This window comes from Diprion similis, chromosome 6 (genome assembly GCF_021155765.1).
Source record: "Diprion similis isolate iyDipSimi1 chromosome 6, iyDipSimi1.1, whole genome shotgun sequence".
In the NCBI taxonomy this organism is placed as follows: Eukaryota; Metazoa; Arthropoda; class Insecta; order Hymenoptera; family Diprionidae; genus Diprion; species Diprion similis.
The window spans coordinates 11,356,436-11,461,358 of record NC_060110.1 but is presented as its reverse complement, the minus strand read 5'-3'; the positions used below and the strand labels follow the sequence as shown (position 1 = coordinate 11,461,358).

The 104,923-nt window shown below is 36.7% G+C and overlaps 9 protein-coding genes and 2 non-coding genes across 28 annotated transcripts; 8 read left to right on the top strand and 3 right to left on the bottom strand.

Annotated features, from left to right (window-relative positions):
- The first annotated feature begins 5,575 nt into the window (after positions 1-5,575).
- On the top strand, positions 5,576-16,708 carry LOC124407741 (leucine-rich PPR motif-containing protein, mitochondrial). The gene is made up of 21 exons (XM_046884189.1): positions 5,576-5,805; positions 5,895-6,043; positions 6,467-6,589; positions 7,653-7,920; positions 8,080-8,311; positions 9,021-9,197; positions 10,598-10,805; positions 10,957-11,166; positions 11,774-12,012; positions 12,408-12,557; positions 12,827-12,955; positions 13,096-13,291; positions 13,472-13,679; positions 13,877-14,108; positions 14,211-14,373; positions 14,515-14,761; positions 14,838-15,039; positions 15,186-15,384; positions 15,704-15,982; positions 16,063-16,226; positions 16,312-16,708. Exons 1-21 carry the CDS (start codon positions 5,663-5,665, stop codon positions 16,348-16,350), a joined length of 3,957 nt encoding a protein of 1,318 aa, XP_046740145.1. The 5' UTR covers positions 5,576-5,662; the 3' UTR covers positions 16,351-16,708.
- A 55-nt stretch (positions 16,709-16,763) lies between these two features.
- LOC124407740 (barrier-to-autointegration factor) lies at positions 16,764-17,860 on the bottom strand. Of its 2 annotated transcripts, none has more exons than XM_046884188.1 (3): positions 17,609-17,860; positions 17,171-17,300; positions 16,764-17,081 (listed from the first exon to the last, which is right to left on the bottom strand). In XM_046884188.1, exons 2-3 carry the CDS (start codon positions 17,294-17,296, stop codon positions 16,935-16,937), a joined length of 273 nt encoding a protein of 90 aa, XP_046740144.1. In that variant the 5' UTR covers positions 17,297-17,300; positions 17,609-17,860; the 3' UTR covers positions 16,764-16,934. The 2 variants fall into 2 exon arrangements, with proteins under 2 accessions (XP_046740144.1, XP_046740143.1); XM_046884187.1 differs by having other exon boundaries at positions 17,171-17,309; positions 17,613-17,860.
- A 327-nt stretch (positions 17,861-18,187) lies between these two features.
- LOC124407737 (microprocessor complex subunit DGCR8) lies at positions 18,188-23,634 on the top strand. Of its 2 annotated transcripts, none has more exons than XM_046884177.1 (7): positions 18,188-18,333; positions 20,338-20,824; positions 20,954-21,037; positions 21,373-21,766; positions 21,893-22,170; positions 22,399-22,832; positions 23,005-23,634. In XM_046884177.1, the coding sequence occupies exons 2-7, from the start codon at positions 20,368-20,370 to the stop codon at positions 23,335-23,337; spliced, it is 1,980 nt and encodes a 659-aa protein (XP_046740133.1). In that variant the 5' UTR covers positions 18,188-18,333; positions 20,338-20,367; the 3' UTR covers positions 23,338-23,634. The 2 variants fall into 2 exon arrangements, with proteins under 2 accessions (XP_046740133.1, XP_046740134.1); XM_046884178.1 differs by lacking the exon at positions 18,188-18,333 and adding an exon at positions 18,537-19,029.
- Positions 23,635-25,412: 1,778 nt separating this feature from the next.
- LOC124407739 (RILP-like protein homolog) lies at positions 25,413-30,111 on the bottom strand. Of its 7 annotated transcripts, none has more exons than XM_046884179.1 (8): positions 29,651-30,109; positions 29,099-29,240; positions 28,845-28,972; positions 28,203-28,573; positions 27,833-27,859; positions 26,817-26,894; positions 26,557-26,655; positions 25,413-26,423 (listed from the first exon to the last, which is right to left on the bottom strand). In XM_046884179.1, the coding sequence occupies exons 1-8, from the start codon at positions 29,948-29,950 to the stop codon at positions 26,300-26,302; spliced, it is 1,269 nt and encodes a 422-aa protein (XP_046740135.1). In that variant the 5' UTR covers positions 29,951-30,109; the 3' UTR covers positions 25,413-26,299. The 7 variants fall into 7 exon arrangements, with proteins under 7 accessions (XP_046740135.1, XP_046740136.1, XP_046740138.1 ...); XM_046884180.1 differs by having other exon boundaries at positions 29,108-29,240; positions 29,651-30,108; XM_046884182.1 differs by lacking the exon at positions 26,817-26,894 and having other exon boundaries at positions 29,651-30,108.
- Positions 30,112-30,719: 608 nt separating this feature from the next.
- Positions 30,720-34,823, top strand: LOC124407793 (sec1 family domain-containing protein 2-like). Of its 2 annotated transcripts, none has more exons than XM_046884319.1 (11): positions 30,720-30,843; positions 30,903-31,199; positions 31,362-31,613; positions 31,766-32,038; positions 32,541-32,728; positions 32,950-33,208; positions 33,285-33,413; positions 33,533-33,764; positions 33,885-33,987; positions 34,168-34,314; positions 34,407-34,823. In XM_046884319.1, the coding sequence occupies exons 2-11, from the start codon at positions 31,008-31,010 to the stop codon at positions 34,621-34,623; spliced, it is 1,992 nt and encodes a 663-aa protein (XP_046740275.1). In that variant the 5' UTR covers positions 30,720-30,843; positions 30,903-31,007; the 3' UTR covers positions 34,624-34,823. The 2 variants fall into 2 exon arrangements, with proteins under 2 accessions (XP_046740275.1, XP_046740277.1); XM_046884321.1 differs by having other exon boundaries at positions 30,720-30,846; positions 30,902-31,199.
- On the bottom strand, positions 34,709-37,297 carry LOC124407794 (DNA repair protein XRCC2). Of its 4 annotated transcripts, XM_046884324.1 has the most exons (3): positions 36,535-37,297; positions 35,488-35,621; positions 34,709-35,421 (listed from the first exon to the last, which is right to left on the bottom strand). In XM_046884324.1, the coding sequence occupies exons 2-3, from the start codon at positions 35,602-35,604 to the stop codon at positions 34,765-34,767; spliced, it is 774 nt and encodes a 257-aa protein (XP_046740280.1). In that variant the 5' UTR covers positions 35,605-35,621; positions 36,535-37,297; the 3' UTR covers positions 34,709-34,764. The 4 variants fall into 4 exon arrangements, with proteins under 4 accessions (XP_046740280.1, XP_046740278.1, XP_046740279.1 ...); XM_046884322.1 differs by having other exon boundaries at positions 34,709-35,621; positions 36,535-37,292; XM_046884323.1 differs by lacking the exon at positions 36,535-37,297 and adding an exon at positions 36,085-36,182 and having other exon boundaries at positions 34,709-35,621.
- LOC124407792 (GTPase-activating protein and VPS9 domain-containing protein 1) lies at positions 36,286-44,875 on the top strand. Of its 6 annotated transcripts, none has more exons than XM_046884317.1 (16): positions 36,286-36,553; positions 37,537-37,684; positions 37,808-39,155; positions 39,276-39,463; positions 39,583-39,742; positions 39,899-40,060; positions 40,202-40,363; positions 40,475-40,745; positions 40,841-40,929; positions 41,012-41,430; positions 41,611-42,088; positions 42,261-42,490; positions 42,583-42,839; positions 42,950-43,161; positions 43,382-43,767; positions 43,856-44,875. In XM_046884317.1, exons 2-16 carry the CDS (start codon positions 37,553-37,555, stop codon positions 43,985-43,987), a joined length of 4,626 nt encoding a protein of 1,541 aa, XP_046740273.1. In that variant the 5' UTR covers positions 36,286-36,553; positions 37,537-37,552; the 3' UTR covers positions 43,988-44,875. The 6 variants fall into 6 exon arrangements, with proteins under 6 accessions (XP_046740273.1, XP_046740270.1, XP_046740274.1 ...); XM_046884314.1 differs by having other exon boundaries at positions 36,287-36,553; positions 37,543-37,684; positions 39,887-40,060; XM_046884318.1 differs by having other exon boundaries at positions 36,287-36,553; positions 40,487-40,745.
- A 4,723-nt stretch (positions 44,876-49,598) lies between these two features.
- Positions 49,599-51,417, top strand: LOC124407012 (40S ribosomal protein S23). Its single transcript, XM_046882782.1, has 3 exons — positions 49,599-49,709; positions 50,028-50,187; positions 51,088-51,417. Exons 1-3 carry the CDS (start codon positions 49,706-49,708, stop codon positions 51,353-51,355), a joined length of 432 nt encoding a protein of 143 aa, XP_046738738.1. The 5' UTR covers positions 49,599-49,705; the 3' UTR covers positions 51,356-51,417.
- A 960-nt stretch (positions 51,418-52,377) lies between these two features.
- Positions 52,378-92,126, top strand: LOC124406717. Its single transcript, XM_046882259.1, has 5 exons — positions 52,378-52,625; positions 53,953-54,186; positions 86,998-87,147; positions 87,840-88,059; positions 91,717-92,126. The coding sequence occupies exons 1-5, from the start codon at positions 52,416-52,418 to the stop codon at positions 91,971-91,973; spliced, it is 1,071 nt and encodes a 356-aa protein (XP_046738215.1). The 5' UTR covers positions 52,378-52,415; the 3' UTR covers positions 91,974-92,126.
- On the top strand, positions 88,606-88,712 carry LOC124407827. Its single transcript, XR_006929364.1, has one exon. It is a non-coding gene; the product is annotated as a U6 spliceosomal RNA (small nuclear RNA).
- Trnap-ugg lies at positions 89,208-89,279 on the top strand. Its single transcript has one exon. It is a non-coding gene; the product is annotated as a tRNA-Pro (tRNA).
- Positions 92,127-104,923: the final 12,797 nt, after the last annotated feature.

Sequence of the window (104,923 nt, the reverse complement as noted above, 5' to 3'; positions counted from 1 at the left end):
CGACGCCTGACTCGCGGCAATTTTTATACCACCGGACTGCGTTGCGCACAGCTCGCATGGTGTTTCCAACCGGTTAAGACTTGTTTCCGAGCGCCGCGCGGCGTCAGTCGCTTCCGAGCAGCCGTAATGGGACCACGTAACTTGCGTAAGTCGTGAATTCAACTTGCTATGTACAGTCTACGTATTCGGGACATGGCCAAGCACCGATAGTCTGTAGGTGAAAAAAAAAGCCTGTGTAACGTTATTCGATCAGTGTATTTCCACGAAACTAACTGTGATCAGTGAATGAACGGCATGCAGCGTACAGACCATTGCAGAACGGAGTTGCTGACATGAAAACAGCCAGGGACATCGAAGGTGAGTTTCGTGTTTAAAATGTTTAATCTTGCGTGCAACTTCAGCTTTTAGCGATTTCGATTCTCGACTCTCTGCGTCGGGTGTCGTTTGTTATTGTTTGTGTGGCTGATTTTCGGTAAGTGCGTAGTTGCATTGTTAGCAAGTTAAACTCGGTCCGTTTAGTCAGCCACTGCAACACAAAAAGTGTAAATGGGCTTGGAATCGAGTATAATTACTACGCTGCATATAGTCACAAAAGTTTCGTGACAAGAAAACGATCTGATAATCTTTCGTTGTCGTTTTACTTCTAACATTTTGAAAAAAACGGACCTTGCGGAAGGTGACCTTCGTGCGAGTTGTGTCTCGGATTTCGGTTCGTGGATCGCGTCTCTCACGTGAACACACGTTTGTGGAATGAGAATTTTATTGCGTAGCTGTTTTTGGCGTTGTTTCCTGTGTAAGAAAATACTGTGAGCGATTGCATGTGTGTCCGCATTTCTTTCTGGGGATTGATCGATAAAAGGATCCTCGTATGAATGACGTAATCCAATCAATTGATCTCTGACAATAAACTGAAAATTGAACCACCTGTTTAACGCTATACAGTGAATAAACCTGAAAGGTACATATTCAATATGATTTTTAATCATCACGTCCCTTTTGATCGTCAATGATTTTAACTGCTCATTAATTTTATCCAATATCTGGGCTCATTTTATTAGCCCTCTAGTCCTAATTCCTGAAGTTCATTTATAAATGAATCAGAAACCACTGAAATATCATAGAAGTAACTTATAATGACACGGACAGTCTGTAGTGACATGAAATCTGATCCAAGTACACGGTGCAAGTAATAATTTATTATATTCTTATTGTAGTATGGAAAATGTGTCACCATCGTACGACCTAAGAAGATACGAGAACTACTATATATACACGTGAAGTGTGGAGCAGCCCGGAGGAGGTAAGGAAACTTATTTTAATTATTGTTTGGTAATTCGATGTGCTGCATTTGAAAACTAATTTTTGTCATTGCGTAACATGCGGCAAACAAATATGGAAGTAGAAAACACTGATGATATAAAATCCAGTTTGCTAAATTAATTCGAGCTTCCTTTTTTGTTTTTTTCAGAGTTAAGCAGAGACATCTGAGTAACTTCTCCATTACTCAGCAACGTTGGTGAGTTTGCACGTGTTTAGGTTACGGGTATTTCCCTGGGACTCCTTTGTCACGTGGCGTGGCGGTAAAAATTGTTACACAAATCGTCGATTTCTTAGCTGCATGGATAGGCTCATTCGCGACCTCAACGGTGCCTGACTTTCAGTCGATTCATTTTTTTTTCTCTCTCTCATCCGAGTTGACCTATTTTACCAGAGTTACTCAAAGTTAGAAATTTTGCACGTTGCTGAGAGTGGAATGAGCATCGCGACAGGTTACCATCACTTACTCAACATTCGCGATAACAGATTGTTTTTAGCTACAGATATTATATAATTACAATGATGTCGTTTAAATGATGGATAAACCTGAGGCTTAAACATTTTCCATCGATTGTTTAATTGATATCGTTTCAAAGTCTGGCAGAATGCAACATAATCAATTTGCCTGATATATCTTGAATCATTTTCAATTTTTGAATGCCCAGCAACTGTCGATCAACTACAGGCTTAGCTCGCTTAGAAAAATGCAGGATGTTTTTAATCCATCTTACAAAAGGTTGATGTACCGATAGTCCGCCAGCAATCACTAAAACAGTACTCTCGCTAACTATGGTACAAAAACGTTTTACTCCCCACAGGTAATCAATGACAAAGTAAGTCACAGTGACCACGGCGCAAATGAGGAAGAATGATGTGTGTTGGAAAGAATGGAGAATCGTTCAGAGCGAATATAGGTAATCGGGTAGGTAGGTGGCCGTTTGGGATCCGTCGCGAGGTTTGATGTACATACATGTGCGTGTGAATCTCTTCAACATCTCCGTTCGGTGGTTTCGTTGGGAATCAGGCGAGGGTAGGAAGGTCGTGATGCACCGCGATGTTATTAACTTTTGTAATCCACAGCGTCAAATGATCACAGTGATTGTCATGCAGAAACACGTAAAAGACTCGTAAATATAAGAGTCTCCGAACTATTCATCAGTAAGCTTTCAAATTTTAACGAGGTTCAACTTCCTATTTCTGTCACCTTGCTATATCATTTTCCAGTCGTTATTGAATTCAATTATTTAGTCATTGTCTATCATTATTTCATTCAATTGATCTCTGTGATCGTCTGAATGAGCAAAACGCATCTCTGGACCATCTATCGCGTTCCGTGGTACGCTAGATGGAGAGAGATGCTGAGCCCGAAGACTTCGCGTCGAAGAGGACCGCCGACCGTCACGCCATACAATAATGCATGCCCTCCAACCTCCCTCCCGGACTTGACTCGCATCTCGGAAGACCAATTCGCATTGCAATGTGTCGGATTCAAAATGACGCAGATGCGGATTGATTTTCTACAGAATTTTGCGACAAGTCCTAGACAATTAAGATTTTTTGACGGATTGATCGGCCGCGCCTTTTTGCGCGAAATTGTCGCCACCCTGATAATACGAATCGATCGATCACCCCCGTTTGCTTGACAATTTCGTAAACGGTATATGAAAAAGTAAATCACGCCTGATGTGTTGAGCCTTCAGATTTTCAATTGATCCTGTTACTAACAACTGAGTTTTCAAGTTTAATTGACCGAGCCTTTTGCGCGTTGACTTGATACTCTTTGGTTATGAGAGAAAACGCGGCAATTCGCGGGCACAAAAATCGCGGAGTGTATAGTGATGGTGAAGAATCTTGTTGTAAGTATATTTATAGAACAAATCTGAGGTGTATGAAAGTATTTTTTCAGTAACTGTATTTTGTTTTCATTTCAGGGCAACGGATTAATTTTTTTTTCCAAGTGTACCAAGAAATATTTAGTCTCCACTTCAACGACATTATTTTTGTCGGTGCACGCACCAAATCGTTTGCCCGTTTCAGCTACTGAAACCTTTTGTCTGTTTCAGTTTACCAAACTTTTTTACTGTTTCGGCTGATCGTACCTTTCATCTGTTTCAGCTAGTAAATTTTTTGTCTGTTTCAGCTAACCAAACTTTATGTGTTTCTCAATGAAACTTTTTTCACCGCGAAGCGATGTGTGCTACGATTTTCGGAATTGTCAATAAAGCCTTGATAAATTCTGCTAAAATCGAATTGAGATGTGTAAAATCGCTGATTGGAGAACTATCTCACCTCGTGGCTTAGCAGGATATCTCTTTTGCGGTGAAATATTTTCCGGATCAGCAATTTTCTACAGCACATTCCAATTAGATTTTTCAAGAACCATCAAGGGTCTATAGACCAATATGAGGCTGTTAGCAGAAATTAATTTCGATCTGGTAACAAAAGTTACGTCGAAATTACTTCAGTTTGTATTTCCGATGCATCCCAAGTATTTCCGACGTAACTTCTGCAGCCAACATTATAGTTTAAGTGTTATTAATGTTATTTTTTTCTTAATGTTGCGATTGGTTTATTCGTCGTGTATTCAGAAATACTTGTACGATAATAACCAATGAAAATTTTGATCTCAGTTATTCTTGCAGCAAGAACATAATTTCTGTAATTGATTTTGTTACGATCACTACACTGCCTGTTGACTGGATCACTTGACCCCTCATTAAAAGCCGAATGAGTTGATTTCCTTTTTGATCGTTTTTAGGTGTTTGTCAGTGATTTCCCGTCGATTGTAAGTCAATAGTTCAGTTTTTATTAAGGAAAAAACATTTGGCTAAGCAATTCGCGTCTGTTAGTCCCTAGCATAGTTGCAATTTGTCATCGAATTCAGTTCTACTTGTACGGAATCGTTCGTAGGTCGTATGTAGGTGATTTCACGTGGTTTCGCGTCGTTTATAAGTCAATAGTTCAATCAATATTAATAAAACAAATTCGTCTAGGAAGTTCGCGTAATGATTGAAATAACTTCTGCTTGCGCGGAATCGTTGTCGGTGATTGTGAGCATGAATTGTGAGTTTCTCGACAGTGTAAGTCCGCAGTGCAGTCGTTATTTGTGCATTCCGAAATTGGCTGAAACTGATTAGATAAAAACTCCGTAGGACAGAGGTAGAGCTACCCACAAACTCGGCTGCGCAAAAGAGATAAAAGATTGTTGACAGCACTGAGAGCTAGTATCGGAACCTGAGAGAATATACAATGGAAGCAGCCTAGTATACCCTTTCGTCTAAGTGGAAAACGGCACAGAGAGGGGAATAGTAAGACGAGTACCTTTCTCTGTCTCCCACGCTCGCGATAGGTTGACTGACGTCAGCGCCCCGAACACTCACGCTTGTCGCACAGGGCCCTGGCGCCCTGGGTTTGTTGAACATACAAGCTTATAGCCTTCCGAGTATCAAAATCAATGCTCGGATTTAGTTAATTATTAATTAAGTTTTTATGGTATAAGTTAAAATATATATTGCTACATGTATCTATATTTTCATTTTTGCGTTAATTTCACATTCGCGCGCGCGTGGCTATAAGCTCAGAATGTATGTCCAGCAAACAGGGCGCCGGGACCCTATGCGACAAGCGTGAGTGTCGGGACGCTGACGTCAGTCAACCTATCGCGAGCGTTCGAACTGTACATACATACATGCTCGTCTTACCATTGCCCTCTCTGTGACGTTTTCCACTTACACGAAGGGCAACTAGGCTGTCTCCATTGTATATGCTCTAAGATCTCACCGTAACCAATTAAATACCATAGATGCTCATTGACTGAAAGTTGCATCGAAATTCTATTTCGCGTGGGGCAACCGTTTGTTTCTCCTTCATTGGTGTTGAATAACACCATCCTGACGTTTGATAGTTGATTGTTGATTCGCGAAAATTAAAACAAAAGTAATAACATAAGGGGCAGAAATCACGCGAATCCCCTAGCCAAATTTATTTTATTAACAAAAACTGAACTATTGATTTACAATCGACCGAAAATTGCTTGCAAACACCTACAAACGACGTACGATTGATAAAAACAAGAATCAACTTATTCGGTTGCTAAGTATATGCGAAGCTAATATATCTTTGATTTCGATGATGCTACATGAAGTGCTATCTACTAATACTAAATAGCTAGACACATGGATCTAAGAATACCAATTCTGAAAGGTCGCAGAGCTCTCTAGTGATCTGCATCATTTGTGACCGAAGTCTTCCTCTATTTTGTGCTCTTTTCGCCGACTACTTCGTGTGACCAGGGCCTCGTTGTCCTACAGAGATAGTAAATTATTTTATCTGCTCATGTGTAATAATGGCAACTATACTACGATCATCAAAGTACTTCCGCAACTTTGCTGAACTTATAACAAAGCTTAGTTTATCTCAAGTGAAACATGATGCCTGTGTTACTCTTATCTCTCAAAGGCACTGCATCGCACCTTCCACATTAGCCAAGTAAGTAAAGTTAATTTAAATATATTTTAATGCAATTACTGTCGTATTATACAGTTAGTAATAAATTTATTTCATCATTCACTCGAAAGGTCTTTAGTTACCCAAGTGGCTGTCAGACAAGTGGAAGGTGACTTTTCTCTTGATTCATCCCTGCAAGACGCAGAATCCGATGTCGAGAAGTATGGACGGATAAGTGAAAGAAAATTTCATCGAATGTTTAAAACATTCCAATCTTCGAGTAAGCCGTCTTTTACTAACACAGTTTATTCAATTGAGACGATATCTTGTATGTTAGTATGCAGTACTAAATAATTGATTATTGATTCACAAGCTTATTAAATTCAGTCTGCACTTTATAAGTTTATCCGTTAATTTGTAACTAGATATTAATTTACAATTCTAGATACTAACTGAAGTTCTCATCATGCCTAATTTTTAAAACCTTGATATATATTAATGTTACAGTATATTTTATTTTCATCAAATGAATTAACTCATCTCATGCAACGAGAATTGGTAGTTTTTTTTTAAATAATATTTTTCATGTGATTAAATTGTTTAGAAGTTAAATTTAATTCAATTTAAAGATGTGTTTTAGCTAATACCCACTCACTATTATCACAGATTAGACTCATACCTAATTTTTACATATATTTTGCAGCATCTATTACTAGCACTCAAGCCCTTATGGTGCTACGCTTTTGCGGACAATTGGTAGATAATGAATTGCCAGAAATCAAATCTGAGATTGCTAATCAAATATGGGAAAGGTTGAAAAATTCAGGTTTGTATATTCTGTAACTTGCGATATGATATACACAGGGTCGAAAATCATATAAAGTGTAGAAATTAGTATCGAATTTTTCCAAAGTGTTCAAATTGTGAAAAAAGCTTTGAATTTTATTTCTTTCAAATATTATTTCAGATTTAACATCACAACTTGAGGAGTATATGTACATACTATTATACTTTATCGAGATTCAATTTCAGCATTTAAATATAATACATTAGACTGTATCAAAAAAATTGACTATTTTTTTCTTTGAAAAACATACTGAAAATATTGTTCAGGATACCGAAAAAAAGTGCCTGTTAAAATGGGAGCTCTTAATTTTAATACTAAGAAGTGCCTCATCGCGATTTTCTACTTTCCATAAGAATAACATAGCAAAAATGGTTCTTGCTCGTTGCGATTTTTATAACTAGATAACGATGCGTCGCACAGAAAATACAAAAACATGTTTTTGTAGGAAATTGAACGTTCTACAAAACGGTTGTATTTACAAGAAACCTTTTTGTAGAACGTTCAATTTCCTACAAAAACATGTGTTTGTATTTTCTGTGTGACGCGTCGTTATCTAGTTATAAAAATCGCAACGAGCAAGAAAGTAGAAAATCGCGATGAGGCACTTCTTAGTATTAAAATTAAGAGCTCCCATTTTAACAGGCACTTTTTTTCGGTATCCTGAACAATATTTTCAGTATATTTTTCAAAAACAAAATAGTCAATTTTTTGATACACTCTAGTAATACATATATGTATACAAAAATAGACAATTTATTTACCGCAACTAGAATCAGACCAAAATTTGCTACTTGAGTAATAATTCTTATTCTTCTTCTAATGAACCCCATAATATTTAATTGGTATTTTATCTCCATGTCTTATTGGTGGCTCATGTTTGTAATAATGTTTTTGAATCGAAAGATTGAATTTAATTTTTTCCACAGCAAGTGTATGGATATATAAATAACGTGTTACATGTTGAATAGTTATCAATATAGTTATAGTATTATCTACCTAACAATAAGATATTATAAATATACATGAATGATTACATTTTAAGGGACTGAATTGAAAGTATCTCACTATAATGCCCTGCTGTGTGCATACATTGAGAACGAGTATGCATTTTCACCTGCTGAAGTTTTAGCTGAAATGGATAAAGCAGGCATCGAACCCAATAAGCTTACATACCAAAGAATAATTACTGGATATTGTCAGCAAGGGGATATCGAAGGAGCGAGTACAATATTAGAGTATATGAAAGAAAAAAATTTGTCCATAAATGAGAACATATTTACTGCATTAATCAGGGGGCACTCTGAAGCAGGGTATGTATTTTAGCATATTATTTATATTTCACTTATTGCTTGGTAATATTGGAGATTTGTACGTAAACTACCATTGACTTTGATTGTCTTTGTGCCATTCTTTTGCTAAAAATGTTCTTCAGTATATGATATTTTTACATTTTTCACATTATTTTACAGTGACATGAAAAGTGCAGCTGAAATTTTGTCAATAATGAGGACCACTGGCTCTGAACCTTCAGCCGATGCATACAAAGAACTTCTTTGCGGCTATGCTAAACATGGCGATATGGAATCTATCACCCGTACGATTGCAGAGTGCAAGTTAAAACATATAGATCTGTTGAGCACGGATTATCTGGATGTCATTGATTCCTTAGTCCGCAATGGACATACTCAACATGTTGAGGCAGTGAGTTTTTGGTTACATTATTTAAATAAAAAATTAGGCAAAGTGACAGTTTGATCTTACCACTCAATCATCTATTACATCTTGAACAGCAATTCATTATCATTATTAGTAAAAAAATTACATTTATATGAACAACCTGTTTTTCGGGAATAATATTTTCTGTGACGATTCTGGCTGCCTTGGGTGTATAAAACTAAGATGCAAAGTAATGTGCAAATTTGTTGTTCTGCATTTTGAATCATGGCTTCTTGATGTAAAGTAAGTTTGACAGGGTCAGCTTTCCAGCTATGTTTTTTTTTTTTAACATAAATCACTAATACAATTCAATGCAAATCACTGTTTGCTAGTCTTGTACTAGCTTTTTACATAAACTTAGTTTTTTCAAGGGGGGTGATACTGGCACCTATTCCTATACTAAAAACGAACTAGCCTTTTGTCCCCGCTTTTTAATTTTTGAAATCGCCATTCTCTAGCGTTGGCTGTTCTGTGACAGCCTTTGGCTCTTGATGCTTCAATATATCCATGTACATTTGGTGCAACATACGTATATGTATACCTGGCACACGACAACCAGCGCCACAGTGCGGCAGGGACATTTTGCGAGTCAGATTTATCTGCCAGTGTCACCCCCTTGGTTTCTTTTAAAGAATATAAGTTCTTTGCTTGATGCAATAATTTAAACTTGTAATGATCTGTAATTATCTTGCAGGTACTTTCTGTAACGCCTAAAGAAGTTGGTTACCTACACGAAGCTTTCGATCATATTTACAAATTAGTTCATTCTGGGCACGCAGAAGCCGCTATGCAAGTATTACGATCTATACCAATCATTGAGAGACACAAAATTAGTTCTGCGCGGGTAAAAAATTTGGTTAAGGCTGACTTGGTGAGTAATATTATTATTTTTAAGGAAAATTTTTATTTGTTGCTAACAGTCACAAAGTCCAAATTAAACCCCTTAGGTCTGGAAACTAGAAAATTCCATTATTATTTTTCGTGTAGTTATTTAGAACAAAAGTTTCTTCATTAAATACATATCGAGCATTGCGAGAGGTTGTGAGAACCAGGAGGGCGTAACCAGAAATTTTATGACAGAAGACTACTTCGCTGCCATCAGGGCGTATCAGCAATTTCTAAATAAAATTGAAAGGTGCCATCCTTTTCTTTTTCCACCTCTAAAATTTCACCTCGTCCAGAAGTGCGTAACATTTTTTATTTTTCGCGGGTTACGCCTTTCTGGAACCAAGTGTTTACAATTTTTAGTATTTGTACCATTAAACTTTGGGCAGAGGCACCTAACTTCATTTTCCAAATAATTTCACTTACGACGTTGTAGCAGCACCAGGTCAAATAACATTGTGGCTCACGCCCTCCTGGCCTGCGTTTGAATTTTCATCTTATGGAACTTCAATGTTAAACTTATTGTTCCCCCTTTATGGGAGGATATCTAGTAAAGTGGGATCTCAAAAATTGCAACTTTGGAAACTAAAATAAATTTGTAATCGCTGTTTATTTTCCATAATTCTACAATCTCGAGATTAAAAATACAACTGATCAAAAAGATTGAACCAAAGGCTGAAGACGATTGGGTACGAATATATAACTCGTTATTCTCGGGTTTTTTTCGAGGGGCAAAAATATGATTCTATCTTACTAATTTACATACACACACACACACACACACACACACACACACACACACAACGAGGCAAGAAGACTAATCGTGACACCCAAACTTAGTACGACACTGCTAGCGACTATGTGCCCATTGTCAGCAAGGGTGGATCTTGCACACCTTCGATTTCTGCAAGTGTGATGCGGTGCCAGTTCCACCGTTGTTGCAGTTATTGAGGTCCTAGTGTATTTGGGGGGTTATGCCATTCTGGTCCCTAGCCCATGATATGCATGTATGCTTCGAACTTCACTGAAATTTCATTGCAGCATCTCTTACTATAAACAAGGTATGAGAAATTAGTCCAACCTGCTCAGAGCTGTACCCAACAAGAGTTTTCCAATCTAGTACAGTCCAAAACATTCTTTGACGTTATTAGTTTGAGAGAAATTTAAATAAAATCTATTTTTCAAAAACTAAGGGAGATGTTGCCTTTAAGCGCATTTAATATAAGCTTTTCTCTATTTAGTGCTTTTTATTACTACTTAAGCTGCTTCAAATTATTTGTAATTTTTTTTAACAGGCTGCTAAAATGTGCCATTATAACATGTTCCATATAACTCTGTACTCCTACCATACTTTTTATATATTTTGTAATGAGCTATACATTTCAGCCCACTACACAACTCGTCAATATGTGTAAAGAAATTGAAAACAAGGGTATTTATTCTGGAGCTCTCTACATAGGTTTGGAACATAAATTATTACAAAAAGATGTTGAGGGGAGCTTAGTGTTTTTAAATATTCTACGCGATTCCGGTGAAGAAATAAGACCACATTACTTTTGGCCACTGTTTATTGCACTGAAGTTTTCAGATAAAGGTATAAAAATATGCAGTCTTTTATAGTCAAACTGTCTTGATCAGAATTTTTGAATCCAATATAAGCTAAGTTTTTTAGTATAATAAAAACATTACTCTCTGACGTACCTGTGAAAAAAATTGAAAAAAATTACTTAATTTTTACTGTCTAGATATTCTCAACCTTGTGGAAACCATCCAAAAGTTATCAGTAATAATCACTCCAGAGACCTTACGTGATTATATTGTACCTTGTATGAATGGTACACCTGACGAGATTTTTAACAAACTAATTGTGACTGGTGTACTACCAGCTACAATCGCATACGCAATTGTCTACAGTTTCATCAAGGATGCAAGGCTCAAAGAAGTAGCTGATTTCTGTATGAATATATTTATTTACCTGTTTTCATTTGTAGAAGTAAACAACCGTGGTTTAAATTCTGTATTTAAAAAAATTATTTTAATAGATATGTATTGTATCAATATTGTATGTACAGAGCTTCCCAAGACTATCGCTCTGTGGCTACCAATATGTTTCTTTTGAAAATCCACAACTGAAACCTTTTTTACTTTTGATTGCAAATTTATCGTTTGCCAACTACAGCCGTTTTAAATTCTCCAATCCAGTAGCATCTAGTAGCTCAGGATAGCTGCCGTGTGCATAATAGTCAAATGACGATTCATCAGCCCTGTTCTCAACCATCAGATGCTACTGGATTCGTCAAATTTAAACAGTTGTAACTCGCAAAGGACAAATTTCGTATGCAAAATAAAAAATGTTTCAGTCGCACATTTTCACGAGTAATGCATTGGCGGCCTATGAGTCCGATAGTGTTGGATACACTTGTATATCTAACAGTTTCTAGCTTCGTGTAGTCATTTCAATGCATGAAAAATTCATCGCAAGACCAACATGCAGTTTATGCATGTCAGATGCGACTAGGACTATTATTTTGAACCTAAGCCAAGTTATTTCACGTGTTTCAGGTACAAAGCACGAATTTTCTTATAATGTAGAGGTACTTTGTAAACCACTTGTGCAAGCTTTGAAAGCTACAGAAGACACAGAGTCATTTGTTAGAATACTTAGTAACATGTGTGAAAGTACAATGAAAACAATGGACGATGATGCCCAAAAAAAGACAGTTTACAGTGATATCATCGGTCTTTATCTTTCTGAGGTCTCATTTTCAATAAAAAAGGATAAACCTAACTTACAAGCTCAAGTAGGTACTAGCTATAGTTGTGAACTCGAATTTTCACAGGTTTCAAAGACTACTCCCTCCTCTGGACAACGTGAACAATATCGTCCACCCTGACTTTCCCACTTATCGCAGTGTCTCGGAAATTCTTCATTGTTCAACCGATTCTACTAATTAACTAATTGAAAATTTCGCAATGCAAACCATTAGAATATTAAGTAGGCACCTGAAACTGATTATATGATGTTTTTGGAAATTTTGTAAAAACCCCAAGTAGGGGAATAGAGCCCAGGACGGAATTGTTCATGTTGGCCGGCAACGTCAGTAAAATTTTTTCAGTAAACTACATAGCCGGTGGAGGGTTAAGTAATTTCTAACCGAAACAAAAAATGTAATATAAAGTTTACCTTACCTACTAGATTTACAGCGAGCTTTCGAAGGCAGGATTGGGTATTGACAATACTGGACCCTTGTCTGTCTCCCAAAAATTAGATTCACAATCGCCATCAAAAATAGATGGAAATAGATTCATGTCCAGACACAAATACAAACATCAGGACGTTCATTCGGTAAGTGATATTAATCACTGTCCAAGCGGCAAGGATCTTTCAATTTTTTTCTGTTTTACTAAATCAAAGCACAAAGCCTCACATATTTCCGTCTAATATGACAATCATGGAAATACAACAAAATATGTTCATATTATACTCGTCTTGTTTACTCTGTATCAAAATGTTTGTGTTATTATTCGATGATGTGAGACATGCAATTGTGTCACAATTAAATCCTCACATTGCTGGAAGACAGTGCTTTTCTCACTTGTATTTGTGTTTTACAGGAAATTAAACATTTGGAGCGATCTCTAGTATCTTTGAACAAAAGTAACAGAAGACCTGTTAAACTAAGGCATCTTCTATTTTTATACAGCCGCGTGGGTGATATTGCAAATGTTGAGAAAGTAGTGAAGGTAAAAACATCAATTATGCAAATAGTATGGTTTCATACCTATCACCTGATCATATGATGTGCTTTCTATTTTGTGATTTCAACTGAGTGTAGTAAGCTTCAAACCATAATCACTTTGGAATTATTTTGGGACATTTATAGGAATTAAAAGAATGTGCATATTACTTTTCTGAAAGAATGAACATGGCACTTGTGAGTGCTTACTGCCAGGCAGAAATGCTAGATAAAACTGAACAGTATATCTCTGCTCTTAAGGCTGCACATCCATCCCATGTGTTGGACCCAATGGTCACCATAAAGTATATCACTCTTCTTGTGAAAGCTAATCGTGTCAATGGTAAGATTGGTTATATCAGAGTATCTATTCTAGAAATTTTAATTACCGAAATTTCTTACTAACTTGGAAATTGAAACATCTTGATTACGTTCAATATTCAAAACAATAATTTTGTAATTCAATTTTTGCTTAGTATCTATGTATTTAAATTAAATTTCTTCCCTGAAATTTCTGTCGCAGACGCAGTACAGTATATAGAGAACATGCCAAATACTGACACCAAAAACCATGCTGAGTTCAAGTCACTTTGCTGGAAAGTACTGCTAAGTGTAGCAGAACTGGGGAATGTTGAAGCTGTTAATGCAATATTTGATAAGCTTGTGCAAAAAGAGTATATACAAAATACTCCTTCATATCTAGGAATATTAATCAAGGTGCACATTTACAGGTAATTAAAAATGGTGTTACCTATGAGTAATACAACGATTGATAGCCAAAAATGCCTATATAAAATCAAATCAACTCCTGATATCTTTACCATATTCTACAATATTGTTCCATAAATTTGTGGAACTGTTCCAACTATTTTCTCAATCAGTAGTGAAATGTTGCCAAAGGTATTTACTACCATTACCATTTTTACAGAAATGACCTGAAGGGAGCTTTAAAAACGTTTGAAAAAATATGTGAGACATACCGACTTACTCCTTGTCACAGTGAATTGTCTAAAAAATTCATATTAGCTGAGGATGCAACGTCTTTGCAACGACTAACTGATCTCAGTACACAAATTCACGGTGAAGCTAATTCTCTGTATGAACTTGCTCTGAATTTTATACAATGTGATTGTCTGCGTCAAGCAAAAAGGATTTTAGAGGTAGTGCCTAATCCATAATTTTCATTCCATTTTAGTTAAAAGTCATGTATAAATGTCAATGGGAATCGTACAGTGAAACTTATTACTAGTTTATCATTCCAGATTCCCGCCTTGTTTCCAAAGGTTCAAAAACTAAAATTGCAATCTCAAAAATACAGAGAACTTGGAAAGACACAAGTTCTAGAAAAACTTATTTCAGTACTGAAAGATATACCGCACTTAAAAGCAGTACCAGAATTTTATGATGATTTGATACAGTGTTACGGTTAGTATTTGTTAGCATTATGATATAAATGTTTCAAGTTCTTACCAACCACCTTTTACATCTCAATATGAATAGGCTAAATTGACCTTGGTGTATGTATGTATATATTTATGTGTATATGCACATTTAATTGCTCAATAGACAAAGAAAATGCCTGGAACGCCGGCTTCAAATTGTGGCAACAAATAACAGAACAAGAAATTGAACCATCTGATAGATTTCTTGCTATTCTGGCTGATCTTTTGAAAAGAAACAATCAACCTGTTCCATTTGAAGTACCGGTATCACAATATTCCGAAAAATCTCCCACAGAGCAAAACGCAAAACGACAGTCTGTGAATATAACCAGTGATGGAAGTGCATATTCTAATTCGGAAATGAATATAACGTAAGCAAGAACAAAACAAATTTATCAGAATTTGATTTCTGGAACACTTTTCATATTTGTTTTGTTTACAACACAGGATGCCACACTACAACAACAGTTCTGTACCGATACACTCACTACTAGACCAAAGAAAGATAAATGAAGCTTATGAGTTAACCTGTAGTTTCGTAGAAGAAAACCAACATCCTACCCCTAGAGTGATCTATCGTTTGATTACTGCTATGATTGAAACTGGAAACCATCATTTGATCATGCAACTTAGGAAAAGGATCAATGGCGTACGTATTATTTACTTACACTGTGGAACTTTACTGGAAAATCTAATTTATTTTTTTCTATTTATTGAGTAATATAAACGATTATTTTCATTTGTTGCACACCTGTGCAGCAACAATAATGTTGAACCTGTTTGCTTCAGAAACAGATTATGAAGTTCAGGTTGAAATTTGATCACAAGTTATGCGCAGCATATACAGAATCAGGGAAATTGGACAAACTTTTGGATTTGTTGGAGGAAAGTTTAGAAACAATTGTTCAAAGGAATGGTGAGCCACTTATAAACAGCTATCCAAAAGTGCTGGCAAAAGACTTATTAAACAATAATCCTGAATTTCTGGAAAGATGTAAGTCATTATTCCAGTCTACTTATTTCAATGCAAGAAGGACAAATGTCACCTCCAATAGACTTGTGATTTCACAGTATAAAATTTACTGAAAATAGTCATTGGCTTCATGTAACACCACACATTGCTATGTCACTACTCAGAGGTGTTCATATATTGTGTTGATATCAGAGCCGGCTGGCATATTTCTTACATGCATATTTTGTTGATAAGTAATGGTAAAAATATTTGAACACTTATTGCGCCTTGTAAAACACTCTGCTAGTATAAGATTTTGCAACTATGTCTTTGGATTATACGAGGAAAATAATTATTCCAGACATAAAGCTCACTGAAAAATACGCGGACCATGGAATATTTTTACCAATAGAAATATTGTGGACAGAATTATTTGTAAAGCAAATACCGGAAGCAGATAGAATATGGACGCAGTATTTATCGGATAAGCCAAATGGGCCGCTTACGTCACTTATTACATATACAAATGTTACGAAAAATTCGAAAGTTGTTGAAAAGATTGCAGAGATATTGAAAAATAATCCTCATGTTACTCCGGATGTAAAGGCATGGATATATTCTTCATTAATTTCGGCATATTGTAAGTATACTTGACGGAGCAGCATATAATACCAATTACTCATTTAACAAGAGGTATTTGAAATAATGATATGATTACAGGTATGGAACATAAATATGAGGAATCTATAGTTGTCTTGCAAAAAGCAATTGCAGATGAAAAAGCTGTAGAATTCATAAAACCGTCTTTACTACAGAATTTAAACTATAATATAAAAGCTCAAAACCTAAACCTTCCAGCTGATGTATCTGAAATTATTGCTAAAGTGAGTATTACAGGTTAAGAATTATGGCTAGATTTTTAAAAGATCTTTCATTATAAAATAATATAAAAGAGAAATTTATTCTTAGGCAATAAAAAAAACGACGGAGAAACAACAGACAACATGATTTGAACAAAACTGTAAATCAATAGTGAGATTGAGGAAACTATATTAGTCGATTCGCACTTTCAAGTGATGTCGTAGTATTGCGAGTAAATGCTTATAGTTTTTCAGAGAATTGGATCATTGTATCGTACTGTGAAAAATGTAAAGAATTTTCCGTAATTTTATTCTTTCCTGCTAAGTTATGACACTTGTATAATAAATTGAAAAAGCAACCCATCATGTATTTAGGCATTTGTCAGTGACTATGTGCATTTTATCAAATCATCACACTGGGTTCAAACGTAATTCCTAGTGAAGCACCTATATAGATCGTAATTTTACTTATGTGAAAATCTAATAATAAAATTCTAAAAATCATATTACTAGTTACTTTGGGTTATACACAATAAGAAGGATCACTGGAAACATATGAAATTTGGTTAAAATTTGTATTCATCTTTAGTACAGGTAAGGGTTATATACAATTGAATTTGGTATAACATGTCTTTAAATTATAGATGTATGAAAGATCATTTTGTTTAAAAAAAAAAAAACCAACTTCAATCATTTACAAAAGTAAAAAAAATCACTCATTTTGCCTAATAGTTACAAGAACTCTTCACACCAATCACAAAGGCACTGGTAGCAATCTTGAGACTGTTTTGTATTTGCGCTGCATGTATCTTTCATCCATTCTTGAAACAACTCTTTATCCTTCTTCAGGACCAAGTATTGGCCAAGAACAACATAAGCCTGTGCGAAAATTCATACAGATTAGAATTTGAAAATTTGTTAATACAACGTATAAAGTGATATATCTGGCAATCACTGATTGCACAAACCTTATCAAAACCAGCCGCCTCCAATCTTTTGCCTAAAACTTCACCGACACCAGCCAGTTCAGTCACTGGCTTTTCTCCCATTGGTTCAGCTACGAAGTTTCTGTGCTTTTGCGATGTGCTGGACATGTTGCTGGCCGTGCTTTAACGAAATAATTTCAGTCAACAGGTGGTTAGTATTGTAACATGTGACAAACATTTTTACGAACGGGAATCACAAATTTTGTAATTACAATAAACAAGTCAATTGACTTCGTAAATAATTTCACACTACAATCAAGACGACTTTGTAAGAATACGAAATCCTCACAATCATTCCGAGAACAACAGAAGCTAACCAAAAAGTGTCGCATAGTCACAAAGCGGTGTTTCAAACAAGAGTATGAGCAGTGATTTCGAAGTACTAGGTTCAATATTCTAGCGGGAATGATATTAATTTGCATACATACCTGAGCGTGTAGTGTGATTAATATGTAGCTATTCACACTGAGTTTTAATTAAAATCTTTCTAGGTCCGCCGTCCTCGGTCAAACTGAGCCAAACTTTGCCAATCGCTGTTAGATAGGTTCTTTTCCAAATTAGATTATTTGTTGTTCTTTTTTTTTTACCCGATTACTAATGACACATCAACAAAATTATCGACCCGCATCAATCAACCTTCAACTAACAAGCTACCTACCCAAGCTGAGCTGAGCTGAGCCAAGCCACGCCGCGCCGCTGAGCTACATCAACGCCCCTGGTTCGCGTCGATTTTATATCTTTAAATACTTTGTGTTCACAAAGCCATCGACAATCGCTCATCTTTGACGAGTTCGCGAACAGCTGCACTACCACTGCACTTAAGTCTATTGTGAGTGATATTTTAATCGATATTGGCAACCCAAATTACTGAATGTAATATTTTTAGAATCTAACTCTTAAATTGTCCTAAAGTGTCCGTTAGAACGTAAAAATACGGTGAGCTCGTGAATGAAGCATTTTGCTGATGGCCTGTTCGGCCTATTCATCATATCACCTTTAAAAAGATGGCGTCCGTGTATAAAACGTAAACATCTAGACGCGAGACAAGTTGGGAGAAATGAGAGTTGAGATTATACTATTATACGAGTAATTTGTGGCTTAGAAGTGTGAATTTATCTGCTTGAAATCGATAACCGATAAATCAGGTATTGCGGTATTTGATTTTAATTTCAATTTATCATGATTGTGTATAAAAAATATGGGCTAATTCGACGCAAACGAGTTGTAGTAGTATGATTCAGAATTTGTCCTAACAAACAATACAATTGATGCTTGCAACGAGTTGTGACAATGCACATTGTTCGTCGAAGAGAACGTTAAACAACATTCTGATTCTTCGAATGACAATCTGATTTGTAATCTGGCCAGAAATTGACTTAGATATCAATTTTAACTGTGACCAGAGTTATCTGAACTGCTTAGTTCGGCATTTTTACAAGAAATATTAAAAAAAAAAAAAAACCAACTCATTTGCCATAGATACTTGTCACAGTTTGATCTATGTGAAATGACTACTGATCAATAGCCAGCAGCTAGCCCCGACTAGTATCGGAAACAATTTTTCTATGTTGTCTCTGTCTAGTCCTGGGGCTAACAAGCTGACACAATGCTGAAATCATCAATCAACTTCTACAGTTTATTTCGCCTCTGGTTATTCAATCGTCTAGCATTTTGTTGTGGATATATACCAGGCTACAAACTGCTAACATCAATGCAAATGTCCAATTTTCGTTGCCACTTCTTGAATGGCTCCAAATTGATTGGACTTTGTTGTCATTGGTGAAAGTGGTGCAGCCAAACAACACGCTTGAATTGAATCCACATGCAATAATTACAATACAGTAATTGTTATTATTTTGCCTGAGTTATATTATGCATACCTATATATCTATGCTATATATAAATATCTTTAAAAAAGTTATTGAACTCTTCTATGGAAATTAGACTGTATTTAAAAAAATTGACTATTTTTTTTTTTGAAAAATACACTGAAAATATTGTCCAGCAGAGCGATTCTGTAACTCGTTAACGCAACTAACGCTAGTGTTAACTTTTGTTTTCCGCTAGTTGACGCTTCGGGATGGCCATGGATTGACAATTTTTAACAGAAAACAAGGTACTGGCGGGCTGCGCGGGTGAGTGCGGGGCTATGCATTAGCGTTAAATGAGTTACAGAATCGCTCTGCAGGATACCGAAAAAAGGCGCCTGTTAAAATGGGAGCTCTTAATTTTAATACTAAGAAGTGCCTTATCGCGATTTTCTACTTTCCATAAGAATAACATGGCAAAAATGGTTCTTGCTCCTCGCGATTTTTATAACAAATAAAAATAAGGTCAAATATCAACAAAGGACCTCAAATAACTTTTGAAAGAATAGATTTATCGTAAAATAACAGGAGACCTCTTTTATAGAACGTTCAATTTCCTACAAAGACATGTTTTTGAATTTTCTGTACGACGCGTCGTTATCTAGTTATAAAAATCGCAAGGAGCAAGAACCATTTTTGCCATGTTATTCTTATGGAAAGTAGAAAATCGCGATGAGGCACTTCTTAGTATTAAAATTAAGAGGTCCCATTTTAACAGGTGCCTTTTTTCGGTATCCTGGACAATATTTTCAGTATATTTAAAAAAAAAAAAAACAGTCAATTTTTTTGATACAGTCTAATGGACATATATACATATATATATACTACTGCAGTCAATTATTAATATATAACCCTTGTTTCTCATAAATATATCTATATTTATTGCACACACACATACACATATATATATAAAATTTATATGTATAAAATATATTTATGACAAATAAGGGCAGCTTGTGTAAGATATAACGAATCATTTTAACTTTCATTTGTTCATTAATAGGGATCAAAATTACCATTCATCTATGAAAATGTAGAAATACATTTGTTCGATATTTTATAAGAACCAAATTCATATTCTTGTAGTATTTGTGTTGGATAGATCCAAGGTAGAGCATAATGGAGCTTTGTCTATTTTACTGATTGATCGTTTCTATACATTCCGTGAACGTGAACATTAATAATTTTGTCACATGCAACAGTTTCGAATGTACGCTGTATTCGCCATCATTATAATATCAATACTACATGTCTCTGTAGCATCTTAATTTCATCTCCTAGCATATTGGAAAACACTTGAAACCTGGCATCATGTCTGACAATGAGAACTCTCCTAAGAGATTGAAATTAGATGAGGAGGTCAGTACTATAGATGCAAATTTGCCAAATACGGAAGAGGGAAAACCTGCAGAGTGCCCATTTAAGAATAACCTGGACATGCAATCAGATGAGGATGACAACATGAAATTTGCAAGTGTTCTTAGATCTGATTCAAATTATAACATTAATCGAGAGAATTCAGAACAAGACAGCGATTTCTCAAAACATAGCAGCCAAAATGTACAGAATGGTTATGACCAGAGTAACGACAACGATTCAAATCTTAGTGAACATGATCCTTGTACCAGTGATGATTTGAGACATTTTGATGTTCTCGACGATTTGGAAAGACACCCAGATCAAGGTGGCTCTGATTCTGACACAGATTCAACTGATAGTATGGATTCTGATGTGCCAGATGAAGAAATCGAAGCCATGCTTGAAGAGGGTTTGTTCTCAATTTTATTTACTGTAAAATTTTCACTTACATGAATGCCTTACATCAGAGGTATCACCTAACGTGAGTCAGAACAGGCACTGTGAATATACATTACTAATATTTAGTTATTTTTTGCAGGTCTGCCTGACGAATTTAAAGGAAAGCGTAGAAAAAAATCAGATGCAATGCCGTACGAGGAAAAAGAGAAATTGGTTTTAGATGGTATGATATTGTAATTTAACAAATCTCTCACACTCATACATCATTCGAGGGAAATTCTAATTCCTAAAAGCATACTTAGCTTATTATTAAGATCATGAAGTAGAACAAAGTAAAGTTATAAATATTAATTTTTTAAAGAGGTGTTGACTAGATGAATATCTTGGGAACCTTTCAAAAACTAATGCAAAACATCTTGATTATTTCTCAAGTGTTGTTTCAATCACCAAATACTCGATCACTATGGTCACTGGAAACCTCGAGATTTTTCTATTTTCTTCGATCTAAAAGTACTGTAAGATGGATATTATATAGAAAATTTTATGTTAAATTTTCAGAAATTGGTCACAATCACTTTGACGTTCTACCAGAAGGGTGGGTTCAAGTGACCCACAACAGTGGCCTTCCATTATACTTGCACAAGCAGAGTCGTGTTTGTACATTAGCTAAACCATATTTCCTTGGACCAGGTAGTGTGCGTAAGCATGAAGTACCTGTCAGTGCTGTGCCCTGCTTGCAGTACAGAAGAGCATTGCAGGAGGAGGAAAAAGAAGAAGAGAAGAGAAGAAAGGAGAGAGAAAACGAACCTGCTGCAGAGACGTGTAGCTTACCCAGTGCTAAAATTGAGACTATTCAAGAAAATAGGGCAGCTCATTCTCTGGACAGTGAACAACTCAGAAATTACTGTCAAGCTTTATTTCGTTTCAAAGCAATTAAAGTCATGAGATTTCAGTACGTTTGAATATTTTCACTCAGCTTTTACTTTACGTTCTATTCGGCCAAGATGAAACGTTCAGTAGCAGTATTTGATTATCTTGGATATCAAACTTTAACTTGATCTGAAAATTTGTTATATAGGTCGTGGTCAGCGCGAAGAAAGTTCACAAAGAACAAGAAGCATCGTAAACAGCTGGAACGGCCCACATTACCCGATGGTACCAAATTAATAACTTTTCCAGTTGGTGGAGCTGGAGTCTCTGGAAACAATAGTACAATTGCAGGTGACGATAGTGGGGGACAACGGCCCCCGAAACACTGGATTATGAATCCATCTGGAAAAAGTTATGTGTGTATTTTGCACGAGTATGTCCAACATGCTCTGAAGAAGCAGCCAACTTATAAATTCAAAGAATTAGGTGAGATCTTTATCTTGTTTCTTATTGGAAGATCCTCAGCTGTCCTACTGTGAACAATTATGTTTGATTGTTTACGAGATATTATAAATGCATATCAGAGGTCCATTTGATTGTGAATAAAATTGACTTTACAAGTGCAGAGTATAAGTTTAACATTTAGGTATTTACGTTTCTCAAATAATTTCATCATGTCGATACACAAATAAAAAGTGAAACATTTATCCGCAGAGAATGCGTCAACGCCATACTCGGCAGTGGTCTGCATAAACGAAATGGAATATGGCAGTGGCTTTGGTAGCAGTAAAAAACAAGCAAAAGCCAACGCAGCCCGCAAAACACTCGAAATCCTAATTCCTCAGATGCGCGATAAGATTTCAGGAGAATCAGGAGACGGAACTGGAAATAATTCTAGTAGGGCTCTCAAGGCCTCAAGAGGGACCACAGAGGCTGACCTTTCGTTCTTTGACGAAATTACAATAACTGATCCACGGGTAGCTGAGTTCTGTGCAAAAACGACGGAGCCTTCACCGCATGCAATTTTGATTACTTGTCTACAGAGGAATTTTGGCCTTGGCGATATGCATATCAACTATTCTGTAAATACGTTGAAACACCAGCGCAACGAGTTTACAATGCGTGTTGGTAAACATGAAGCTACTGTGGTAAGTAACAAACTGCTTCTAATACATATTTTGTAAAGTCAACAAGCAAAATTAAACGGATTGTAATGTATATTGTAGTGTAAGATATTGTGAAAACATATTTTAGTAAATGAATTGGTGGGTTTTGCTGGTTTTTCTTTGAATTAAAATGAAGGTATTTGAATGATTGAAGGTATGTCGAAATAAAAAAGATGGTAAACAACGTGCAGCACAGGCAATCTTACAACGACTACATCCGCACATACAGTCATGGGGCTCACTGTTGAGGTTGTACGGATCAAGGAGTGTAAAATCTTTTAAAGAAAAAAAGCAGTTAGAACAGGAAATCACACTGCTACAGGGTAAGGCTTTGGTAAACCAACCAAATCATGCAATTTTAGGTAAGCTTAGGCAGGAGATGAGAATGTTGGCTGAACAACGAAAGGCCATTCAGCCAATAGGTAAATTTTTACCACCAGATTTACCAACTGGTTCTGCTGCTAACTTAAACAATGTTGACTTATAACACTCTAGTCTAATTTAGCATTTATCAATATTCTTAAATAGAAAATAACGCGATTTTAGTAATCGAAACAAATCAGTTAGAATCGTAATTTTTCAACCCCCAGTTATTTTATAACATAGTATATTAAGGCACCAAATTCGTGCTACTGAACTGAATTAACAATATAGTATATAAATTGCTAGATTCACACACTTATACATCCGCATGGGCTTTCCATTTTTATTTTTGCCGACGGTTAAGTGGGCGCACGAAGCGCGCAGTAGTGGAGTTTTGACATAATTCAGACAAGTTACAATGTAGAACTCTGAGATTAAGATACATAAATTTTTTTATTTTCTTCTGTCAATGTAATGTCTCAAACCTAGCATTGAATTAAGAAACGTTGCATTCGTCATTTATATCCAGCTTTATCCAATCAGACAGCTGTTCATCTGAAATTGATTGACGTTGATTCTCTAGACTTCAAAACGTGAAGATCTAGTGGAAACTCACCTTTTCATTTTCAGCGTGATTACAGTGACTCTTTGTTTCTCTGAAAAGAGAGAAAATATAAAGACGAGAATTTAAAAAAAAGTGACTCCATTGACATGGAAATGCCCAGACATCCCAACATACTGCCAGTCGATAGTTATCACTTTAAGTAATTGTATGTTTTGCAGCAAATAATTGGTAATCTTGCCCAGTTATTTGACTCTACTCATCCATAAGACTTCACAAAAAAATGTATGTGACAGAAGTGAGATTAAGTCTGTTTTGCATTTGTAATAATTAATTAAAATACCAACTGGTAATTAAAAACATGAAGCACGTCATCCGTGTTTTTTTTTTTTAGTAATCTTTGTTACCAGATCACCCGAGCTATATTGTAAAGCCTCTCTGTTACTTCAGCAGTACTATGGTGTCAAGTGTTTGTTATAATGTCAAGCGGATACGATAGCACTCAAATCAATATATTCTTCAGTACCAGATTATCGTTGTCGGTACAGATACTAATTTAAAAATTTCTCACGGCTGGTTCCGATTAAACTTTCAATTTTCATACTACTAGTTTGATATCTGTAATGTTGTATTAACTTATTGAAGTAATGTCGAAGAATATTGGCAAGGAATTTTAGACACATAAATCTATATATTGTGTAACATTATTGTTTTTTAAAAACTTTTATTTGTTCAATCCTACAGTAACGTTCATTTTGGCACTTTATAATACAATGAATATTGAAAACACAGCTGTGCTAATTTTTGAATCCAAATTTTATGCAGAAAAATGTCATGGAGTGTATATTGCTATTCAAAGTTGTTTATCAGAATACGAATTACTCTGCAAAAGAGTTTTTAATATTTTTAATGATTTTTTAACGGCTTCTTGACACGATTCGGATGACGGTCATTCCAACAAGATGCGGTTACTCTTGGAACTCTGCCATCTTTGATTTTTAGCAAAAAGTATATATATCTTTTTTCCAACTTAGGATAGATCTCATTTGAATTCGCTCACATTTTCTGAAGAATCGTCAAAGATTCACAAGAGAATTTTTGATGAAATGTCAATACTTTTTAATCAAGTTTCTATCGATTAACCGAGTCACAAGAAAAAAGGTCGTCAAAATGGTCGATGCCAAGGTTTCATAAGTGGCCGAATTCTGTTAGAATCGAAAAGAAAAATGTATGTATCTGCAATCATTATCCACTTGATTTTGCTTGAATCATCGATATATATATATATATATTGCTAGTATTAGAAAGACCGTGAGTCAATGTAAAGTGATAAGCTAGACAATTTAAGGATTAGTGGAACAATCTCATGCAAGCACGTAAACACATTTGGTCTTTGTCATTACCGATACGTTTTTAATCTAAGGTTACCAAGTTACATATTCAGCATCATCTTCAAGCCGATGACAATGATTCATCATTGTTGTATCACTAAATGCAGTTTACGCTAAACTATGTGATACTAGGTACTTCACCTGTCAAAAACAAATTTACTTCATTGAATTTTATCAGTGACTGAGTTATTCCAAGCTTGAACATGTAATATTTTTTCATGTGTTATAATTCTGATACGATGGCCATAAAGTTTATAAGCCCATAAAATGTAGGATACGTTATTGGTCTTCTACCCCTGTATGACATTACACTACATATTTTTTATGTGAATCCTGTGTTCTTAATAATTAATTTCTATGTATACATTGCAATGGCCTTCTGTTTAACGTTCAATACTATCAATTTACAAGTACAATGTATTTTTTGGTAGGACATATCTACATAGGACTTTTGGTAAATATGGATTTCGAGATTTGATATGTTTTTGTATGTGAATGTGTGTGGTTATACTATACATACATTCTGTGTGTGTGTGTACAAATGAGGGTGGTGTCAAAATCAATAATAAAAATAAGTGTACTTAGTGTTGATGTAGTAAAATATTGCTTTTGAGGTTGCAATTTCGGTAAACTCGTAAAAGGAACCTTTGTTTGATATGATTAAGGATAAACAAATAGATTCTATCTTCCATACTGAATTTTATGTTAATGTCCTAATCCAATAGAGACTTTTTCCGGAACATTGAGTTGAATTTTCAAGTACAGATATGTGTTTAATGCTGATGGTTAATATACATACTTCATAGCACTTCTAGTATAATAATATATTTTAACTCGTATTTTCTATTCAATTGATTAATATACATCATTCAAATTTTCAAAGATATTAGACTTCTCATTTCGAACGGTAGAAAAAATGGAACTCGAAATAACAGTGATTGTATATACAAACAGCAAAAGAAATGCGATTTCAGTCAATTACGACTATTTAAATTAAAAGATTTTCAGTACAGTGCCATTCGATAATATGAATCTCGTTATTTAATATCATAAGAAATTGGCCTAAGAATTAGTTGTACATCACGAAGTTCAAATACCAATTTGCATACCCAGTACGATTAATGATTGACTGTTTAAATCGATGTATCACTTGCACCATTGCCAGACAATGCCATTTTGGAGAGACTAGAAAGACTTCTCCTTGGGCTGCTACTGCCTAAAAAACTGCCACTGCTTTCAGAAAATATTTTGCGGAAGCTGGAAAGAAATGGTAGTCAGTATACTTGGTAAATTTAGAAAATATTAATGCATGCATTGATAAAGTTGTCTAAATGCCCGTTTTTGAAATTTATTTTACATTGATAAAATTATTCTTATGTAACATGCTTACAATTTTCGAATCCCAGATTCTGATGACTTTTTCCAAGGTGCATCATCTGGCTCGAAGGGTAATGGTCCTTGTACTGGTGCATCTTTGTCATCTTCGGGCCTAATATAAACAAACACTATGTTGATGAAACAATCTCACGTACTCATCAAATTGGTTAATAAAAATATAAGATTCAATTTAAGGGAAGCATTTTGGTAAAAAAATGTAGCCAGAGTTATAGAGTTTAATATCAGATTAGCATAGCTGAGGAGCAATCTTACGGAGTAACATTAGTCACTGTGGCAGGAGAAGTAGCGATGTAATTCTGTCCTTTACTAAATGGAATCGCGGGTTGCCCACTGCCTCAAGATTGATGTGCACATGTAGCAAGTGTAGGTCAAATCAAACAGCCATGCGGTTGAAAAGCGTGCAAATTCAAATGATAAACAACAACTCGCTGCATTTGAAATAACTCAATTACTGTTTGTTTTAATTTCAAATAGTAGGAATTGATATTTTTCATGTTGTTGAAATTACGACAAATAATGTGAATCTGATTTTTGCAGAACATTTCATAAAATCAATTTTCAGCTGTATCCAAAAAACTAATAACTCATTCCAGTTCTGATGCACCAAAAAATGATTGTTAATTTTGATAAAAGCCACAAGCTGAATCGGATTGAATTTAGTTCTACATATGTATATACATTTTCAATACTGGAAACAGAATCGTACCATCTGTGATAAGGATTTTGGTATCCATTCTTTATTGGTAGACTTTTGGCTCGACTAATAACAAAAGTTACTGGATATCAGATGTTTTACAGAATATCAAAAGTAAAGGAAATGTTCAGCTCCAAATGATTAAATTGCTGTGACAAAACTAAAAAATAATAAAATCCAGAACATACACTGTATGTAGTTAGAAGAATTATACGAGAACAGCTAACAACAAAATAACAATGATGGTTTATTATTTGACCGGTCTAAAATTATTATCTCATAATGTCATACCAAATTCCATTTTCATTATGGAACATTATTCTTTTAAATTGTACTATTACCAACCAAACATCGATATCACAGTACGTAATAATAATTGGATAAACTGAAACGTATCACATAATTGCTTGTGGCATTGTTATGTTCAGCAGAAATAAAATTCCACGAGTCAAAGTGAATGAATCGAATGAAAAATAACAAACACTTTTTAATAAATTTTCAATAATAAAGGAAGTGAAAAAAATAAAATGACAAATGAAAAATAAAAAATAAACTTCATTTAAATTAAAATTACCTATACGGGCTTGCACAACTCAAGGTCCTGGAGTAGTTGAAAATAATATAATATTACCATAATACTTTGGCTATGGTTAGCTGTAAAAAAATACTGTCGACATTAAGATACTAAAAAGTTGTGTCAAGTATGTCCTGTACTTCAGTACTATAAGCTAGGTACTATCTGTACAACCTTCAATGCGAAGTACGTGGATTTTGAATTACTATCTTAATATCAATTAAAAAAAAAAAAAATTAAAAAATTAAAAGTAGAGGCGATGCACATATTAATAAAAAAAACTGAAAGTTAGACTGTTAATCTTTGCTGACGTTAACTTTTTATACAAAATATACGTGTTGTGCTAGATAGCATTGACATGTAGACGTACGTCTCAGGCTTAGGACGATAGAGTTCAAGTTCATCCTCCAGGTCGGAAACTCTAGCTTTTAGTTCATTCCTTTCATGTAAGATTTCTTTGAGTTCAGCAGTGGTAAATCTAGGTCGGTCTGGATCATCCAAATCGTATACTGCTTTGTTAGCAAAATCGGGAGCTGGCTGGTACTTTGTTAGGTCCTCATTTTCCTTTTTAGCTAGACCAAGGCGTGCTCGGAGATTGATGAGTTCCCGATTCTGGTCTTGAAGTTGGGCAAGGAAATCTGCACGTTCTTCGACAAGCCCTCTAGCTTGCATCTGTGCCTGACGCTGTTTGCGTCTTAATTCTCGGCCCACAACGCCAAGCTTTTCAACTTGACCACTTAGCTGGATTTTACAAGAAATATATTGAGTTTAAAAATATCAATCAATTATATTAAGTGTTTGTATTGCATCGTGATAATATTTTGAATTAATTATTGTAGTTTGCAACCGAGGTTGTCATAAGGACTGAAACTTTTCGTACTCTGACTTTATCAATCTTTTTGGCATAGCAAGTATTTCACTTCCAGACCACCTCAATTAATCCAAGTTTTAGTTTACCGCTGTAAATTATTTTTGAAGTAGTATAGTCAAATTTTATAGCTAATGATCATACATTTTCAATTTCCAAAGTTTTTTGAGACAGTTCTCTGTCCCTAGCTCTAATTTGGTCCCTTTGTTGATCAATCATGGTTCTTAAACGTTGCAGTACTGCGACATCTACCTCTTGACTAGCAGTGAATGCTGAAACCAAATATTAAAGTAGGTATATTAAGTGAAAACTTTGGAAAGAAACTTTGATGTTACATTGCTAATTGGTGACATGCAGTGTTACTTGCACAATTAGACAATCAGGGACGGGGTTAGTACTTTGTTTACCGCTGTCCTCACTGTCGCTACGTGATTCCTGCAAGGCTGTAGCTAGCCGGCGATTCTCATCTTGTAGTCTTGTTACCATACCCACCAAGTCTCGTGATTCTTGTCGCCAATGATCCTCAATTTGTTCCAATTCCTGTTAATAATTGGAATACAAACTGCACCACTTCTAATAAAACAATGCATTGAATTGCTAGAATTTACAAATTGATAACTGTTCTATGATAAATAACCCAACAAGCAAATCGTCAAGTGGCTAATTGTTTGGATAGCTCGATTGCTTTGGAAAAATGTTGTAATTTATTTGCAGAATTCAAATAGTTTTTTGTAAACTGTACTTTTGCACAGATAACATGCCCAATTGTTTAATATTTAAATGGTTGATGAAGGTCACTTCATCAAAGCTTAATTCAATTATATTTCTGATACTATATATATCTTTCAATGTATGAAAGAAGCAAAATAACAACCCAAGGCATACTACTAATCTTTCAAGATAATGATTAATAACAATAATTTTTTTTCACTTTAATTTGAAACACTGACCTTTTCAAATCTTTGCCTATCCTCTGCTTTTTCAATCTTATCATTTTCCAACTGTGAAATCTTGGATCTGAGCTCTTGCACAGTGGTATTTTCACGTTCATTTTTAGTCGCTAATCGTTCCAACAGCTCTAATGCGTTGATGACTTTTGGCATAAGACTAGTTACAGAATCCGCCCCAAAAACATCTATCAATTTTTCACACTCCTTTCCAATTTCCGAAGCGATATCGTACACGTCCACCACGGACACGTCCGCCTCATATTCTTCCATTTCTGAATGCATTATTAAATAAAAAGGCATTAATTATAATTGTTAATTAGCCTCTTTATTTATATATGCGACAGAAAATATTCAACCGCCGACACAAGTCCATACACAGGGTCTGTATCACTTTTTTAATACGCAGTCGAGAGCCAGTCACTCCGTATGGGCTGCGGCTGGTTGACAGCCGAGTGTGTCCGATTATGTGTGTGTTTGTATGTGTGCGTACATATTGTGTGATGCGTGTGGGTCACGTGTGGATACTTCAGTCGCTACATGAGCTACATCGTGTTTGCCTACACAAGATAAAAAACCTACGACACGCATACCTATTTGTACGCTCCTGCCACTGAATAACGTCTAATGACAAATCTGATAAAGTTCTCGCAGGTATATGTGCGAACTGCGAAAACGTACATCCGTATGCACGATAATGACGTACCCCTCGAGTAGGGAATTATTTTGAAGTTAACGACATGGGCACCGCATCATTTCAATGTTGAGTCGTTGAACATAGGACGGATTGTTTCATCAATTAGGGTGAAACGACATTCCTTTGGTAGATGTCTGATGCTTCAGATAAACTGCTGGCTAGAGGTTCATCTGAGTACAGCATGAATTTCCACCAAAATCGAAAGACCCGTGGCGCAAATTTGTCGAAGACCGAGGCTCGCAAGGCTCCGGCTACTTCCCTGTGACCTCGTGTCCGCCTAGGGGATTCAGTCACATTTAAGAACCCTGATATATTGATATTAAAAGGTTGTTGGGAACTGGGATCAGTTGAGACCCACTGATATATGTATTGAGACCTTCTGTTGGGAAACTGAATTATTCAGCAGCCCTCCCAGGGATTCCCACTTTCCAAAAACAACCCGGTGTCAGGCCAGATCACGCTGTCGTCTGCTAACGTTTTGTCATGCTGACGTGTGTGGAAGGTAGAAATATGGTCAGCGATATTCGTCATTAGTTATTTTATATGTTTATTTTCAGAAGACAAGCGGCGAAAGAAAGGTGCTGTGAATTACATAAAAGAATAGACACATATTAAAACTGTCCATAGTAATAACTAGGCTCACGAAATTTTTCGTCTCTTCAAATGGATAACAGAGTTAAATATTTTACGGACAATTGTTGGAAGGATTTTTTCCAACATGTCAACAATGCTGTTGTTTATATCGATAAATCAGCACTGGAATGCTTACATTGGTACACAGGTGACAACACAATTAAGCGATTGCAATATGCTGGAGTAGTCGCTGTTCGTGAGTTATTGATGCACAACTTCGGAGTAAGATTTTTGTTAGTTTAATTCTAATATTCTTAAGGTAGTAATAACAAAAGTATTTTCACATAAATTCAGTATCTTATGCTTTGATTTGACTTCTTAATTAAATGTCTCTCACTTTCTTATTATTTTATACAAGTCATTCTGTTTTTTACATTTTTTCAGGACGCTGAAGTCAAGAAGGCCACTAAAGCAGTTTTTGTATACACCTCTGCAAATCCCGATTTCTATCAGCATACGTTAGAAACAATTATCAATATGAACAGATTTCAAGAATGTACTATTATATGTGCTGCACATAGCAGTGTCTTGAAATATGGTTCTAATTCTAAGTCAGATTATATTGACAGTTACGATTGCCTCAAACATGACGTAATCAGATGGATGAGCTCAAGATTGGGAGAGAAAATGGATCAGGTAAAGTTATTCATTTATCCAATTGCATACACGGAATTCAGAACTAAATAAATTTCCTGATGAGACTAACAATCTTCGCACCAGACAAGATTTGACGAATTTCTTACTCTTTGTATTTCTCTCTAAATCCTCAACTTTGAATTTATTTCCAGGCACCTGTTGCCACCATTATGTTCCGCCCAATCTTCATAGCATCGATTAACGAAAATCTATTTGTGACTCCTCCATTTTGGAAACTCATGCCACCATTTAGTACTGAAGATCGTTGTGAAGAATTCAAAGAAAACGTCGATCACTTTGTTAGCTCCTTGCACAGCATGTTTACCAATTTCAATCTCAGAGAAGATATTTATTACTTTGGTCAATTGAGTGAGAATGTTGCAGAGAAGCTGGAGAAGTTACCGGCTGCTGTTGACAGACGAAAGGTACATTTCAAATGGAGACTGCGATAATACCTATTAATAACAACACAGTGAACCGTTGATGACCCAAATGTCAGTTATCAGAATTGTCGATTATTCAAAAAATGATTTGGTTTATCCAAATGTCAAGTTATCCGTACGACTATATGTTACATACATTTGATTTTCACTGGTAGTCTTTACCAATTGGTAAAAACAAAATTTGGTATTGAACTTTACATTTTATTGTAAACGAACTTACGTTGTAAAGTAGAAAAAAATCGTCCAACTTGTCCCAATCAATAGAAAAAGTGTAGTACTGACATGTTGGTCGGTTTTAAATAAATACACTTTATTGCTTTAGGCAAATCAGTACTTTTTCCCAATGTAACATCGCAGTTCAGTTATCCGAATAGGTACCAGATCCCCATTAGAATTAATAACCAGCGTTCGACTATTTTGTTTTTCAGATTGAAAGCTATGGTACTGAAACTTTGAGAAATGTTAATGCAATTTATTTTCCCAGCGTCTCACAGGTAAAACTGCCGGAGTATCCCTTATTCTGGTTGATAGGACTTTGGATCTATGTGTAGCTTCAAGTCACAATACTGAGTCCTTGTTAGGCAAAATATTAAGTACTCTGCCACGTTTGCCTGATCATCAGAATGACATTGCAGTGGATATGACAGTCTTGGGTCCAAATGGAGATGGTGTGTGAGTATCAAAAGCTGATTGTCACAAATATTAGACATACATCAAATTAAACTTGCATTAATTCATTATTTGTCAACTTGCCTTTTCATCTTGTGTGAAGTGCCAAACGAGGCCTGTAACCATTCTAAACTAGAGATTCAAACAGTTGATCGAAGGCTTGACAACGGTCTATCACACTCATTGTCAATTATGAAATAAGTACTTCTTCTCTTTATCCACAGTGAAAATTATCCGAGGTACTCTGCACCAGGGTGCTTAGCCAGCAATGATTCTAATATGATTAATCAATTAATGAAAAATAAACAGAAAGATGTTTTAATAACTCTGCACAAATTACTGTCAGATATATTACTTTCTAAGGAAAGTCCAAAGACAAGAATTGCCACTAGAATAACAGCTCATAGCTTAGAAAAACTTGTACACAAGTTGAGAAATGTTGATGACTTGAGCCTCATATTAGACTCAAGTAAAAAGCTTCAGGTAATACAAAATTACGAAGTTAATTAAATACTATTCACGCATTTTACATATAGAACAATTTTCTCTTATTTTTTAGCAAGTATTAGCCGTGATTCAAGCATTGAAATCAAATAAGACATCTCAAATCGAGTTGATAATAAGTCTAGAAAAACTAATACTACAAAATCTAGCAGTCAGTAGAGACTCTTCGAGTATTCTAGCTCAAGTAAGGATTGCATAATTTCATTATCTCATTATACTACAACGTTGATTTGACAAAACTTATGAGTTTTGACTGTACTTTTGATGTAATTGTAATAGTAAAATGTTTTCGTGTTCAAACAGTTAAGTAACATTATAAAGACTCGTGCTACAAGAGGTTTATCGATTGAAAATCTATTGGGATTATTAGTGTACATATATGCTCTTGCTGGAACAGAAATACGTTTTATTGAACAGCAAGAGAAACAGTTGGAGGAAGCTTTGGCTGAAGCAATATATGAAGATGGTAAGCACGACGATGAACTCATTACAACTTCAGATAGTCCAATAACGAATCTGTCATCAGAATTGTTCGGTGAGTATTCAATAAGTTGTTACCGTTTGGAGATCATAGTTTTGCAATCCAAGCATTAGCTTTAAAAGTGCCGCCGAATATTAATAATAAATGAAATATATTTCAAATCCTTTGAACTAGGGGAGCGAGTACTAACGGAAGAAATGTCTACACAAATTGCCAACGATATTATGGCAAAGCTTCACAGAATAGCAGAGATGCGAAAATCTTTGCAGAAGTACAAGTGAGTATTTGTTTTAATATAGAGACGTAGTGCACTTTTTTTGGTGAATATACTCTCAATCTAACCTTGGCTTAAATTTTTCTTTCATTAGTGAAAGGACTTGTTACAATGCCAAATAAAAATAAACAGTAGGTGAATTAAAGAAAAAGATTTATTCTGGAATATGTACCATGTTTGAAGGTCATTGATGCTCAAGCCCAGTCCACAAGAGATGGCTCAATGCATTGGGATATTGCAACAACTGGTAATGGATTTACTTGATCCTGAGAGGCCTGAAGTACCAGATCTTCAATGTAAAACGTTCTCTCGTATTACCGCTGGATTTAAGTAAGTAAAGAAAATTTCTAAACCTGATTACATAATTACATTTTACACGTTATATAGATTATAATTGGCAATTTATTAATTTTCAATTTCAGTTTACTTTTAAAGGGTCGAACAAAACAACATCCTCTCGATAACGATTACATAATAATATATGTATTGGGAGGCATCGTTGCAGAAGAAATAAAAATTGTTCAGGATATGATCGTCTCCAAAAAACCTAGTTCTCAAATTATAATAGCTGGATCCAGATTGTTGAATCCATGTGATGTGACCAATCATATACTTTTGAAAAAATCGGGAAGTAAATAACGGATGATTGCTTCATTGCTGTATTGCAGTACAATGCTTTCTTTATTTTATTTTAACTATATGTATATACAGATGTGATTCTTTTTGATTTGTAAGTATGTTAAAAAATTATTTTTGGAGCAGGCATACTATACATCGTTTCTACCCTTTACTGTAACATGTTCTCCATTCTATACCGTTGTTACTTACAATATAACTGAGATTCCTCTTATCAATTGCGGATTCAACCACAGCTGAAAATTTATTAACATCATGCTGTTTATGAAGTTGTATTTTATAATGAACTTTTTCTTCATTCGGTAGAGAGGCACGAACCACAGCCTCTTTCCTCTCTGATTCCACATCACTGGGTCTGGTGTAAAGGAGAATGATTTTGTGACCAAAGGTATGCTTTTGCATTGTTTTCAAACAGCTTTTCACGTATCCGTCCATAGACCAACATTCTCCGTGCTTCCTGTCTTGCCAATAGTAAGAAGATATACTATCAATGGCAACAATTGCTATTTTATCATCGTTTGACAGTATACCTTGGAGTGATTGCAAGCCCACCAAGAATTGACTACTTTCATAACAATTTATAATAGTTAAGTATCTAAGAGACTCTTCAATGATACTCTTGATGACTTTATCATCAAAGATATCGGCACCTAATTTCCTCACGTTGTTGTTATTACGTATAAAGCAGGCCATTAGATCAACCAGAGTGGGTATGTGAAAATGATGATCTGTATTCACAAGCACAACTCCTGCCTCTTGTCCATTCAGTTTAATGCCTTTGTACCTGCGCGGCAGGAGACACTTTGCAATTAGTTGAGTTACCAAAAGTGTCTTTCCACTAGACAAATTTCCAGATACTTCAATCACCTCGTTTGGCCTTGGACCCTCAGAGAATAAAACTTTTTCCAGTTCATGAAGGATGGGTCTTTTCATGAGCCGAGCCAAGAGCTGAGCCCCAGTCTCGACATGTATCGACTGTTCCATGGTCAATATTATTTATCCTATGAGTAAATTACATTGTCAAGTTTGTGTACAAAAAAAAGGAAAAATTAACAAGCACTTTTGCAAGAAGATAAAAAAGATGAAGCAAGTGTCATAATGACTTTGTGTCAATTACTTCATTGGTATAATGATTCAAATCTCAGTAATTCTGTTTAATTTGAAAGGAATCTATGAAAATGTGCTTTGTGGTATATTTAGAAATGAAATTATATTTCTCAAAAGTGTATGGCCATACGTGAGTCAGCTGAAAAAATACTTGATAGATAATTTGTAAATATAATTAGGGAATCTCGTAAGCGTGTCGTAACCTCTCAAGGTTTAGAGAAAATGTATATTGGAACACGATTAATTTTAATTTCTATCAGCAATAAATATTTTTTTTCGTGCACATGTATCATATGCGAGTGTACGCAGCTTTCTATTGATTACTCAACAATTAATAAACGTTCAAAATTAAGAAACCTTGAAATTCCGCTGACAGCATAATTCATGTGATTACACAATCATGCCATATTTTTTTCGTCTGCCGAACAACATATTGTGCTAATCGTAATGTGACATGACTTAAGTTGGGCTGTTACGCATGTATACCGATACCACTTATACCTTTGTTTTTATTGATATTTTTGTGATATTTATATATTATTACGTCTACAGTGCATATACTTGGCAGTTATTCATCCATTTGGATTTCCCGCGACTGCCATATCAAACTAAATAGTTCGATTTAAAGTACGGTGTATACATGCATAGATCATGATAAGTGTGTAACGACTGTGATCACGGCATATATTGTAGTTTTGCAGAACGGCCATTTCCAGAAAAAAATCCTAACCTAAAATAGAAAATGGTCGTGAATCAGTTGGGGGTGTTGCTGTGAAAGGAGGACGGCAATAATAACGCGGTTCTTACTGACGGCAGTGGCAGACAGGTGTGCTACATAGCTTGCTTAGATATATTTTCGATTTAGTGCTGTGCGATCGAAATATTTAGTGGAGTAGGTGAAATTTCTCACTCTAAGTTATTTTCTTTCCTTCCACTCAAGCTGCAGGCATCTATTTCAATATCATCCGTAATTCACAACTTCATAGAACTCTGTTATTCTCCAACAAATGGTGCTGAATTCGATCAGAATTTTTTCACTCGCAAAACACAAAAAAAAACAATTATGTGTCAGAGTACTGAACTGTCACATTTGACATTTCCTTTGTCAACGTCTAAGGTTGTTTATGCCCGATGTGAAATATATCAACTATTTGAATCCTCTAGACTTGGATGAACAGGACAACTTGGTCATTGGAAGATTTTTTCTAATTCTACATTTATCAGTAAAATGTTGTTTGACCTTGAGCCATGTAACGATTGCAGTTTTCTTTCAACCCTACAACTGTTACCAATGCTGTAGATCATTTCCAATCACATTTCGTTTATTACTGCAAAGATTGTACATTGCATGTTTTATCTTCACATATAGCTCGCCTTTTGTTACAGTTATTCTTCAGATACACGCCTCTCGATAATAATATCAGCGTTAAGAGTACAAATGTATTGATCTGAGTTATTTAGCTATTCTCAATACTTGGCAGTCTACTTGAATTGTTAAAATACATAGAATTACTTCATTTTCTTTGTCACATTAAGATTATACATTCTGGCCTCAAAATCAACAATTCTCTTACAATCTAAACATATGTTGCTGAATAAAAAAACAATTTTCCTGCTATTTCATTACTCCTGCAATTACAGTCATGCGATTTAATGCAGAAGAATATCTGGTTAGTTTCATATGTTGCTAAATATTTGCACGCAGGAGTAAATTGTCTGTCTTACATTTGTTTGACAGATCACAAGCATGGAATTAGACAAATGACCAATTATCATGTATGCATGTCTATTGCAAGTCTTTTTGCTTAATTACAGATTTCCCACTATGTCTTCAGTAAATAGCGTTGACTCCCTTGGAACTTTGCAGTGGGATATGATCGAATTAGCTGGGCACCTTAGGCAAGAACGTTTGTTCGTCAGTGCGGAGCAACAAACTTTGCAGAACTTGAATCAGAAAGTAAATATATCTATAACCACACTAGAATGAAATTTTTGAAAATCTGTCTGATAATTGTTACTTTTATTAAAAATCATTAAAGCTTGAATTCATATTTACTTATGAGAAATTATCTACTTCCAGGTCTTATATGTTTCCTCAGACTTGGCTCAACAGGCCTGGGTCACAGCTCAACAGAGAGTTAATTTGAATCGTTTGATAGTCTCGAGGCCGAACTGTACGCCTGCGTCGTGCTGTCAGCGAGCTAATACCCTTGAAAACTCACAGTTCGTTGATGCTTATAAGCATTTGCGTCATCAAGCATGTTCGGCTTACGGGGAATTTTTGCAGGCCTTAAGAAAATCTCCAAAACTTTTAGCATCATGTCTGGTAGAAGGGGACAGATTAATCCCAGAGTCTATGCAGAGCGTCATTCAGTCGCTATCTGCAGGATTATTTGGTAGCTGCTTATTGCCAGAAGACAAAATACTGGTTCTGCAGTTGCTGAGGCAATTGATGTTCCTGCAGATAGTTCCATCTGACAATCCCAGAAGATTACTCAGACATGGCACCTGTGCATTTTCACGATTCTACTCAGTTTTCCACGAAAGTTTATTTTCAGCAAAATTATTCCTCACAGCAGCTTTGCACAGTCCAATTATGCAGCTATTGATGGAAGATGAAATGTTCTTGGATATTGATCCAGAAAAAGCCCCAATCAGATTTACACCCGCTGAGCGTCTGAAAAAATTTGGAAAGGAGGGGACTCTTGAGTATCAATCTAAATTGCAGCGCTACAGACTTTGGACAATCAATTCGCTCGAACGCATTACCAACAGATTTATAATAAGCATTAGAGAAAACATGCATTGCTTTCCTACCAGCGTTTGCTGGCTGGTAAGACAAATGGCAGGGCTTCTAGCTAAAAGTGGAAATGTTGACCCTAAGGAAGTACATGCAATGTGCACTGACCTTGTATTCACTTACTTTATTTGTCCAGCAATTGTAAATCCGGAACCATACGGAATCACAGATGCACCAATAAGTTACGTTGCTCGATTCAACCTGATGCAGGTTGGTCAGATATTACAAATGATGTCCCTCGTCAAATATCAGAATGTCGACAGTAAGGTGATAGATTTATATCGGAAATTTGAAAAAGATTCTGTATCATCGTTGCTCGATGGTATGCTGGAAAGTGCGACGGATGAGCTAGAAGATGAACCAGCCATGGTTGATGGCTCGAAACTACAAGGACTTGCCAGATCTGCTGCTTTATTCACGGAAAGTGAACTGAATGCTTTAATTACATTCCTACAAACCGTAGCCAGAGACCACGGGGACAATGATATTGTTCTTGCAAGTAGTATTGATAGAAAACAGTTGAATGAATTATTATCGCAACTACCATGTGGTGCTCCAAGTGCTCAAAAGAATGCAAACCATATTTCACCTGAAACACCCAGCAAACGAGGCGGGCTTCTTGGAAAAGGTACATTAACTGTACCATACAAACTTGCACATAACAGGGAAAATTAATACTTTTAAAATAATCATATTTGGACGTAAGGGCACATTTTAATATCAGAATGTTGGTATGATTTCTTATTAGTTGGGAAAGGACGTGCAACTCGTGTGACTTCATCATCTGCACTAAATACAGCAACAGATGGCGGTGAAGATGCAAACAGTGCCTCTGGTACTGAAGATGATTTGCTAGACAAGACTCCACAAAATGTTCTAGTCATACCTTTTGTCTCGAATTTAGGAGAAACTGTTGGTTTACTCAGTGAGCAAAAGGTAAATAATTATTTCTTGGGTAATCAAAGATCAGTTGGAAATTGGTTGGACTAGATCAAATGTATGTACTTATCATCTTTATTTGACTAAATGATACATTTTTTGATTTCATTTATCAGGTTCTTTGTATGGAAATGCAAGATAACATTGAAGGTGGGACTGTGAGATTAAATCTCTCAGAAAATTTACCGAATGGACACAATCGTAATGATAATGGTAACATGGAGCGTATTGAAACACAGGAGAAGCGGACTAGATTTTCGATATCTCATGATGAAGGTATTAACTAATGGACATCAATTACTGAATTGTATTTTAGCGCTATCACTCACTATCATTTTATCTATGGTGTGAAAAAATTTCAAGTACCAAGATCATCATTCACTGTCATGATCAATTACACCCCTGCATTAATATGATTAGTATTGTTTGAAGGATCAATTGGCAATACATCTGATAATCTGGAAGCGGTATCTGAGGCTGCCTCTAACCACAGTGTTGCTTCATCACTTGAACTGGAAACTGAGGATCAAAATGACAACCTTTCGGATATGGTTTCGGCTAATGTCTCTGGACGTGGTACACCAAACATTTCTGGTAATATTCAAAAACTGCAATCAACTGTAAAATCCTATGCGAATGTTTCATTTAATCTAGTATACAACCTCGTGATAAGTACCTGTACTTTGTGTAAATTTTCATAGCAACCTATTTGTCAAATTATTATGCTTTAACCAGGTCGTGATACACCTTCGTCACAAATCACGGAAGGTGATGACGGACGAGCTGTTGGGGAAGTGAGGCAGCTAGATCTACCTCCACCCACTATACCAACAAAGCAGAGCCGTTCAGAAATTGACGATAAGTTTTGCAAATTTGAGATCAAGAAGCTCATTGAAGGTATTTTCAAATCGACCTTTAACATACTTTCATACTTGCATGTCATTCAACAAATTCTAACAAACAACTTCTCATCTCATCACTCATATCTCATGTCCATCCCATACAAAGGATACTTTTTAGGGGATGAAACTATTTCTTTGGTATCTGATACATGGTCCACTGATGTACTGGCATCTGACAGTGAAATAGTTGAACAAGTTGAACGATTTCCATTTCCTCCACCTCCTGAATCTGTGCAACCAGTTCTACCTGTAGAACCCAGCCAGACTATGCTTGATGTTAGTGAAACTGCATCTGAAGCTTGGAGTACCGATGTTCTGGCTAGTGACTCGGAGAGGATGACTGAAGTTGACACAGATGACACTGCAAGTGTTGCGAGGTAACGGTTTTTCAATTGTGATACATGTAGGAAACAATTTTGTACTTGACAATACTAATTGATGATCTGAAACTGTTCAATTATGTCACTTTTAGGTCAGACGACACAGCAAGATCAGAGATTGAAGTGGAGAGTCGTGGTGATGCTGAAATTGACGTAGAAACGCCGCCACCGTTAAATCCACGTAAGAAACTCAAATAGCCTAAGAATTTTACTTCATTTTTTTCTCTTTAAGTCTGGAAATTCTGGTATTCATGTTGTTTTAGACATTTTAGGTGGTGTTGGTAGTCCAGGTGCTCTGTTTAGGCCAATTCGTGAAGAGCCAATTGCTCAGCCCAGCCTACCTGTACCCCCATCTCCAACTGCTTCTCTTACACCTTCCTTGTGGAATGTAACTGGACGAGGGGGAGCTAAATCTGATTATCGACGACGGACGTTAGAGTATATAGATAATAATGCAAACAATATCAATGACGGAGATGACAAGTCAGGCGGGGATGATAGACTCGTGCATTTGATGGATAAATTGCATATCGATAATGGAAAAACTAATAGCGAATGTTCAGCTACAAGTAGTAATCACATAAGTGCAGCTGCCGTAGCACCGGCATTATTATTGGCCAATCATATATCAGCACCATCCCTCCCAAACCAGAAGCTCACAAATGGAGATGTCAAAGCTGAAGTATGTAAATATTGAATTATATTTCCACAGATTGTCTTCTGTAGTTAATTTTCAAGTCGAACAATTAATTTTCTTCCTTTTTTAGAACGACTCTTCCATATTACATTTTTCACTGTGAAACTGGTTATATTTAAGTATGTGCGCTAAGTATTGAAAATAATTCTTGTTCTTGCACACTAGGAATTGGATACTGGAATGGCCACTGGTGGAGACGTTGTAGTCAGACTGAGCACTGCGAGTTTGACGTCAAGTAGCAGCTCTGGTTCTGAGTCAAGGACAAAGAATACTACCGCAACATCAGATTCACCCTTACCAGCACCAATGGTTAATGGTGGGACTGATGCAATTGACGGTATCAATTCAACTACTTCAAAGCCCAGCGTATCTACAGGTGCCATACCAAAAAGTATCAGTTTTGACATGACTGCTGAACGAGGGGATAAAGAATTACTTGATGATGAGCAAAAAAATAAGAGGGGCTTTTTCGGGAAATTGAAATTATCCCTGAGAAATCGTAGAGGAAAATCTTTGAGGGGTGCTGATGACCTCAGTAGATGCTATGATCGAGAAGCTGGTGGTGATGGGGTCGACATCGGTAGAATCAGAATACGCAGGATAATGTCCGAAGAAACTAATTTGAGCAGCAGTATTAACAATGGTGAGCTGTAGGCGTTTTCTAAACTTTTGTTAAGTTGCAATGGGGTTATTCATTTTTCTGTGTAATTCATGACATTTATTGGTATTGAACAATGGTAATGAGCTTTGGAAGCAATTTCATTGCACTGCATCTGATGTATGAATATCACTCAAAAATTTATCTCACATTTCAGATACATCCGATGATATTTTAGCAAAGTACAGACGAAAACCAAGTGCAACTAGTGATACAGCATCTATAGAGAGTAGTCATTCAAGAACAAAAGAAGCGGAAGACGAAAGATTAGCAATAGACCTCAACAATGTAGAATTATCTTTTGCATTTTCGGATGCTAAACGCAAGTTACGCATGGTACTGAGCACAGCAGATTTGCAACATATTCCTTGGAGTACTGCATCTGCTGTATGTTGTATATTTATTATATAGCTGATTTAAAGTAAATATTTTACTCAGATATAACATCTTATTGAGTATTTTATAATTTCATTGCACAGAGAAATGCTTGGATGCAGAAAGAAAATGAGTTGGTTGCTTTTCTCCAACTACAGCTTGCCGAAGCAATCAATTTGCAAGATAGAGCATTAATTGCACATCTTCATGAAACTTTACGCTGTGTTAGGCTTTTTAATGATGACGGTTGTAGAAAACTGTTCAAATCTCTAAGGGACGATTACCAAAAACGGTCTCCATATATTGCATATTTGATCAGATGTCGTCAGGGATTGTTGTCTACACTGGCACATCTGGACAGGTCAGTATTTTATTACCACCTTAACTTAGATACATATAAAAGAGTTGATTTTGATTTTATATCAGAGATGCCAGTTCTAGATTTGACTATTTTAATTTCCTATTTTTCAGATTGGGTGAGAGAGTGAAGTGCGACCGTGATGCAGTAAGTAGCCATTTGGTATCTGTTTGCGTCAGAGTATTTTTAGAGAAGAGAGAAACATCTCTTTTACGTTTTTGCGACGAATTCAAAAAACTCACTTTAGCTGATGAGAAACAAGATATGGTGGATAACTTCTTAGGATCTATACATACGGAAATGGACAGAGATCCTATCTGGCAAGGTGAGAAATTAATTCTTTCAAAAATGAATGAAACACTTTGACTAATAAATATGTAGGCTAAGCAGTGGTGATTTTTCGAAACTCTTTTATAATTCATTATCATGCTCATTAATTACTAGTAATATTAGTTAGGTATTTCAATAGCAGTTATTAGATTTCAGAAATCGAAGTCACTAATGAATCATATTAGTGAATATATTTTTTTTTTTTTACGTTATAGTTGCTAGTGAAGGTCAACTAGATCTAGCCAGAATGGTATTGGAACGAACTGTAATGGCTCGAGTCTATCACAATGCTCTATATCCAAATGGGGAAGGTGATATACATCGAGACCAATTACTTCGGGATCACATAAAAAAATTGGCCAAAGTTGTAACACCAAATCACAAAGATCTTCGTATTCCGCGAATCTATCATTACGAATGTCCGTGGCCATGGGCACAAGCAGAGTTGGCTGCTATTTCAGCGTACAAAACTCCAAGGGATAAATTGCAATGCGTGTTTAGATGTGCGACAACTATCATGAATTTACTGTCAATGGCATCTGAGAGAGGCATTCCCGCAGCAGATGATCTAATTCCTGTACTTGTCTTCGTCATCATCAAGGTAAATATTCAGATCTCAAGAAATTTTGAGCCCACAAAATGTAATACTTTTACTTTCAAATTTTTTACACATTTTTCATACATTTTAGACAAATCCACCATCGTTACTCTCAACGATTCAGTATGTGGATAGTTTTTATGCAAACAGATTTGAGGGTGAAGAGCAGTATTGGTGGACTCAGTTCTGTTCTGCGATTGAATTTATTAAGACCATGGACTAATTCGTTAGTTCGTAGGCGTAATAGTATTCAGTTTGCCTAAACAGTAAAAGCTGATAGTGATATAGGAACACAATAATCAATGTCCAATGTCCCTAAAATAAATATATAAATGGAATACCATTCGTTGCACGTTTATGCACTATGCAGCTACATTGATTGTTGACCACACGTATACGACTTGTTATCTTTGTTAAAAATTTAACAAAACTTGGAAATTCAATAATTCTTTATGAAAAAAACTGTTAAGTTGCAATATCTTGCGATAATTGTGTTCGAAATTTTGAATTCTCCTAAATATTTACACTTGGTATGAATTCTGTTTGGATTATAATCCTCCATTTAATTCAATTCAGTCTTACGTTTAGTTTTGAATCATTCGTAGAAAATGATAAATATACATAAGAAAAGTTATATCTATATAGTTTCCCTAATCAATCATCCCGAATATGTCCTAATAGTAGTTCTTGGAACAGAGGCTTGTTGAACTTCAACAAACTTTACAAAAATTAAACTAATGCTGAAACATGCTTGTTTTTTAGAGTTATTAATATCATGATCTAAAACTTAATTTTATTTCTGATAAGTTTGTAGGTTCTATTCTGGTGTGATATAATAACAGAATTACTGAATTTTAAGATAATTTGGAAGTAAGGTTGGAAAACAAGGTTCGTCAATGCAAAAATATAAGATACAGCATGGATGTCGTCTTGAAATATAAGTGAGAAAATACTCTTAGTACGTACGGTGCATGCAAGATAACAAGGTCTCAGAATATTTTGCAATACATATTTTTTTAGTGGAGGAATAATATAGTGTTAATATCTTCTCTTCAAATATTATGTTGCACAATAAAAAAGTAAATAAATAACAAAATGTACCGCACCTTAATTATTTGCTCAAAATGTTGCCTGACACGATGGTATAGAACAGTATGAGGAGTTTTAGGCTCATTTTGGCTGTGTTTTCCTGAATAGAATTATGGTATCTTATTTTCAGTTAAAAACCTATCAGTATTTATTTCATATAAAATTTGGTATGCATTTTCTGGCATAGTTGGTATCTAAGTTGTTCTGGAGTCAACCAGTACTTCTCATAACTTCAATGTAGTGTCATTGATTAGAATTCCTTGTGGGATTATTGCCAAAGACCTTTTGATAAATTGATTTTGAATCCATATTTGTCCTCTGCATGTAAGTTATGTAGAAGACTAACTTAATATTGGTTGATCAAGTGTGAACCATGTTCAAACCTATGCTGTAGTTTTGGCGTAATACAATAAATGATAATTGTATGAATTTAGGTAATGGTTTACACAGCAACTAATATTTTCATTTTACTTTTATCAAAGCAATGAATTGGAAATATTTTTTAAAGTTGGCAAAAATTTAATTGCAATATATATATATATATACATGCTAATTCAAAAATTAACACAGAGAGTAACTGTAGTTACGAACGGTGAATCAACTTATGTATTATTACATTCCTTGACATTGTTCTTGCTGGTCAAATGAATTCATGGATATCCGGAAGTATTCAACACATACATTGTTTTTTATCCTTAAGTGTTTTTAATTCTGCGGAGAGTACATAGCTTAATCCATTTTTCTCATCAACGGTGGGGGTGTCCAACATGATTCATACCAAATTTGTCATACGGTACAAAGTTTTTAGGCCACATTTCGTTAGACATATTCAAAAAAATTCACTAAGTATAATTGATACTTACACTCCATACATTCCCCTTAAATGATATTGAGAGTACCTCTACTACTATATTTCGTTACTCAAAGATTGGGGATTGTAGGTAATATTGTGATCTGATTCATAGTTTCTTTTAACAGAATAGATGAATGAGAATTCAAATATCTTTAATGATAATAACAACAGATAGATTGTAAGGATTAAAGATTCCATTAATTCCGCATGCCCGGTAGTAAAAAATGCTTCTTACCTGACTGCTTAAAATCCAATTTTCAGTACTACATTCTTAATGGCTTCTTAAACAGTACAATCACATAACAAATTAAGAGGTGCATCACTAATAATCAATTACAAAGGTGAAACTTTCAGTAGAGAAAGATTCGTGTATATTCTCTTATTTGTCATCTTTTATCTCTGTAGTAGTATGCATACTTTTTTTGAAGTAATGCAAGAATATTACCTCTCTGTGTTATATATTTTGTATAACGTATGTAATATAAATGTACCTCTGACTCGCACATATCTCTACACATAAATAACAAATACCATTTATTGGCTGCTCTGTAAACTTCGAATTTCAAGCTGAAGAATATTACAATTTAAATTTAAATTCTTAACAAATATATTCATTTCGGTAACCATTTTAAGGGTGTAATTTTCATTTTAAGCCGGTAAATATCATGTGCTGCAGTATCTTATTGATATATAATCTTATTACAATATTCCAAATTGCTTTCGAACTGAATAATTTCTGTCGTATTTATCAATAATTTCTTCCAATTACTGTAATATTCGGCTCTTGACTCTGAAATTTTTGCATCAATTTCTCCAGTTTAGTGCATAAGACACGTACTTCACAAACTTGAAATCTGTAAGCAAATTACTTTCGAGGCAAGGGTATACTTCAAGTATGTGCTATCTGCAATTTCCTCCAATCATATCACTGGTTTGTTTATACTCATTTTTTTCTTTTTTTCTTCAATTTTTGGAATTTAAAAAGTCATCCATAGACTTCAATCAAAGCAAAGCACTAAAAAAAAGTTCTATTCGGAGATTCTTGAACAATCCTGATGCATTAGAATGAACTAAAAAAATTATAGCATGTGTATCTTTGTACTTTACAAGTTTTGGTCTGCATAATGATATTAAATTACTTACAAAATGTAATTATAGGCATAGTTCGTGAATTGTGTTTCAATTTTTTGATAAGAAAATTATATGATAATGGTAAAACTCATGATTACGTAAGAGCCCAGTAGTAAAATGCGTCTTTTAATCAAGCTTCAAATTTGTGATGTAATACTAAAAAAAATCTGCTCTTGAAAACTAAAATAGGGATAAAATGTGATGTCCAAAGTTATTAAAAGGTACAATGAAAAATTACCATAAAACACTATAATTGGCAATGTAAAGATAAGTATATATTTTTGAGTATACATCATATTTTTGCTATAGTACACTCTTGGCAAATTTACCAAGTGTGAGGTATTAGAGATTACGATTTTTATTACTGTGGTGGAAATTGTAACCCAAAATGTTCCAAGCAATTTCACTGAGGGTATGGCAAAATTTTATCAATTGGGCCTTTTTAAAGAGATTAAAAAAAATCAGTGGCACTTGAAGTGCTGGAATAACATTTAGGAGAAGTAAGGTTTTTCTTTTGGCAAGCCAGAGATTGTAAAACAAAGAAACGGAGTTTCTTCGTTTTAGATAAACTTAATATTCATTCCAAGATTTCTGCAGTTGATTTTGAGTTGAACTTTACTTTATATAGAATATTTCGGAAAAACTACCAAAGCCTGTAAATTGGGATCTCTCAAAGTGATTTCTTTGAAATTCATAAACACGTCGTTTTTCAGAAAAAAAATGCCAATAAAAAATTCTACCAGGGTAGCAACATCTTCGTATTATATGAAGGTTCTCCCTGCAGGAGTTATTGCTACTAGCATATAACTTTTCAGTATATTTATTCGATTTAGGATTTGAAATGAGATCGACATCTAATGCGGTATAGACACCAAACTGGTCTGCTGCATCTTATAATTCATTTATTTGAGAAATAATCGAATTTTCAACTCATAATTACAGCTATCGATATAGAGACAGGCAGGGTTTTCATCACATTATAAAGATTAACGTCTGTTCAACATTTCTCTACACTTCCTGAGTAGAGAAATTTGGTATAAATATAAGAAATGGCTTCTTCAGTAACTACGAAGTGTCGGGCTTCATCCCTCTGTTAAAAATTACGAAGTTAGTGAAAAAAATTGGTCGGCCGTAGACATTAGAGGCCATTATTTTATTGACTTATCGTAAGCTGAATAAACCAAGTGAGATTGACCACATATAAAATATTCTAACATCTAATATTTATCATAGTACTGTAGTAAAATAATTTGAAAATGGTGAAAACTTTATTTATTATTATTCTGATATGAAGTACACCTACATAGTGCATGTGTGTAAAAAATAATTTTCATTATAGAAAATACGTAAACTGTTTGTCATTTTGAGAATTTTCTGATTATTAAAATATTCGGTATTTGTTTTATGGATTTAATAGATCTTGGACATTGTTCGAAAATGGTAAAACTTGTTTGACTGAACCATTATTATACGTATTCTTATAAGTATCTTACTTTATTTCATACTTGACATAATGGAAAATTTTTGTATACTTCAGATCAACAAAATTGTCTTCTCTCATCTTTGTATAGAATATCAAAACTTTTTTTACGATTGGTTCATCTTATGTATAACTTTGGTATTGATATCTCAGTACATGGTGATTCTAATTTATTGAATTTAAGACTAGTGTTGTATTATATCTTTAATAGTAGGTACAGTAATTCTTCAAGCTAAGTATAATATTCTTCTGATGATGTTGACTCATACGTTTTTGGCAAAAAGAAATATTCTTTCACAACTTTACTGTTCTTTAATTTTAAATTTATGATTTTCGAACTTAACTACGTGGCCATTGCTATAAACATTCTAATTTTTCCTCTATAGTTAGTATACATCTTCACCTTTAAAACAAGTTTGGTCTGTGTACATTGGCTTTAGGAATGTGGTGACCTTAGAATCTCAGTTCGTAACAGAATATTGTATTAATATATCAAACATGTATGAAATGATATAAGTTTTCTATAGTGTTAAAATCATTCACTTGAGCTCAGGAGCATAGTATTAGAAATTCTTAGAAAAATCATTTCATGCGCAAGGGTCTTACCATGTTTTTTCTGCTTTTTTGTTTCAATTGGACTTGGCTCGCTATATTTAGAAAATGCATAATAGGAACTTTTATCATCAAGGACAAATAATAACTTTACTGAGCTTGAAGAATGTATTAACAGTAAATATTTAATCCTCTTTAAATTTTGTGTGAAAAAATATTGAAGAAAGCATAATAAGACCTGTCATTATATAGGAGTTATAAGCCTACGCAATATTCTGTATATCTAGATTTTTAGGTATTTAACGGACGAATACTCTGTAAACTTTTCGTTCATACAACGCTACTGTTATTTAGTATTTATTTTTATCTCTGTACATGAGTAGTGGATTGAAATCCAGTTACATTGAGAACTAATAATCATGTATAATTTGCGTATAACTGTTTCATATTTATTCCTCTGTTTCAAATGTATAAAATTTCTGAAATAGCGTTTCAATTTCATTCTGGGCGTTCATGTATACTTGTATATAAAAATAACGTGCAATTCATGCTATGAGGATAAAAATATCTGTTGCCTTAAGCTCGTGTAAAAATACTAAATTGCTCACATCGAAAATAAATAGTACCTATGTTTAAATCATCTTGTCTATTACACGAGTCTTTGGGGCCAATAGTGCGCCTAAATTTGAATCAGAAGTCGCAGCGGTCGCAGCGGCTGCTTGTGATGTGAATCGATGTCTCGAACGTTGCTGCGAATTGCAACGATATGACGATAGTCTATTGGCTTCCGTTGCTCGCTCGGCAACCTCTTCCGGTTTTATTACAGACCGAATAAGATGGGTACGTCAGGCTTTTAATAATTAAAACTAGTTTTTACTTGTTTAATAACAAAACCAAGTCCAGTAACATTGAAAACGACAAATATTTTTCGTGCGTATGCGATAAATTGTGCTTTGTATCACAGGCATCGTTTTACGCCTGAGATGAGCTATTTATTAAGAGAAAACGTGGTTACGTGCGCCATGGCAGTTTGCGGTCGCAGCGTGTCTTTAGAATATGTTGTTTTGACATGTTGCTCTTGGATGAAAAAATTGGCTTGTCTTTAAGCTCGGTTTATCTATTGAAAATCATAATACTTATCATGAAAATTTTCGACAGGTAAGCCCCGTGGTCTTCGCACTGCGCGCAAACACGTTAATCACAGGCGTGACCAACGCTGGGCCGACAAAGACTACAAAAAGGCTCATCTTGGTACGCGTTGGAAGGCTAATCCTTTCGGAGGTGCTTCTCATGCCAAGGGAATTGTCCTTGAAAAAGTGTAAGTTATATTAATTTTTGTTTCAGCTTTCGATTACCGGTCGCTTTTCGCGCACGAACTGAAAAGTTAGGTTATAGACCGTTGCCTTTCTCAGTTTATTGGAACTCCTCGGTTTGTCTACATCGATGCAACAACTGTGAAATACTGAATCACCTAGAAATATTAGTAATCAATGGTCTTTGGTCTATACCTCCAAAGCATTTCTGACTGTTGATATATTGCTATCGCCGTAGTTGTCTTTTGCACATGTCTAAGACTTTTGAAGACGCATTTACTGGAAATTTCTACAGTGATGGGTCTTTAGTTTCTTGCAGCGAGTAAACATATCTTGGTATCGAATTTTCATCAGTTACAATTAGGCGTGTACAAAATGTTGAATTTGTCAGGTCAGGTTATTTTGAGTAACCTGTAAGTTTGGAACTTCAACCTTGAATTTTTGTCTATCGGAAAACATGTGGTAATATCGTCAGCTAATTTTTATGTAGATATAGAATAAATACCAGCTTTGGAAAATAGAGTTCAAAACAATCAAATTATTTCACAGTGGTCAATTATAGGTGAAAAGTGTTTATTGATTAAGGGAACATACATGAAAACAAATGGAATCATATTGTAGGGTTTTTCCGAAAATTCTGCGTTATTTTGTAAATATCTACATAAAAGTGACCTGAATAAATGTAGCTAGTGTGTAGGAAACCCTATCGGAAAGGACAGAATTTTGAAAACTACCAAACAGAATTTCATAAATATTTTATATGTTGAAACTAAAGACTAGACTAGACTTGACTAGAGAGATTGTGAAAATTACACATGAATTGCTTGGTGAGCATTGCTTTAGTTGTTTTCTGTCGGTTCTGAATTGTTATTCTCACTCAAGATCCAATTCTTTCGTTTTTGCAGTGGTGTAGAAGCCAAACAGCCCAACTCTGCCATCCGTAAGTGCGTAAGGGTACAACTGATCAAGAATGGAAAGAAGATTACGGCCTTTGTACCTCGTGACGGTTGCTTGAATAATATTGAGGAGAACGATGAAGTCTTGGTCGCTGGATTCGGGCGTAAAGGACATGCTGTTGGTGACATTCCCGGAGTTCGTTTCAAGGTGGTCAAAGTAGCCAATGTATCTCTCCTGGCGCTTTATAAGGAAAAGAAAGAACGTCCGAGGTCTTAAGACTCATTTATGTACAAAATGTATTTTTACCTGTGTTACGAATAAACACTGAAAGTACACAAAAAATCGTTACACTGCTTTATCGATGCTTTCAGTTTTTATCCTTATTCATATATATATATAGCCATTATTTTTGAGACGGACATAAATATTTTAAGTCATGATTATCTTTAAAAAAATTTTTCTTGATATGCATAAAGAGAACAATCCACTGGCTTGTAAATCTTATGTATACTTTTGATTCTCGAGTTAGTGAAAGTCAAGTGTCCAATTGTGTTTCCTGGGACTTCAGGATATCTTTAGGAGGACAAATAATACAGATAATTAATAGAACCGCTAGGTTTGCGTTATGCAAAGTAGCCAATGATGATCCTAATTTGATGAATTACAAAATATTATCCATGTCAATATGAACTATCTTATTGTTAGTAGAGCCATGATTGAAAGAAAAGAAACTCCAGTGAGTATCAGATAGCGTTTCCCGAGGTTTTTTCTCACATGTAATTCATCAGAAGTGCGGCAATAAACGATAGATCTTATTGTTAGTTGCGTGTTCGCTGGAGATCAATCAAAGTTAGTAATATGTTTTACACTTTGATTTTACATCTAGCCATCATATAAATCACTACAGAATTTAATATTTCCATACGAAATTCCATAGTTTCGCCGAAATTGTTGTCCGCGCAGTGTTTACAATCTCACCGAGAGATTGAATACCGAAGTAAAGACAAAGAAACGAAATTAAACTTGAGACCTATTCGAAGTTAGCTGGAAATGAATTCTGGTCTAATTATTCTGTGATACAAGCCTAATTTATCCACGGTACATCCATTTAATTGGTAATAAGAATTTGCAACAATGCGGTAACATACATTGTAGAAATACGAATCGCGGGTATCGATTTGCGAGTTGAGGCGCCAGTTTCGCCGGTGAATCGCGCTGGATGCTGGTAGCAGGCGGTTTGCGCCGCGTCGAGCTCTTAAAAGTTCGGAGAGTCGAGCGACGGCGACTCGGTTTACTCGGCTTACTCGGTTAGTCAGTCGGTCGGTCAGTCGCTGCGATGGAGCTGCGCGAGATGAAGGTGACGACGGAGGAGGAAACCGCGGAACTTTTGCCGTCGCAGCGGGACGACGACGACGAGAGTTATTTCATCGAGTACGCGATACAGAAGGAAATAATAAACCGAAACCGATGTACCGCAAGTCGACGGCTCCTCGGGCAAACCGCGTACCTGGATCTTAGCGTAAACAACACCAATCACCAGAGCAAGGTGATAACGATAATACACCTCGGGCCCGAACAGGTCATATACCATTCGAATATTACAAGTATGCCAAGGATTATGCGGCGATATAATAGTATTTCGAGAAATCAAGTTCGATGACTGATTTTTCGTGCGGCGAACAAAAGACAGTCGATCGAATATATCACTTCACACTTCACCACGTGACGTTTGCGGTCATGTGATTAGAATACACGCGATGACGAGGTTATAACAATAGCAGCAGCGATTGCATTCGGTTCGATCAGTGTTGATGAAGGGATAGCGTAAGAAAACGAGAGAAATATTTATCGTTCTAGAGTTATACATCCGAATACGATAAACGATTCTAGTCAGACTCTCTTACGCAAGCTCGTTTAATATTCTGATCGCGGTACGTTTACCCGCGCAATTGAATGTCCAAATCTACGATAAGGTACAGGCATCGACTGGGCCGGCTGCATATTCGTTGTGAGGTAACTTCCCGGGGATGAGAAGAAAATTGCCAATAACTGCACCATCGTCTCGGGGTTTCCCGATTACGTTGTGCCTCCGATAATTAGTACCGAGGTCGAGCGTTAATTAGCCCCGCACAGCACGCCGGTGGGTTGGGTTAATTTTCGACAGGATGTGACAGACTTATTCACGGCCTGTGTTTTACGGATATATTATTTTAACGAGCACCTTCCATCGGCTTTGCTTCTATCGACATACGATTCTCCATGGCAAAGTAAGGGAGTTTTACCGAAACTGCGTGTTTGTATATACTAGTTTTCATTACCTGCACCAAAACGCGAGATCATTGATAACGTATTAATAAGAGTGCTTTGCAAGATGTTTGGTGCAGCAATTGTAACTGTTGTGGCGCTTGTTAATTATTATCAGTGAATGATCGATCTTCTCATGTCACATATTACCTTGGGAATTCACGCGAATCGTGTCTCTTAGGGAATTGTTTTGTTTGGAGAAATTTGATATCATATCGGAAAAAAGAATCGTTATATTTGACTGATGAAAATTTGAGAGATGCGTGGTAACTGCGAAAGTCGTCGGGAACATTTTTTATTAGCACATATTTGAGTAGAGTTTCAAACGAAGTCTGGATAGATTTACGCATTCGCTATATTTTCACTGAATTCGAGAGTAAAGTGCGTTAATATTTACACATCTACACACCCAACCTGCTCAAAGTATCTCGGAATATGATCAGATTCAGTTCGATTATGGAATTTTGAAAAAAATTTTGAGAAGCTTAGGCAGGTGTATTAGGTTTTATAAAACAGCGTCGCTTCGAAAGGGTGATTAAAAATTTGAATGTTGACATTGGTTCGCGAAGAAAGAGTCACCCTGTGCGGGGATCAGTTTCATCCATGGTTCCGGGCCCAATTGGCCACCCTCTCGGAAACGCGAGGAGGCTAAGGCCCTGGAAAACCTTAGAAAGAGGGTCGAACAATCCAAGCTCTTCAAGGCGAACCAGGTCTCGGATCCCGGAGGGCCGTCTTCAACGTCCGCAAGACAAAACAACGACGAAGTACAGCAGCTGGATAACCGGCCCCAACTTTTCAAAAAAGTAAGTTTCTATTCGTCATTTTCGTGTGTAATCGGCCAAGTCTCGACACTTACGTATATAATTACAAAGTAGTAAGTGGGAATTTAACACCTTTTAGGTATACATTTCTGTCAGCAACTCTACCATTTTTTTTCTCATATTAAAGCGACGTTCTGGAATTTGAAAATTTTGAATTTCACTTAAAATTGAGTAATTTTTACTGCTGTACGTGATCCTACAGTGGGTTGAAAATGATTCGAAGGATAGAAATACCGTACAAAAAAAAAAAAAATCGATAATCTAGAAGATCATGCAGTTTTCCAAAATTTTCCCGCAAATTTTTTACGCGTTTTTATCGTCTTGAATGAACGACATGTGTGGAGTAACAACTCTCTGTAGGGGGGTAAACGACACGTTGCAAAGGGTAAACCGATAACCGAAAGTCTGCAGAGACGGTACACGCGAGTCCCCGCATAAGAGTGACTAGTTTGCCTTTATTTTATCGCCATTAGGATTTCCTGGCGTGTTAACGTCTGCATTTGCCACTTCGAAATTTCTTCGGTTATCGGTGTTTTATCACTCCGAATCGTGAAAGCTGGCTTCGTTTCTATCGCGTGTTAGCATCGATGCTCGTTGAATGTGTACTCGCGGATACACGATTATGTACGCGAGGATATCATATGCCCCGGGAAAAAAAAAAAAAAAAAAAAAAAAAAAAAAAAAACCCATTCCCCGCAAAAGGGCTGAGAAAAATATGTGTAATGTGTTTGCACATTTCGTATAATATTACCGAACGTTCTGCGGTTACTGTGGAAAGAACGGTAACGAAAAACGGAATATGTATGTACAATCATTCGCTGTTGGCGTACATATATATAGATGATGTGATATTGAAAATTTTGATAGATTACCATCTCGCTTATATTGTAAATTTTTTCTCTTCTTTTTTTCGATGCCTCGGCGATACGATGGTTTCAGTTGTTCGAAAATATGTATAGCGGTGATATAAGGTGAACGAGAATTTTTGTTCCTTGCCCATATTCGTGCTATCTGTATAACTAGAAGCTTCCATCATCAGCGCGGAATAAATTCTTTTTCACGATACCTTTCCAGGCCATTGCTGTCACTCCATCACCTGATTACGTACTTCAGCTAAACGAGCTTGGCTCGAATATTGGTCTTAGAATGGCGCTTTCGTTACTTCTGCTCAACGGAGTTGCAACGTTGCACTTCGTTAGCATGTTCATTAGCTTTCATGAAACCGTTTTATCGTATGTTTTTACCGCTTCGTAAAGGCCAAATGTATTCAGGGTTCCCTTGTCGACACTTTTCATTGGTGAATATTTCGTTACTCCTACAATTTTCCTGTTGCAATTATTGAGACCTCTGATCGAATCACGCGTTTTTAGTACTATCAATTCCTCTTAGTAAAAAATGTCTATAATCGCTTCGTATCGGGATTCCCACTTCTAAACTCTATAACGTCAAAATTAGATGGACTCCTTTTTCTTCGAAACGCTTCCTCTATACCTTTTCGGAGTATCCAAAATCCGTGACTTTTAGCGAGCATCATTTCATCTCAAGTTTAAATAATACATTACCTGCGTACAAGCTATACATTTATTAAAAATACATCGAGTTATAGAGTTGTACTACCGTCGATCTATACTGCCTCAAACTATAACGAGAGGGAAACTAAAAGAGTAGAAAACCTGGCTGATTCCCTTAGAACTTCTGGCAAGATGAAAAACCGCCAGCCAATCGGGCGAGAAATTCGATATTCGATAATCCAGAAGCGCGCAAGAGCTTCTGGAGTGGTTTTACGGCCATGAAACACCGGCTTTATAATCGACGGCTCAAAAGTGGTCAGACTGATAGCAAAAAGTGCATCTGGGTTAATTTCGTAAGAAATTAAAAAAATGTCTAATTATTAGAAGAAGGAGATAATCTAATTCATACTCGTTAATTTTACGACCTTGCCAGTGTTTCAGAGAAAGTGTAAATTGGTCTTCGAGGTATCATTTATAAAAATCTATGAATACCGCTTACCAGTCTGTGAGTTACAACTCAAGTTCTTGGTCGAAGCCTACGTTCACAATTTTACTAAATTCGTTCGATTTTCCTCGATACGTTTCGTATTGCGTGCCCTGCAGAAACCGAATACAGACGTAATTCGCAGATAAATTGGATGATTATACGGAACTGTTAATTACCCGAGCAGAACAAATGTTCTAGTTACATTACAGGATCGTATTTGAAGGGTTTTACCCTGTTGGAAGGAACTGCCTGATTACTTCCGAGACAAAGTACCGTCAAATTTTCGTGACTACAAACTGCCCAGTAAACTGGCTCTGATGTTAGTCAAAACCAAGGCGTTCGTTAACTTAGCAGCTTTTCGCATGCGATCATATAACGTACAGGCTATAAAGAGCTTTAAAAATGCGAAACAAGGTGTGCCGACTACTGCAGACTTCGTTTTGCCCACGAGTAGTTTCTTCGTTATGTTGACTAATTACTTCATGCCTCGTACGGCGATAAGAATTGTGTTACCAAGTTATTCATGCGAACATTGTTCCGCATAAATTCTTTTTACCGTGCACGTACCTTCATCGTGTATTCTCATGTTTATTTTCAATGATATTATCCACACCGATTCATGGATACGAGTATGTACTTTGGCTTAAGTACCTCATGAAGTAATCACGCATCTGGTTTATCCACGACTTGGTAATTCGATCTAACTAGAATCTGTACCGGAACTCTAAGGACTGTTCTTGTTGTATCGATGTTCTTCGTCTGATACTAGGTATGTATATGTATATTCCATTCTGCTAACGCGACGGTTCACGATACTGTACTCGAGTTTCCGGTTGTCTCATATACCTATACCTGCTCGGTACAGTTCCGTCACTTTAAAAGCTGGTACAGAGTATTTCTTTCAATCAACTTTTATAGTTCGGTTGTCAATTCATCGTCAGGTTTGACATTCTTTCACTCCGTATCGCGTAGTTCCAATTTAACGCAGAATTTAACTTGTAATATAGGAAGTGTAGTTTTGACTTGACGTGGGATATGCATAAATTTTCCAGCCTTTTATTCGCCCTTTTGCACATATGGCTTCAAGTGTTCCAACAGTGCATATTATGTCACCTAAGGCTTTAAACAAGCCAAAGTTCTTTGAAAGTGATTTGAAAAATTTGAACTTCACTAGGTAACCTTGACTGGTAATTAAACCCCGGTTTCCGATGAAACTGTGCTTTCCTCTATCTCTTTGCAATGTAAACTTGACAGCCTAATTTCGCGACAATGGTGAAGCATGATTATAGATTGAGGCATACACCCTCTTGTTCACTGACGCTTGCGTTTTGTTGTCACTCCCAGCAGGCTTCATAACACGCTTGTACCTCAATTTCCGACTGTAGAAGGCATGCCTGAAGAATTAGTCAAATCTCATTCGTACTTCAACGTGACTGATGTATGGAAGCGTATTTTTAATGCCTGAATAATGGTGTAATGGTGTGTATGTGGGTTTGATGAACCTACGTTGCGTGACGCCGAGCTGTGTTATAAGGGTCCTTGTTTCTCAATATTCTTTTTCTGCAAATTGCCGTACGCTGACGGCGACGCTCCCGTCATTTTTTCAAACTTCACGCTTGCGAAATTCCACGACGTGGCCTTTCCAGCCATTTATTTCAATTGTATGCCGTGAAGGGAGAAACGGGACGATCATATGGATGTCTGGCCGTTGCTGCGGAATTAAGGGAACGGCGAGGTACCAAAGAGGATACAACAAATGTCATCAATTTCGGGTGTATCCAAAAAATATAGACGTTTATTTTCTTGCAGGATATAAATCACGAGGTAGAGGAAAACCGAGGAAATAATTTTGGGGATGCTGGTTTCATATATCTATAACCGTAATCATCTGCGGGTAGGTATGCGGACTTCCGCAGTGGCCAATAATATTGAAGGGGGCCTTGAATCAATACGAGACGAACGGAAGAAATGACCCTATACATACAGGCGACTAACGCAGAGAATAGAAAGAGTGAACATCGATATTGATAAATCCCTCTTCGTCTGGCAGGGTGAATCTCGTCAAACTTACTCTTCTGGAATTTCGCTCTAGCCAAAAAGACACGTCTATTCTTCCCGCAACTTGTTCCTGCAATCAATACGATATGACTTTTTGTGGTTCGAATATTCGGATCAAACAAAACGGGAATGTGAAGGTTTGTCTTGAAAGAAGCAGCGACAAGAGATCGATGAACTTTTCTGTCGCGTTGATACGTGGATGAACGTATTTTCGTTATATATTATCCTTACGTTTCAGTGCAGCTTCAAATCGCCAATTGTAATAGATTGTTTATTTATAGTGCGTAAAGAAGTATTGTAATATGTTATACGGACATGATCATTTTATATGCAGAATTATTCAATTTGGCCTCATACATACAGAGAAAGGTGAGTGTCAGCTCACCTATGTAAGCCAGTATACATAGATGTAAATAGGTCAACATCGTCTCAGTCCTATCACGCCTCACAAGTTTATACTATACATAGGTATAGTATTGTTCGTGTATAGCAGTACCTTTTCTGTGGTTGTGACCAAATGGGGGAAATTATTCATGGAATTTGTTGGACCAGGGTTTTACAATTTTGTCACGACTCTCCAGGTTTTTGTTCGAAATTCTGCGTCTCTCACAAATGTCCAGACTACTACAGACAGATATTCCGACACCTAAATGTAATATACGTGAGATTTTCACATGAAATGTGCATAAAGTGGACAGAAGTTAACGAAATTTTTATCATGTACGAAAGTAAAAGTTTCTCGCTGGCTTTCGATTCAACGTAGCAACAATCTAGGACTGTTATGAGCAGTAATAAATAGCAGGTAAAACAATGAAATGTGTTCGCGCTCGAACCTCGCAGACCCGTTGGTACTTCGCGGCGTTTAGGGTACCCAGCCGCATGGTGGCGCGCTGTGCGCAAACGGGGTTTAGGCGGCGCATGCGCGCGCGCGAATCACTTAGAATCGAGCGCTCGGGTAGGTAGGCCGTACTGCTAAATCTCCCTATTTCTGCCCGTGCGTGCGATTACCGTGTTCTTTCCGCACTCGGTCGGGTGTCGAGTTCTTTCCATTTCACGTAGTTTTAAGGATCGCGTTTTTAGGGTTGGTTATGGGAACGGGGTTCACTTTTTGGTGACCTGAGGTGCCCGTTCCTAGGGGAAGCGACAACGAAGCAACACACTTGTCGCCAGAGCACAACAGCGTTGGATCCTCGAAAAATCGGGACCGCTGTTTGCACGGCCGTGAGCCATAGATTAAGATTATTGAATGATCATTCAATTTAGATTAATTTGTTCAATAAGGAATGCGCCAGTCAATATATTACTCTGTAGCCTGCCGAACTGATTTTTGTTGGATAAACGCAGGACTTGCTTTTTTCTCTAAACCGTGAGAATTTTTGTGCCGAAGTAAGCGCTCTCTTCTCTTATCTCTCACGAAATTTTGGACTTTATTTATTCACCCTCTCACTCACTCATCCCATGCCGATTAGCTTTGGAATCGAACTTTAGACAAGTAACCAAACACAGTGTTCAGTTCAAGACATTGCTAGTTTCGGTTAGAAATCCTTCGACATGGAGAAAAGACAAACCGGCGACGTAACCAAATCCAAACGTTATATTACCGGTGGAATTTCCCAAGTTCGAAAGGTTGACGCCGAGGGTCGCAGAATTTTAATATCTCAACGCTCTTTGTGTTTTCATTACCCTTTGGGCTATGCGAGCACTACTACACATACGTGCCCTGAAGGAGGTCGAAACCACTTTTCGTCCGCTGTTAATAAAGATAGGCAAGGCCGCGCTGCTCCCCCCCCCCCCCCCCCCCCCTCCCAAGATTTGACCGGCACGCGGAGAATGGTTCGAAAATTCAACCTACTTGACGAGGGTTGGGCACTTTCATTGACGGATATCACACAACTGTCTATCCCGTTGCCTTACCTGATTTTATCAAGTCGCCGAACAGTTGTCCGGAATATTTTTATAGGGATTATTTGAAACTTTTGTGAAAGTCGAACGATATGGGTTTGCCGACCTACGCAGCCTCCTTAAAATGTATTATAGAATGTACAAGATCTGCCATGATTACTTGCGATACATGACCTGGGTATTATAAATTTAGTATTATCTTATAGGGAGTGAATATTCCAGCACATCACGGGTTGTTATGGACGGCAATCGGATGCGTTAAACTTGTGAAACTGTCAATACCTCGTCTCCCGAGCCATCGTTATCAACTCATAGTGAACAAACACGTTTCGAGATGAATATTAGCGCGATGTTCATTCCCGGCTATTGATTCCCTGGATATACGGTGAAATACGAGCCTCTGTCGGACTGTTCTCGTCTCCTTATGAATTCCTGCGTTCGCACCAAACGTGTAATTAATACCTCGAGTAAAGCTTCGAACCTTACCTTACTCTACACCGTCGACATAATGACCAATTAACATCGCGCGTCAAATCAATTAACCTCGCTACCTTGAACGCCAACGTTCACCAAATCGAATTCTATCTTCATCTCGCGAAGCTTTAAGATCGAAAAGAGATGGACACCCACCCACATCGTGTGTCCCGCCATCATCAAACTCCGTGGTAAATGATACACCGATTCGTCCACCCAAAGGTGCAGAGTCGAGTGCATACCATACCCATTGGATCGGTGGTTTCGAGAAACGGGTTAGTGTGTGCAGAGATGATGCTGGCGAACGGCCAGGTCCTGGCTATCGAAGCTGGCAACTCTCCAGCCAGTCACTCATCCGCTCACTCAACGTTATATAAGGCAGGAGATTGTCGGCAGGTACCACGACGCGATGGGAGTTTGTTCCTAACGCATATTGATAACGTCGTCGGAATTGATCTTATCGTTGGCGACGGTAGAAGCTTGGATAGTAAAAAAAACTCACGAGAGAGTGAAGGCGTTAAAAGAGCACGGTCGTAGGTATTTCTTGGAGACTTGCGAATGTATGTGGGATCCGGGCCGCAGACACGGGTGTATTTTCGTTTTTCGAAAACAATTTTCCCACACGCTTTCAGACATCTGCGATTCTTGTTTTCGACAAATTCTTTCCGCGGAGATTCCCAATAAGATCCATATATCATTCACTGTCACCAGTGATGGGTGTATCGAAAAAGTTGGAGTTTTACTCGATTGTGTAAGGTTCGAGAGTCAGCCTTGACAATTGACGGAATGTGAATTCAATCGCTATTGAATAAAACGAAAACGACATCTCTTATACTTGCATGGGTTTTCTCATACTTCTGTGATTGAGGCTCGTTTCCAAAATTTTCGAGTACAGACAAGGCGACGCATGATACGTGGATGTATATGCACTGCTGGGTAAAATGCTTCAGAGATCTATTTAAAATGAGAAATAGAAAACGCTTTCAAAACATAATTTAAATGAGTAAATGTAAATGGTTACTTTGAGAGCATTTAAGATGTTAAATTCAAAATGCCATTTACATTTTAAATGCCTATTTTAAATTAAACCAACTTCAAATATTACCCAGCAGCGTTTATACGTGCCTTGATGATGTATTGAAAGCTGACTTGACCCATTTACTAAGAATCTATACTTATATGATAATCTTCAGTCGAATGTGTTTTGCGAAACGTCTCTAGTCGGGATTTTACACGTTTGAATAATATAGAAACAAGCGAAGTTTAGAAATTATACAACCCAGACTTACGTTTCACCTCGGCTGGCAGAGCTAAAGAGCGGAAACAAGATGAAATCGGGATTTTCGCTTGGCAGATAATAGACCAAACCGCCATTTTCATCCCCAATAAAAAGGAAAAAGATTTCGAATTGGATTGAGAGTAGATTGATTGTTTGTTTCGTGCAGCCTTAATCGAGCGTGAAAAAAATACAATTCAGGAATTTGGAGAAAAAACATCTCGTCGGCCGAAGAATTATTTGGGGATAAAGTAGAAAATCACCAGCATCGTATATCTACTTCACGTATACACAGCAATGTGTTGTACGGAGAAAATTGATATACATACTACGTGAAAAAAAAACATTACAGATCAGGTGATCACGTTTTGACTAACTCGAAGGTTCCAGGGGGAAAAAAACTGTCCACCAGAACTTTTTGATAAAGTTTTTACAAGACGGAATTTTTCAACCCGTATATACGTGTACAGGTGGTGGCTGATTCTCGTTTGAAAAATTGGCTCTCGGAAGATTGAACTTTGAAAAATGATTTAGAAGTTAATCAAAGTTGCGGAGATACTATACGTACATACAAGTAACTCTTAGCTCAACGTTAACTTCAAGCACGGGGCACTCGGCTGCCCTTATAAAGTTGTATAAGTACGGAAAAACTTAGTCGCACTAATATTTTGCCAAGGCTCAAAATTCCCGAGCATCGAAGCAGAGCGTCCACGGTTTTCGGTTTCAAATTCAGCTTCTTTATATCCCTGCCATAATATTTTAACACGTTTGTCCTCGTGTTCCTCTCAGAGTTTTCTCTACGACGAAGCGTCGGGACTTCCTGACCCCTTGTTTCCCTCTCGTAATGCCGTTTTGTATTCGCAGCGAAAGCCTACCTTCGAATCGGCCGGGATTACGCCGCCTCGTTTTCACGAACTACCCCGCAACCCTGGTTTGCGACACGTATTCACATATATCTTGGTATATGTGACGTATATGAGTTATACGAGTAATAATCTCGGTCGAAAAGTATACCCGGTACGATGTCCAGGAGCTTCGTTAACGCGTTACTTAAGCCTATGAACCTCGTAACGCTGTGAGTATGAGGACGGTAATAATTAAAAAGTGTTTTAATCGGAATGAAAACCTTTTATGCGTTTAATGTTGATTTATATAGCGTAGAAAAGAATCCGTTCGCTTTGATTTGAAAGAGATTCAAACGTCAAGAGTCGTGACTATCTTCGAGTTCAACTATCGACACTGAATACGGATAACGGAATCGGATTATTTCATTCATCAGATTCACATCGAGAGCCTGTATATATAGGTATATTTATATTAAATGCACACGTATTTCCAATTTTATCATTCGAAGTGCAGGGTGTAAACGACGTATACCTATTATATGTATGCGCGATAAAGTAATGCAGCTGGTTTTACGGGCTCATTCATTCGGCTGTTTCGTATTTACTGCAGAAGTGATGTTATGGCGTATTCTCGATGACTGTATCTTCTAGCAGAAATCGTATGATCGGAATTTTCTTCTGTCATGTGGGTCAATTCTCCGGGGATATAAGAATATATATATTATAAGATATAAGATGACGTCCGTAACTTAACACCAGTGGTAATCCGACATGCAGCTCATCAATTCGTCTGACATTTAAGCACGAGACGAGGACTGTAAAAACTCGCCGTGGAAATAAACCGAGGAAAAAACAATTAAATGCACACAGGTATATATAGTATAAGAATAAGGATTAAACCCATCTCAGAGTTTTACTGCAGCTCTCCTACAGTTTCTCCGGGGCATAAACCTCTAATTTACGAGCTTCTGCAACGATAAGGTGCAAGAAAGGAAAACTACTCCTGCCCACTCGACTTGCATTTTGTCTGCAACACTACATTTCTTGTGTGTTCCCGGCTGCACAACTTGTGATCCAATTACGGGCGAAACTAAAACCGCGTTTCACATCTTCGATCAGCTGCAGTGTGAAAAGTTACCGTCTCTTGAATACTTTAATGCCTTATCGAACTTCAGCATCGTAAACTGGCAGATTATATATAACGAAGATTAATCGAGGAGGCCGCAAGATTTCCGAATCGTTAAAGTAATTCTCGCTAATTCGTCACTATCCATTTTATCGGCAAAACATCTCATTTGAATCTGCAGATTCTAATTATTCTACGCCGCAGATATTACTTACTTAATTGTTTACTGTATACTGATTGCTTATTTTTATTCAGAAGATTATTGCTGATAATGTTGAGTCACCGAAACAGATTTTTTTTTATCAGTAGTCTAATTGTTATTGCCACTTGCTGATCATAATGCAAAATAAATATTTAACCATACAAACATGACTAAAAAGTGGTGTTTCAGTGAATTCGAAAAAATAGTCTTCTGTGTGAAGTGAACCGTTGCAGCTTAAAATCGAATAATCTACTGGATTTCAAATGAATTTGAAGCTACTTGAAATCAAGCATTGATTACTAAAAATTATTGACTTTTGGCCATCTATGTATATATAGTAGATATAGAGAGATTTAAAAAAAACGAAATCTCTACCCTGAGCACGTTGAGTGTAATAACTCCAAAACTAAATCCTACAAAAACTAGAACTCAGACACCGTAATACTACATGAAAGTTTGACGCTCAAGTTTTGCCATAATTTAACATACGTATATATTGCATATATAGTTTTCTGCGGTAAAAAAGTGGAGAGACCTGCAGCCGCACGCCGAGGACGTGTAGGATTTGCATTTAAACACTATTCTCCACTCTTATCTCACTTCCTACCCCTCCTGAAAGTGTTATTCGCGAATAACCCCCGTACACCTCTGCCTTGCGGTAAGAAGAATACATATTTCACTTGAAAGTGTTCTAATAAATGGCTTTACTTGACGCATATCGCGACCGTAACACTGAATATATATAGCTTGGGGCAAAATAAACCACCATTTACCTTGTCAGCTTCCGGTCGCCGTGAAAAGTGTGTTGAAAAATTCATTACTCGGTCTTTCATTGGAAAAATTTAACTACCATCTCGCGTTTTACTATATATCATGTCGAAATAGATTTCTTTCAACTATAGTAATTATTTTCGCGAAGGCGCGATTTTAATTTTTTTCTTTTCTTTTCATTGGGAAATTTCGCTAATTGAAGATAATTGGATGAAAATTATGTGGTTTTTAACGGATAAAATAACTAAGTTAAATAATATAAGTTTGAATTAGTCACGTGTAATTGGCGACGTTCATACGAACTTCGATTAATTGCAATGCCTCCTTCCCTTCATTCGATTGCCACCTTAATGACGAAGTTTTCAATTATAAAGATGGAGAATATGATTATGTATATGTTAAACCGACTATCGTATAATCGTCGCCATTAGTTTATCAATAACAAGCTGCCATAAAGAGAATATCTGCAGGTTCTGCTCGTGAGCGGGTATGGAAAACACAACTAATGGTCTCTCGAAACAAGTCTTATCATCGTAGCAGCAATTATTAGTAATTACATTCAACGAATTTGTCTCAACATAAGCTATTTCAGGGCTCGATGGTAAAGCATCTCTAATTTATACTGGTACAGCTTAGGATGGGGGGGCGGGGGGTCAAAATTAATTGTGGGGGTGGGGGGATATGTCTCATATACCTATAATACGCGAACAATATTACTCGTTGGCGAACTCGGGCGTCGAATGGGGATCGAGTATACAAAATTCTGGCAATCAGTCGAGTGTATACACACGGCTGATCTGGTGGTGGAAACCCGCAAGTTTTTTTATAAGAATTTCAATTTAAGAACCCCAGGCGAAAGCTTTTACCGACCGCTGGATCGATCCCTCCCACAATCAATCAGAAAAAGCCCCTCTCAAACAAGGACGAAGATTACCAGTATCACGCAAACCACAACGCTCGCTATCAGCACAATGATCTGCGTCTTGTTTCCAAGGAAAAAGGCTAGGGATAAAATATTGACGCGTTCAGATCCCGGCGATTCCCTCGTTTCGGATGCTCCTGTAGAGGCTGTTGGCCGCACGGCGACTATCGGATCCTCTTCGACGGCACCCTGAGAGATTAGAGAAGCACGACACGTTCATTGATCAGTTTTCAGAAGAGTGCCACTCCTGCAGGTACAACCCCTGCTTTCCCTTTTTCCCAACTCGAAATCTGATTACGTCTACTTTTCTTCCCGGGATTAAAACAAAGGCGAACTTAACTGAGGGCTTTGACAGCCCTCCATACAACGCGCTACGGTTAAGGAAAAGGTCTGATTCGTTACCGGAATTTCAATGTCAGGGACGGACTTCTTCAGTTGAACAGTCGACGTCGGCGGGAACGGCTTCAGGCCGACATCTTCAAGTTCCTTTGCATCTCCCTGCCGCTTAGCAACCGGTTCGAGTACTAATTCTGGAAAAGCTTCTTCCTCTTGGTTAACGAGCTTCAGATCGACGTTGACGAAACACGAACTGTCCGTGTCTGGTTCGCCGTAGGCGGGCTCCGGATTCGGGGATACGCACTCTGGAGTAAACGGTGGAGCTTCTGGACGCAGTTTAGTGTCAGCGTAAGGAAAGGGCAGGACTTCCGGTTCGGTCACTACCGTCTGTTAATTCATTTCTTAATCATGATTTCTAGCAGTTGCCATAACTATTTTTTATTTTTTCTGTTTTTCATTGGAATCGTATGTATGAATCTCGTTACCAATTCTAGCCATACTTATTAGCGGTAATCGAAGCTTTTGATCAGTATAATAGAACGAAGATGCTTTGACTAACGAACAAGTACAAATATCTTCTCTTAAAAGTCAATTTACATGGAACAAAGTGCATGGAATGAGATAACAAACTCGTACCTGCAGCACTAAGACGTTATCAAGAGTTTCGAAGCCTTTGGCCTTTTCCGTCGGTTCGCCTTGTTCGCCGGGATGCTTTTCCGGAACATCTTTGCCCTTGGTTGAAAGCTTTTTGCCGTCTTTCAGACACCCGGCGTCTTTAATCTCCTTCCCTGACTCCTTTCCTAGGCTTCTGAGGTTGACACCCTCCCGAAGTGGCGAATCCTCCATGCGTTGGCTGACTACATCAAGGCCGTCGCCCATCCCCAACCAGGATGAAAAAGATTGATATCATTAGTACCTATAGTCTCATAATACGGGAAAAGGCATTTTATAATGCGACACCGAGTTGCAGCTCGATAAGCATGTGAAATTTCACAAGCAAATAACAAGTGGATTTGTAATGTTTGCTGCGACTTTGAATTTCTATTTTATATAACCTGAAAATTCCATATACAGGCAGAAAGTCTCTGTGAAGGTTCTACACGGACATTTTTTGTCTCAGTCATCGTACCAAGGGTCTCAAAAGTTTTGCCAGATCTCGACGATAGGATCAAAAAGTCCATTGATCAAAGTGAGTTTTAATTGTTTTGTCAAGTCTGAGATGTTGATCTCTGAAGGCCCGTAGTAACTTTTACGGTCCTCGGTTGATTGAAACAAAAAACAGTAATTCCAGTGCCACTCGGACTGTTTCTTAATTTCAGATACAGGCATAAAAAATATCAAGCAGTTTAGTGCCATTTTTTCGTCTGAATTTGATATGAACTCGTTTACAAATAATTATTCCTCATCCAATGCGATTAAAGATGCAGGAAGGTACAGTTATCAGGAGTAATGAAAAGTTCACGTATTCGAGAAACTTGTCGCGCTCTTTTTACCGTTAACAGCATGCAGGTTTCCGTTACTGCACAAATTACACACGTAGTAAAAACTCACTGTTTTAACCACAATTGGCTTGTTTAATTTTCACCCCGCAGGCTTGATACAATGTTTCTCAAATTACACGTTTCGTTGGATAAAAATCAGGCCCACATATAATATAATTAGCAAATCGTATCGGCTGTCATAAAATATTCGCGTGACTTTAAAATTATTACACAAGCGAAACAATGAAACGACGGTGATGTGAAATAAAGAAAGAAATATAATTTCTCTGCCAACTACGATTTCTTTAACCTATTGTGTTAATAAAAAATGCCTCTTCTGGTTAAAAAGTATTCGTTCTAACAATAAGCCGCGCAGCTTATGAGGGGTTGAATAAAAAGAATCCTCCCAGCTTTTTGTTGACCGCATAAAAGTATACCACGGCAAAAAATATATGTCATATCTGGAGGATATTCAAATTATCTCTTCCCGTGACTTTGAATCCCTCGGGCGATTATCGCCCACGACTTAACCAGGCACGATCCGCAATTCTGGGGGAGAAACGTTGTTGGACTTTGATTATATCGCGTAAAAGCAGAACAAAACAGACTTTCGATTTTATGTATATCACGGCCTTATATGTATATTAATTTAATATACTTAATATAATTCATATATTAATTAATCTTCTTCACTTCCGTCTATTTAAACCACCCGGTGATCTAAGTGGGCGTCAATACTTGTCAGAGTCGTACATGAAAGTGATTCGAGAATTTTCCACGGAGTTTCCGCAGACGGGAACCCCATTGGCATAAAGTTTGCGGATTAGTTTTCGCTTCGCCATCGATATATTCACGGTGGCGAATATATATACGGTTTATCTAGATTATACTATACCGATTTAGACGATATCGAGGCACGAAAATGTCCCGGCTTACCAGAACCTCGTCGTCTAGCACTTCTTGGGTATTCATGAAACAACCCTCCGAATTCCGCAGCCTCCGTTATGATCGGGTGAAAATTCTATCGCTACTGGTATCCGACTTTGGCTATATAGACGTTCTACGAGGCTAGAATTATAACCAATGTATACATGAATAACAAAAGTTATATAGCTAATATAGCTGTATCAAGACGAGTCGCTTCATTCACTCACTTTTGGCAACATCGTGCTGGGAATTCGGATTTTTTGATTCTTTGAAAAATTCATGAGTTGCATCTGCAAGTAAAAACCGATACTTTTTACCAATTTTTTTACGAGATAGTTGAAGATGTTTTCAAAGATACAAAAATACGAAATAGTGAAATTACAACATAACTTAGATCCATGCTTCATTTCAAAATTATTAAACACCAAGTAGATTTCTCAGATTTTAATTTACTATCGTTTATTTTTATTCGAAAAGATATTTTCCACAAAGTCACTGAAACCGAATATTTTGTCAGTAGTCAAATCATTATTGCCATTTGTTAATCATAATTATAGTATCTGTCCAATGTTGTAAAGTTGAATGTTTAACGATGCCAATATAATTAAAAAAAAAAAGAAAAATAAAAAAAAACATGTTCCAGTCAATTTGTAGAAACCAGTGTGTTGAATAAAATCAACAATCTTAGAGTGAAATCAAACGAATAAAATAAAGTTTTAAGAATTTTGAAGTAATTTGAGCTAATTTTTGTACTTCCCTAGTTTACGGATATATCATAATACTTTCGAAAATACCAAATTTATTACTATTTCGTTATAAAATCAATAAAATATATCGATTTCTTATCAATAAAACTCCTTTATAAAGGTTCGTCATAGCGAATGATTAAGTACCGGTTATGACACAATCAATTCTACCATTTACACATTAAGTATATAACCGCACCTGACTCTTCTTCGTTCGCACTTGCTGAGTCCGCTCGCGTCGCAATTACCCGAGAAAATAATTATTCGAAAGAATCACCCTCGAGCAGCCGAATGAAATATTACTCTCCTCTCAAATCGCCCGAAAACTCGCATATATAACATTTTCTGTTTTCCTCCACAATCTTTCACGAGCAGCAAAAGACAGAGTTTATCGGCGTAGGCTACGCTTTGAAATTCTCTAATTACATTTCAAGTTCACGTTTAAATTGTCTGCAGAGATGGAACTCTAATTGCTGTCAGAATACTTATGTACACACTTTAATAAAATATGATAAATACCCATCTTCGCAATAATACTTCAGGCTGAACGTACGCGATTGTTACAGAAACACTCGAGCCTCAGCGATAAAAAATGAAACAATTGTGTAGTTTTGCGCGATAATAAGTATCTTTTTAATGAACAAAAATAACATTTTCAAAAAGAGATAAAAACGTACACGAGACGCTCTTTTCCAGATACTTAGAGTCAAACATATAATAAATGATTTCTGAGGCGTTATATACTGCCCTTTTTTTATACAGAAAATGAAGGATGTTTTAATTGTTTGTATAAGAAAATTTCGTTTACACCATTCTAGTGATATTCGTTTACAATTAAGCGTTTAATAAACGAAACCGCTGTACGATTTGATATTACTTTTGCCTCTTTTATCCAACGAACTGAAATTTTTATTTTATTAAACGCATGTATAAATTCATTGACATTGGATATCATCCGTAATATGTGTGGAATATATATACATCTGTAAATTGCATTTGCTCCAGTTTCGACGGTCAATCAATTACAAAGCCACGCAGCTTCTAGCTCGGCCGTTTCACAACCGAGGTATTAAATAAACTACGCTTTGCATATAACACGGTATATTAAACACGCGCATCGAGGGAAGTTAGCATTTAAATGCCAATATTCGAACATTTCCGAAATTAACCGTAATGTGAATAATTTAAACGCGGAAAGTTATTATTTATTCGTATATTGAAAACATCATAACCAGAGTGATACAATTAATAGTCGTTGATTTTCAGACTCTGTTGAAATGTTTTTTCACTTTCACATCTATGTTCGATACCCACGGATTTCGGTGCATGAAATGGGCGTACAAAAAGTACGTATAGATATATGCTCATATTGGTCCGATACTGCGGTGTAACCGCCGCATTGCAGCAGCATTAAGAAGCGAGGTGTGCCAAAAATTTTTTGCGGTGATGGATTGAACTCTCAATTGAAACTTGCATTATAATATGTAATATCTTTCTAGCGCTGAAACGAAATATCCGCATTATGAATCAAAGTTTCGTTCCCATGCTCCGTACCTCGTGACGTGGCATTTTTAATGTACATTCAAAAGTATGAATTTCGCGATTGTGATCGTTGATATTTCGGAAAAGAGCGCCAGGATAAGGGTCAAGCATCCGAAATTCTAAGAGGAGACACTTTACAGGCTATCAAATAAAGTATTTCAGGATTTTTGTTTAATTTTGCTTTCGAGTGTACGAAAGAGGTTTTGGTTTTGTCGAAAGAATTTTCAGAATACTGCGGTTGGAGAAAGACTGTTTTTTTAATTAATTTTTTTTATTGTTTTGTGGACAAAGGGATTGGCGAATTGCTAATATGACTTGGTAACGATAAGCGTTGTTTAATTTCTTGCCAACAAATTTCCAGAGTCATTTAGTACCGACACGTCGAATCACGGTGTGCCATTTTTTACTTTGAAGTAGCGAAAGGTGCTCGAAATTTGTTGAACAATCTGCGTGCTTGGTGGTCGTAGCTTGAGTTTTGTGGTAACGCCTAGAGTCAATTTTGTTTATTGAAATTTTAGAGTAAAGTCATTTCGTTTGTAAATTGCGTGCAGCCAATTGCGTGTATAAGATACTTGCGTGCTTGGCGAAAATAGAGGTTTTGGGTGCGTTTCTTTTGATACGCCAAGCTAAGCAACTAATTTAAGATTTGCCTCGAGATTTAGAGTCCGCTAGCTAATTCATAACGATTTCTTTTCTTTCTTTTGTTTGTTTTTTATTTTACTAGCCGTATTAATAATCTTGTTTAGTTTTCCTGGCAGTTAGCGACGTTGTTAGTTATAAGATTTGATTTTGTTTTTCTTTCCGCTTGGTAAATAGCGTCGAATTTAATATTAATTTTCAAGTCAAATAATCTTTTTTCAGCTATCTTTCTTTCTTGTCGAGAGTGCGACTAGCGCAGTTAAAATTAAGATTATTATATTTATTTTGCCGTTTGTTTTTCGACTCGCAAAGAGAAAATTGAGTCAATTGTTTCTTTTCATTTTTTATCACTTCTGTTACAGAATATATATATTCCCTTCGTTTTATTTTGTTAAATTGCGTAGCGTACCCCAGATTATTTTGAACTCGGTATGTTCTCTGTCACTTCTTCTATATAGTGTCATCGATTCCTGCAACATATAATGTAACCTTTTCCTCCTCTGCAGCATCGGATTAAGCATTTTTTTTCTTGTCGTCGAGTTTTCCTTGCCTCCTTCGTATTTTCTTTAGCTCGGCGATTAGCAGCATTGCTTCGACTGCTTCGCTTAAACTCGTATATCTTCAAAAATAATGTTCGGATCTTTGTCAAATTTTGATAAAATATTTTTGAAACGATATACTATTAGAAAAAGTAAAAAAAATATCGAATTTTTAAAAGTTTTAAGTGTATGTTTACCCCCTTAAGATTAGACCTTATTTCTTATTATACCTATATCGATAGTCTCAGAGTAAGTGTTGATGTGGCTATAAGAATGGTGCAAATTGAAGTTGCAAAAGTTGTGATTTCTTCGAAAGATTTATCCGACCCTCTCTTGACTGAACCGCGTGTTGCGAACCTTGCGGGATTTAACCGTGACATAAATCGCACGTTATCGAATCACGGTTTATTGCATCTGAAAATGTTATTCGAGCCTATTGAAACGTGTTACCAAACCGATGGAGGCACTTTGCGTCGATGGTTGAGTACGAATCAAATATTTGCCGATGACCTTCCATCCGAAAATTATCGACCATAGGCGTATACATTATATAACGACTTGCGATATTCTATGGGGAAAACTGCAATTAGAATATGACAATTAATTTGAAAATCTTTTTACGCTCACGTCTTTCAGTGTGTATATATTCGGTTTAGTATTTCTCATCCGATTATAATAAGATTCATCGTTAACCCCGAGAAATTTAAACCTATGAATATTTATGAGGGTATAGCGTGCCTTGTGCGACTTTGAGCAGCGCGGCAAATCGCTCCGATTTACGGAATGCCATAGGTTCCTCAAGTTTCAGCCCTTACAGCATTCAGGCATGATTTCGGCGGCTTAACAGAAGCAACTCTGCTTCATTTTTTCTATCATTTGCAGCTGGCAGTATGACATTGAAGTATATATCTATGTACAACGTTCACTGAATCGTCATTAAACACTATCAGTCAGAGTTGGATAGAGTCAACGGGTAAATCGGTTTTGTTAATCAACGCTTTCTCAATTATTCAACGTGTGCCTTTCGTGGAAATTACTTCCACAGAATCGAATATACCTACCACCGGTGTAAACGCATTAAATATTGACGACGAGCCCTCCTCGCTTTGGCTGGGCGAAGAGAATTTGTATAACTAAACAATTTACGGCATGAAAATTTATATATTCGGTAGTATACACGTCGACAGTGCGTGATCGGGTTTCAAAGCATGTGCTAATGCCATGCATTAAGAACACCGCAGTCCCCCCGCCCCTCCATGAGGCTGCAAATACTTGCCAAATTCGAAGTTCTTCTCGGACCAAAAGACTTGCCTCTAATATTTGCTGTTAACCCTTGTCACGCGTATATGTCTCAAGAAAAGGTTTGTACGTGGGTCATTTCTGGTCCTTGTAGTTAGAACCAAGGCAGAGTTTGGTGGTGAAATTTTTCATTGGTGCAATGAGTTTTACCATCAAACTCTGTGTCAACTGATTACAATGTTAGGAAATGATCCACGATGAAATTCGTTGGTACATAGCTTTTACGTACATACATATAATTCCCCATGAAATTCCCGGTAACTTCATGCTGGAAAATTTATAAAGCTTCGACTAAAAATCTTCTTATTCTCTGCTTGGATGCCTTTCGGTAAATATTTCGGACAAGCCGCGTAACCAGATTGGTAATTGCAACTCGTCAGCGTGTTCCGAAATTTTTTACTCTTGGATGAGATCCAGGAATCGGTCCTCCACGGAGACCCGATCCTGTCCGGGAACAATGAAGGAAACAGAATTCACCCTCGAGTTATCTTTCTATGAATGACTTTACTTGGGAATCCTAAACTGATCAGGATAACTGGAAGGCAAATAGCAGGTCGGGGTTATTGGTTCTATTGGATTTCGTCAAGCACCGAATGTTAAACTCCGAACAAACCCTCGAGACGTTAAAGTGGAAGTATTGAATTATAAACTTATCTGGAAAGAGAAGATAACATCATCTAACCTAACAAATAACTGTATATACATATCTACATTATACGTTCTATCAATTCTTCGGAATTTAGAGGAGTATTTTTTTCATGTCGGACGTTGAGGTTTAGACAAGGATTTGCCAGAGTCTCGAGATGTTAGTCAAGTCGTCTCGGGTCGATGATTCCGGATAACAATTTTCATCCGCTTTCCAATTTCAGCCATATGTCGACGTCGTTTGCCGTCTTCTTATCTCAATGTGGTGGGACGTGGGCGACTTTATTCCAGCTTCGAGGCTTTGTTTTCTTCCAAACCTTTGCCATTTGGTTTTGCGGCTTGTTACTTTTCAGCCAGTAAATCGGCTTGCACTCTGGTATCGGATTTCTTTGCATACAGTTATTCGGAATTCTACATTGGACGACATTTTTTCTCAACCTGTTGTCAGTCTGATATCCAGTCAAAGAAACAGATTATTGTCTCAGAAATAACACCTCATACACATACAAATTACACGCAGTTTTCGCTACGGTTGTTTAAACTTTGTATAAATAGTGTAACATGCAGGATAAAAAGAAAACTAATTACCCTTGTTAAACGTTTATAAACTGTTGAGTTGTTATTAAGAGTTATACGACATTGACAAGTGATAAGCTTTTGATATAATCGTCAAGGCTTGCGAAACGACGCCTCGGAACGTTCGTTCGATCGGTCGTTAAATGGAAACTCAAGTACGCAGATTGTTACAGTCCAATAGTCCTTATAGCATATTTTGAAATGTTGAATAAGGAGACGAATGCTGAATAATGTTCTTCAATTCTTGCGTCAACATTTATTTATTCCGCTTCAAGTACGTCTGCAATGCTACAGCACAATGGGTATAAATGAATGTTCGGAAAAATTCACAAGTATTTGTTGCCCAATAAATGTGCAAAACTTTTGGATTCTCGTCGTTTCTCCATCATTAAAAATAGATGAATTTGTGGCTAGGTAACTCGGTAATTCCTACATTTCAAAAGTTATTAAAGTGGTTGGAATGTAATGGTTGGATGGAGGCTGCGGACTTACGAGAAATCTCACAATCAAAACTCTAGAGGGCGTCTGAAAACGCGGTGCAACGCGCTTCGCGACCTTTGACATTACATCCGAAGCTGCTGCCTCTGCGGGTCGATTATGTGCTTTCGACTCATCCGCGACAGCCCCAGGGTATCTTTCCTCGCCATTTCTTGCGACCTTTATTAAACCGCTTTCCAGCTGCACTGCTGCGACTGCACTGGAGGGTCTGGAGGTAATTTTACACGATGTCCTATACATACGTCATCGTGGGTATCGTTAACACGAATTCAATCCCATGAGCTGCACGACAATCGGAAAGCAAGGTGAGGAAATTGAATCTGAAGAACCCATCAATCCGATAGCTGAATTATCTTTACATGTCAACATTCGCCAAGATTCTTTATGTCCATTTTATACAATCCAGGATCACGGTTTGTCACTCCAAAAACAATCTCAGAGTTTGACGATGAAAAGTGGCTGCAGTCTGTTATGAAGCGGCAAACGAACCCCTTAGGTATCTATAAAGCTGATTTAATGACGCGAGATAAGCGGGGGTTGGGCTGATGGTCGCATATTCCGAAAGATGTCGCGTAACTCTTGGCTCCAAGAAGAAGCCTCGCGGTGCTCAGCGACTGGTCTCGGTGTTGTCTTTCCTTATCCCCTGTGATTCCCACCATCAAGATGACGCTCGGAAACACCTTTGCGTGCAAAATTATTCTGCACAATTTACTCCCCGTATAATGATTCGTTCTAACGTTGTTTCTTGCCGCACGTCAGACCAGAGAATCATATCTTTACAGATTTATTCGGTACTTGAACTTTTATTCACACGCACCGTGTTGACGGTTTTTCTGCAGCCCATTTTGGAAAATGCTCTGACCCAGTTCATCTTTTTTTGTGAATTTTTCTGAATCGGAGAATGGGCAAACATGAACTTTACAGAGATTCGAAAGGTGTAATACGCGTGTGCAAAGTTAACGAAGGTTTCGTGACATCGAATAATTTCGAGAGGCTACTGTACAGCAGGAGTCAGTTTCTTTTCACTGTTCATTTTTTGCGACATGACGTTTCTTAGCACTTGACTAAAAATATTTGTAATCCTTGATAACGTCAGGAGTTGGATCGTTTTTCTATCGAAATACGTACACCGATAGCGTGTCTCCAACAGTTATTATAGTCGCGTGCACGGATCTGGTTTAAATAAGTTTCTGTACCCTACCGCTCACAAGAAGTCCGTGCTGAGGTCTTTCAAAGTCTCGTAAGCCAGCGTTTATCCCTTAATTAATGATCGACGCAACCTGAATAAATGCCGTCCAAGTATACCTTTGCACTCAGGTTATAAAGGTATGACAGCACTGACGATATAACGTCGTGTTTCCTGTCTCAAGGTTCATGGAAAAATTTGTTTCTGAAACCTAAATTTGTTGCAAGGGTAATTTTTCACCGCGGTGAAACACGGTTGTTGGTTTTCTAAACCACATCGCAAAATTGAAATATAAATTTATAAGCATCATCAGCGAGTTTGTGGCAGCTATCGTGTGTCTCGTTTTTCCCACTTATACCCAGCAACTTTTGACAAGCCAATTTTTGCTCCTTGTCACGAGTACTTGATTGATGAATACTGGCACTGTTTCTAGTGCAAAGTTCTAGCTCGTCTTGAATGCAGTCATAAAAATTTTGTCATATTATTTTTCTTTCTTGACAGTTATCTGGACGATGTTCTGAAAACAGACGACGTCGTTAAATTTGTATATTATAAAGCAGCCTGTAATTCTGATGGCAACCGCGTCACGTCTTGAATTGTGGTATAGTCAAAGTCAAAGCAAAGTCAGCTTCAGTTTCAGCTTCAGTTTCAGTTTCAGGCATTCAGACCGCAAGTAGTACCTGTCGCGAACAGGTCAGTCCGAAACAAACCTCTCTATTTAACGAACCGAACTCTAGGACAGTTTACGAATTTACGCACGATTGCTCGGGTGAATTGCTTTACAATATTTTTGCTCGCATTTAAGGTAACTGAAATGGTTAATGGAATTTAGGTTTATATTTGAGCATGATGATTTGAAACAGCGAATATTCACCGCAAGAAGGTTTCGCAGTATTTTAACCACAATTGAATCATTTGTGTACGTTGTGTACCTAAAATTCTATTATAATTTATTCTCTGAATACATTGACCACCGCACTTGACATTTATTATACAATTGTGTTTTTGTCGTTCGCCCTTATACATACCACCGTGTTTTGTCGAAAATTTTCCACGTGGAGACCTCTGTTTTATATATATATATACATAGTTTCGCGTGCGAATCGAATCCTGTTGGGGTGGGAAAGTCAAGAGGAGCCGGAACCCAAGACCGGGCCACGGACGGGGGATGAAGCCTTGAACTTTATATCTGCATTTACTCGACGTTGCAAAGACTAGGTTTTTGCGAATGCTGTTGGTAGAAGTGTAGGAGAATTTAAGATACCTTAAAGCTCGTCATGTTTCATTGCATGAATAATAGATATCTATAGTATTAAATTGAAATAAAGAATTCCTTTTCTTGCTCTGTCATACATACCTTCGTTATAAGGGTTACGAACTAATTGTAAGTATGTAGCTGAAATTTATTTTGAATTTACGTACATAAGTTAGAAAATTTCTAAGAAATGACTATACGCTATACATACTTGATTTCAAACTCCTAGTATTTCTAGGTTGGAAATACTGCAGTTAATTAAATCGGGTTAATGGGACCCATGTATAAAAGATGCATTAAAATGGGGGAAATTTTATTTTTATCCCTCAGTCTTCAGCCAGGTTTTACCACGAAAATTCGTCCCTTGGCGAAGTTGGGCTGTAGAACCATCCTCAATGAGCACGTTTGCCGGGCTCTCCTTCTCTGATACTTTCGCGAATACGGTACGAGCTATTCCGCGAAAACTTTGCTTTATTATTACTTCTCTCTCTTTATTCCCCCTTTCTATATCCTTTTTTGAAAACGGCTCAGTTGTTCGGAAGAATTTTTGGGAAAAATCTAACTAGTTATGGCATCTGGCGATTTACCACCAGAGTCAGAAAACTGTTCCACTTATCTTTTACGAGAAAGCAATGAAATCGGATGCCCATATGTATACATGTACATGAATACGTGTCTTTTATACATATATACGTAAACTTTTATATCAGTATCGTCGGATTTCGATCGAAGTGATATTCGATAGTCGAAGTTACAAGCTAAGCCGATGCATTATAAGCGAAACATACGTTGGTGTAATATGACCCCAAGAATCGATACAGAATGGCTGACAGATGGTTACTGTTTTTTCACTGACAATGAAAGGTTCGACAAAATTTCTAGTCACACCACGGCAATTGAATGACTTGAGATTATAAAGATGCCTGAAGACTCTTCTCATTCCTATTGCTGGAGCTAAAGCTTTAATATAATTTGCTTGATAAATGAAAACTTGAAGCTGAAAATGAGTTGCTATTGAGATCAACGAACGAGATCCTCATTTCTGTCGTATTAAATATTTATTTCAACCTATCTTTAAACCAATTTCTCTGACTATTTAATAAGAGAAAGACCAGCTGATCGTGAGCGAGCTTGGTCAAATTCTTGACGCCCCTTATAAAAAGCTTTCTGCATTATTTATAGCCAAACGCCTACCTGTGAATGCCCCATTGAAAAAGTAAAAGTATTTTTTGAATACTTACCTCCTCACAATTGTCAAATTCTATGGCAGGTAAAATTTGGACAGAATGAATTCCAGTCACACTCTTTTTTTTATTCATAACGCATTGAAATTTCATACCAGGTTTTAAAAGTCGTATGAATAAGTAAAGTTAAACGGTATAATACGTGCGTACAGATAACACGGTCGTTTTAGGATGAATTTGCAGTCACCCTGAAAGTTTTGCATATAAATTAGGCTTCTGAAGACTGGAGATGGGGGAACACGCTCGGCTTACGGCTTTTAACACATGCAGGGAAATAGGACAGCTTTCCATCCTTGTTATTTGCATTTCTCATGGCAATTTGGAAGCACTGAGTGTTGGACAAACCACGCTCACAAGTTACATACTCTCCTTGGTCTTCCTCCTTATCCTCCTTAATTATAAATTGTACGAATTTTTTTTTAAACTCATAATAAAAGTATAAACAAGTTACTGAAATTTTTCCGATAAACTGAAACTGTTTTTACAGTATAACATGTAACTGTCCGATTGTTACATGATCGTGAATTGACATGCGAAAGGAGAGTGTTTATGGACTTCACGATGCCATAGTGTACCTACTTGTAACTCAGCTCAGTGGCAGGGTGATATCGACTGTACTTTGACACTCAATTAGCCCACTTCCGTGTAAACAAAACGAGAAGCTAAAAGTCTGTCAGAATATATGTATATGTTCGTGCGTTCCCTGTTATATGTTTCAAAGGACACAAAGCATCCGCTAATGACTAATCAAGTATCGATTACACCGCAAGCTCATTATGTGCATAGACAATGCTTCGCCACACAATGCTGTCGAGTGAATAGAAAAGGAGCAATGCGGCGTGCGACGGTTATCCCATTACACCAAGTACATACCTATGGCATATACCCCTCACCGTCATCGCCTCATTAAACTAAATTGATTTATTAATCCCCTGAAAATCTTGTAGCTTGATTTGATCAAGAAGGTGGCTTCCGTAGTTATCATATGACTTCGCCTTGTGTTACTCGTTGCGAACGACTCCAGCATGCCTCATACCCTTCGGGACTTCCATCGACTTATTGGAAAACCATTGAACTGAAAAGAATCTTTCGATTTGAGTCATCGCTGAGATAGTACTAATGGAAAATCGATATCTTGTCGCAATTTTGCGTCATTTTTATCCATCCAGAAGAGAGCATTATATGTGTTAGGTACGTACCTATTACGTAGGGAGAGTTGCCACCGTTTATTACGCTTATTTATTCCTCATCTTTATCTTGACTTGCAATTTTTCATTCTGTCTGCAAAGATGCGAGGAAAGGATATAACGTGACTGATTCACAAAGTGACTAGACATTTTGTTTCGCGAACTAACCAGCCATTCCTTTGCCGACTTAATTCTTCTCATTCTTCTCAATGCGACTGAATGCCCAAAGTATTGTCATTTCTCATGTTGAGACTCTGTAAGAACTGTTTATCCGTTTATTGTTCAGTAAGAATGCAAACGAGGTGGGTATGGATTCGGAGGTAGAGTTCGACCTTACGGGGCTATTTATCTTATTCAAGAGTGAAACTCGATGGATCATTTTCGCAGTATGATGTATCAACTTACTCCTGGCCCTCTACATAATGACGAATTGAGACGATTCATTGCAAACGCAAGGTGAACTGTGTTTAGTAACCATACCTAGACGATATTCAGGTACCACTCAATGGTGTTGGTTTCGAGTAAGAATGATCAATCTTTGCCAACTCACGCTTGACGCATTTACAGATTGTTAGTTTGTTAACGGGAATTATCTCCACGCACATCGCTTCAGTGGCACGAACCTCGTCCATCGGAATTACATTTTGCAGGGGATGGTAAAGATCTGGAAGTCTGTAAATAACGTTGAAGATTATGTTTGAAGTTATGCTTGCTGGTAGAAACTCTCCAGACAGTACAAATTTCATTCTTAGCCACAATTCGGTTTTTGCTGTCGCCACATACGTGCAACACACACGTTTTAACAAAGGTGCGTATCTTATACGCTGCCTCGCAATAGATTTTCCACTTGAAGCTGTTGACGGCAACAGCTGTTAACCTCGAGGATCCATTACGTCGACGCTTTCATGAAAAACTATACGAATGCATCGCTTTTAATGATTCCATACAATCACTCTGTCAGAATGTAAATCATAATGCATGCAGAAGAAATTTAATAATCGCCATTTTACCGACACGAAATTATTCGTCGAACATTTAAAGGGTTCTTGACATTCGCTTTGTGAAAATTTGTATTGCTTGCGAATTATAACTTTATACTTGATCTGTTTAACTTTCTTCGCATTTACGCCGACATCCTTGTTCTAGGCATCTTGTAAGTTTGGGGCTCGATATCGTAAGCAATTTAGTTTCTAAGGTAGCGTTTACCATGCTTACAGAGAAACATGATTCGCAGGAAACACATATTGGTTACGACCCTCCAGACCCTACGGAAAATAAATCTGCTTAGCACGCGTGCCCATAAATTTTTTTGCCATACTTTTTGTCGAGCTAAGCTTATACACCAAGTATTTTTCAGAAAAATTAACACCGTCCACCCTATGACTCTTAAACTGCCCTTAATTCCACGCTTTCTTTTCCATACAGCAGAAAACGCAAGTCCCCATAATACAATGTAAAAATATGGACTGCTCGAGCGAATGCAAAAAGCGGATTTACCCATCAGTCAAAAGGGATCGCAACCCTCTTCAACCAAACTTTACACATAATTGCGACAAGAAATTGAGCGAAAAAGATACGGGGAAAAAGGGGTCGGTGCACTATCGAATTCGTTCCAATGGACGGGATGATTCCGCGTCCACCACGCGATCGGAAAGAAAGGGAATTGAAGATGGTCTACAGAAATTGGGACATGGAACGATCCTGTCCAGGACAAGAGGGAGAGAAATTCGGGCGATGGGCGCGTCGCTCGCACCTGTACCCGTATCGACCGAAATAGAAGAGCCTCCTTACACTCCAACATCTCGCATGTATTCTGGTACTTCTCTGGATGTACCGTGCAAACGTGCACCTCATTTACCCCTGCATTTACCTCCGCCATTTGGCGTGTTGGACCTGCATAACCACAAACACACACAGGTGTAATGGGTCTGTTTCGTAATTTCCTAGCACATATGAGCGACAGACGCGACATCGTATTTGGGGGTTGCGCTTTCTCTTTGTTGAAGATCGTATTTATTCTATTGAATTCGGGCCCCGAAAGGCCATGAATGTAATACGAAAATGTTCTCTTAAACTTCATGGATTAAAAAGTAGAAAGAAATGGAGTTCTTGCAACGTTTTTACCTTGCTTGCTTGATATATGCTAACGTATCTCAACTTGGTTTAGAACGAGCTGGCTGCTTTTCTGGATTACTATTGCGATTCAGCCAGCCGGGGAGATGATGAGGTTTGTTTCGGGATACTTATATTACTTATAACTTTACTTCGCTCCGAGTAAATGTGACGCATTGTTTTTTACTCGCATACAGAATTCCATTGAGCATGGATTCTACATCATAGATATCTATCACTTGCTTACTTTATTCCTAGCGAGACTCGCCTGAACTTGGAACGTGTTTTGGATCGTGCAACTGATGAGCTGTCCTCATGGTCCATTTAACTGTGCTGTATTAGCCTGGATCTTTTGTCCCTCGTCCTGAAACGTATATAGGTATAGGTACGTCATTGTTCGCCAGCTACGTTGTCTGGATTTGCGGGCCTTAGACACTATGTATGAAATAGTTTTGCGAACCTCTGCTGTAGGTATAACGTGGACATCGTGGTGCAAGTACATGTTAGATACCGCATCGGTCTGGTGTTGGATTTGATGCCATTAATTTCGTGCCTGGCCTGTAAACTTTCCGAAAACTTTCCTTGCGGGTAATACTTGATTCACTGCATCGTGAAGTCAGGCAGCCCGTGTCTGCAGGCCTTGAATTTTAAGTCTAATTTTTCAAGTGTTTTTAGCGTGGTGTCACGTGATCGATTTAAAGGTTTTTACAAGAATCCATCGCTGCATTCTTTCGTAGAACATCGATTAGATTTGAAATTTTTTTGCGATATGATTGTTTTGATTTTGGAAAGTGCGCGCTGCTCGGATAGGTTAAATTATTGTGTTCAGTAATAATGAAATAATTTACAAAATATAACCTCAAAGTCCGTTTCGCGACGAAATAAATAAATGAAAACTCTCTGCAAAATTTATTCATACCTAATTGACCAGAACGCATTTTTCCGCATTTTGTGAAATCTATGGAATTACATTCTAACATCTGAACTTTTGAATTTTTGTTATTCCATATTATGAAGAGTTTGCATCAGCACTGAGATGGGATTCGTAAAAGTTTGACAATTTGGAAATAAAATATAATCAATTAAAATTCAAACTTATTGTAGAACGTGAACAGAAAGAACAAAATATATAGTTTCTCCGATAAAGGTATATCCAAGTGGAAATGAATTTATTTCCTTCGACGTTTCTACGTGGCTTTGAGCTAAAATTCAATCTAATCGAACAAAGCGCGTATTGAAATTTCATGCTGTCCGTTCTTCACACTCATTCCTACGCGGCAATGCTTCTCAGAAAAGGACTCAGTGATCCAATGTTAGTTTTGTGGAATTACGATTTTTTCAACCGGTTTTTTCTCTTTTTCTACAACATCAACGTAAAATGTAGGTTAATGTAGGTTTTTCTGGCACGATATACATAGCTATATACGTGTATAACAGTTTCCGAATAGTTTTCAAAAAAATTTCACCTTTCATAAATCGTACCTCGAATGTGTCGCAATGAATTGTTTTAATTAAGCATTAGCGAGGGATAAGCTCGTTTTACATCAGCAAATCCTACATTCAATATTCATTATTGTACAGGCAGAATAACGCTCACCGTCCAGGATATGTGCAGTAAAATCTCGTGTAAATTTATTTAGGAATACGCGATGACGCCCACGTCGTATTCCATTCGTGGTTTAAAGGGGATAAACCGAGATAGATTCTAAAATTTTCCCACAATTTCAGGAGTAGGATACAGCACCAAGCAACAGAATACTCTCGATCTATAATACAACGTATGAGTTCGATTCGAAAATTTGAACAACATTCTCGGAGTATAAATCGATGTATCAGTACTTTTTCGTGACTATTTTCTTTTTTCTACGTCAATCGTGTATCCTGAATAAAATTCGAACGATGTTATTATAATTGATGAGTGAAAAAAATTTTTATACATAATTTGGTTTCGAATAATAAACGCACATTTTAGGAATGAAGGAAGTCATCGAAGTTACAAGGTTACATGTATTCGTATTAAAAATAGTAAAATTCGAGTTTGCGGGCTTTATTATTCATAGTTTCAGGAACATTTAAAAAAATTTTCATTAAAATTAATTACAAAACGGTGTCATGACGCATACAAGTAGCAAACGATACGCGCCATGCCGCCATTTTGTTATTAATTTCGATGAAAAAAATTCTAAAACGTTCTTGAAACTATAAATAACAAAGCCCTCAAACGAAAATTGCTCTAAGTATTTTCATTCTCTTAAAAAAAAAAAAAAAAACTTCTGAAAACAGGTACGTTTTAGATTGTCCAAGCTGCCCCCGCCCTTAAAATCATTACATGAAAAGTATACGTGGTACATACTTTTTCTTACTATATTTTGATTCAGGAATGTCAAATCTATGATTATTATTCATAACAATAAGAATGAAAAGAAGAAAGCTTTTTTTTTTTGCAGAACAGTGTTATTAGCTCTGTACCTGTATTAGTCGTTGATCTTAGCATCGCAGCATCAAACGGTCGATGCGATAACTCCGCTGATTCAATGTGCGTATTAGGTTAGAAAATTCCTCATCATTTACTCTGAGATCGTTAAAATTTTTTGGCTTACGTCACTCCTTTCACATTTGTACATATCTACATATATATTATACCGCACCGCAATCCCCCGACCTGGGTTGAGCTGCACTTTGTAGTGGTTCTGCCGACTGAGGATTTATCCTGCACCAACGCACAAGCATCATGGTCACCGCGTCACAGCTGCGATACTCTTTGACATTTATAATACCGGTTTTTAAAGCTCTGCTACGGTCAAAGCTGAAGCGTCGCGATTTTCTTTTTCTCTCTCCTTTCCGCATTTTCGTTCTCTAATATTTTATACCTGGTCTACCTGACAAACTTTTACAGCGAGTAAAAAGCACCGAATACGTAATCATCCGACCGTGAGTTCTCATATTAGTATGACTAGTGAAAAAAAGGAATTTTCATTGGCTCGCTGCACTGACGCTGTACGGTGTTTTGCTATTTGCTAAATACTTTTGCATTAAATTTATGTTTAAATTTAAATCGGACTTTATATAAGGATGACATTAAAAATAAAATACGCATACATCTATGCATAGGCTTAACAACAACGTGCAATGTAAAGTGTTGCGAAATTTTGCCAGGAAGTAAAGTTCTTCTCATATCTCACACTGTGCGCTGAGAAAGTTTATCGTAATTCGTAATGCAGATTGGGAAGAGCAGCGGTCTTGTTGCATAAAGGCTTTGCATCGGAGAACAGGTCCAGTACAGATGAAAACCTTTGGGAAATCAATATTATAGACACGGGTACTCTTGAGTCGAAATACTCGCCGGGGGGAAGAAAAATAATGACAAAAACAAGACTGCTGAGGTGAGGAGGGGTTTGAAATAACTTTCAGTTATATTACCGACTGTCACGGGACCAGTTTATTTTTCACCCTGAGGCGTATTACATGCCTAAATATATTACACAGGCCTGTGATGGTTTTTCCCTGACAAAACTGAGGAATAATTTCGGTAGGTATTAGGTAAGAATCTATGAGAGAAAATATTAAAAAAATTCTATCACACAAGTTAAAAGTTATTTTCCTCGGCTTCGCTAATTGCTTATATAAAATTATTTAATATCGCTATAATGATGATTGAAAATTTCGAAAAAACTGTTTCCCTAAGTTATCACAATTGTTTTCATTTATATCGACAAACGATTTCACTCGTTGGAAATGTTTAATTGTATGTATGTATACAAGTATATGCAGTGTACGCTTTAAATCTGCATGAGCTTTAAAAATGCGCGAAAACTTTGCTAATGCAAAATTTGGGCGAACGGTGTAGAGGATTTAAGCCGATTTATAACGCAATGTAGCGTCTGGCTCATTTGTGGTATATAAGGAACAATATATTACCGGAGAGGAAAGGGGGTGCTTAATTTATACAGAGAGGAGCTTTTTTTTTATACCCTTCGGGTTTTTTATGACCGTGTATTTTGTTGTTTTAATTTCACGGAGTTAACGCGGTGCGCTAACGCGTCATATCTTGGAAAAAAATTCAAAGACAAAACTGATCCTAGTTTGAGGTTTTTGCGGCTATTTGTTTCAAGACTATTGGCTATTTGTTTCTTGCCAACATCTAGAATTAAAATTTTTTTATTATACATAAATTGTGAGGTGAAACGTTTGTCGTCCGATGAAATTTTATTCTTAGCTGAAAATTTTATACGAACAATGTATAACTTATTTCCGATCATTTATTTCTGTTCTCGTTTTACTTTACTGTTAAGGTCCGCCTTCTATAATGCGGTACAAGGTAATATCTTTAAGGTACAAAGTTTCCCGATAACTCATTGATTCCGATACAGGATAACGATCTCTTTATTGGTGTAGGTATACCAAGATTTATCTCACTAACGAATTTAGCACACTCTGCACTAATTCAAACCCTTTTTTCGACAAAGCGAAACACTGGAATTGGTTATTTTCCGCAAGAGATGTACAATATGTTGAGGGATATACGATTTGAATTATCTTTGGTTTATAAAACTCCTCGAAAGGCAGGAAGAAAGGGAAAAAATCAATTCAAAACTTCACATCTTTGTAATGAATTCTCAGTGTTCACTAATCTTACTTTGCCAGTATTCCGATTGACGAATTGGTTCCAGTATAATACGTGATTTGTTTGATTTTCTCGATCACGGTATACTAACTTATCGAGTCAAGGAAAGCAGGACCAAATATACCAGGTACGATAATTGGCTCATGGAAATTTAGAGCTAAATATATCCGGTCTATCCATACGTTTGGTTTGAGTTCATTAATCGATTCGAGTTTTGACAGATGTTTAAAGAGCAAATGCTCTTTCGAAGCTTGAACCTAAGCGTCTAATAACCGTTAGAGTATAATAGCCGAGCAAAACCGTCAAGTGGTGATAAACTAGCCATTCTCTCATGCCCTGTTTAAATAATGTAAATTATTGAAAATGTTTTTACTCTGTTACAGATACTGAGTAACAGGCCAATGAGCATTGCTCATGACAGCAGTGATCTTGAAACGGACTGGCGTGACAGCGAATTTATTACGGAATGTCTTTGCTGGCACAACGTGTATCGGCAGAGGCACGCCGCACCGCCACTTACCATGTCACCTCAGGTAAATTCTTCAAATTCATCTTCAACTGCACATTCGCACACGGCAGGCTTGTTAGGCCCTTCGTACGGTGTTTTCTTATACGTCTAATTTATCGTCGTTTGACAACGAGACAGAGACGGAATCTTTCATTTTCATGTATGTATGTACGATTCATGATATTCTTTTGTCAAATATGGGCTTGAGGAAGTAGAATTTTCAGTTTATTTATTTTCCTTCTACTCGACGGTTTTTGTAATTTTCAAAGACAACTTTTATCTGTAGGTATAGAATGAAAATCTGTTCTGTATAAAAAAAAAAGTCTAACCTATTTTGTTTCGAGTTTCTCCTGTATTTAGAACACTTTGAGAGATTCTTATTGTGAGAATTAATAATTAAACAAAATTTATTAGCAATACTTTGAAAAATCCTTGCAACTGCAAAAATTCGAAATTTATCTTCTAACAAAAATAATACATTTATAGAGGTTCTTATCTTTACTTTTAAGTTTAAACCATTCATCTTCCGATTTTTGTATAAACTTTATCCAAAATTATTTGAAAACTTTTTGTAATTCTGCGTGAACTGTTTTAGTTTCGATGAAAAATCCAGAGAAAGCGGGCAAATTTTTTTTTAACAGGGAAACAATTTTATATTTTTGAAACACAGTTTCTTATCAGAATGTAGCTACAACCCGTTATCCTCTTTTCCTGCAGCTGTGCGAATATGCGCAAACTTGGGCGAACCATCTGGCGCATACGAACACATTCTACTATCGAAATGACCGAGACGTGGGTCAGAACCTCTACTGCAGACCGGGTGGTGCTGTCACCTGCGATGTTGCCGGTCAGGAAGTCGCTGCTTATTGGTATTCTGCCGTCAGGCAGTACGACTTTCTCAAGGAGCCTGACGTACTTCATGCCAACGTGAACGCAGGTGCGATCAACTGTCGCTAGTACTAAAATCCCTCTAAACTTTGTCGTAAAATTCCTGAATTGCAACCTTTTCCCCGAAAACTGTATATTTCTATGCGTTATATGCTTTTTATGAATTATTCTATATTATCGATATCGTCGAATTCGAAACAGAATATATTCAACCTATATTATACATGAAAAAGTTGCAATTCCTTCAAATTTAGGTAGCCTGAATAATAACGTGATCTATGAACATGAAATATTGTTCCAGATTATAATGTGAATATATATTTCACTCAGTTTGGAATCGCATTTTAATGTAATCTCGATTGCCTGGAAAAATTAATTAAAGAGTTTAAAAATTAGTCAATCGCTTCGTGGGTTGCGCGCTGCTTGGTACGGCACTGCGCCGCGAATCGAGTTTGAATTTACCGCCTGTTTCGACCGCGTCGGTTGTAGTTCCGTGCGCCGGCCGATAGATGGCTTATGCAAGATTTATATTTCTCGAGAGTGCTAAGTTCATTCGACGCGTAGTATATATACGGCAAGTTGAGGCTTTACGAATGTACTTGCTTCGGCAGTACATATACTAAAATTGGAACGATACAGAGAAGATTAGCATGGCCCCTGCGCAAGGATGACACGCAAAATCGTGAAGCGTTCCACATTTTTTTGCAATATTGAACTCGGTTTTTAACTCGAAAATAAATTCATCATATTTTTATTAGAAAGGAAAATTCACTTTTGCTTATCGTGCGACGACAATGCTACGCTAAATCGTTATAATATATATTGTATTCGCAAGAAATAGGATTTTAACAGTAAAAATCACTGATCTCTGTATTAACAAAACTAACAAGTAAACAGAATTAGAAAAAAAAACTTCAGATAACAACTTGTTACGCAGCTTTGACAGGCTGGAAAATTAATTCTATCACGTATGAATATATTAATAAGAGTAATGCCGCATGTTAAATATGTCGACGCGATATTGCATGTCGATATTTACATCACGATGAGTTATATTACCTACATAGTCAAATTATTCCAATAACGTGGATTAAAATTAGAATATTACAAAAGTAATAACTGCTTTCACACACGGAACAACGGTAAAATCGCTTGCCGCCCGATTATTACTTGGCAAATGGTCTGCTTTAATACAGCGGCTCAATGGTCTAGGGGTATGATTCTCGCTTTGGGTGCGAGAGGTCCCGGGTTCAAATCCCGGTTGAGCCCAATTTTTTTATTTCCTTCCGGAACATAGGTCGCTTTTTATTTTTTCCGATTTGCTATTTTTAACAAGTTTGGCATGACATATTCATTGCTTACGTTATAGATCATGTAATAAGTAGAAAGAAAGCCATGAAGCGCGAACTCGCTTTGCACTCTATCGAAAAAATAACGATGAAACCGGCGACCTTCGTGATACTTCGGACTCTCCCGGCAATACCCACGGCAGTAGATTGCATGAGGATCCACCCAACTGTAACCCCTGTCCGGGGCGCTCTCAACCCTTCTTCTCCCGTCTGTGTAGGTCAAGGTTTCCGACCGTGGAGCGGTGTTGTAAATGCCTCGACAAAGGACCCGCGGACGATAAATTCATTTGATTCTAACGGTGAATTGGAGCCAATGACGTCGTATTTGTGTTGTCATTTGTTTGCTACGTTACTAAAGAAGTATTCCTCATGCCGTAGTCCTTCTTTACCAACGGAGTTAAACGTCACTCATATTTTGGCTATTGTCAGAGCCGAATCATCTTGGACTTGAAAATTCGCAACTAGCGGAGTTTTAAACGTAATGTCGGAGACAAGTGTCTGGGAAAATCTTCGTTTTACGCAACAATCATAATGTCAGAAAACGTTTTTGCCAAAAATCGAATTATCACTTATTGCAGGAATATACTATCCGGCGTTATCCTCGCAAGAAAGAAAAACGTTTCCGAATATTTTCGTTCTGCGTTACGTGTTAAATTTCGCTATGCTGTAAGTACTGTAACGTTTTCGCACCAAGGTTGCATAGACTCGGTTAATAGTCAAAATAAGTAGTATTTTACTCGGTCGATAAATTTTCACACACGTTTCACACGTGGTATATCGATATGAGCAGTACAATCGTTTGACTGATCCACTTGCGAAGGGCCTTGAACTCGTGTCAGAGTCCCCGGCGTCGATTCCCGCGACCCTGACCCCCGGTTCTCCGTCTTTGTCTAGTTAAACCTGGTTTCCGGACTTCCCTCCAAGTCTTGCCTGATGTACGACGGTCTTCGCGGTTGGAGGCAGCATTGCTTTGCATTTCACAGCTCCCCACGGCCACTCGCAACATTTTATAGAGACCCGTTGTACACCCAGTGTGTTGAATTTTTTTCGCCTGATTGAAAAGATATGCAGTCTAGTCCAATATCGCAAATCTGTGAGAGAATCTATATATTCTCTCTCTCTCTCTCTCTCTCTCTCTCTCTCTCTCTTGCTCTCTCTGTTATACTCTTGATCCCTATCTGACTCCTAACTTTTACAAACAATTGTAATAAATAAAGACTATTTTCTATTTTTCTATTTCTCTCTGTATCTTTCTCTCGCCGCATGTGCTTCAAATCGACTGATTCGTTCTCCGTTTAAATAAATCACCAACTAATGCTGGACTGCATCCTTCATTCCACTCGCATGATTATGCGTCAGATAAAGTCGCCGAGGTACTCGAATAAGGTGTCGAATCTGATTGTTAGTACTTCAGCCGCGAGCTGTACGAATGCTATCGTTTTTTAATAGTTGTTTTGAAGTTTCTGTTTTTTACTAGTTATTGCGTGAGTCTCGAATGTTAGAACACAATTCGCCGCCGCTACTTTTTTTGATCGTGAGAGCCGTATGAAGCACGATATTATTATGCAAGAGTTGAAGTATCATGTTAAAGATCTGAAATGGAAGCAATAGCTGGTAAATTCGTGATTTTTTATCCGGTTTTGTGTTCCGTTGTTTACACGTGTAATCTTGCAGTGAAAACGGAGAATTTTCGTCGACATTCTCAGAGCTCATGAATACAAACTAAATTCTGCCTTTGCCACGGGACTCTTTTCCATTTTATTTCTCGTTTCTTGATAATGAAATTCAATTCACTCGTCAATCCGCATATTCATATTGTTACAGTTTCACTTAGATAAAGTAATACGTATATATAAAAGTATGCAGTAAGTTGGAACCTTTATGAAATTCAAATGGTTTTGTTCCAAGTACAAATAGGATCAATAGCTCGTAGCGACAAAATCTAACATCGAATGGTTTTTGAAATATCGATCATCGACTTTCGAATACAAGCTTCCTCGGTTTACTAAAACTCCTCGTGCCAGCTTCGTGACCGATTTACCCACGATTTCTTAATAAAAACTTGCTATTATCAGACTGCAAAAAAATTAATCGACCGAATCAATTAGTCGATAGCACTTTCGGCGCTACCGATGAAAGTTTCGCACACATGATATTATATTCAATAGTTCGCGGGTCACAGGAGCAAAAGCAATTCCGGAGAAGCATGCGCAGGATTAAGTACTCAGGTATAATGACTTGTTCGCCTCGAGCACGTTGGTAATATACTATAATCGTCGAGCCTAGCCGGTGTAAATCCAAGCCGTACCTACGTCGGTTGGTCATGTTTTCCTGATCACGGTGTCTCGTGTGCGCAGGTCACTTCACGCAGCTGATATGGGCAAACAGCAGACACTTTGGAGTGGGCAAGGCGCGCAGTCGTAGCGGGAAGATCATCGTCGTCGCGAATTACCAGCCGGTGGGAAACATTTCTGGTCAATTCCAGATGAACGTTCTGCCGCCGATACCCGACTGCGCCAACCTGCCGCTGCCGCCGCCGCCCAGGGTGCGTCAGTACGAGACGCCGATGTCCGACGTGTCGACAAGCAGCAACAGCTCCATCAGCACGCAATAATACAAACAAAACGACTGCCTCTTTTGCGTATGCGCCCGTTGGATTTCAGCGGGTGCGGACCGACTCGTCAGTGCGTTTTATCTGAGAAATAATCGGCACATGCACGATTTACACGGTGAAACGTGAAGAGATACTCCAAGCTTTTGCTTACCTTTCTCCGTACCATGTACACTTGTTACTTTCTTGCTTATTTTCTTTCGTTATGCTGCTTATTCTGCAGCTAATTCTAAGTAAGACGACTTTGGTCATTCATGCTCTCTTTGACACCAGGTGTGCAGATTTATGTGCAATACTGGTTGCAATGCGCAACGGTCGGGGCGGAAGAATAATTCTTTCTTTTTCTCTGTCCTTATGGGGTACAGTTAGTTTTTGAGATGATTGACTTTTTAGGTCGACGAAAGGAATCGTGAAGTCGTATTATCTTCCTTAACCTGCATTCGTATTTGATGATTATATCAATTGTTATACATAGTAATGAACGAAATCACATCGTTGCGAAAACTGATATAATGATTTTAATTTTCACCACCCTTTTAACTTTCGCAGTAAAAACGACTTTGTCGTAAAATAAATTACAATAAATATACATTTTTTCTAAGCACAAATGGGTGGACACCCGTAGTTTCGTTTTCAGACGAAACTGCATATGGAAAGCGTCAGAAATAATCACGCATTTTTACGAACTTTGTTGGTGAAAAAATTAATTGCATCGGCATTTTGTTTCTACATACGAGTCATGATTCTTTTCGAAAAACTTCGAAGTTATAAAAATTGAAATCGATCAGATCAACGATATACTAACTCTCCCCACTAAAGAGTTTTCTACTTTGTAAAAAAAAATCGGTCATTTCTTTCGTTCAGCATAAATATTACTAGTGGTTGTAATAATTTATGAATAAAATTGAGTTTCACAAGTATTGAAACTCTATTCGTATCACTGTAGACTTTTTTGGTACACTAAAAATTTGAGATTCCCGATATTGTTACAAAAATCAGATCAGTTCTAGTTTCAAAGCCGAAAGGAAAAAAGATTTCTTTCATCCAGCTAAAAGAGACGAAATGTTGGCCCAGTTTTCGATTTCGGTGATTCCTCCTCAGGCGAAAAAATTACTTAATTAATATTGGTCTTGAAGTCGGATCGAGCGGTTGATTTAGACAGTGGCCGTGTCTCGGTGTTTAATTAACAGAGCTCTAGTAATTTCTTGATTCATTTTGGAGTGACACGCGTGTAACGGCATAAATTGCGTTCGGAACGAATAATGGTATCTGCGAAGTTCCTTTCTGTCGCGACCGTTGAGCATGAGGGATATGTTTGTCTTTGACAGTGAGTAAGACGCCTTCCCCTTTGGCAAGCCGAAACGTTCAACGTCGCGACGCCGTGATCCTTATTAATAGTGAAAATCCCATCAACGATATTGCCCGGCTCCCGGTCTGTCCATTTGTGAAGCTTGAAATAATTCATGTACGTATTGGCTGACAATGAATGTCTAGCCCTTCGCTCACTGTCAGGGGCAAAGCAAAGATTCTGTATTTAAAAATTTTTTTTTATTTGGTTTTGAAAACTTAGCTAAAATAGAACTGCAGGTATTATGTATCGTATTGCGAAAGATTCGTAGTATCGAAGAAATTTGAAGAGGCGAAACTACAATCAGAATGATCTTCTTCTCGTAAACGTCGTCGTCAAACCGCCTTGAAGTTAGCGACGTTATTGTTACCATGGATGTTTAGAAAAACCATAATTTTCCAAATTTAAAATTGTGTGAACTTTAGGAAATCTTAATAAAGCAAGATATGATGATATTTCGAAAATTTAGGCCTTTACAAGTCTTCCTAAAATTGGAAAATAATGAATATTTTTCCAATGTTTCGTTACGATAATGTTACTAACTTCAACTTCGGGTCGTCAAGGTGAGTGAAGCTGTGAACGATATAAACATCTGATGGAAAAAATTGCACGTTACAATCTCAGCAAAGTATTGATGCAATGACAAATATTACATCGCGTTGACGAAAAATATACCGCCGAGCAGAAATGTAAAAACTCAGAAGCGACGTAACGTTGTCTGAGTTACAGATATTGGCATTTATGATACTCGAATCATGTGCGGAAAAGAAGAATAAATCAATTGATATATGTTGTCTAGTGTTTACATCGAATGTATAAGAACGCTTCATTATTATAACGTTACAGTAAATGTGATAATTGATCATTGAAAAATTTGATCCCAGGAATTAAAACGATAATATATAAAATTTAGAAGTCATTCACTATACATTATAAGTATACGTATATAGGTATTAATTCCTGAGAACGAATGACGTCTTTGCAAAATTATAAAATTAGGCTAAAGTTAAAAGAAAAGAAAAATAATAACAACAACAACAACCATTTCGAAACTAAAACATTAAATTTGGCTGTATACATTATATTTTACTAGATTAAGATGCGGTGCCTCTAGTCGTAAGTTTATATGGCTATAAGCGTTGCAAGATCATTATTTATTACTATACAAGTTTATTCGAATTTATGAAGAATTTTTAATAATTGATAAATGGCTCATGATAGGAGAAAACTCGAAGGCTCGTTGCTCTGCAGCTTGCTGCCATGCAGCTCAATACTCGTGCAATAAAAACAAAGTAATAATAATAATAATAACATTAATAATAATAATAATAATAATAGTGACAATGAATGGTAACGCGAAACGCCGCGGGAAATCATAACGATAAAACTTCGTTAAAATGCCACGTGCTGAAAATGATCCTACTGACGATATAAAACATTTCGGGACTCTATGTATGTGACTACATACATATGTTATAACATATAATATTCAATTTAAAAAACGTTAAACTAAAAGTTCCAAGTTGCCGTCTGCAAAGTCGCGAAAGTATAATAAACCACATTAAAGGCAGTTGTGTTGTATTGAGTAATGGTGAAACTTTCAACTCCAAAATTAAAATTAGTAACCTATATTGTTATGTGAAATGGTGATGGTCGGAATTAGGGCAGAGTTACGAATTATATATAAGCATTGCAAACTTTTAATCTCACTCGAGTTGTTCGAACAAAGACTATAATAATACGCGATATATGATATAGTTTGCCACGGCCATTAAATGAAATTAGTTGGCTCAAGAAGTCTCTTCAGGCGTCACAGCAATCAGATGAGTTGTTTGAAAGTTTTTAGCTAGCTTCGTAATCCGCAAATACAATGAAAATCAAATGAAAAATCTCGTTCAGCATTTTTTCTTTTTCTCCAATGATTCAAATTTTATCACTTGACCATCTCTGCTTGTCGAGCATATACTTAGTTGGTAGGTGTTGTTAACAAAACGTGGTCTTTACCGCGTGGGAAATTCAAATAGGATTTATATTTCACTGGAGCATATTTTTTAAAAATCAGGCATTTTTTATACAAAATATCGACGAGTGCGATAGGTGTAAGTAGTTGGCTTATGCGAAGTTGTAACGCCGAGTGGTGAATAATAATCTAATCGTTAGGAAGTTAATATTCGAGCGATACGGTATTCATTATACTTACTGCACGTCGCTATCTTCACTGAGTGATCGTCTGCACCGGAAATTTTTCCGAGTATAACGAGTAAAAGTTAAAGATTTAAACTAACGGAAGTATCTTACGGAAAACGAAAGACACTAAACGGAAACTCTTATAAATTCTTTGTTAAATTAACATACAAACATACGATGCTTTTATACCGTGTTGCGCGCAAATGTTCGAAGGGCGATGTTAATAGATGCATATAAGATATATAACGTATATTATGTACATGTTATATAGGCAAAATTAATTTAACGGTATGTGCAAGAGTTGTGTAATAATTTATACGTTTGTTGAGTGGCCTATGCAGATAGCGTGTCATTAATATACGTCTAGCGAAAGTGTGATACATAGAATTATAAACTTAAGCTCCACGGGATATGTATATACACACACACACACACACACACACACATATATATATATATATATATATATATATATATATATATATATATGTACATATTTTATTATTATAGTGAAGTATTTTATAAAGCTGTTTTGTTGGAAATGAGCTGTTGATATGAAATATTATCCAAATAATAGTATCATAATTTTAATATCTTGAATTCACGTAACTATACTGCGTTTTGGTTTCTCTTGTTGTTGATTTATTGAAAGTCGGTACTGCTGGAAATTTTCTCAACTACAAAAAGCGTTATAAACAAAAATCAAGTAGGTTCCTAAAGTTAATGCAATATTATATGTATGTATGTATGTACTATGTATATGTATATATATATATATATATATATGTATATTCTTTTGAAGCAAAACGTTTCTCAGCGAATGTATGGTAAGGCTTCTATGTAAAAGTTACGAGAATTACGTGACTGGTGAATTCTCACTGCTATAACAGAACAAGTGCATGGTGTATTAGTAATAATATACAATAGTCGTTAGCTTTTATACTGCAGCACGTGTAGGTATTTGTGATTTACATTTAGCGTCATTCCAATTTGTATTCAAACGTAAAAAATTGCTAATATAAGTTTGCTATACGTATAATTGATTCTTAGACGGTTCTACATAGATGTTTTGACTTCTTATCCTGCTTCGGAGGATGGCAAAGTACTCCTGGTCAAATTTGAATCTTTTACAGTATTTTCGTATCGTCGTTAGAATCGTGATTTTTGAAAAAATAAGTATTATACCGTATTGATTCTGTATCATTGTTGTCGCTTCGCTTCTTAATTACGATTAGCCTCGTAGTTATGTATGAATAGTTTTGATTTGCAGAAGCCAAAACGAAAAGAAACGGGGTAAATAAAATTTATATTCACGCAGTAATCAATCAAACTATATATCTAGTATAACTGATACATATCCGCAAATGGATGCGGATAGCTGAATTTGTAACAATCTTCCAATTAATAATAAGATTACGCTTATAACTTACCGTTATTCTCATTCTACGAAATCTACATTACATATAATCTGCAGTCAGGTTCGAAATAATTTTTGCGAAAAGAATGCGTGGAAGCTTCTTTACTTCGCGAATATTTATACCTCCATTGCGAATATTCATTAATGTATTACCCTGATTTGTTTATGCACTCAAAACATTTAGGTGATGCAATGTGTAAAAATTCCACAATGTCCAATCTGCGTAATACAGTAATTCTTGGTGTATTTAGGTGTAAGAATAAGTTAAACACCATGTAGGAGTTAGGTGTACCTACCACTGTGTACGTAGGTTATACACGGTGTTCTGGAACATTGAAAACACACGGCTATACAAAAACAGTCCTGCATAAAAATCGCGAATACTTACAATCATTCGAGAATATAATTAATTAGACAGTCAAGCATATCTTCTCGCGTCATTCGGTCGAATAATTTAAAAATATTCCGATCAAGGATCTCAGGCACTTTTGTTTACAATTTCGACCGATTTCAGAAATTAATATTTACGGTCTGATGGCGTAACCACGTGTTTTCACTACCCTAGTATACACCGTACTTATTTAGGTTATCCTAGGTTAACCTATAGCTTATCTATTATTGATTATGAAATGGTAGTACCTTATAAGACCTTAAGCTGAAGCCTCGAACAAAGTGCATGTATATAGAAATAACCTAGCTTTATTGATGATTTGCCTAATTAGATTAAGGAATCACTTAGCATACATATATACTATGCAGGTCCTTAAAAAAGTCATTTTCTTTTATTTCAAAAATAATTCCCTAATTTTTGCAGATTTTTATCTCAACTATAACCCTTCGCTGATTAGAATCTGAACTCAAAATTTGAAAATTCAAAATGGTGGGTCCGATATGGTGGACCAAAACCCCAAAAGTTATTTGATTTGGTTAAAACTCGGTACTCGGGGGTTTTCGAATTCGTTGATTACGAATCTGAACTCGAAAATGCAAAATTCGAAACGGTGGATCCAATATGGCAATATCAAGTGACTTTTGGGGTTCAGGTTCATCATGTTGGATCCGCCATTTTGAATTTTCCAATTTTGTGTTCAGATTCGTAATCAGCGACCCAAAAATTCTCCTCTAGTAGATTTGCAGTGCCCTTGAAAGAGTTCAATTGTGAAATCCACCCTCTGGGGGCACGCGTTAGAGTTGAGATCAAAAAGTCTTGAGATCAAAAATTTTTTCTGAAAAAATTAAGAAATTATTCTTGAATTATGTGGAGCCGATTTGGGGAGTGTACCGATCGAAATTCTAAAATTACCTTTTTAAAGACCATTTTAATTTATACGCATTATCAATGTTATTATTATTGTTGTTGTAACTTCATTATTATTATTATTATTATTATTAATATTAATATGTAGGTATATGGTAGTTCCCCTACACGAAAGACATGTGTGATACAATACGTAGCGTTAGAACTATAAGCGGTGAACAAATCCGTACTATTCGCGGTCGAATGCGTAATTGAGTAATAAGAAAGTTTCGTACAAAACGCAAAGATTCACCTGTATCATAATGTTGTAATAGGATGCATTTAGTAATTATATACACACCTATATTTAACGTAGGTGCGTACTATATTATCCCGGCATAGGTTATTCATATACTAAATTGGCAGCCTTACATGGTAATTACGCAATTTGTCATCAACTTTTTCCTGCTTTACATATGCCAGCATAATTTTCACCTCATCCTCATTTAGATCGGTATACCGTTTTGTTATATCGTTGGCATGCGTGTAGTTTACTTTTACTTTCTATCCATATCAACTTAGTCTATAGAGTACAAATTTTATTGAGTGATTGATATGGTTCTTTTTCTTCCCTCTCACTGTCATTTTTCTTTTGAAATAATTTTTATCTGTGGGTACCCTGTACACAAAGTTGTTTGTGTTCGCCCTTTATGAATATAGAGTTTCAGAGAATTATTAACTAACTATTTATTCAGACAAATAAAGTGAGGTAGATGAAGTGCGAACACCAGCCCGGTGTTGATTACGATCAACAAATACCCAAAACAGAAATTAATCACTCACAAGTATTGACAGCCTTCAATTAAAAATTTGACATCAGTTCTTCGCAATTATCTTCCCTGAATCTTTCAGCGTATTGTTGTTTTTGTTCTGACACTCGACGTAAGGGCTTTTCACTATCGATATTGGCGTAGATCCGAGGTGACTTTAATAATAATAATATCAGTTGCCAGCTGAATCCGAGTGTGACAATCTGATTATGGAGTAATAATTTTTACGGAATTTCAATGGCGAGTATTCAACGAACGCCAATTAATGTCGTCAATCAAGAAGCGGATTTAAGACACTCTTAAAAGCATTTTATGATGACAGAAAGAGCCCCGTTTATGTTCGGAGACTAGTTTAATCCAGTCAGTGAATCACCGAGACTTTAATTAAAAGTGTTTTAATGAAACTCGACTGATCCCACGCCACGGACTATGTAATAATACCCAGTTGCCTAGACTTTCAACGCCACATATTATGTCAACGCATTTGTTAAAAGTTTGAAATTTCACTTCAAGTTTACGACCATAAATCAACGGCTAATCACTTCAGCTTATTAGACAAGGGTAACTTCGGCTTATTAGATGGTGAAAAATTGGTAGTATGGACTACTATAGAATACTTTTTGTGATCGATTTGAAAATTGAACATCAAATAGTGTTAGACCGACCCCAAATTACAGTCCCTAGGACTCCACAGCGCATTTTTTCTACGATGTATATCTATTCAACTAAACAAAGGCACTGACAGATATTTCATTACATGCCGGTATCAAGATCCGTCAGGTACCTATCAGACAGGAAAGATCAAGGGTTGAAAATGAATGGGCGGATCCCGTTGATGCAGGTCATTCGTTTAAGTCAAATTCCCAAGGTTCTCTCCTTGACGTATTTGTTCGACCTCCAGGTTTCAGCTTTGGACTAACATGATGTAAACGTATTTTATTTAACACGTTCCTGCAGGACATTTCCAGCTATAGTTTGTTCAAAGTCCGGTGACTGTTTAGTTTCAGTTGTCGTTCATTCTCGTTCTGATGACAGTGCAGGGTATGGAATAACGAAAATTGTAAGGCATTCCGAATTTCAGTAAATAATACATTTGTCGACTCGTCGTTGGCGTTTCCGGGGGAACAGCGAGGGAACGAAAGAGCACTAGAGGTATATATTAAGTCGTTTGGGTATACGTTATAGGCGAGGCCGACAACTTTCTACATTAATTTAACTGGGGAATGAATTTCACAAGTTCACGTCCCTAAATCACAGGCTTACACCGATTCCGCTTTTTCAAGCAAAGGCGCCTGATGTATACCCTGCATAGGCTCGCCTTCGGTATTAAACCTTCGTTGGTTGGCAAAAGCCAAGTATTTTTTCCGGTTCGTTAACCCGATTAAAACATTGCATCAAAGTGTTTTAAGGAAATCTGAGCAACATCTGCCGCTTTGCGAGCGTTCTTCTCTAATTTACAGCTTTAGGTAAACGGCCGTATTATTATACAGTACTATCATTTTGCATTGGGGTGAGAGAAATTGTCGAAATTCGGCGCTACAGTGTCAAAATTTTTTTGCCAATCCAAAACCAATTTCTCATTTACAGAATCACTTTTGTTTATAGTTTGAATGATTAGTTTTCTGCGGTTTGATCCGTAAATTCAACAGATTGTTATGAGAAAAATGCTTCGCTGTTAAAATAAAAAAATTAAAGATGATTTGAAGAATGTTAAAAGGCGGATTTTTTATTCAAAAACGTGGTGATCAGATCCTTGAATTCTATTTTATACTCAATGAAATAACGAGTCAGAAACCTCGTGTTCCTATTCATCGCTGTATATTATTTAATTCAACTAAATATTCAAATTACACTTTTTTCAACCGTGACTCGGAAATGCGAACCTTGTATAATAGCCGACCAGTAATCACAATGACCGTTTGGCCTATAATTTCGTTAAAGCCCTGACATGCCACGCGTTTGTGTGTACCTACTTGATCACCTGGCACACATTTTCCATTTAACATACAGCCGAATCTACGCTGACTCGTTAGAAAACCTTATAGATTATAGAACGCGTGCGTGCGTCGAATTATCAGGTTTCATCTCTGTTGTGTTTCCCCGTTATCAGCTTCTCAAATGCCCTTCAATGTTTCACTTTTATCACCACCCGCCTCGCCCTTGATAGATGCAATGCTTACACTTTGCCTCGAATACAAATTAGTTTTTTCGAATAATTACCTCCAGCCACGCAATTTTCCGTTTTCCTCGTTGACTAGGGGAGCTCTAAATGCCGCTGCAGGTATTTTATTGACAGGCTATCCCCTCGAAGAGAACTTATCGATGACTATACGCGGGTTGGATTATGCGAAGCACCGAGGTGTTCGAGGTTTCACGGAACTCTGCGGAATCTCCGAATAACGTATAGGGTATCAGCTTTCAATTAATCCAGACAATTAATTTATTAGGTATTGGAATGGGTATATATATATACATATATATATATATATATATATATATATATATATATATATATATATATATATATACAGGAACATTTTACGGACAATTGATGTTGCCTAGAGTTTAGAAACAGTCGAATGGACCATTCGAATTTCCACATTCTGCCTCTTTTTATTTTTATCGATGAATGGTTTTTTAATGATTCAACTTTTTCATTCGAATATCTTATAAACTTACGAAGCGGGCTGAGAGTGTGATTCGGCGTATAATGATACACGCGACTCGTCGTATAATAACAATTTAATCGTTTGTTATCAAATTTTAATCCCGTGAGTTTAATTTCCCAAAATCATCACGATATTACAGGTGTAATACTCACGCTGGACAAACCCTGAGCGAAAATATTGTTTGAGAGATTGGCGCTCGAAATCCTGAGTTTTTAACCGATATGACATATTCGCGGGGGGTCGTTTACGTATACATACAATACGTAGCTTGGAAATCAATGGAACCCTTATATGTTTGCACGAATTGGTGAATGACATTTATTTTGCATATTTCGTATAATGGTTTCATCGTTTAAGAAAATATTCGTAATTCCAGGGTTAGCAAGGAACGCATAATGAAATTGCATGCAAAAAATAGTTCAACTTGAAAGCGAGTGATGAGTTTTTTACCGCTATGATGCCTATATTTCTTATGCCTTATGTAAATATCCTTCATTTTATTCATATCTCATCGATGGATATATTATACGTATAGATGTTTATGTGGATCCGAGCTTGAAGATAAATTATGGATGCAAATTTCTACGTCGAATTTCGTCGACAGTGCTCTACGCAGCATATTATGCGAACTCTGTATGTATGTTATAAATATGTATGTATTCATACGTAGCTTATTCATAGTTATGTCATACCGATACCAAAATGGAATCTCAATCATTTTCAATAAGCTGATGTCGATCTTATTGTCAGACAGAATACTATATCGATCCAATAGAATGCGCATGCATGGTTTAGTCAGAGGAGTGTTAAGATTCTCGTGCTAGTTGCGCTGTCTATTTCATTAAAAATTCTTGTCCTTGCCGAATTATTGTAGGGTATTGAAGGAAAGGGTTGCATCACAGCTCTAGGAACGTGATTCAATATTCGGATCCGTATCTACGTGTTTCACGTTTTGCAAAACACCAGATTATATTTTCTTTGCAAAAGTATTTCACACTCTTAATAATCTATCATTTTTTTTCATTCTGTTTCTTCCAAAATTTCTCCAAAACTTTCCTACGGTTCTATGCCACGTTTTGCAACAAGCCCGCATTTACTCTCTGATTAAATACCGTAGCTCAGCGTTGTTTTCTCAGCTCAGTCTTCCAAATATTTAGCCTTAGTGTGTAAGCTCCTGAAAGATCCACTTTACAAACTTTGAACTAGTATCTCTTCTTGTCAGAGACTACAGTCCCCTGGCTGAGGTCAGAGGTCGCGGATCGTCTCTCAGAGTTGTAACACCTGCAATGCGCCACCCTTGGTTCCCGCCCCTTCCACTTGCGTTCATCTCGACTTCCAAGGTCACTCTAAAAAGAGACCAAAAATAAGCTCTCGGCGTCAGCTGAACTTCCCACAATCTATTTTTTCCTGTATTCTTGCTATCGCACTTTCCGACGAAATAAAGCGCTCTTATCGTATAATATACTCATATTCTTGCATGCGCAATTGTTCGTTGGAGAATGTTCAGCGTATTTTTGTCAATATTCTATTTCCTTAGAATAACTTTGTATACATATAGCTTATTAAGCTTGAGCGATTTCAACGTAGGCTCTTCGGCAGGATGCATATTTTTACATTTTATAGGTGTTGGTACAGTATACTGGAATACATATACTATATTTGTGGGTTTACAGGATGTGTTTGTTTTCAATTTAGTCTAGATCCTTCTTCCGTTGCAATCAGTGTCAAGTTTTTACACCGCGTAGTTGTTCTTTATACAATATTTCGTTTGATATTTTTCATTTTCGCTAAAATCGTTTCGAAACGTTCTTCCATCCAACTTATATTTTACTTTTACAATCACTCTAGTTGGCTAGTTATTTTTTTTTAACATCCTACAGAATTCGGTTCCTCGTTAAAGGGGTCGAGATTTGAGAACAAAGTCACCTTATGTGCATGGATTATTTATAACTTTATCTATTCTATGACGATTGTTTAATTACCAGTTTGGCAGCTGTAATTATAATCTAGTATTTTTATTAAATAATCGTACTATTTGTAAGATTTAGTAGGGTATAATGTAAAAAAAAATTGTGGGTAGAATATGAAGTTATTTTAAATTAAGGATATTGGCAGATAATCTTATATTTCAACGAAGACAACCTTCGATGGATTATCATAGTGTAATTATAAGTATTTATAGGTATTTCACATGGATGTTTTATTAATTTAGCGTCCATTACAGTCTAGTTGCTGTTTATTCTGAGGTATTTGACGACGTAAGTGAATTTAGAATATTTTTGCCTCTTTTGGGCATAGCCACTTTTGGTATTCAGGAAATTATTTTTAAGCTCTCAAATGCTTCCAAAAAGCTAATTTCGTAGCGATTGAATTCAAAATTAAGCTGACGTCTGTTGTTGTAACTTAGACAACAATTGACTTTGATTAGAAAATCAAAAAGTAAATTAGGTAAGAAGGTGAAATACCTGAATAAATAGAAGGTTAAAAACGCACTAAAGATTATGACGTTTAGGATAACGCTTTTATAATATTTGCACACGGTTGTCTAAAATATGCACTTTCCCTGCATAACTAATCACTAACTAATAGTGATCGTGAGATACGTATACAGCTGTTTAGCGTGTAGATCGTTGATGGTACTAAACTATTTCTCGTCAAACATATCTCATTAAAGTGCGCTGAATAATTAAGTAACTCCTGAATACATCTGAGGTTTAATGGATGTATTAATACACGCGTTTAGAAGTAGATATATGGTCGTATTTACTCTAGCCGATTATTTCTTTTCAATCTGTCCTCATAGATGAATCAAGCTGGCGCAGAAATTTATTCAACGCTATGATTTTTATCGAGCGTGATTCTATCGTCTGTTTAGGAGCTAGCTATGAAAAAATCTATTGTGAACTGTGAATCATCCTGCGGCCAGTGAAATATGAGTATGAATATTGTTCAATTGTACAATCAATGCATCAATAGTAATCCAAGCTCATAGGATCTAGAGTAGGTATAAAAATCATAGTTACGTGTTATAGGGCGATGTTGAAAGCGACGGTGAATTAAAGATTTATGAGTAATGAACGGGCTGTGATTATTTGTTCAGCACGCATGTAATGACGTACATTCGTACGATATACGTATGTGACTAATGGTGTGCTCAGTAATTAGTTTCAAAAACCTGATGCATACGTCTACTGACATAATACTGATGAGGAAAACCATAGTTACTGCTACTATTTGTATGTAATTTTATTTTTAAGGACATCCA

What these genes read in the sequence shown, in the direction of transcription:
- LOC124407741 (XM_046884189.1), top strand. Translation starts at nt 5,663, where the DNA reads ATGGCAACTATACTACGATCATCAAAGTACTTCCGCAACTTTGCTGAA. An exon ending in ACTGAAGTTTTCAGATAAAG is followed by an intron (nt 10,806 to 10,956) that starts GTATAAAAATAT and finishes TTTACTGTCTAG; the next exon opens with ATATTCTCAACCTTGTGGAA. An exon ending in ATCAAGGTGCACATTTACAG is followed by an intron (nt 13,680 to 13,876) that starts GTAATTAAAAAT and finishes CCATTTTTACAG; the next exon opens with AAATGACCTGAAGGGAGCTT.
- LOC124406717 (XM_046882259.1), top strand. Translation starts at nt 52,416, where the DNA reads ATGGAGCTGCGCGAGATGAAGGTGACGACGGAGGAGGAAACCGCGGAA. An exon ending in ACACCAATCACCAGAGCAAG is followed by an intron (nt 52,626 to 53,952) that starts GTGATAACGATA and finishes TGGTTCGCGAAG; the next exon opens with AAAGAGTCACCCTGTGCGGG. An exon ending in TCATGCCAACGTGAACGCAG is followed by an intron (nt 88,060 to 91,716) that starts GTGCGATCAACT and finishes TCGTGTGCGCAG; the next exon opens with GTCACTTCACGCAGCTGATA.
- LOC124407739 (XM_046884179.1), bottom strand. Translation starts at nt 29,950, where the DNA reads ATGCCTTTTTATTTAATAATGCATTCAGAAATGGAAGAATATGAGGCG. An exon ending in ATAGGCAAAGATTTGAAAAG is followed by an intron (nt 29,241 to 29,650) that starts GTCAGTGTTTCA and finishes AATTATTAACAG; the next exon opens with GAATTGGAACAAATTGAGGA. An exon ending in AGTTGTGCAAGCCCGTATAG is followed by an intron (nt 26,895 to 27,832) that starts GTAATTTTAATT and finishes ATCTTGAGGCAG; the next exon opens with TGGGCAACCCGCGATTCCAT.
- LOC124407012 (XM_046882782.1), top strand. An exon ending in GGAATTGTCCTTGAAAAAGT is followed by an intron (nt 50,188 to 51,087) that starts GTAAGTTATATT and finishes TCGTTTTTGCAG; the next exon opens with TGGTGTAGAAGCCAAACAGC.
- LOC124407793 (XM_046884319.1), top strand. Translation starts at nt 31,008, where the DNA reads ATGGATAACAGAGTTAAATATTTTACGGACAATTGTTGGAAGGATTTT. An exon ending in ACTCAAGTAAAAAGCTTCAG is followed by an intron (nt 33,209 to 33,284) that starts GTAATACAAAAT and finishes CTTATTTTTTAG; the next exon opens with CAAGTATTAGCCGTGATTCA. An exon ending in AAATCTTTGCAGAAGTACAA is followed by an intron (nt 33,988 to 34,167) that starts GTGAGTATTTGT and finishes CCATGTTTGAAG; the next exon opens with GTCATTGATGCTCAAGCCCA.
- LOC124407737 (XM_046884177.1), top strand. Translation starts at nt 20,368, where the DNA reads ATGTCTGACAATGAGAACTCTCCTAAGAGATTGAAATTAGATGAGGAG. An exon ending in ATTAAAGTCATGAGATTTCA is followed by an intron (nt 21,767 to 21,892) that starts GTACGTTTGAAT and finishes TTTGTTATATAG; the next exon opens with GTCGTGGTCAGCGCGAAGAA. An exon ending in GTAAACATGAAGCTACTGTG is followed by an intron (nt 22,833 to 23,004) that starts GTAAGTAACAAA and finishes GAATGATTGAAG; the next exon opens with GTATGTCGAAATAAAAAAGA.
- LOC124407792 (XM_046884314.1), top strand. Translation starts at nt 37,553, where the DNA reads ATGTCTTCAGTAAATAGCGTTGACTCCCTTGGAACTTTGCAGTGGGAT. An exon ending in TGCAGAACTTGAATCAGAAA is followed by an intron (nt 37,685 to 37,807) that starts GTAAATATATCT and finishes ATCTACTTCCAG; the next exon opens with GTCTTATATGTTTCCTCAGA. An exon ending in GATCAAGAAGCTCATTGAAG is followed by an intron (nt 40,364 to 40,474) that starts GTATTTTCAAAT and finishes TCCCATACAAAG; the next exon opens with GATACTTTTTAGGGGATGAA.
- LOC124407794 (XM_046884322.1), bottom strand. Translation starts at nt 35,604, where the DNA reads ATGGAACAGTCGATACATGTCGAGACTGGGGCTCAGCTCTTGGCTCGG.
- LOC124407740 (XM_046884188.1), bottom strand. Translation starts at nt 17,296, where the DNA reads ATGTCCAGCACATCGCAAAAGCACAGAAACTTCGTAGCTGAACCAATG. An exon ending in AGGCGGCTGGTTTTGATAAG is followed by an intron (nt 17,082 to 17,170) that starts GTTTGTGCAATC and finishes ATTTTCGCACAG; the next exon opens with GCTTATGTTGTTCTTGGCCA.